General features: G+C 37.8%; 6 protein-coding genes and 2 long non-coding RNA genes across 15 annotated transcripts; 2 read left to right on the top strand and 6 right to left on the bottom strand.

Annotated features, from left to right (window-relative positions):
* Positions 1-8,464: 8,464 nt before the first annotated feature.
* Positions 8,465-12,274, bottom strand: si:ch211-193e13.5. 2 transcript variants are annotated; one of them, XR_011016981.2, is made up of 5 exons: positions 11,881-12,274; positions 11,512-11,805; positions 11,221-11,366; positions 9,553-9,653; positions 8,465-9,443 (listed from the first exon to the last, which is right to left on the bottom strand). It is a non-coding gene; the product is annotated as a si:ch211-193e13.5 (long non-coding RNA). The 2 variants fall into 2 exon arrangements; XR_012386121.1 differs by lacking the exon at positions 8,465-9,443 and having other exon boundaries at positions 9,553-10,273; positions 11,881-12,117.
* A 6,485-nt stretch (positions 12,275-18,759) lies between these two features.
* On the bottom strand, positions 18,760-30,285 carry LOC103911722 (uncharacterized). The gene is made up of 5 exons (XM_009305139.5): positions 29,702-30,285; positions 27,986-29,623; positions 26,733-26,878; positions 24,774-24,877; positions 18,760-19,565 (listed from the first exon to the last, which is right to left on the bottom strand). Exons 1-5 carry the CDS (start codon positions 29,808-29,810, stop codon positions 19,454-19,456), a joined length of 2,109 nt encoding a protein of 702 aa, XP_009303414.2. The 5' UTR covers positions 29,811-30,285; the 3' UTR covers positions 18,760-19,453.
* A 14,219-nt stretch (positions 30,286-44,504) lies between these two features.
* On the bottom strand, positions 44,505-52,462 carry LOC141376302 (uncharacterized). Of its 3 annotated transcripts, none has more exons than XR_012386123.1 (6): positions 52,034-52,462; positions 51,569-51,946; positions 49,204-49,346; positions 47,171-47,257; positions 46,945-47,068; positions 44,505-45,089 (listed from the first exon to the last, which is right to left on the bottom strand). XR_012386123.1 is itself a non-coding variant. In XM_073914451.1 (5 exons), exons 1-4 carry the CDS (start codon positions 52,146-52,148, stop codon positions 47,192-47,194), a joined length of 702 nt encoding a protein of 233 aa, XP_073770552.1. In that variant the 5' UTR covers positions 52,149-52,462; the 3' UTR covers positions 44,505-47,068; positions 47,171-47,191. The 3 variants fall into 3 exon arrangements, 1 of the variants encoding a protein (XP_073770552.1); XR_012386124.1 differs by having other exon boundaries at positions 44,505-44,928; positions 52,034-52,216; XM_073914451.1 differs by having other exon boundaries at positions 44,505-47,068.
* A 978-nt stretch (positions 52,463-53,440) lies between these two features.
* On the bottom strand, positions 53,441-57,736 carry LOC101882781 (uncharacterized). Its single transcript, XM_005155459.6, has 5 exons — positions 55,622-57,736; positions 55,172-55,543; positions 54,640-54,785; positions 54,450-54,544; positions 53,441-54,358 (listed from the first exon to the last, which is right to left on the bottom strand). The coding sequence occupies exons 1-5, from the start codon at positions 55,734-55,736 to the stop codon at positions 54,250-54,252; spliced, it is 837 nt and encodes a 278-aa protein (XP_005155516.2). The 5' UTR covers positions 55,737-57,736; the 3' UTR covers positions 53,441-54,249.
* An 8,540-nt stretch (positions 57,737-66,276) lies between these two features.
* On the bottom strand, positions 66,277-95,857 carry pptc7b (protein phosphatase targeting COQ7 b). Its single transcript, XM_009305138.5, has 6 exons — positions 95,391-95,857; positions 86,595-86,774; positions 78,761-78,959; positions 71,365-71,488; positions 69,218-69,347; positions 66,277-69,121 (listed from the first exon to the last, which is right to left on the bottom strand). The coding sequence occupies exons 1-6, from the start codon at positions 95,590-95,592 to the stop codon at positions 69,063-69,065; spliced, it is 894 nt and encodes a 297-aa protein (XP_009303413.2). The 5' UTR covers positions 95,593-95,857; the 3' UTR covers positions 66,277-69,062.
* Positions 95,858-95,920: 63 nt separating this feature from the next.
* Positions 95,921-98,283, top strand: LOC141376304 (uncharacterized). The gene is made up of 2 exons (XR_012386128.1): positions 95,921-96,166; positions 96,236-98,283. It is a non-coding gene; the product is annotated as an uncharacterized lncRNA (long non-coding RNA).
* A 500-nt stretch (positions 98,284-98,783) lies between these two features.
* tctn1 (tectonic family member 1) lies at positions 98,784-120,232 on the top strand. 2 transcript variants are annotated; one of them, XM_009305137.5, is made up of 12 exons: positions 98,784-99,145; positions 103,897-104,015; positions 107,599-107,701; positions 108,877-108,989; positions 109,110-109,130; positions 111,559-111,696; positions 111,784-111,909; positions 114,115-114,203; positions 115,600-115,737; positions 115,832-115,985; positions 116,186-116,317; positions 118,558-120,232. In XM_009305137.5, the coding sequence occupies exons 1-12, from the start codon at positions 98,815-98,817 to the stop codon at positions 118,702-118,704; spliced, it is 1,611 nt and encodes a 536-aa protein (XP_009303412.2). In that variant the 5' UTR covers positions 98,784-98,814; the 3' UTR covers positions 118,705-120,232. The 2 variants fall into 2 exon arrangements, with proteins under 2 accessions (XP_009303412.2, XP_073770519.1); XM_073914418.1 differs by having other exon boundaries at positions 109,110-109,647; positions 111,313-111,696.
* A 1,769-nt stretch (positions 120,233-122,001) lies between these two features.
* Positions 122,002-133,349, bottom strand: hvcn1 (hydrogen voltage-gated channel 1). 4 transcript variants are annotated; one of them, XM_073913751.1, is made up of 6 exons: positions 133,182-133,349; positions 126,724-126,953; positions 126,466-126,628; positions 125,809-126,135; positions 122,594-122,706; positions 122,002-122,509 (listed from the first exon to the last, which is right to left on the bottom strand). In XM_073913751.1, the coding sequence occupies exons 4-6, from the start codon at positions 126,080-126,082 to the stop codon at positions 122,453-122,455; spliced, it is 444 nt and encodes a 147-aa protein (XP_073769852.1). In that variant the 5' UTR covers positions 126,083-126,135; positions 126,466-126,628; positions 126,724-126,953; positions 133,182-133,349; the 3' UTR covers positions 122,002-122,452.
* Positions 133,350-138,272: the final 4,923 nt, after the last annotated feature.

Below are 138,272 nucleotides of genomic sequence, written 5' to 3'. Positions count from 1 at the left end.
TTGTCCCCCCACTTTTAAAATGACTACTACGCCCCTGCTCAGCTCAACATGCTAGTTAGAGGGTGTCTGTCAATCATCATGCAAATGTTTTCTGAGATCAACCAATGATGGCATAAAGCCCACCCATAGATGATTGACAGACAGCCTCTCATTAGCATGAGGTGAATTATTTGTGTAATTTATTTAATTATTTACCTGCCTGCAGTATCAATTATTTATGTGCTTATTTATACAGGACTTTGTGAATTTTTATATACATTTATTTATTTATTTGCACATTTATTTATCTATTGTTTAAATTATGCACGAATTTATACATTTATTTACTAATTTATTTAATTATTTTGCGTATTTGTTGATTTATTTATTGTTTTTTCAGGTTTTGTCCTCCATAGTAAACTGGTTTAAGCTGCTTATTTCTTGTATTTTAATCAAATTTCAGGTATTTTATTTGCTTGGATTAACTTTAATTTTTATATTTTATCATTTTAATCGTATTTATGTATTAATTATTTTGGAATTATTAGATGTGTTGATCTTTATAAAATGTGATGTACTTGTTTTACATCTTTATATGATTTTACACATAACTGCAGCAACCACAATAAACTATTGCTTTATATATATATATATATATATATATATATATATATATATATATATATATATATATATATATACACACACACACACACACACACACACACACACACTTACACATAATTATTATCATTATGGTTGTGGTTGTTACTTTTACCTTTGGATTCTATCTAGATATTCAAACCATTTTATCTTTGCTAAATATACTGTCAAAAACCAAACATCAATGGAAAGACTATTTATTCAGCTTTTAGATTATGCATAAATTGCATATTTTATTAATTATTTGAATTATTCAGAATTTTCCAGTTACTTGCCATATTTTTAAATGGTTAACTATCTCATCTATACTGACCATTGCCTTTCATCATGACAAAGCAGTGATTATACAGTGCTGTCCTCACATGCTGATCTCATGATTCTCATAAAGAACTTGAAAAAAGCCATGCTGAATGTGCTTACATACTCAGTTTACATGCATGACCACACATTCATAATTCAAATGTATCTGCAATATGTTAATATAGATATTTTTAGATTTTGTTGATGGACAACAACTAAAACATATGCACAGCATAAAAGTAAAAGTACAGTTAATATATAAACTTTAAATGAACAATTCAAATAAGTGTTTAATGAAAAGAAAAAGAGGCAAAATTAATAAAAACTATATTACTTTTTTCCCAACAAATTCAAGCCAGTCAAAAAGTTGCTTAAATCAAGTTCATGGCTGCCCTCCTGTGGATAATTTAAATATTACCACATAAAGCCATGCCCGCATAAGCTAAGGCACATAAAGCTTGTAGCGCAATCTTAAGTTTCACAAAATTTAAATCCTGTTATTATTTGAATCAATTCAAATTATACAAATCATATTATCATAGTTATGCTAAGCACTGAATATCATACAAGCGTCACCAATGTACGTTTTTAACCCTTTGGTATTTCTTGAAGCAAAAATTGCATTTCAATATGAAAAGTCTCGTCGTAGGACACAATCATTTCAATACATTTCCTCCTCATTTGCATTTTGTATCTTTTGATCAAATTTTTTCTCCCAGAATAAATTTTTTTCCCCCAGAATAAGTTACCGCAAAGTTCAAGAAGAAGAAGAAGAAATAATTAAATACAATCATCAAATGTAAGGTCATGAAATGTGGCTCGTTTCTTGCCACACAACCCTTCATCTATGCTCCTCTGTGAATGTTACTTTTTCATTTTCATCCCAGGTCTCCTTTCTTAAGATTTCTGTTCATGTGTTTGTGTGCAATAAGGAAGTATTCAATCTAAACAAATTGATGCAGCTTAAACCATAACAGGCTGGAGTAACAGGCAGGAGGTAAAGCCGGCCTCAGTCTTTACACGTGTCTGTGTGTGTGTGTGACAAGAGAAAGCAAGAGGAAGAGAGAGAGAGAGATTTCCAGTGGTTTGAAAAGAGCAGTGTTTTTTTTTGTTTTCAGTGCAATGGCTATCGCTGAATAAAAAGATCAGAGATGATTTTCTGCCAACACATAAGTTTTCCTCATAGGTGTCATTATCAAGGGATACGGCAAACATATAATTTGCGAGGCTGACTTTTTTGAATAACTAAAAAAAAAGAATCTTATCCAAATGATTTTTACTATAAAATGAGATCTGGGCCTAGGGGAGAGCAGGGACAAAAGTAACATTTTTCATAAAAATAATTGTTAAAAGATAATGTTTTAAACAGAAATATATTTTGGTGGTTCATTCCGCTGTGGCGACCACTGATTAATAAAGGGACCAAGCCGAAAAGAAAATTAATGAAATGAATGAATGAATAAATTTTTGCTCTGGTTACTAACTCACAAGAGTTTTCTATCAAAAACAGGTGTTATTTTGTATCAGTGTAGAAAAACTCCAATATAACTTAACTTAAAAAAAAAGTTGCACATTGTTACTGTTGACCCCATCAGCAGGGACGAAAGTAAAACACGGGTGGGTCAAAAGTAACACAACAATATAGATTTATTGGCTTAATCTTGCTTATTTTAAATATATCAGACTATGAATACCTTGTTTATGTTAACTGCAAACATATTTTGTCCTTTATTTTTTTCAAAAAAATATTAATTAAACCACATTTTCATTTTTAATTTTAGTTCCATCAAATGTTTTAAAAGCAATCCAACAATGCAAAATGTTACAATATTTTATAATTTTTGAATATTTTTTTATTATCGTATGCATTAATATGCATTCATCATACGAGTCAAAACACTAAAAACTCTAATGTGGAAGTGAAAAATAAGATATGGCTATTATCAGTGTGACATAAATAACAGTGTTACATTTGTCCCCACAGGAACACTTGCCATTTACACCTGATTTACTTTTAAACTGAAAAACTCAAGGATGTGTTATTGCACTAAATAACCTGTAGATTGATCATTAGTGTGACACATGAAAAGAGAAACACGACTTGTAATAGTCTACAGTAATTTGTAATGCTACAGTAATTTACTTTTTGCACTTAAAAACTGGAACTTGTTGCTAACTGCGGGACATGATCCGGAAATAACATAATATTTGGCAGCTCCATCAAGGGTTGCATGCTATATGTGCTGGTATAGCCTGGAAATCAAATGTTGTCAGGGCGTTCGCGAAAATTGCTTTGTTACTTTCGTGCCATGTTAATTTCGTTCATACTCTCCCTTACTGAAAAACACAAACGATGTAACAGAGTAGAGGAACTAGGACGTCAATTTGTATGCAAAAACCCGGAAGCGAGTTAGCATTTTCCGATTTCCTCGTCCCAAAGTCAATAGATTTTTTCAATGGGATTTCAGTAAAATTGCTAAAAGTGCACCTATGGTCAAAAATCTACTTTTCAAGCTGTTTAGACAGACATGTATATATAGTTTATAGACCATCATATTGGGGTGATATAAACACACCCAGTCCTTTTTTTTCAATTTAACAACATAAAAACGGTGGACCAATTGGAGCGGTTTTCAGACCGACCGCAACTTGACATAGGAGTGTGGTCCCCCCGCCCACCGAATTGATTGACAGCTGTGTCATTAACATGTCCCGGTAGTCACGTGTATAATCCAACCCAAGCTCATTCTGGAAATGTAGCCCGCGGACGTTTCTGGAGACCGCGATTTACGTGGCCGGAGGTACGTAAAGGCCGCGTTTAGTTTTTTTCGAGCAAACGCTGTGGCGAGATGGATGCTTTAATGTTTTTTTTTTCTCAAGTGCCACTAGGGGGCGCTGCTCCGACCGGTCCTTCCTATCGCTTCCAGACAATACTTCCGGGGGTCGGGAGGAAGCGGAAGGGCAGGTAAACAATCGGAGATTATAAAAGAGGGAGAAAAGGCCAGAGAAGGGGCTTCTTGTTGTTTTGGTGTCGGGTATTTGGTGGCAAGAATTGGAGAAGGAGGAGAAGAACGGTGTAAGGTGGAGAGCTTGTTGGTTTCAATGACTGTGTGAAGAAAAAACTGAGGGGTGGAAGCAATTTGTGGACGTGGTGACCAGGCGATCTCTCTAAGTATTGTGTGCGAGGGGTCTGAAATTCTCGATGGAAAAAGTGGACCTGTGCAGAACGGCTTCGGTGTCCCTGGGTCAGTAACTTTTGTCCATTTGCATCCATTCATACACCCACACATTCCACACACACATTACAACATTATCACATAGGCTTTCTTTACATTTTTTCCCTCTCTTGTTTCCAGTCGATCAGCCACACATTATTATTGTTTGTTTGTTTGTTTGTTTGTTTTCTTTTGGGTTATCTAAACATTATTATTGAAGTGTTTGAATTGTTTGTTTGATGTTTCCTTTTGTTACCTAAGAAGTGCTAATTTTGACTATGATCTATGACTGAACAGTGATTAAAAGTATATATTTTGATTTAGAAAACCTTTTTGTTGTACTGCTTGTTAAAAATATACCAGTTAATTTAATTTAAAGTGTGTGTTGGGTTATCTTTATTTTCTTCTCTTTGTGTGTATGGTGGTTGAGTGTTTGCCGCGGCTATCCAGGGTTTTAATTTAATTTTTGGCAAGTTAATCTTGTCTGGCGCCCAAAGATTTATTAATTCTGGTAACTATTAATTTTTTTTTTTGTTTGAGGTCCGCTGGCAGTGGGATTAAGGGACGTGTGAAAGCCAGCTAGTGCAGTACCCACGTGGACCAGCGGTTGAGCGTTCGGCTGCGGTGCAGGAGGTCCCGTGTTCGAATCCCGCGGAGTTCAGTTTTTGAGATTTGAATTATTATTTTTTTTTTCTTATTATAAACTGTATATAAGATTTATTTATTACAAACAACCACCGTCACATAAGTGCACTTATGTGACGGTGGTTGTTTGTAATAAATAAATCTTATATACAGTTTATAATAAGAAAAAAAAAAATAATAATTCAAATCTCAAAAACTGAACTCCGCGGGATTCGAACACGGGACCTCCTGCACCGCAGCCGAACGCTCAACCGCTGGTCCACGTGGGTACTGCACTAGCTGGCTTTCACACGTCCCTTAATCCCACTGCCAGCGGACCTCAAACAAAAAAAAAAATTAATAGTTACCAGAATTAATAAATCTTTGGGCGCCAGACAAGATTAACTTGCCAAAAATTAAATTAAAACCCTGGATAGCCGCGGCAAACACTCAACCACCATACACACAAAGAGAAGAAAATAAAGATAACCCAACACACACTTTAAATTAAATTAACTGGTATATTTTTAACAAGCAGTACAACAAAAAGGTTTTCTAAATCAAAATATATACTTTTAATCACTGTTCAGTCATAGATCATAGTCAAAATTAGCACTTCTTAGGTAACAAAAGGAAACATCAAACAAACAATTCAAACACTTCAATAATAATGTTTAGATAACCCAAAAGAAAACAAACAAACAAACAAACAAACAATAATAATGTGTGGCTGATCGACTGGAAACAAGAGAGGGAAAAAATGTAAAGAAAGCCTATGTGATAATGTTGTAATGTGTGTGTGGAATGTGTGGGTGTATGAATGGATGCAAATGGACAAAAGTTACTGACCCAGGGACACCGAAGCCGTTCTGCACAGGTCCACTTTTTCCATCGAGAATTTCAGACCCCTCGCACACAATACTTAGAGAGATCGCCTGGTCACCACGTCCACAAATTGCTTCCACCCCTCAGTTTTTTCTTCACACAGTCATTGAAACCAACAAGCTCTCCACCTTACACCGTTCTTCTCCTCCTTCTCCAATTCTTGCCACCAAATACCCGACACCAAAACAACAAGAAGCCCCTTCTCTGGCCTTTTCTCCCTCTTTTATAATCTCCGATTGTTTACCTGCCCTTCCGCTTCCTCCCGACCCCCGGAAGTATTGTCTGGAAGCGATAGGAAGGACCGGTCGGAGCAGCGCCCCCTAGTGGCACTTGAGAAAAAAAAAAACATTAAAGCATCCATCTCGCCACAACGCTGCGGGGCGGTGTGGCGCCGCTCCACCCCTCCTCTTCGTGCTCGCCGGCCGACGGCTCGCCTCCGAGTGGAGGGCTTTCCCGATGCAATCAGTTTGTCCGCTTAGCTCACAGCGTTGCGTCGGCGGAGCGGAGGCCCCGGAGGAGGAGGAGGAGCCGGCCGCGGTGGACGACGACCGGGATCGAGTCCGGGGAACAGCAAGTTCCGGAAATCAGGTAAGACGAAAAACGGAATCCGAAAAATAAGGGCGAAAACGCGGCGGGATCCGAAAACGTTGTCGAAATCGAAGACGAGGGCTTTTGCTTTTTTTTTTTTTTCTGGACGGCTTTTGCGAACCGTCGCTCGGGTTTAGGGAAGGAGGAGGAGGAGGAGGAGGAAGAGGAGGGCGGCCGAGTCGGCCGATCCGGCGGCTTTTCGCGCGAGAACGGCGCGGGCGCGAACGGCGCGCGCTCCCGAGAGGCGCCAGAGACGCGAAAAAGCGTGCACAGCAGTCTCTCGTGGATCCGCGAAAACAAAAAACGCTCGAATACCTACCTCCCGGGACGTAAATCGCGGTCCGCAGAAACGTCCGCAGGGCTACGTTTCCACAATGAGCCCGAGTTGGTATAATCATGTCAACAAGACAAGACGTGCACAAAGCAACCAGGAATAAAAGGTCTGTTCAGTTCGCTAGGATCATCAATCGTCATCAAATGTGATCAAGAGTGAGTTTCACATGTTTAAAATGGTTTAAAACAGTGCACGTGTGTAATGAAGTACAGCGATTTACTTCAGCTTTACATCATCAGCACAGCCGCGTGTCAAAACAAATATAAAGGAAGATGCTTCAATCCCGGTTTGTAGACGTTAAATCAGGTTTATTTTGTACATAAACATATATCCACACAGCAGTGGAGATTAAGCTGCATCCTGTCACATATGCGTGCAAAAAAAGTGGGAAGCAAAAGGTGCTCTGTCTGTCAGTGTGTGTGTGTGTGTGTGTGTGCGCGTGAACTTTGTAACGATATTGTGTGTGACTAATCAAGGCAACTGCACAACAAATATTCATTGGTATTGGTAAAGTTCTTACTGTATATTTCTCAAAAACGCTACGTGAGACCTTCTTCCTTTAAGTCTGTCTGTTGTCTGACGCAGCCAAGGGAGGAGATAAAGGCACGCAGAAAGCCACGTAGAAAAGGTAGACAGGGAGGACTCACCTTAAAGGTGACAAAACAACCCCCTGGTGGAAAGAAGTATAAAACAGGATCTAGTAAAAGGTGTAATGAAAAATCTGATGGCTGTACAAGGCTGAAACTTTACATACACACAGTCTGGAGACACAAAACACTTATATTACATCTGAAAATAGGGGTAACCTGGGTGCCCTTTAAATAAGGTTTGTGGCTGATACAAACTCAAGATACTTTCACGTTTTATATTCTACCACATTTAACATCAGTTATTACATTCTTGATTTATGTAATCGGTTATGCATCTTTTAAAAGACAATTGCCATCAAGTTGCTAAATGAGACTAGGCGGTGTCGGCAACGCAATTACACTGCAATTCGTAACTTTTTGATTTAGTGGCTAATTTGTATGAATTCGTATACAATCCAATTTGTACAATTTAGTACAATTTGCTCATCACCCAATGACGGTTGGGGTTAGGGGTGGGGTTGGGTGCCACGCCTCCTTTTTAAAACCGTACAATTTTGTACGACTGAACTCGTACAAATTAGACATTAAACTGACAAAACGTAAAATACTTACGTTTTCTCGTAGCTGGCTGTTCGGTTCACTTTCCGCTATAAACATAACATAGACGCCAGTTGGTTTACTATATAATGGAATGGAATATTGAGTTGTTGGTGGGGGTTTCTCGCTTTCTCTTTGCACCCCATTCCCTCTTTTCTGACGTTTCACCAGCCTGCTTTTTTAAACTGAAGTTGTCGTTCAAAACTATTAGTTCCTTCTAAAAAAATTTTTATAAAACTATTAAAAAACCTTCACAGAAAATGTATAACCTACAAATGTCATTAAAATCCATTTCACAATTTTTCGAAATCATTTAAACATTAAAAGGCAGTCTTATTTTATAGGTTTTTGTGTGTTCTAGGATGGAATTGATATTAACATGCCATCAAAAAAAGCAAATATTTAGAGACCAATAAGATCAATACAGTTTCCAATAAAACTAATATAATTAATTTTATAAGGATTAAACAATAAAACAACAACAAAAGCTGTATAACTTAAAAGTTTATATGGGGCTGTTTTCACCAGTCAGTGTGTGAAATGTGAAATTCAAGCTGTCAGACAGGAAGAGCTGAGAAATGCGTCTAAAATGATACACTAAAAATAAAGTGGCGTAGAGACATCCTTCTCAGAATTTGCTAGCATTTTACAAGCAGTTAAAATAAAATAGAAAGCAACACTTAATTCAATTTAAATGTAATAATCCTTGTTTTATTTGCAAATTATATTTCTTTACAGTGTCCAATAATATGTAGTCAGATTATTTGTGGTATGATGAAATGAGGTCTGGCAAAGATTTCTGTGAGTCTGTGATTTCTGCACATAAGCATCAACAGGTATTTCCTAATAATGAATCAATTCATCTTCCAAATCTTCATGTAATCCATTGGTCACATCCTCGCCATTACACTTGCAGGGCAGGGCTATTAAAAAAAGCAATGTTTTGTTCTACAATAGCTCATTTTTAATTTAAAAACGTAGTATTTCTTATTATAAAATGAATTAATAAATTATAATCTTAAATCTCAATTGAGATACTATAATAAGAGAATATTTTTTAACCCATACACACTTGAATTTTAACATGAAAATCTTGAATCTCACTAAAAAATATCTCGATTTGTGCTCAGAAGGTTCACATTTATTTATTTATTTATTCATTTATTTATTTATTTATTTATTTATTTTTGTTGTTATTATTATTTTACCAGGAATTTCTCATTGAGATATGCATCTCTTCAACCAGGGGGTCCTGGCCAAAATGGCAGCACAACAAGTTCTAGATTCAAAATTAGACACACATAAAATATTACAAAATAAAATTTACACAAAACATTCACATGATTCTTCAAGGCAAGGCTTCAAAAGATTTTCAAAAAGTTGGAATTGTTTCCTACATGATAACACTCATATTTTCATATTTAGCTGCCAGAAAGATATTACAGTCCCGAATAACTTGTTCTGTACAGTGGTGGGATTACAATTACTAAGCAACTGCCGTTTCGGGTTTACTACACTAATCTATTTCACATATATTATTTTATTTAATGAGTAATTTTTTTGACTGTTCTCTTGCAGATCCATTTGTTTAAATTTGCACATGACTCTCCTCTCCACCCTGCTGAAGTGATCATAGCACAGTAATAATAACCGTACCGATTGAAGTACCTGAAACAACAATGAAGAAACGGTTGGATTATTAGTAGACTCAGTCAATTATGAGTATGATCTGATAATGAGAGAGACAATTAGAATAAACAGATCAGTTATTTCTCACCAATCGGTCAATAAACTGCCATCGACCCAATTCCACTGTCTATGTTTCTTTGTCAGACCAATCCAATAAGAATCCGAAGCTGCGACCTTTAGTAAACACTTCTGTAAGTGAACAATTATATATTTTTAATTGGCAACTCCACTGTAAAAGAATATCTGTAAATTAATGTTTTAAGTCCATTCAGTTTTAAAACAGCTCCTATAATGGATTTTTGAAAGTGACCTTCTTTTCATGCAGTGTGTAACACAGCTCTAGGTGAATGAAAATATCCTGCAACGTTTTAATTCTAAATGTGCATCTTGTATAAAGTTAATGTCTTTTAACCTTGAAAAAGTGACTTTTATGAACACATACACATGTACACTCACCAACCATTTTATTAGGTGCACCTTAGTACCGGGTTGGACCCCTTTTGCCTTCAGAACTGCCTTAATCCTTGCTGGCAGAAATTCAGAAATATTCAGAAATATAGATTTTGGTTCATATTGTCATGATCATGCATCACGCAGTTACTGCAGATTTGTCGGCTGCACATCCATGATGCGACTCTCCTGTTCCACCACATCCCAAAGGTGCTCTATTGGATTGAGATCTGATGACTGTGGAGGCCATTTGAGTACAGTGAACTCATTGTCATGTTCAAGAAAGCAGTCTGAGATGATTCGCGCTTTATGACATGGTATGTTATCCTGCTGGAAGTAGCCATCAGAAGATGGGTACACTGTAGTCATAAAGAGATGGACATGGTCAGCAACAATACTCAGGTTGACTGTGGCAGTGACACGATGCTCAATTCGTACTAATAGGCTCAAAGTGTGTCAAGAAAATATCCCCCACACCATTACACCACCACCAACAACCTGAATCATTGATACAAGGCAGGATGGATCCATGCACTCATGTTGTCTGATCCTATCATCCAAATTGACACTCATCAGACCAGGCAACATTTTTTCAGTCTTCTATTGTCCAATTTTAGTGAGCCTGTGCAAATTGTAGCCTCAGTTTCCTGTTCTTTTCTGACAGGAATGGCACCTGGTGTGCCTGGTCTTCTACTGCTGTAGCCCATCCGCCTCAAGGTTGGACGTGTTGTGCGTTCAGAGATGCTCTTCTGCATACCTCAGTTGTAACGAATGGATATTTCAGTTACTGTTGCCTTTCTATAAGCTGGACCCAGTCTGGCCATTCTCCTTTTAACTCACCTCATCCTTAAGACCGCCTCCAAATAAGTCACTCACCTTTGCATGAACAAAAGCACCCACAACCCTCTTTACTTTGTGTGATCATAAGAATCCCTTGCGTTAACGAGCAATTGGATAGGTGTACCTAATAAAGTGGCCAATGTGTGTGTATATTATGGTACAAAAACTTTGTAATAAACTGCATATTTTGGGTTCTTTTACAGACCTACCTCTCTATATATTATTATATTATATTACTTCAAACTGCTAAACTTTCAATTAAAGTCTCTTTGTTAAACTGTAGAGTTGAAATTTCAAAATCAAAAGTTGAGAGAGCAGAGATCAAGGTCCAACCATACAATTTACTACCGTAGATAAACAGAAAACACAAAATAATAAACTGTTAATTGACAGAAATATTTTACAGTGTAAATTGTAAAAAAATAAATAAATAAAATGTGAATTTCACAGACCAACAGTGACTTACTTTTTCCTCTGGGCTCTTTATGATGGCCAGATCTGCATTTCTCTGTTGACAGTCTCGTCTGCTGTCCTCCCAGCTCTTCTTCTCAGATGAAATATAATAGAAACTGAAGTTGTAGTAAATCCACTTAAAGTTGTCAGAGAGCTGATCTGTAAACACAACCAGTTTAGAGAATGAAGTTCTTTCCATGCAAAAATGTATGCAGTATCATGATTGAATTCATTCCTCATTACCAGTTGAGCTCAAAAGTTTACATATATATATAATCAGTTAAACAGAATAAACATAGAAAACCTTGCTCATAAAAGCCAAGCTGGAGTTCATCAATCTTGTTTTTTATCTGCTGTCTTTCTTCAATGAGGTTAGTGATGTTGGTTATCATCTCCTCTCTTTCCTCATTGAGTTTAGTGATGTTGGTTAGTATCTCCTCTTGTTTTTCAATGAGTTTAGAGATGTGTGTTAGTAAGTGTTTTCTCTGAATGATGAAAAACACACAGAGCACTATAACAGCCGTCAGCAGAAGAGCACACAGCAAACACACACAAACTTCAACTGCTCTCTGCTTTCTGCTTTTCACCGAGACGCTTCCTGAGGAAGAAGAACACAAGATGTTGACTTTTTATACACTCTTATGATAGTAACAACTTAATTACACTTACGTACCTGTGATTTGAGGTGGCTGGTGTTTCTGTGCAAGTGTCTTCAGATAAAGATGTCCTTCGGTATTGAAGTTTTCATAAACAGCTTCAGGTATTGCTGAGTCTGTCATTATGATGCTGTGTTAACGGTATGTTTGTTAAAGCTGCACTGCTTTGCTCTACAGCTCTACACTTTAAATTACTAAACTTCTGAAACCAACATTTCAACACCAGCTGAAGACAAATCTTTTTTTTCGTAACCACGTTACCTAATTCTAAAAAGAAGAAGGAAGAAAAATCTCTTCTCAGCATCACTCCTCTGCTTAGTTTGTTTCCTAATCTAGCTTTCCAACAAAACATGGCATTGTATGTTGCTAATTGTTGATTCATATGTCAAATTGTTTATGCAATTGTGAGTTAAAATGTGCTTAAATGTAAACAATTTTATAATAACACAATCAACATGATCCCATGGTAAACATGTACTAGTTTCATTGTGGTCTTTGCTTCTGTTTTTTTCGGTTCGTCCTTTCTTTCTCATGTATTCTAGTTCCTTTTATTGGTTAAGCCGGAAAGTTTCAACAGGTCATTACTAAATGTATCGCATTACCTTTTTATTGTCAAAGTTATGACCAAAAATGGATATGTCTGTTTTAAGAATTTCAACTAGAATAATTAAATTATTATTATTATTATTATTATTATTATTATTACTCATATATTAATAAAATTGTTTTAATCATGTTTCAATCTCGTACAAGTTTTCTAAGTTGCAAAATGTAACTTGATTTCCTTAGTCAGTTTAATGTAAGTGAAACTTTATTTGATTCAAATTAAAAATTGAAGGCAACTATTTTTATTTTTAGTAATTGAGAAAGAGAGCTCTACATATATATTATTACAAGTAACAATTACAGTCAGAGGGCTCAGTTATTACTATAGGAATTGTCATTGTAGCGCTCACTGTTCGCCTGCACACTCTTTGATCTGTAGCGGACGTAATGAGATCTTTCCGTCGCATGAACATTTTGAAAGCTACGGGCCCAGATGGCATCCCTGGACGTGTACTTAAAGCATGCGCACACCAGCTAGCGGGAGTTTTCATAAACATCTTTAAAGGGCCATGAAACCCCCTCGTTTCAGCAGGGTGTTTTCACACCTCTACTTTGGAAAAAGTCAGAAAAGTGGGCGTGTCCAGCTCTGTTTAGGGGGGAGTGTCGGAGGAACTAAAGTGGGAGGGTGTGGGAGTGTCTATTTGGGCACGCGCGAGTTTCAGTCAAAATACACACACAGGAGAAAGAGATGGTGTTTAACCTACATGGACATCTGTAGTGGAATTATTTGCCAAATTAAATGGTGGACTTTAACTGCAGTTTGGCTCTTTCATTCAGGGAATTCATTCATGTCCCTCACGACAAACGAGATATTTGATTCGAGGATCTGCTCTAAGCGTGTATTTTTCATGCAATGTTTAATATCGCATGGCGAATGAGAGAAAAAAAAACCTCCGCATTTTCCGGAAACTTAGATGCACACGGCAGGTAGCGTCAGAAAGCCGCGTGTGTTATTCCGGTCACTAAATGCGGTTAAAAACCCTACACGAGGTTAAAGTTTGGTTGTGGTCCTAACATGTTACGGTGCAATAGTTAACTTAGTTCGATACAAACAAACTGAATAAACAAAGAGCACTGGTCGCTCACTTACCAAATCTGTAGAGACAGGACAATCACCAGCAACTAGAGCCGCGTCTTTATTAAGAGAATACTACAAGCGATTCCAGATCTCAGCGTTTGCAGATGAGAACAGCTCTCAGGTAAACAATAATCCTCCTTAGACACGTAAGTTATTGTTGTCGAGCGTCGCGTACACTGTTAATCCACACGTGAGTCTGAGCTCTCACAGAGAGAAAAAGAAAACGAAACTTAACGGCAGCAAACTATAAAAGCAACACTTCACGCTTGTTTTGCCAACACAACGTGGCGTCTATGTCGTGTAAACACAGTAATGAATATTAATGAAGTTGCACAATAGAGCGCGCTGATTGGTTTGAACCAAGCCTTACTCATGCACTAATGCAACAAACTGTAAGATGTAATAAGACTCATTCAGGCACAGACGCCCAGTCTGCAGGCTGGAATACAACGCTATTATGTCATGACCGTGACGCCGCTTCAAAAATTCGTTTCAAACAGGAAGTATGAATTTGCTTGAAATAACGCAAAAACAACCAATTTACACTTTTTAGTGAAATATAGGTGTCCTAATAGTGTTTTTAGCAGTGTGGGACACATATATGACTGTCAACAGCTCAAAAAATGTGTTTTGGTGTTTTGTGACCCTTTAACCTCTTGCTCTCTCTGTCTGTGGTTCCCACATGCTTTAAGACAGCTACTATTGTGCCAATAACAAAATCAGCTAAAACCACATGCTTGAATAACTGGTGTCCGGTTGCTCTGACACACATCTACAGCAAGTGCTTTGAGAAGCTGATTAAAAACCACATCTGCTCGGTACTGCCCGCTCACACTGACCCTCTGCAATTTGCATACAGGAATAACTGCTCCACTGACTATGCAATTGCTTTCACCGTGCACACTGCTCTGTCTCACCAAGCAAACAAAAACACATATATGAGAATGCTGTTAGTGGACTACAGCTCAGCATTTAACACCATAGTGCTTGCCAAGCTGGTGGTGAAGCTCCAGCCACTGGGTCTACACAGCTCTCTGTGCAACTGGATCCTGGACTTCCTGTCAAGCAGACGCCTGGTGGTCAGAATGAACAGCATTACCTCTTCCACACTGATCCTCAACACTGGTGCTCCACAGGGCTGTGTTCTCAGCCCACTCCTGTACTCCCTGAGGTGAGCTTCCCTCCCTCCAGGACATATGTAGCAATATGTAGCATGCATTGTACTTTAATCAATCCATACTTAAAACAATACTGCCTACAACTACTGGTGCACATATTCATTGTTCATATTGCTGTCAATTTTATATTGTCCCGTTTTTTTGTTTTTTTGTTTGTTTTGGGAGTATGCTGTTGTATTTTGCACTGTCTGTATTTTGTACTTTCTGGAGCCATCACCTAAGCTTTTTAATCATCATAGCACACATGCTGCTGATGATGTGACAACAAAAGTGATTTGATTTGATTTGATTTGATTTGATACAGATGCATCTAAAGATAGTGGAAACAGAGTGGGGGTAGCATACACAGTAATAGATTTTAGAATAAAAGTTCTTAAAAGAATCTCAGATGATGTATCAGTTTATACTGGAGAAATGGTGGCAATACTAATGGCACTTCAATGGGTTGAGGAAAACAGATCATTAGGAGCACTGGTATGTTCGGACTCAAATTCCTCACTGATGACGTTAGAGACATTCTGAAAGCAGAAAGGATATATTGATCGAAATATTGCAAACACTGCATTGCATTCGGATGATGGGATTAGAAGGTCTGTTGGGTTTTAGCTCATAGTGGAAATTAAGGGAAGAGTAGGCAGACGAGGGCGCTAAATAGGCTTCAAGAAATTCATTATAGACATGGAATTAAAATATAGTAAAAGTGAGATGAAGGTTTTAATCAAGCGACTTTTAAAAAATATTTGAAAAAAAACAATGAGAGACAGGAAAAAACGGGAGGTGGTTGTTTAATATACAAAGAAATGTGGATAAAGGAAGAATAAGTAGAAGTAGGAGGGAAGAGAATATAATTTCAAGAATTAAATTTGGACATCCAGGACTTAACAGTACATTGTACAAAATAAAACAACATCAGACTGGAAAATGTGGTTATCGTGGGCAAGAAGAAACCGTGGAGCATGTAATTATGAAATGTCCAAAGTTCAATAGGGAAAGAATTTTAATTTGTTTAAAATGCTAAAAAAAAAAAAAAAAAAAGTCAGATGAGGACTGTATAGAATTTTTAATACTTAAAAAAAAATCTAAATTAGATAAAAGAATATAGATAGAAGTGGTGTATGTGTTTTTTTTTTTTTTTTACTTTTCTAAAGATAGATTGAAAAAGTGATCATGGCCCACACTCCTAACCAACAGGTGGCGGAAATGCACCAAGAAGTTGGATGCTTACCGCCAATAAAACTCATGAGAAGAAGAAGAAGAATGTCTTGTGCCAGATTGTTGGCTGTTTCTCAATTCCAAGAATAGGAAGAACGAAGAGAACTTGTGTTATTGTGGAGACCAGTCTTGCCAGGTGTCCCAGGATGAACCAACTTTGGAGACCGCGAGGGCAGAGAATGTGTCCTTTGAGAAATGAGATGCTGCATTCTTCATGATAGTCACGTGACCTTCACGTGTTTTAAATTGTAAATTATTTAAACAGTGCAGCATTCATACAACGATTTATTGTTTTTTCCCATTTCAAAATATATACTCTGCATAAAAACATTATAAATATACATTGCACAATATAAATAAAACAGAATTTCAGCATGTTTATTAATTTATTAAAATGTTCATGGTAATGTTTACTTTCACCGTTTCATTTAGAGAAACTCCTGAAGTAAATAAGCGATCTCTTTAAACTTTAATATTAAATCTAAATAAAATGCAACGCTTCCTACCTCCAGTCGCAATGACTTCTGGGACTTCCAGAGCGAGTTCGCTGCTCGAGTCTGCATCAGTGCGTCCTCGATATCAAGAACACATCCAGGGAAGTTTCACACGTCCTCTGTTCTTGCGGTCTTAAGAATTGGAACTGAAATTTGGCAGTTGATGATAACGTTGCACGAGAACACGAGGACGCAGACAGCTGAAGAACGCATATTGAGAAACAGTCGTTGTTCCTTGATCTCGCCCATAGATATATACATTAGATGTTGCCTACGCCATTGTTGTCCATTAGAAGAAATGCGACTGTCTTGATAAGTGCGGTTGAATGACACTTATCCAGGGAGCACTGTACAAATATGGCAGCACTATTGACGCATGCTCAGGGTCCCTATGCGATATCTAGTGTATATATCTATGGATCACGCCGACCCTGCTCGTATCTTTGCCTAGTTAAGCTAGTTTACTGCTCTAGTTTATAGAGATAGTTTATATCTAGTCTTGTCTTGAGGCTCCAGTGCTGATTTGCTTTACCTCTTTTATTTTTTATTTTGGCCTTTGCCTCTCCCCTGTATGTTAGAGTTTCCTGCTATCACTACTCACAGTGATCATATCCTTGCTCGCTGTCTATGGCTCCAGCTGGTTTCGTTGTGTCATCCGATACCCGATATTATAAATAAAACTAACTGTTGCTTGCAATTGAATCCAATCTCTCTCCTGACTATTATTGACGTTCAAACGATGGATCTGCGACAGTGTTTTGGGAAACACTCGCCACTACATCAATCTTTTCCCAAATGAGGCATTGTACTATGATAGTTCAGTCGCAAGTTATGCTGTTTTTTGGGGAAACGCACCCCTGTAAAGTAACTTTTCATTTCAATAAGTGTTTTCAGTGAACTGTTATGTCACATACTTAAGATCAGCCTTCAAAATCAATGCCCTTACAGCTGCAACCCATCTCTGGGTAACATCCACACACACTTATTTACACTCATACACTACAGACAATTAAGCCTACCCAATTCACCTGTATCCCAAGTCTTTGGACTGTAGGAGAAACTGGAGCACACAAAGGAAACCCACACGAACGCAGGGAGAACATGCAAACTCCACACAGAAACGCCAACTGAACCAGCCGTGGCACCAGCGAACAAGCAACCTACTTGCTGTGAGGGGACAGCACTACCTACTGCGCCACTGCGTCGCCACATCTTTAAAATATTAACATTTATTTTACCATAGTATCTTCTATGGATGTAGCAGCACTCAGTGCTCTTATTTCGCTGCTTATAGGTTTAAATTTAAACATCTTTTAGTAACAGATTACAATGAGAATAAAATGCATTAAATAATGCCTAACCAGTGCTCAGATAATCGTGAGGTAAAGCATAACACATGTGAGCTAAACCATTTTTTTAATGATTACAGTGGTGGTCAAAAGAGCTTAATGTGCTGCAACTTAAGAGAACACATGCACATAGAAAAGTCACCAGCAAATTAAGAAACCATCTTCATCAGTTTGACAGTACACGTGACAAAGCCTCAATGCAAACTCTAATAAAAAATGCAACGCAAATCCTAGATTACCGCATGAGCAACAAATAACCATGTATATTCTGTATGATTCATACATTAAGTTATCTATAAATTGTTGCAAGTATATATATATATATATATATATATATATATATATATATATATATATATATATATATATATATATATATATATATATATATACAGTATATATATATTTATATATATTCTAAACATAATAGTTTTAATAACTCATCTCTGATAACAGATTTATTAAATCTTTGCCATGATGGCAGTAAATAATATTTGACTAGATATTTTTCAAGACACTTCTATACATCTTAAAGTGACAGTTAAAGGCTTAACTAGATAAATTAGAGTAACTAGGCAGGTTAGGGTAATTAGGCAAGGTATTGTTAAATAATTATTTGCTCTGTAGATTATCGCGAAAAAAATATATAGCTTAAACGGGCTAATGATTTTGTTCTTAATATGGTGTTACAAAATGTAAAAAAATCACTTTTATTCTAGGAGAAATAAAACAAGACTTTCTCCAGAACAAAAAATATTATCAGACATGCTATGAAAATTTCCTTTCTTTGTTAAACATCATTTAGGAAATATTTAAAAAAGAAAAAAAAATTAAATTCAAAGGGGGCTAATAATTCTGCACCATAACCCATCTATTCCAAGAAAATTCAGCAGGTTAGATCAAAAAGATTTAGATGTGAAATTTATAATATAAAGATAATTTCATTGTTTTCAATAAACTTTTAAAACGACAAGAGAAGTCTTAGTCAATAGAAGACATAATTTTATTTAACATTTATATTTGACATTTATTTTATTACAACTTCCATAATGATTGTTGCAAAGCATAATGACATGGTTTAGTGCTGTTATACAAACAGCCGCATGCAAAGAGAGAGAGAAAGAGAGAGAGTATTTTTTTTTATAAAAACAAATGTAAAGATCCAACAGGAACAACACATTCAAATTTAATGACCTGACAAAGTAAAGCCCCATTCAGATCGTACAATTTTTATTGTTTAGATAAAATCTTGACAAAATTGTCAGACTATGACATTCTGTCATTAAAAAGCTGCATAAATGACAAACGTCTTAGCAATTGTCTATATGTTTCACCACTGACAGCAGTTTTCTCCCTAAATATTTACAAAATGACCACAAAATTACCACAAAATTACCTTATTTTGAAATAAAACATAATGAGTTTGTTTATTAGGTGATTGTGCTAAAATCTGCCAAAATATTGTGTTATCTGAACAGGGCTTAAAAAAACTTTTGACATATTTTAAATGGTATTTATGAAATATATGAAACTGAATAAAGAACAATCTAGGTCAAACCAAGAATATAAAACAAACAAGATAAAAATAAGATGTCCTTGGTGCAGTGTGTGTGTGTGTGTGTGTGTGTGTGTGTGTGTGTGTGTGTGTGTGTACTTGTTACATAATGAGTAATTTAAGGGTTAATATGTGTCCTCTCACAGATCCATCCATGTAAGGTATTGCAGGCATAAGAAAAGTACTTTGTTTCGGACACTACAGCGCAGTTGATGCTGTCAGACCCAAACCTAAAACATTCAATATTTAAACATCAGAATTTGTACTTTGCACTTTGCTAGATATTATTGTCCCTATTGGGAGGGGAAATTCAATGCTATGTGGAAAACTTCCACTATGTTGATTTCGTCATAATCCAATCATCTGAAAGAGCAATAAAACGGGCCAATGTAATGCCAATGAGTTGGCAGCGTCAGCGTGCACAGCTGGCTTCAATTACAATCAATATTGTATAAAAACGCCGCTCGTGCCACGCTGAGGCATCCTTTTCATTTTAAAAGCCTTTCACAAAGCTTCTGAGAGAGTCATATGAGGGTTTCTCCGACTGTGATCAACGGAGGGAATGAGAGAAAGATAAAGCAGGCTGCTTCTCCCAGTCCAGAATGTGTGAAAAGTGGCGTCAGACGGTCAAGCTGTGTTTCTCCCTTGCCTGGTGTTCTTTGGGCCTAGTCCTCCAGAGCGGTTTGTATTGTTGCAAGTTTCATAAAAAAGCAACACGGTTGTGCAGTATGTCTTTTTTAAGAAGTCGTTCCGACCGTGAGTTTCAGGATGCAGTGGTTTCCTGTCCCTGGATGATGACAGTAGGCTCAAGCAGTTTTGGAGGGCATCTTTTTCTGCCTGATCTGTGTGTGCCTCTGCCCCCTCCACCCTTGATGACAGAGCAGCCAGGGGGAATGAGACGATCCCCCAGAGTGCCACTGAGGTCAATTTTTTGTCTGCGTGGTGCATTTTTCTGGTGGGGTCAACCTCGTCTCCCGTTCAAGGCAGTCCCGTCTCTTAGAGCCAGAGCCTACACAGCCGGGGGGCAGGCTGCTTCCACCTTCCATGCTTTGGCCACCTACCAGCACTAACAAGCGCAGGCGCTGGCCCAGCTGCACGAGGGTGGTTCTGGCGGAGGCTTGTTGCATGATATACACAATGCAACCAACTAGGCTCTGCGTACCACCAAGACGGCTGTGCGTGCCCTGGGAAGGACGATGGCCACAGTAGTGGTCCAAGAACACCACCTCTGACTAAACCTGGTGGATATGTGCAAAGTTGACAAATTTCACTTTCTTATCTCACCCACATCCCAAGCTGGCTTGTGCTCTTAGCCAGGCGGAGGTCTGGGCTCTACATCGCTCTATGACAGTAATATTTTTTAATGCCACCAAAACCTCAAAGAATGAGATGAATACTTTAGCGGTAGTTCTACCAGGAAGACTGAGGTGTCACGTCATTCATAATAATTATCTCATCAGCCTATAACAAGCAAGCAAGCAATGTATATAAGCTTATCTAAACAATCTGTTTCGCTGTATTCAGGTGACGTTGCGGAAGTTTCAGTCACGGTGCGGAAGTTGCCACTGCCAACGTTGTTTATGTCTCACAAGTTTGTTAATTTCTCTATCCGTGTTCACGTAACAGCTCAAAGTTGAAGGTTAACAGTTTCGTCAAATCACTTCAATTTCGCTATTGATTGATTTCGCCATTTCGATTTCATTACTCGCCGATCCGCCGCTCGTACTTTTAATGTCCTTGCACAAGTTAATGTTACTAGCTTTTAGCACTTCTAACGTTAGCTCCTACTCGCAAAAAATGTATTTCACGTAATTATGAATTTAATAATGCTGAAATCGTTCAGTATTCATATGCAGACTACTATGTTGCCTTTTAAACAACCTAGAGCTTAACAGATTGTCCATTTCATGAAAAAGCCCAACGGGGCTCCACCTCGCACAGCGAGCCCAAGGGGGCTCCGTCTCACACATCAAGCCCAAGGGAGCTCCGTCTCGCACAGCAAGCCCAACGGGGCTCCTTCAATCTCTTGGCCTGTCGCGGCACACGCTCGATGTCTTCGGCCCGTCGGGGCACGCTCTCAATCTTCTCTACACATCAGGGCACGCTCTCAATCTCTTCGGCTGGTCGGGGCACACTCTGAATGTCTTCGGCCCGTCGGGGCACTCTCTCTCTTCTCTGCCCGTCGGGGCACTCTCTCTCTCCACTCTGCCCATCGGGGCTCTCTCTCTCCTCTGCCCGTCGGGGCACTCTCTCTCTGTCTTCTTTGCTTGTCGGGGCACACGCTCTCTCCTCTGCTTTTCGGGGAACGCTTTCTCTTTTCCACCCATTCGGGAAATCTCTCTCTCCTCTACCCGTTATGGCATGCTCTCTCTTTTATCTTCATTGGGGCTTCTAGCAAATATTAGCCTAATTGTGTGCTTCGCTTTATCTTCATGTTGGATCTCTTATATACCTATCTGCCCATAAGGGCACTATTTAATCTCCATTTTGCATGAATATACAATGTAAGCTATCTCATCTCTAGTCATTCTGTTTTAGGATTGCTACAAAACTGAACCCTAAGTTTTGTCTTTTAGGGTTGGCTTCGCCCTGCCTTCATCTTCAGGCAGGATCTGCCAGCTCATCCAGAGTTCTGCACTATAGATGGGGCTTACGCCAAAGAACTTTATGAAAGGACCATAACAAACTCTCACTCATGGAAACAATTCACAATAAATGTTCAAACGTTTATCTGCCTCCTAAAGTCTTTCTGGTAGAAATGAAAGCTTTAGCGGTAGTTCTACCAGGAAGACTGAGGTGTCACGTCATTCTTAAAAATTATCGTGTTAGCCTATAACAACCAAGCAAGCCATGTACATAAGCTCATCTAAACAATCAGTTTAGCTGTATATAGGTGACGTTGAGGAAGTTTCCCTCCATCCACCCCATCACCACTACCACCAGGTCGGCCTCGTCTCCTCTCAGGGGGTTGGCTTCGCCCTGCCTTCATCTTCAGGCAGGATCTGCCAGCTTATCCAGAGTTCTGCACTATAGACGGGGCTTACGCCAAAGAATTTTATGAAAGGACCATAACAAACTCTCAATCATGCAAACAATTCACAATAATTGTTCAAACGTTTATCTGCCTCCTTAAGTCTTTCTGGTAGAACATTTTTTTTCATTTTCACCGGATGTGACATCCCGAACACTGCCAGTCTGGCATGCTATGTCTTCCAGCTTGCATGATCAGTGCACTTCAACTATGGTGCGCGGGGTGTGGGAGGACGGTCTCCCTTCTCTCACACTTCCAGCCCCTCCTCCAGAGCCTGGGTGTGAGGTGAGTGTTAATCTCTCGACTCCTGCTCTTTTGCGAGACCCCAGCACTCCCCGGTTGAGCCCTCCCACTCCGTGCTGCTCCACTGCTGGTACATCAGTGATCATGCCAATCGTCTGCATGATCAGACTTGACTATGCAATTCAATTCGCAAAACAGCCTTCCAAGTTCATGGGCATGTATTTCACCGGGGTCAGCCCTATGTCCGCCCTGTCTTGCCAGAGGAGATTGCTTTACTCTTGTCGAAGAATGCAATCGAGCTGGTCCCTCCAGACGAGATGGAGAGTGGGTTTTACAGCATGTACTTCATCGTACCCAAAAAGAGCGGTGGGTTACGGCCAATCCTAGATCTGCACATTTTGTACTGCTACCTTCACAGGCTGCCATTCAGAATGCTTACAAAGGAGCACATCATCTGATGCGTTCGTCCTCTGGATTGGTTTGCAGTAACAGATCTGAAGGAAGCGTACTTTCATGTCGTGCTTCCATGCCACCGTCAGTTTCTGCAGTTTGCATTCGAAGGTTGAGCCTGGCAGAACAAAGTCCTACCCTTCGGGCTCTCTCTGCCTCCACGGCTAAAATCAATGCGCGTCATTCATATTCCAGGCCAGCTAAATCATGTGGCCAATGTGCTCTCATGACAGCTTTTATTGCCAGGAGAACGGAGACTCCTCGAGTCTGTCCAGCTGATATGGGCGCGCTTTGGGAAAGCCCAGGTTGACCTGTTTGCTTTCTCTGAAATTGCACATTGCCAGTGGTTCTTTTCCCTGACCGAGGGCTCCATCGGCACGGATGCACTGGCCCACAGCTTGCCTCAGCACATGCGCAAATATGCGTTTCCCCCAGTGAGCCTGCGCACACAGCTACTGTGCTCTCTGGCCAATCCCTGGCAGATTGGTGAAGGTTCCTACCAAACCATTTAAGGACCAAGTAGTGAGCCTGCAAGAGCTGCCCACAGAGTAGGCAGACCCAGCCCTTTCATCACTGTGTCTTGTTCACGCTTTGTGAATTTATGCGGACCACACTCAGAGCTTTAGATCCTCTGAGCAGCTCTTTGTCTGTTACGGTGGTCGGCAGTAGGGAAGTGCCGTATCTAAACAAAGGGTTGGCCCACTGGATAGTGGATGCCATCTCTCTCACTTATCAGAGCCAGGGGGATCCGGGTCCCCCAGTGGCGAGAGCAAACTCCACTCGGAACGTCGCATCCTTTTGGGCATTTGCACGCGGCGTCTCTCTAATAGACATCTGTAGAGCTGCGGGCTGGGCAACACCTAGTACATTTGCAAGATTTTACAATCTGTAAGTGGAGCCTGTTTCCTCAAAGGTGCTGGGAAACCCTGGTGAATGAGAAAATTATATTGAGTGTGGTAACACACTAGCCGGATTTTTTCGGTCTAACACAGAGATACGTGCGCTCTCTCGCTTTGTCAGTTGAGTTCCCCACTTGGCGAACCCTGCAGAGTTCCTTCGAGGCCCCCAGCATCTGACTCAGTAGAGGAGTCAGATGTGTGCCTGTTACATTGTTGGCATGCCCGCTGGTCAGCCCACGTTTCGGTTATAAGTGCCTGCTATGCACAATCTCTGCTAGCGATCCCATATGCTCACTCAGCCACGATGTAGTTCCCCCCTCCTTGGGTGGGCTCTGTTTTCCCTCCTCACTAACCATCTTCTCATATGAGCACTCCCCCTTCTCAGGGCTAGTCCATATGCCTTCTTGCCACCAGGTCTTCCCATTGAGGTAGCAGGTGGCCTCCACGGTGTCCTCCCTATCGGATCTTTTCAAGCGTATTGTCATGTTTAAAATTTCTAGAACTTAACTATGTGTATTTTTACGACTCCCGAAAAATATATCTAAACAAATAAATCTTCTTAGGTAAGTAAGGTAAGTAAGGGTCAGGGGACATGTTAGAAGGCTGCACCTCTGGTGAGGCAGGTGCGGTCATGCTGGAGCTTGGCATAACATGTCACCAGAGACGTGGTAAGTTTCAATTGTTGTGTTTTTTATCATATATTTCCACATAGCATTTCCATTCCCCCCCTCGGGGAATGAGGGTTACTTTAGTAACTGTTATACTCTGTTTATCATATGATACTAACTGTATATAGTAAATTGGTGATCACTCACCCATTTGCCACTAAAGGGTCATCAATCCATATCCAATTGTCTCCATTTGTCTGTCTCCAGCCAACCCATAAATTGTTATTCTGAAGAACCTTTTGCAAAAATGTCTGTAATGATAAATTATAGGTCTATATTTTATTTCTGCATAAAACATGATTACAATTCACTTGACCACCTTTTTATGTTCAATTAAATAAAGTAAATGATTTGCATTAGGGTAGATCGGAGGTTCAAACCTCAGAAAAAATAGCAGAATGCAAGATGGTAGGATGATTAAAAGAAAATTACTAAATTACATTTTAAAATTAATAAAAAAACAAGAACAATATCAAAAATACAGAAATACACATAAAATACATTAAAAAAATGACAAGATCTCCCACCTCCTGACCCACAAGCAATCATGTACCATGACAATTGCCTAAACTGCAAAAGCTTTAGTATATAAGAAGGTAGTATTTAATTTATTTTGTGCAGAATATGAGAAGTCAAAAGTCAAAAAAAGAATCCTTTGTGAATTTTTCACAGGGAAAGAAGGCCCTAAGACTGAAACCGTTTCAAATGTAGCAGCAGAAAACACAAGCCCAACTCTGCGGCAAAGTGTGAAGATCAACAGAAAAGCAAATGAAAGTTTTTAAACCTGTAAAGTTAGAAAGTACATGCCCATTAACAAGAGGAGACTGAAGAGATTGAGTCAGCAACTCAGGTACTTAGCAAAAGCTTTACGCCCCATTCACATGAGGCTTCAGCGTCAACGCTTGACAGAGGGTGTGTCTGAGGTTGGGGCTGGCGCGATCGTCATAGCAGCGTCATCCAATGAAATTAGTGAGCAATAGACCATAGTATTAGTATAGCAATTGTATTGGCTGACGCCTCCGTCGGCGCTTGAAAAGTTGAGCAAGTCCCAACTTCTGAGGCAAGCAATGCCTTTGAAGCGGCGGCAAAGGATCCACAATGCAGTTTGGCAATGCCTGACGTCACGCATTCAAAGTGAATTGAAAGCGTTGAAGCTGACGCCCCGTGGGAATGGGGCAGACAGTCAATCAAAAGTTTAGCAAAATAACAACATACAACTAAAAAAAAAAAAAAAAAAAGATTTTGCGCGCTGAACTTCTTGATGACAAGTCATGTGGTAAATTAAAATGAATTCCTCTTATAGTGATAATACACTGTCATGCCAGATTACCACATATTTGGAAACATTTTCTTGAAAAGATCATCTGTGCTACACTGTAAAAAATGCTGGTCCACAAAATTAATTCATGCTGTCCTAACATAAACTTAGTTGTTTTTGCTGTGGATTAAACGTAAAACAATTAAGCTATCCCATTCTGCTGGTGTGTGTGAAACTGCATGAGTTTGCTGCTATTATGCTTTTTTTTTTCCTTTCATATAGCACAAATTATAGCTATTTTGTGAATGTAAAAGCTCTGCAAAGATTCAAAGATCAAAGTGCAGAATAAATGGAGCTGTTGTCTCCTAAAATAAAGACGAGAGTAGTCAGTAATTCTAGCCTTATTCTAGAATCAGACGGTGACTATGTTAGAATATTAACTATGTTCTTGCATATCATGTACAAGAAAGATTGTTTTAATTCATTTTAAATTAGTTTGAACAAGCAGCAACATTTGCAATTGATAAAAAAAAAATAGGAGTATTTAAAAGTGCCATATAGTGCATTGGTCCAATACTTTAAATAATAAAAACAAATCTACATAGTAGGCACATGGCTTAGGTAAGTAAAAAAGAATCAGAACCAATTATATATGAACCAAGAACCAATTATATATGCTAACTATTTAGAAAATATCCTTAAGAATCATAAAGTCCATATCAAGTATATTTGGAATGGTTGTGCATGTTAATGAGCTACACTCTGATACTCTGCATCTCAGTGTGAATGGCCCTACCCTAAAATCTAATAACCACTGTAGTAGATGAACAAACAACATGTTTTCTTACTTTTTCCTCTGTGCTCTTTATAATGGCCAGATCTGCTCTTCTCTGTTGACAGTCTCTTCTGCTGTCCTCCCAGCTCTTCTTCTCAAATGAAATATAATAGAAACTGGAGCTGAAGTAAATCCACTTAAAGTTGTCAGAGAGCTGATCTGTTAATAAAACCAGTTTAGGAATCAATTTAAATGAGTCAATCTCCATAGTCATGTCAGAATGAGCTGATAAAACATTAAAATAATTCACACGACTCCTATCATTTAACTTCTCATGACGTAAAAAGCTACATTTTTGTAACAAACAACTCAATTCTCCCATGGATTTTCAAAAAATACTTTCACCCTCCTAGATGCCTTGTTTTTGTCCCTTATACCTTTTCTTGTTTGTCCACATAGTTACCTGTATTCGTTGCCCTAGTTATTGTTTTTTTACCACCCCCATGGCTTTGCTACCATGGACTCAACAATCCATTTAAACTGACCATGGTGTTTCTTGAGGGACACTAAGTGGAGTTCCTAAATTATGACCTGACAAAATGTTGATCCCCCTTCAGGACACCACTTCAGTCATTTTGTTTGCAACACCAGTTATAATGTCTAGCACTCCAAAGTCTCGCACCATCATAGCTACCCCGGGTATGGTTACTACCCCAGGTTATCACCCTAGGCTGTTATCCCAGCGCCGTGCCCATTTATGCCTGCAGATTCTGAGCCTCCAACTGTCATGGTCACTGTACTATAGCTCTCTCCCATCATGGCTGCTGCTCCCGAACCGTGCCTTAGCATGGTCACAGACCCAGAGCCTTGCCCTCTTCATGGCCACCATCCCGGGTTGTCGACTAACTGCCGTTCTTGAATCTCGTCCTTTCATGGGAGCCTGCCCTGAGCATTGTCTCATTACTGCTCTCATCTGCACACCTGCTCTGCTTCGGCTTCCCTTGCCCTTGCTTTCTGCCCTGCCTCAGTGAACATCCCCAACATAGACCTGGTCTCTAACCAATTGTCTGTCTTTGTTCCACCTCTCTGCTTGACTCTTTATGTTGGAGGATCTGGAAGCTGCTACTCTCAGCGGTTCAAAGTTCCAACAATGCAAACTAGACAAAAAGCGAACTTCTAGCTATTTCTAGGAGTTTTGAAAACATTTCTCAGGAGTGAAAATGCCTTTAAATTATGGTTATGTATTAAAATGAAATGAGTTGTATAAAAAAGAAAGTAGACTGTGTTGTAGACAAAAAAAGTACAGGCAATTAAAGAGAACTTTACCCTGTTCATGAAGCCAATGACGCAGCTGGTTCTGCTCATTCCTTATCTTGTCTCTTTCTTTAGTCAGGTCATTGTTGCTTTTCAGTATCTGCTCTTTTTCTTTAGTCAGGTCATTGTTGCGTTTCAGTATCTGCTCTCTTTCTTTAGTCAGGTCATTGTTGCGTTTCAGTATCTGCTCTCTTTCTTTAGTCAGGTCATTGTTGCTTTTCAGTATCTGCTCTTTTTCTTTAGTTAAGTCATTGTTGCGTTTCAGTATCTGCTCTTTTTCTTTCGTCAGGTCATTGTTACGTTTCAGAATCTGCTCTTTTTCTTTAGTCAGGTCATTGTTGCGTTTCAGTATCTGCTCTTTTTCTTTCGTCAGGTCATTGTTACGTTTCAGAATCTGCTCTTTTTCTTTAGTCAGGTCATTGTTACGTTTCAGTATCTGCTCTTTTTCTTTAGTCAGGTCATTGTTGCGTGTCAGTATCTGCTCTTTTTCTTTAGTCAGGTCATTGTTACGTTTCAGTATCTGCTCTTTTTCTTTAGTCAGCTCATTGTTGCGTGTCAGTATCTGCTCTTTTTCTTTAGTTATGTCATTGTTGCGTTTCAGTATCTGGTCTTTTTCTGTAGTTATGTCATTGTTGCGTTTCAGTATCTGCTCTTTTTCTTTCGTCAGGTCATTGTTGCGTTTCAGTATCTGCTCTCTTTCTTTTGTCAGGTCATTGTTGCGTTTCAGTATCTGCTCTCTTTCTTTAGTCAGGTCATTGTTGTTTTTTAGTATCTGCTCTTTTTCTTTAGTCAGGTCATTGTTGCGTTTCAGTATCTGCTCTTTTTCTTTAGTTATGTCATTGTTGCGTTTCAGTATCTGCTCTTTTTCTTTCGTCAGGTCATTGTTGTGTTTCAGTATCTGCTCTTTTTCTTTCGTCAGGTCATTGTTGCGTTTCAGTATTTGCTCTTTTTCTTTCATCAGGTCATTGTTGTTTTTTAGTATCTGCTCTCTTTCTTTCGTCAGGTCATTGTTGCGTTTCAGTATCTGCTCTCTTTCTTTAGTCAGGTCATTGTTGTTTTTTAGTATCTGCTCTTTTTCTTTCGTAAGGTCATTGTTGCGTTTCAGTATCTGCTCTTTTTCTTTCGTCAGGTCATTGTTGTTTTTTAGTATCTGCTCTCTTTCTTTCGTAAGGTCATTGTTGCGTTTCAGTATCTGCTCTTTTTCTTTCGTCAGGTCATTGTTGCGTTTCAGTATCTGCTCTCTTTCTTTAGTCAGGTCATTGTTGTTTTTTAGTATCTGCTCCCTTTCTTTCGTAAGGTCATTCTTGCTTTTCAGTATCTGCTCTCTTTCTTTCGTCAGGTCATTGTTGCGATTAAGGATCTGCTCTCTATCTTTAGTCAGGTCATTGTTGTGGTTCAGTAACCGCTCTCTTTCTCCTTTGAGGTTAGTGATATTAGTAAGTAACTGCTCTCTTTCTTCAGTCAGTTCATTGCTGCGCTTTAGTATCTTTTCTCTTTCTTCATTGAGGTTAGTGATGTTTGTTGGTAAGTGTCTTCTCTCGATGGTGAAATACACACAGAGCACTATTACAGCTGTCAGCAGAAGAGCACAAAGCAAACACAAACACACTCCAATTGCTCTCTGCTTTCTGCTCTTCACTGAGATGCTTCCTGAGGATGAAGAAAACAAGCTTTTGACTTTTTCATTGTCTCTTATAACAGTATAAACCTGAATTTACACTTACATACCTGTGAGTTGAGGTGTCTGGTGTTTCTCTGTCTTCAGATCTAGACATCCTTCAGTATCTTCTGTATTTGTTTTTTGATAAAAAGCCTCGGGTATCTCTGACTTGGTCATTGTGATGCTGGGTAAATGGAAGGTGTGTTTAGGCTGCACTGCTCTTCTTTTCAGTTCATTCAAATAATGAATCTTCTAAAAAACGTTTACAGTAGCTAAACCCTTTCCGCAAGCACTTAACCACACCTCACAAGAAGAAGAAAAAAATGAATTGTCGGCATGTCTCCTTTGCTCTAGCTGGTTTCTTAATCTAGCTTTTCTAATAAACAAGGCATCCCCCACTAATGTAAGTCCCCACTAATGTAAGTCACTTTACAAAAGTTTTACATGACTAAATGTACATAACTACATTATTAACGATTTAAAGTTCATAATCACGTGACAAAAATGTATGATATGACTTTCGTTTGACGTTTTGTTCTGCTTCTTTGAGTTTGGGGTTTTTTTCTCATGTTTTCAAGTTCCTTTTATCGGTATGCCTGTAGGGTCATTGCCACCTAATGACACTTTAGGTCATCAGATTCATTGTCCTACTGTGGCAGTTATGTGCACCCTGAAACTAGACTACATTTACATTTAATCATTTAGACTAGAGGACACTTGAGTTCAAATGCAAAAGACTCTTTGTGGCATCTGAAATCTTCTAAAAATAGCGTTTTTCTCACTGTAGGTTTAGTAGATAGGTTCAGAGAACATAAAAATAGGAGGTTGAGAAAATGCTCTTCTTATAAGTAAATTGCAGACCTTTCAATTTTATCCAAAATAATTTACAAATAAGGAGAACCACGGGAGAAATTAGATCAACAAGGGAAAATATGTAAATGTACCAGCTAATCTCAAAGTTTCATTTAAAATAAAGAACAAGATAGTATAGATGTTGCTTGTATTAATTGGTCAGTTTCTGACTACTAAGATCTATGTCTGGACTGTGTTTAGGAAATAGAAATTTGAAGTCGTTTTGTGCCTTTTGGGATGTGCCGAAAAAGTGAGTTTTCTCCTTGCAGAACGACAGGTTTCTAAAAGACACAAAAGTCTGAATTAGGGATTTTTAGGTAACTGAGTGCAGAGACAGTGATCATATATGTCTAAACATAAATGCCTTGAATGTGATGCAAGCAGAAATTTAAGTCAGAGTTCATGAAAAGAGGTGAAATGTGTTTTTTCTTGGTGTGCTTTCAGGTGCAGAGGTTTGATTTACCAAGCGAGCATTGCAAAAGTCCAGCCTGGACAAACAAAAACTTAAACAAGGAGTTGTGTAGCATGCCTAAACGGTGTGGGTGTTCTATCAATGTGTTCTGTAAAAACCACAAGGTTCCTGGCTGAACTGGAAAGAGTTATTGTCGGTGCACCTAGCTTGATGGAGAAGATGTGAAGATGTATGAACTAGCCAAATACAAATGCAGTTCTACTTAGCAAGGTTACGTTGAGATTATGACTCTTCATCCAGCATTACAAATCTGTCAGACATGTTGAAATTAGGGTTGGGTACAGAAAACCGGTGCCATACCTTTGTAACCGGTATGCACTGGACCTAATCAGCATATGAATTTCGATGCCTAATTCTTGTGCCACTGGTGCTGACAAAAAACAAAAGAAAAAACAAAAGAAGCATATAAGGAATAAGGAATTATAATAAGGAAACCATCTAGTAAATGAACTGCATACGAAAAGTTATAGTTAATGGTGAGAATCCAGCAAATAGCTTCTTAAGCAGGTCAAAAATTTTTGGGCAACTTCTGCTTTCATATGTTAAAAGGACTGCAAAATAGAATTATGATCTTAAATTAATGCAGAAGAGATGCCAGAAATCGGGGTGTAATGGCATGACTTTAAAGGCGGAAGTAAAGTCAACTTTAATGAGCTAAGCACTGCGTCCGACTAGTTTAATTAAAGAGATTGCCTGGTCTATGGCGTGGTAATTTAAAGCGTCTTCATCAGGCCGAATGATACTGTTAACGCTGGAAGAGACGGAATTATGAAGTGAAGAAAGATCAATTATTAGTCGTTTTTACCAGGATGTTTTCCAATAGGCACTCCAGTAGCGCTTATGTGAATACGCTAAATGGGGGAGCAAGAAGAGACCGATCTTGAATTTATTTTCTATCTTTTTCTCAATTAAATGCTCTACGACTTCTGGTTCAGCGTTGGCAGATTAAAAGTTAGTGCAGGTAAGGTTGTAGGAAGGGAGGGTGGAGATACCGGGGTGAAATCTTTTGGACATTAGACAGACCTGAAATGAGCTCGTGCTCTCCTATGGGGGCACACACTTTTACACCTACCAGAAACTATTCTCCGCCAAATGCGCACTACGAGTAACCCAGTGGAACCAGTGTCCTTACTGGGGGGCTTTGGACACTGAGCTCCACAATCTGGTATTTTTAGGATGCCGCAATCTAAACTTCGCTGTCTGCAGCTCCAATCTGCACCCCACTACCTCCTGTCCTCTGATCACTCCCTCCTTTGATCCAGCTAAACCATCTATCAAAACCATCAGTAATGTTCCTCAACCACCTAGCCACAACATCCCTTCTCTTCTGTCTGACTCTCTCAAACCCTCCCTCCCTAATCGTGACATTTGCATGAATTTTAACATCAGCAGATGCAACAGAATGCCTTGCATATACCTACATTTGTGTAGGTATCTGCAAAAATCATCTGCCAAGTCCTCAGGGCAAACAATAAAAATTTTTTAAAATTACCTGTCGACTCCTGTGAATATTTCTAACCTTGCTCTACAACTATGTTTTCACCCTGATTTTAACTTCTCTGATTTTCTCATTTTAAGTCTAACTCACGGATTCCACCCAGGTGTCTCAACTCTCCCTTCTCACAATCTCTTTTGTCCCAATTTGCAGTCTGCTACCACTGAACCTGAATTTTTCGATTATCTTATTAAAAAAGAAATCAACAATAACTTCATGATCAGACTATTCATGGCTCCTCCATTCAATGTCTCACACATTAGCCCCATAGGAGTTGCAACTTGAACATTTTCTGACAAAAAACGCCTAATAATTGATCTTTTGGCCCCCCACAATTCTGTTTTTCCTAGCATTAAAAGCACCATCCCATTAGATGAATATTCGCTCACCTACCAAAACATAGAGTAAGCCACCGCCCTCATCAGAATAGCCAGTCACAACTCCTGGCTAGCTAAAGTGGACATTTCATCTGCCTTTAAAATCCTGCCAATCCACCCAGATTTTTGCCATCTTTTTGGCATTCATTGGCGTATACAATTCTATTTTGCAGTCTGACTAAATTTCGGATGCAAAAGTAGTCCAAAAATATTCGACATGATGTGAGAAGCCTTATGCTGGATTTTGTCTAATAATAACGAAATCTCTCACGTCATTCACCTCCTAGACGATTTTCTCATAATTTCTCCCCCTTCTTCACCCCCAGCTAAGCACCTAGCGATCACCCAATAGATTTTTGCTAATCTAGGAATTCCTCTTGCAAAGGAAAAAACCTCAGGACCCAGTACTTCAATTGAATTTTTGGGCATTAATCTAGACTTGCATACATTTCAAGCATCCCTCCCTAAAGAGAAAATTGACCCAATCATTTCCCTATCCCAGATATTCTTAGAAAAACAGACATGCACAAAACGCAAACTCCTATCTATTCTCAGACATCTCAATTTTGCAATGCACATAATTCCTCAAGGCCGCCCATTCATTACTCACCTCCTCCAACTCTCCACCACAGTCCATAGCTTAGAAGAAACAATCCTTCTCTCTATATCCAGTCGCGAATAACTAAGCTAATGGATCTCCTTCCTTAAGAAATGGAATGGCGGTTCCTTCTTCTACAGCAGCTTAGTAGCATCCCCCATAGACATTAATTTATTTACAGATGCTGCCCCATCAGTTGGATTTGGAGGCTTCTACAATGGGCACTGGTTCGTCGTCTCATGGCCAACCCAATTGACTTCTATTCCAAAAAAACAAAGCTCTTTGGCCCTTTTCGAACTCTATTCAATAGTTGCAGCAGCCATCCTGTGGGGAGATGAATGGTCCACATCAAGCATTCTCGTTCATTGTGAAAACTAAGCTACTGTACACTGCATTAATAAAGGTCGTTCTTACTCCCCTTCTATTATGACATTTCTAAGACGCCTCACCTGGATATCTGCTCAAAAACAATTTATCATGACTGCTGAACATGTACCTTGTTGCAAAAACCAAATTGCTGACTCTCATTTTTCTTTCCAGAAATTCTGGCTATTGGCCTCGGAGGTGGACCCCCACCCAACGCCTGTCCCTCCTTATTCAGAAATAATATTGCCATAAATCATCCCCTCTACAATCTCTACCAAAACTCCCTTTCTCTCATCTTACAAGCTGTAGCCCCCAGGACCCTCCATTCATACCTCACAGCATGGAACACATTCAAATATTTTCACACCCTCCATCACCTAAATTTCCCCAATTTTCCCTCCTCTCCATCACTTCCTTCATAGCACACCTGGACAGTGCAAAACACATCCAAGCAAGTTCAATCAAAAGCTATCTTAGTGGGATCAATTGTTTTCACAAACTAATTCATGGGTCCTCCTTTGATACCATCACCGATTCGCAAACCTCTCTCCTTATTAAAGGTATTCAAAAAGCCCACCCCACCACCCCCGATTCCAGACAACCCTTCACACTCAAAATCCTCTGCTCATGCATTCATAACCTACGCAAAGGTTACATTTTCCCCCACACAGCCCGCACCCTAGATGCCATGTTCACCCTAGCCTTCTTCGGCTTCCTCAGATGCTCCAATTTAACAGTTGCATCCGAATTCAACCCATCACTCCAACCCACTATTTCAGATCAAACTTTGCAAGATAAGGAAACCATTTCTTTCCTTATCAAACAAAGCAAAACAGATCAATTCCACAAAGGACACTTTATCTACATTTTCAACATACCCTCCCCCACTCACCCAATCCAAACCCTCCTAGCATTTCTAGATCAAAGGAAATCTCTAGAGGCTAACCCTCTAGCCCCACTCTTTATTGATGATGCTAACTGTCCAGTAACTCGCTTCTGGTTCCAAAAGCACCTTAAAGAAGTTCTCCGCCTCGCACGTTTTTCCCCTGAGCCATTTTCCAGTCACTAATTTAGGATTGGCGCCGCCACCACAGCAACCTTTAATGGGCTCTCCCAGCATCAGATCCAGACCCTCGGTCGCTGGTTCCTGGAAGCTTTCAAATCCTACATCCGCCTTAGTAAATACCACCTCAAGGAAGCCCAACGGGCTCTAACCAACCCCCAAGCCCCCCCCACACCCGGCTCCGACTCTCGCAGGAGTCTAACAGAGCCTCGACTCTCGCAAGAGTCATCCAAATACACCCCCCCCCCCCTCCCACACACACACTCAATCCACGTCCCTAAGCATAACTTGGCCTTGTCCTTGACCCTCCCAAGAGTCACCCCAAGTATTCCTCAACCATCCCCCCTTTCCTAGTCACTCTTCCCCGCAAGCTATCACTTCCTCTTCCTTTCCTGCTAACCATCCCCGACCCCAGAGCCCAGAGCCCTTTTGCGTGTGTTATTTATAATGTTGTACATGTTCCTTCTTCCCAGCCATTTCTAATCTCCCCTTTGTTCAGCACTGATATTTGCTCGCCTTACATTTCAACCCAGCACCCCCCATCCAAACTGTATTTCCTTTTCCGCTCACCCCCACCCCCACCCCCCAAGCCCTCTGGTTTCACTCCCCACCAAACACAGCTCAGGCTTCTCACTTAGAATACTGCTGGACGACTAACCTCTCAGCTCCTCTTTTAGCACCCAATTCTACTAAACCCGTCCTTGGCCCTCCCCGCCAAGCCTCCTGCAGGAGCCTCCCCTTTACCCATCTTGCCATATTATGTCCAGCTCCCTCATAAAACTCTGGTCTCCTTACCCTTCATAGCCCTCCCTTAGCAAAGCATTCCGCAAGAACCTCTCTTTTCTTTCCACGTTATATCGAGCAGCCGGATATGGCTCCAGGAAAATGGAAAATGTATAGCAAAATCAAAGATAAGATTTTTTTTTTCTGAATTGATGCAGAATAATCCAAACCCATACAAAGTAACAAAATAGTACTACAAGAAAACAAAGAAAAAAGTTTCAAAATGATTTACAATAAGTACAGCTGATAAAAATCCTTCATTCAGTAGGTTTACTGTAGTTTTTTATTCCAGTAATGACTGATTAGTAATGATGAGTCTTCTCACAGATCCATCCATTGTTAGAATAACAGGCTGAAGTATTATAGCCTCCTGCAGCCTTTAAATATTGAATGGATATGCATTTTATGCTCTTGCATTTTAAATATTTTTAGAAAACTTTAAAGCTAAAGATCTATTCAGTTTAGTGGTCACACCCATTAGTCAATACAGTGCCATCAAGCCATTTCCACACAACTGTCTTTGTCAGACCAATCTAAAAATTCCTGTCAACAACTTTCTGGAAAAACGTCTGTAAGAATAAAACATATAGGCCAGAGATACTTCATGTCAGTGTTTTACTAGCTAAATTGGCTACTTTCTATTATTAAACTCATATCTGCATCAGTGCCGGTGAATAAACACAAAATCATTTTATTGTAACACACTTTCTCCTCTGGGCTCTTTATGATGGCCAGATCTGCTTGTCTCTGCTGACAGTCTTGTCTGCTGTCACTCCAGCTCTTCATCTCAGATGAAATAAAGTAGAAACTGTTGATGAAGCAAATCCATCTAAACTTATCAGCAGGCAGATCTGTCAATATAAGCAATTTAGAAACAGTTATACAGTCAAGTCTGATTAAAAGTCAGTCATAGCCAGCAAGCAACTTAAAAGAAGTCTAATAGACATCCAAACTGATGTCTTGGCTTGGACAAGGCTAAATTGGGTCTGTCAGTGAAAGCTTAATAAACGTTTAACAATAGACTAGTCATAAAACCGACAGCTAATGAATGACTAAATATGTCTGTTTGTTTGTTTGTTTGTTTGTTTGTTTGTTTGTTTGTTTGTTTTATTGTATGAATTCTTCTTTTTATTGGAGGAAGCATTATTACAGACTTAATTATAGCTGTATGGTAACCGTTTAATTACTTTAAAATAAATGGAACCATTTTTAAAAAATGTACCTTGTTCATATGGCCACATTTTCCACTTGTCATTCCCTAACTGGTCTCTTTCTTCAGTCAGGTCATTGATGTGGTTCAGTAACCACTTTCTTTTTCCTTTTAGGTTAGTGATATTAGTAAATATCTGCTCTCTTTCTTCAGTCAGGACCTTATTGTGATTCAGCAACTGCACTCATTCTTCATTGAGGTTAGTAATGTGTGCTAGTAAGTGTTTTCTCTGGATGGTGAAATACAGACAGATCACCATTACAGCTGTCAGCAAAAGAGCACACAGCAAACCCAAACACACTTCCACTGCTCTCTGCTTTCTGCTCTTCACTGAGATGCTTCCTGAGGATGAAAAACATACAATGTTTGATGTAGAACCTGCTGTTCTAGCTGGTTCCTTAATCTAGCTTTTCTAATAAACATAGCACCGGTCTTTGCTAATATTGTTAATGTTTAATAATAAATTGTTTAGGCCCCCCTTATGTAAGTAACTTAAAAGTTTATGTTAATAGCTGTAACTGTAAATAACCACATTGTCAATAAGTTAAAGCGCGCATGATCATGTGACAAAAATGTGTGACTTTCGTTTGACTTTTTTTCTGGTTCTTTGAGTTTGCTATGTTTTCCTCATGTTTTGAAGTTCCTTTTATCGGTTAGCATGTAGGGTCATTGCTACTGAATGACACTTTAGATCATCAGATTCATTTTCCTACTGTGGCAGTTACAGTGGGGCAAAAAAGTATTTTGTCAGCAACCAATTGTGCAAGTCCTCCCACTTAAAATGATGAGAGGCCTGTAAATTTCATCATAGGTACACCTCAACTATGAGAGACAAAAGGAGAAAAATAAAAACAGAAAATTACATTGTAGGATTTTTATTTAGAATTATTTAGAATTTATTTGCAAAGTATGATTGGAAAATAAATATTTGGTCAATAGCAAAGCTGAAGCTGAGGTTGGAGACTAAGGAAGCTAAGGTGCTTTAGGGTTAGCTCACTTTGCGATCACAACCCAACGACTAATCTAAGTCTAATTTTGATACCGACTATGCCACCTAGGATTCAATCCCAGGAAAAATATAAAAAGGTCACACAGATTCGTCTCTTTTAACAGTTTAAGGAGCAGACAGTAGACACGAGTAAATACAAAAATAAAAAAATTCCTAATTCTTTTAAAAGGACAAACTCTAAAATAGGTCCTGATGACCCGTCAGCTCTAGAGGGCTTCCTCACGAAAAGGTGGTGAAATTCAATCCGCACATAGAAAATACTCAATATCATACACTCAAATCAATGTTCTCAAAAGGAGGCAGTAACTCACAGGACTGGGGCTACCCACAAGAGTGATCACCCGTGAAAGTTTTTCACCATACACTTTCACACCACAGCACACTCCAGTCACACATCTGATGCATCAAAAGTGTCCCACAGCACACACTGGCACAGCAGCAGCACCACCATAAAGGTTCCTTCACCCGTGGGCCCCCAGCCCCTGCAAGAAAAAGAAAGAAAATACCAAAAGCCACCAATGGGAAAGGGGCTTCACTCTCAAACAGGTTCATTTTACATGGAGCACAGATACAGAAACCAGTAATTCAGAAATCAATATACATTGATAATGACGGTCTCTTGAAATGGACTAATTATACAGTCACAGAAAAGTAACATTCACAAAATACACTTTTTGAACATGGGCACAATTTCACCACATCAATGATGGACCGCTCAAAGTTGTCAGCTCCTGGTCTGCCAACGCAACTGGACCTTCTATTCACTTTAAAATACAGTAAAAAAAGGAGTTTAGACAGAGTTCAGTCAGAACTCAGACAGTAGTATCACTCAGAAAGTAGCATTAAATGCTCCTGGATTGTAGTATGAATGTTCCTAAACAGCAGCGACAGAAATGTGGGCATGTTTATGATCCGAACGAGAAGGAGATTCCAAACATGAATGCAGGTGCTCTTATATCAAATCCGCCTATAGATATAAAGTCTCCAACCGCACTAAAACTGACAGTGGGGCAGTCAGTCATCCAATCAGTCCAAACACTAATGGAAACATTCACACATTCACCAGGCAGGCTGGAAGCCATTGACGGCACTCACACACACCCACCCAAACAGGAAATGGAATTTAGAATATGCCTAACAACAGGCTACAGCCCTCAGCACTAAATAGGGGAGTACTCTGCACTGATTGCTCATTGCAGATGTCAATCACCATCACTTACCTCATGTACCCTATCACACTTTGTTATATACTCTGCTATGACAGAGGTCAAACATTTTCTTTATGTCTTTACAAGGTTTTCACACACTGATGCTGGTATTTTGACCTATTCCTTGCTGGGCAACTCTTTCAAACCTTTTTTTTTTTATTTCAACTCCCTCCAAAGATTTTCTATGAGGTTGAGAGATCTGGAGGCTGGCTAGGCCACTCCAGGACTTGCTTCTTATGAAGCCGTTCCTTTGTTGTCCGGGTGGTGTGTTTGGGATCATTGTCATGCTGAAAGACCCAGCCACATTTCACTTTTAATGTCCTTGCTGATAGAAGGAGGTTTTCACTCAAAATCTTACGATAATGGCCCCTTTCATTCTTTCCTTTACATTGATCAGTCATCCTTGTCCCTTTGCAGAAAACAGCCCCGAAGCATGATGTTTCCACCACATGCTTCAAAGTATGGTGTTATTTGGATGCAACTCACCATTTTTCTTTTCCAAACACAAGCTGAGTTTTTACCAAAGAGCTCTATATTGGTTTCATCTAACCACATGACATTCTCCCAATCTTCTCCTGGATCATTCAAACGCTCTCTACTCTCTATCTTCTAAACTTCAGATGGGCCTGGACATTTAGGGCACACTCATATTATGTACAGTTGCCTTGAACAGGGCCAAAGCACGCTTGTGACCCCTCCCGTCTACCCCGACGGTCCGCACTCACATTACATTCGGGCCTGGGCACGCTTACGTCATCGATGATGCGCTGGTCAGAAGCGCTCTCGCTCAGCACAGTGGAGATTTCTTTAGTTATGTCATTTGTCATGCAGTGACACACAGTCAAATATTTCGCCAAACAGATCAGCCGCTTTTGACGCTCATAAACAATCATAAAGTCCTCCTGCTGCAGGAATTAGGAGGTGTTCAGAGGAGTTCAGATACAAAAGCCTCTGTAGCATCTGAAATATTCTTAAATAGTGTTTCCTCAGTGTAATCAGAATCAGAATCAGCTTTATTGCCAAGTTTGCTTCACACACACAAGGAATTAGTTTTGGCTACAGCAGCTTCCAGTGTACAAAAAGTGAAAACACAAAATAAATATGAAGAAAGATGATAAACATTAAACAAAGATGCAGTTAGTCAAAAAGCTCTGAATGTTGAGTTGTACAGTATGTACAGATTTGTTACAGGTTCTGTGTACAAATGCGTATGAAAAAGTATTGCATTGTATTTTGATAGGTGCTTAGTACAAGTGCGTATAAGAAAGTATTTCACGATTAATGCACAGTTGGGGACTATTTAACTGTTCACGAGGCAGATGGCCTGAGGAAAGAAACTTTTCCTGTGTCTGACTGTAAGTTTAGATGTTTCACTTATAGCGATGAATAATAGCGATGAACAAGTTATGTTTATTGTCTTTAAAGGGAAATAGCTGAACATAAAAATAGGAGGCTGAGAAAATGCTCTTCTTCTGAGAAAATTGCAGAGATTTCCATTTTAACCAAAATAATTTACAAATAAGGAGAACCACAGGATATATTAGATCAACAATGGATATGTAAATGTCCCAGCTAACCTCAAAGTTTCTTTTAAAATAGAGAGCAAGTATAGATGTATTAAGGGGTCAGTTGCTGACTACTAAGATCTATTTCTAGACTGTTTTTAGGAAAGAGACATTTAAAGTGATGTTGTGCCTTTTGGGATGCGCCACAAAATGAGTTTTCCTTGCAGAGCACAAGTTTCTAAAAGGCACAAAAGTCTGAATTAGTGAATTTAGGTAACTGAGTGCAGAGCCAGTGATCATATATGCCTAATCATAAATGCCTTGAATGTGATTGAATTTTAAGACCGTAGGGATGAAAATGGCCCATTAAAACATTCTGGATCAGGTGCAGAGGTTTGATTTACCAAGACAGCATTGCAATCGTCCAGTCTGGACAAACAAAAACTTGAACAAGGAGTTGTGTAGCATGCCTAAACGGGCAGGGTTTTTATCTCCCTAATGTTCTAGCAGGTGAATCAGCAAGAGTGGGTGGTTCTATCAATGTATTCTGTGTAAACCACAAGGTTCCTGGCATACTGGAAAGAGTTATTATTGGTGGATTTAGCTTTTTTATTATTATTTACAGAAAATAGGACAAATGACAGAAGAGGAAAAAATAGAAATAAAAACAAAGGACAAAGAACTAAAGTCTTAAAAGTTTTAAAATCAAGTCATTATACATTTGACATACATTATCACAAATTGTTTACAATGACATACTCAGACCATTTTGCCAGTACTTCTCTTCTGGATCTAGCTTGATGGAGAAGATGTGAAGAAGCATGGACTAGCCGAATACACATGCAGCTCTGCTTAGCAAGGTTGAGTTGAGATTATGGTTCTTCATCCAGCATATAGCTGTCAGACATGTTGAAATGTGATTAATGATCATCAGATCAGGCCAGAATAAAGGTAACGGTAGAGTTGAGTGTCATTAGCATAGTAGCAATAGGACATGCCATGAACAGCAGATTCGTGACAAAGATGGAAAAGAGAAATGGTAATGAGACCTGAGACACTCCAGTAAGTAAGATGACACAACTTTGAGACTTGACCAGTTCAAGATGTACCTAAAAGCCAGGTTGGGGATCAGCCATTGAGTTTCAGTCAGCATTATTGCAGCTAGTTGAATTGGTGTGTTCCACACGTTGTCTTTCTTCAGGTTAACGTAGGATTGAGAATGTCAATCAGTATGTAGAATCATTATCAGCAGACTACTGCCTCCTGGTGGTGCATATAGACACGTCCTTTCATATTGACACAGGGCACATGTGCTCTTTTTCAACAACTGCGGATCATTTGATGTGTTTGTGTGCAGTTTTTTGAACTAGACATGAGTCAACGCAAGCCTACAACACTTAGTTTTGGTTGATGCTAGTTTGGCGTTGAAAAACACATACAACTGGACCACAGTTAAGATAAGAGACCACAGATGAGATAAACTTTGTCATAAAGGTTAAAAGAAGAATCTTGTGGTTGAATGTGTTAAACGCAGTGGGTACAGAAAATTGAGAATTTTAAAGGCTGTTCGATTAACTCTCAGAGCTTTAACAAACTGACAATAGGGTTGAGTCAGTCAGTCTTGTGAAGCCAGACAGCTTATTGTCCAGGTTGTTCTTTGTGAGAAATATAAAATTAAATAAATGTAATATATTTAACATGTTTGTTCTCGGGCAACACCGTGGTTCAGTGGTTAGCACAATCACCTCACAGCAAAAAGGTCACTGGTTTAAATCTTGGCTGGGTCAATTGGTATTTCTGTGTGGAGTTTTCATGTTCTCCCCGTGTTGGCGTGGGTTTCCTCCGGGTGCTGGAGTTCCCCCCACAGTTCAAAGACATGCACTATAGGTGAATTGGGTTATCTAAAATGTCCGTAGTGTATGTGTGTGAATGAGAGTGCATGGGTGTTTCCCAGTGATGGCTTGCAGCTGGTAGGGCATCCGCTGCGTAAAACATATGCTGGATAAGTTGGCGATACATTCCGCTGTGGCGACCATAGATTAATAAAGGGACTAAGCCGAGAATAGAACGAATAAATCTATAAATGAATGAATTTAAAATCCTGCATTGTGCTGTTCAGTGAAACCATCTTCATATTAAAAGCTACGAAAATACTATAAAATGCTAGACTATAAGCTCCACATTATAAAAGTGTGCAAAAATGTTTTATTCATTGTCATAAGACATTCTAACATTAAACATTAATACAACAAAATAATCTAAAAAGAAATACCTATAAGAGCAGAAGTTTAGATCACCAAACTATTTTGATTACCCTATTACAGTGGTTCTCAAACGTTTTTCATCAAGTATCACCTCAGAAAAAAGTGGTCTTTTCAAGTACCACCATAATGAGCAGTTTTGAAATACAGTGGCGTATTAGGTCTAGTGAAACAGCTTAAGCTCTGTACAGTTTAAAAACGTGGCATATTAGTTCCTATTATGGAGTACATTTAAATTAAAATGTGCTTTTAAAAGTAAAAAAAGGGTAGGTTACTGTTCTTAAAAAGTAAAAAAATAATAATAATAATATAACTCCTGGTTTATTAGCACCTGGAAATGTTGCCTGGACCGCATAAATATAGGCGTAATGTCATCATATTCATATATAAATCATTTTTGATAATTTATTTAAATATATGTAGCATGTACATATTACATATTTGATTCATCCGCGTACCACTAGAAGAAAGCCTGCGTACCACTAGTGGTACACGTACCACAGTTTGAGAACCACTGCCCTATTACGTTATAAATGATACAAACTGTCAAGAAAATACAATTCTAGGTTTAAAATCCTAATTTATAAACAGAAAACATGAAATATGTTAAGAATTTTGGCTAATACCAAATAATATTCCAGATGTAAATAAAAACAGTGAGATACAATCCCCCAAGTCACATTTTAGTATAAACAGTGTAAGTGTAAACAATTACTTTCAAATTACAGAAACAAATGATGTATTACGCTTTACATTTTGAGAGAAATTTACAAATGCAACCAAAGCACAGGATAGCAATAAGTAAATGACTTTAGGTAACCGTCAATCCAAAATATTAAGCATGATCACTAGACACAACATTACTACTGTATGTTTTTTTGTAAATGTTGATCAGCAATAATGATCATGTGGAAATTACTGCTTTTTGCCTTGGCATGACTTTCTCAGTCTGCATACAATACAAAGGCAGAGGACAGTAACTTCATAATTGGGGTCAAAGGTCAGGTGTGAGCTGGAGATTTTTTTAATGCTGATAAAAGTCATTACTAAAACATTTTGTTCTAAAAAATCTTTGAAGTCACTCTAGGTCTTTTGCCTTTGTAGGGCAGTGCTGCAGAGATAATCGAGATATTGTATAACACATGTAGAGGTAAACCATTTATTAATGATAAAATAGTGGTCAAGAGAGCTTATTTCACTTCAACTTAACAAAAAATGTGCAAATAGAAAAAAAACACCAGCAAATTAAGAAAACATCTTCATCTGTTTGACAGCACATGTGTTGCAATTCCTAGATTACAGCATGAGCAACAAATTAACAATCTGTATGATTGCTACATTAAGTAATCTATATGTTAAATGAGCCGTAATCAATTAATTTCCTAATAACATATCAGTAACTAATGATCCAAATGTATATGTTAACTACCACAATAGTTAAAGTTATGTACTTAAGCTTCCTGTTGTCTATTTGCTTAAGTTTTCATTATTTTATGACTTTACATATTGAGGCACAGTATTTTAACATGAAAGAGTAATGATGCTTGATAACCAGATTGAAAATTTTATTTGAAAATTCAACAACAACATGTTAGATCAAATTTATGAAGACACTTTCATTGTTTTCAATAAACTTGTAAATAGACAAAATACATATTAGCCAATAGAAGACTTGTAAAGCATTTATTTTAATACAACTTCCATGATGACTTTTGTAAAGCATAATGACATTGTGTAGTGCTGTTATGCAAACAGCCGCATGCAGAGAGAAAGAAAGAACATATTTATTTTAATAAAAACTAATGAAAATATCCAACAGGGACAACACATACAAATTATAATGACCTGATTAAGAAGTAAAGTCCCATTTAGACAATACAAATTTTATTGTCTAGATAAATTCTTGACAAATTTGCCAGACTGTCCTGTCATTAAGAAGCTGTATGAATGACAAATATCTTACAAATTGTCTGTTTATTGTTTCTCCTTAAAAAAAACAAACAAAAAAAAACCTCTTTGGTTGTTTTTGCAGTATGCTTTGGGTCTTTCTCCATCTGCTCTGTGAAGCGTCGTCCAATGAGTTCTGAAGCTCTTGCCTAATATGAGCAGAAAATATTCTCTGAAACACGTCAGAATTCATCCTGCTGCTTTTGTCAGCAGTCACATCATCAAGCAGTCATACATGCCACCACCATGCTTCACTGCTAGGATCATGTGCAGTTCCTCTCCTTCTCCATACTCTTCTCTTCCCATCACTCTGGTTAATATATGATAAAAAATAAGCTTCTGATTTATACAACTGACAGTTGGTAAATACACTACAAAAATGATTTTCTTTCTTATAGTTTTTGTGTGATTTTTAGTCCCAATATCTTAAAATTCTTAAACCAATAAACATTTTCTTGAAAGATTTTTAGTCAAAATTATGTGAATTTTTCATTAAAAAAAGCTCAATAATCTGCCAATTAGGGTAATTGAAAAAAAGATTGTTTTAGGTTTTAAATAAGATTATTTTACTTATCTCATTGGCAGATTAATTTGTTTTACAAAAAAAATTCACTTAATTTAGAATTATTTCTGAAAATGTAAAAATTTATATGTGAGTATGTCTAGAAAATGCTTCCTGATTTACTTTGATTTTAATTTAAATAGATGTTTCAAGTTATTTGAACTACAAAATACAATATGAATTTTTTTCAGTAGTAACATTTATATCCAATTTAAAAAAAACGTATCTTTATTGTCTCTATGTTTGACTGTTGGGCAGCGTCTTGTGCCTGAATAATAATAAAAATAAGTATGTTATTGGCTACTTCCAGCTGCTTTTGTTTCTGCCAGCCCATATTAATGTTTTGTGTCTAATTATTTAGATTTGTGGCAAGTAGTCATATAAAAAGTTAGATCAATAGGAAGTTGTTTCTGCAGAATAATATTTAGAATTGTCTTAAAACATATATTTTATGATGTAAGCAACACAGCTACAGCGAATAAAATCGATAATGTGTGTTTTAAATTTATGGTGTGCGAATAATCAAGGATTGACGATAATTTGTTATATTGTTTGCACCAAAGGGGCCCCAAATAAAATCCTGTTTAGGGCCCCCTGAAGGCTTGGGCCGGCCCTGCTCTGGTACATATTGTTCTTGATCTCATCCACCCATAGGATGTTATTCCAGAATTGTGAAGGCTTTTTTTATAACTCTAATCTGGCCTTCCTGTTTTTGAGGCTCACCAATGGTTTACATCTTGTGGTGAACCCTCTTTATTCACGTAGTCTTCTCTTGATTATGAAGTGGACTCGGACACACATACACCTTTTAGAGAGTGTTCTTAATCTGTCCAACTGTTCTAAAGGGTGTTTTTTTCACGAGGGAAAGAGTTCTTTGGTTGTCCACCACTGTTGTTTCCGTGGTCTTCTTGGTCTTTTGGTGTTGCTGAGGTCATTGTTGTGTTCTTTCTTTTTAAGAATGTTCCAAACAGTTGTTCTGGCCTTATATGAGGTTTCTGCTATATCTCTGATGGGTTTGCTTTGTTTTTTCAGCCTAGTGATGGCTTGCTTGACTGATAGTGACAGCCCTTTGGATCTCATCTTGAGAGTTGACAATAACAGATTCCAAATGCAAACAGCACACTCTGGGTATTTTATCTGCTAATTGTAATAATGAGTGACAATAAGGCAATAACAGACACCCGGCCATGGAACAGCTGAGAAGCCAATTGTCCCATTACATTTGGTCCCTTAACAAGTGAGAGGCACATATGCAAACTGTTGTAATTCCTACAGCGTTCAGCTAACAGTCTTGCAGTTAAAGCACACTTAATTGTTTAATTTCAAATCCACTGTGTTGGTGTTTAGAGGCAAAACTTTGGAGGCAAAACCGTCCCGATATTTAGCTAACTGTATATATACCTGCAAGATGCATAGGTGATAAAGTCCATAATATCTGTTAAACTGAATAAAGAACAATCTGTGTCAAATCAAGATCATAAAAGACAACAAGCTACACATAAGTACAGTTTAAAATTCTTGATGCAGTGTGTGTGTGTGTGTGTGTGTGTGTGTGTGTGTGTGTGTGTGTGTGTGTGTGTGTGTGTGTGTGTGTACTTCTTACATAATGAGTAATTTAAGGGTTAATATGTGTCCTCTCACAGATCCATCCATGGGCAGTACTGCAGGCACGAGAAAAGTACTTTGTTTCAGCCACTACAGCGCAGTTGATGCTGTCAAACCCAAACCTAAAACATTCAATGTTTCAACATCAGAAATTGTACTTTGAATAATTTATGCTCAGTGTATCTATGATACTAACTGTATAAAGTAAATTAGTGATCACTCACCCATTTGCCACTGAAGGGTCGTCAATCCATTTCCAGTCTCCAACCAACCCATAAAGTGTTATTCTGGAGAAACTTTTTCAAAAAGGTCTGTAATGATAAAATATAGGCCTATGCTATTTTGTGCCTGTATAAAACATGATTACAATTTACTTGACCACCTTTTAATGTTCAATTAAAGACAAAATAAATAAAAAAAATCAGTAGCATCAGTGTAGATCAGAGGTTCAAATCTCAGGAAAAAAATGGCAGGATGCAATATCACAGGATGATTAAAAAAAATGACTAAGTTACATTTTAATAATAATAAAAAAATAACAACAACCATATCTCTTAACAGAAATACACATAAAATGCTAATGAATGACAAGATCTCCACCTCCTGACTCATGTGAAATCATGCATTTTAATATAGCACAGTACGTCATTGACACAACCACTGTGACGATTCCCTAAACTGCAAAAGCTTTAGAATATATGAAGGTAGACTTTAAATTAATTTATGCTAAATATGAGCGGCCCAAGTCATAAAAGAATATTTTGTAATTTTTTCACAAGGAAAGGATTCCCTAAGACTGAGCCCGTTTTAAATGAAGAAGCAGAAAACACAAGTCCAACTCTAAAATTAAAGCAAATTAAAGTCTTTAAACCAGTAAAGTTGCGAAGTAGCCTACATGCAGATTCACAATTCATCCACACAATTCATTTATGTTGTTTTAACACATTTCCCAGAGATGGGTTGTGGCTGGAAGGGCATCCGCTGCGTAAAAACTTGCTGGATAAGTTGGCGGTTCATTCCGCTGTGGTGACCCCTGATTAATAAAGGGACTAAGCTGACAAGAAAATGAATGAATGTTTTAACACAAATTGATTGAGTTAACTTAATAATAAGTGGATTTGAGCACAAGATATTTAAGCTGTCCCCCTCAAAAAAAATAAGAATTGTGTTGTTTCAGCTGGTTCTCTGATATCTACATATAGGCATGTGGCTTAGGTAAGTTAAAAATGCTCCAGAAACACTATTTAATGCAAACTATTTATTACTCCAGAAAATATCCCTTAAATCATAAGCTCATTATCAACTATTTTTGGAACGGAAGTGAGCTATGCTCTGACGCTCTGCAGCTCAGTGTCTGCTTTCTCATTTACAAACACAGACATAGTATACAAGGTTTACACTCCATTGTAATGTACTTTACACTGTAAAAATTGCTTGTTATTTGTCCCTACCCTACCCCACTCCACCCTAAAGCCTAAACTTAACCCTCACAGGAAGCCTGTAACAAATTTAAAATTGTATCAAAAGTCATTATATGAATCTTAAGCATTTTGATTTACAGGCACACAAAGTTAATAAAGTACAACAAATTCATACCCCTTTCATTATACAACTTTGTGTCCCTGTAAATCACAAAATCCTGTACACAAACACATACACTGCAAAAAGTGCTTTTCTTGCTTAGATTTTTTGTCTTGTTCGTAGTCTAAATATCTAAACTTTCTTATATCAAGAGAAATTTTCTAGACAAGCAAAACATATTGCTTTTATTTGAAAAATAATATGCCAATATCAAGTGAGTTTATCCTTAAAACAAGCCAAATAATCTGCCAATGGGGTAAGCAAATTAATCTTGTTTTTTCTTTTGACGTAAGATTATTTTGCTTACCCCATTGGCAGATTATCTGGCTTGTTTTATGGAAAAATTCACTTAATATTGGCATATTATTTCTTAAAACAAGACAATAGGGTTTGCTTGTCTAGAAAATTCTTCTTGATTTAGGAGTTTTTAGATATTTGGACTAGATACAAGACAAAAAATCTAAGCAAGAAAAGCATTTTTTGCAGTGTACAATGTGACTCATGTGACTTGACTGTAGTTACATTTTTCTAAAATGCAGTTCTATATATATGATCCACGTCAAGGTTTAAAAATAAAAAAGTAAAATCATTTAAAAGCTTTTATAAGATCTGAAATACTGTAGTGTTTCAATAACTGTAGTAGATGAACAAACAAAATCATTTCTTTGTTGCTTACTGTTTCCTCTGTTGTCTTTGCGATGACCAGATCTGCTTTTCTCTGTTGACAGTCTCGTCTGCTGTCCTCCCAGCTCTTCTCAGATGAAATATAATAGAAACTGGAGCTGTAGTAAATCCACTTAAAGTTGTCAGCACGCTGATCTGTTTATAACAAGAGTTTAAAAATTAATTTAAATTAGTCAATCTCCATAGTCATGTCAGGATGAGCTGATAAAACATCAAAATAGTCCACACGACTATAATCATTTAACATCTCATGATGTAAAAAGATGCATTTTTGTAATAAACAACTCAATTCTCCCATGGATTTTCAAATATTACTTTCATCCTCCCAGATGCCTTGTTTTTTATTCCTTGTTCCTTATGCCTGTGCTCTCTGCTCAGCTTGTTTGTCCACAAAGTTAGCCTCATTTGTTGCGCTAGTTATTGGTTTTTCACCACCCCCATGGCTTTTTTTACCATGGATTCAACAACCCTTTTAAACTGACCATGGTGGTTTATGAGGGACATTAAGTGAGTTCCTAAATTATGACCCGACAAAATGTTGATCCCCTTCAGGACACCACTCCATTTTGTTTGCCACACCAGTTATAAGGTCCAGCACTCCATAGTCTCGCTCCATCATAACTACCGTGGGCATGGTCACTGTCCCAGGTCATCACCCTAGGCTAATATATCAGAGACTCATAGCCTTGCCCATTCAAGGCCACAGTTCCTGAGCCTCCACCTGCCATGGTCACAGTACCATAGCACTCTCGCATCATAACTTCTGCTCATGAACCATGCCTCACCATGATCACAAACCCAAAAGCTTGCCCTGTTTGTGGCCACCATCTCAGGTTGTCGACCAACCACAACTGTTGTACTGAAATCTCATCCTTTCATGCGAGCTGTCCTGAGCTGCATCGGCTTCCCTTGCTTCTACTTTCTGCCCTGCCTCAGTGAACGTCCCCCACACAGACCTGGTCCCTAACCAATTGTTTGCCTTTGCTCTACTTCTCTTCTTGACTCTTTATATTGGAGGATCTAGACGCTACTGCTTTCTGTGGTTCAAAGTTTCATCAGTGCAGTAACTTCTAGCTATTTCTACACTGTAAAAATGTAAAAGTTGAAATTACTTTGTTTTTTGTTGGTTTGGCAAAAATCTGTACAAATGTCTGTACTACTACATTTAACACATTTACTTGATTGACCCTAATAAAAACAATTCTCTATTAAGTTAAAAAGATGAGCTTTGTTAGCAAAACTGTTCAGAAAGACTTTTAATGTGAATTTTCTTCTCACATTTACCTAGTTCACTCTACAAAAAGAAACGCTTAGCGCAGATGGACTGTTTATTTGTCTTTAAATTTAACTGGCATATACTGTATATGGAAGGTTTTTCCTACCAAAATGAAAACCCAAATGCCCAAAAAGATCAACCAAAAAAATCAAACTCTCAAAACAACTACCCAAATGATAAATCAAACAATCAAATAATGAGTCAAAATTCATTCTCAAAACGGAAATCACATGTATTTGATATTTAATTTTCATGAACGACTCTTGTAATAATTAAATGACAAATCAAATGCTCAAACTATAATTCAAAGGGAGGAACCGGTTTCTGATCTCCTGATTACACACACACAGCTGAAAGCTCATGATGGACTATATACTAGGACTATAAAGACACCTCATTCACACAGACCTCTTTTGCCGAGTCTTGTTTTACCCTGTGAAGCATTACAAAGCATTTTTCCCTGTTTGTCCTGCCATGTTTTGATACTTGTCCTTTTTACCATTATTCCTGTTGTACCTTCTGCCCTTTTTCTAATTCTGTATCTAATAAATGTTTTGTCAACATTTGTCTGTTTTTGTTGTTGTTGTTGTTCTGATACCTACAGTAGTATCAGTATTTCCAAAAGATTTATTTTGTTCCCTGTTGCTGTTATCTTCAGATATTTTTGGTCTGTGCAACTGATGTTTTCAAACATTGAGTGCACGAGAAAAAGCGAAAGGAAATAAGGATTGTGTATTTTTTGTTCACTCAACTTCAGGTATTCCAGTTCGGCAGACAAATAATGTTCAGTTGGCACAACTAAAAAAGTTTTGTTACAGAGTAGTTCACCAGAAAACGAATAATCTTATGTTAACCCAAATAAATATTTTTTTGTATTACTGACAAATAATTTTTTGATTTCAAAAGTTGAGTGTACAAGAAAAAGCATTTTTTTTTTACAGTGTAGGAACAATGAAATCATTTCTCAGGGGTGAAATGGCCTTTAAATTATGATGATGTGTGGAAATAAAAAGAGTTGTAGACTGTTGAAGACAAAGAAGTATAGTCAAGACATACTGGGGATGATTAAAGGGAACTTTACCCTGTTCATGAAGCCATTGACGTAGCTGGTTCTGCTCATTCCCTATCTTGTCTTTTTCTTTGGTCAGGTCATCGTTGAGTTTTAATATCTGCTCTTTTTTTTTGGTCAGGTCATCGTTGAGTTTTGATATCTGCTCTTTTTCTTTGGTCAGGTCTTTGTTGAGTTTTGATAACTTCTCTATTTCTTCAGTCAAGTCATTGTTGCGATTCAGTATCTCTTCTCGTTCTTCATTGAGTTCAGTGATGTGTTTTAGTAAGTGTTTTCTCTGGATGCTAAAATACACACAGAGGACTATTAAAGCAGTCAGCAGAAGAACACACAGCAAACCCAAACAGACTTCAACTGCTCTCTGCTTTCTGCTCTTCACTGAGACGCTTCCTGAGGATGAAAAACATGAGAATACATTTCAACACCTCACATTTATGATTGTTATAATTTATGATTGTTATATAATAAATAAAGTACCTGTGAGTCGAAGTGGCTGTTGATTCTCTCTACATGTCCTCAGCTCAAGACTTCCTTCATGGTCTACATTTTGATAAATAGCCTCGGGGATCTCGGAGTCGATCATTATGAACATTTTTTTTTAGTCTGCATTGGTCTTCTCTTCTCTTCTCTTCTCTTCTCTTCTCTTCAGTTCTATGTTCTTAACATACAAACTTCTGTAAAAACTTTTCACACCAGCTAACCACTTTTTACAAACACTTTACCAAGCCGCATTTAAAGAAGAAAAAATAATCTAGTCTACATTTCCCCCCTGCTTTAACTGGTTCCCTAATCGTGTTTTTCTACTAAACATGACATTGTTTATTGCTAATATTGTTAACAAATTGACAATTAGATTAAGCTCCTCTGTTGTAAGTCACTTTATAAAAGTTCTACATGACTAAATGTAAATAACTACAAATCAATTAACAAGATTTAAAGCTCACGATCACGTGACAAAGACGTGTGTGCATTTTTTGACTTTGTCTTTGAGTTTGCTGTTACTTCCTCATGTTTTCATGTTATTTGTGTTGGCGACCTTGTATGATCATTGGCTCATCAGATTCCTTGTCCTTACATTTAATTATTTATTGGACACTTGAAGAGTTCAGATGCTAAAGTGACTAATTTCAAATAAGCAGAGTCTAAACCTTTCATCTAAAATGCAATAGTATCTGGATCCAGCTTTTATGATTCAAGCTGAGATTGCATGGCTCAGAGATAGTAATGCTAGTAATGTCACTGTGAGGGGTAGGGTTAGGGGTGGGGTTAGGTGAGCACATTAACAACAAAAAGCATTGGATGCAGCTCAGATTGCATCTGCACCCAGTCTGTAGCCAGACCCATCTCCTAAAATAAGCATTTTTCTCAGTGCAGGTTCAGTAATTTCACTTTTATAGTGATTAATAGTTTTTTTTTCATTACCTTTAAAGTGTAATAACTGAACAAATAAAGGAGGCTGACAGAACAGTCAATAAGTTTATAAGAAAAATCCTGACTCTTCACTCTCATCCAAAACAGGGAATAAATGAGGCAACACAGTGGGTCAGTGGTTAGCACTGTTGTCTCACAGCAGAAAGGTTGCTAGTTTGAGTCCCAGCTGGGCCAGTTGGCATTTCTGTGTAAAGTTTGCATGTTTGCTTTTTCTCCAGGTGGTCTGGTTTCCCCTACTGCCCAAAGACATGCGGTATAGGTGTGTGTGTAGGTAGGTGTGTGTGGGGTAACATATATGTAATTGGTAATTGGCAGTTCATATGGGTAATTGGTGGCAACTTCTGATAAATCAGGGACAATCAGGCAAAGCTTTCTCAATGTTATTTGTGTCAAACAATTTTTTATTTAATTAATTAATTAATTAATTAATTAATTAATTTATTTATTTATTTATTTATTTATTTATTTATTTATTTGATGAAATGAACACTGCTCAGAACTCCCTGCGCCAATACACTGTTCCCATTGTTGTTCTGTCCCCACGGGTTCTGTCCCTACTATTTGCAGGAGTGAGATGGTGTGTGACAACAAGCAGGGGATTCATATTTGGTTTTAGACCATTGAAAAAGGGTACAATGCAAAAACAACTGATGGTATAATTTTATTAAGATTAAAAAGGTTACCAATAATGACAATCTAAAATAATATCATAATATATTTAACTCTTACAAAATTCAAGGCATGTAAACATTTTTGTTAAAATATTACAGTCACTGCAGGTGTCCTCAATGTTGCTGTTTTGATAGTAAGAACAGACATTTCAACATGGTTTGTTCTTCTGCTAAAATAATAGAATTAGATGGAAATCTGAATATCTCTGTTAATGAACCATACAGTACCATAAAAATAAAGATACCAAACGGAAAGTTTAAGAACTAAAATTTAAAAGAATTTTGAGATATATGGGATCTTGTTGAGATACAGGCATGCAAACAGGGAACACCCAACACTACATACAGCAACAGCACACAGCAAACGCAGTATACATACATTACATTTTGCACTTTAGCTTTCAGGAAAATGGAAATTGTATAGCAAAATCAATATGAGATTTTTTTACAGAATTGATGCAGAATTATCCAAAACCATACAGAGTAACAAAACATTATTACAAGAAAAGAAAAAAATAAGGTTTCAAAAAGTACAGCTGTCAAAAATCCATTCAGTAGGTTTACTGTATTTTTTATTCCAGTAATGACTGATTAATAATGATGAGTCTTCTCACAGATCCATCCATTGTTGGAATTACAAGCTGAAGTATAATAGCCTCCTGCAGCCACTACAGCACAGTTAGAGCTGTCAGTCTCGGACCTAAAACATTCAATTATATTTAGGATTTGGATTTTAAATATTTTTAGGAAACTTAAAAACTAAAGATCTATTCAGTTTAGTGGTCACTCACCCATTAGTCAATACAGTGCCATCAAGCCATTTCCACACATCTGTCTTTGTCAGACCAATCCAGAAATTCCTGTCAACAACTTTCTGGAAAAACGTCTGTAAGAATAAAACATATAGGCCAGAGATACTTCATGTCAGTGTGTTACAAGCTAAATTGATCTTAAACACAAAATCGTTTTATTGTCACACACTTTCTCCTCTGGGCTCTTTATGATGGCCAGATCTGCTCGTCTCTGCTGACAGTCTTGTCTGCTGTCACTCCAGCTCTTCATCTCAGATGAAATAAAGTAGAAACTGTTGTTGTAGCAAATCCATCTAAACTTATCAGCAGGCAGATCTGTCAATATAAGCAATTTAGAAACAGTTAAACAGTCAAGTCTGATTAAAACAGTCAGAAATAACCCACATGACTCCAGTCATAGCCAGCAAGCAACTTAAAAGAAGTCTAATAGACATTCACACAGATGTCTTGGCTAAGACAAGGCTAAATTGGGTCTGTCAGTGAAAGACGTTTAACAATAGACTAGTCATAAAACCGACAGCTAATGAATGACTAAACATGTCTGTTTGTTTGTTTGTTTGTTTGTTTGTTTGTTTGTTTGATTGATTCTTTATATGAATTCTTGATTTTTATTGGAGGAAGCATTATCACAGGCTTAATTAGCTGTATGGTAACCGTTTAATTACTTTAAAATTAAAAGCAACCATTTAAAAAACATGTACCTTGTTCATATGGCCACATTTTCCACTTGTCATTCCGTAACTGGTCTCTTTCTTTAGTCAGGTCATTGTTGTGGTTCAGTAACCGCTCTCTTTCTCCTTTGAGGTTAGTGATATTAGTAAAGATCTGCTCTCTTTCTTCAGACAGGTCATTGTTGTATTTCAGTAACTGCTCTCTTTCTTCAGTCAGAACCTTGTTGTCATTCAGCAGCTGCTCTTGTTCTTCATTAAGTTTAGTGATGTGTGTTAGTAAGTGTTTTCTCTGGATGCTAAAACACACACAGATCACTATTACAGCCGTCAGCAGAAGAGCACACAACAAACCCAAACACTCTTCCACTGCTCTCTGCTTTCTGTTCCTTCTTGAGACGCTTCCTGAGGGTGAAAAACACAAGATGTTGACTTTTTATTACCTCTTATGATAGTAGAAAAAAAAAAAAATCACGTACGTACCTGTGAGTTGAGGTGGCTGGTGTTTTTCTCTATGTGTCTTCAGATCTACACATCCTTCAGTATCTTTAGTATTAATATTTTGATAAATAGCCTCGGGTATCTCTGACTTGGTCATTGTGATGTTGAGTAAATGGTGGTTTTAGGCTGCACTGCTCTTCTTTTCAGTTCCTTCAAGCTTTCACTTCTAAAAAAACGTTCACAAACACTTTCCGCAAGCACTTAACCACTCAGAACAAGAAAAAAAAAAAGAATTGTCGGCATGTCTCCTTTGCTCTAGCTGGTTCCTTAATCTAGCTTTTCTAATAAACAAGCATTGCTTATTGCTAATATTGTTCACACTTATGAAACAGTAAATTGTTTGCGCCCCACTAATATGTCACTTTAAAAATTTCAAATGTAAATAACTACATTGTTAAAAAGTTAAAGCTTGCATGATCATATAACAAAAATGTGTGACTTTCGCTTGACTTTGGTTCTGGTACTTTGAGTTTGTTATGTCTTCCTTTTATCGGTAAGCCTGTAGGGGCATTGGCACTTAATGACACTTTAGATCATCAGATTCATTGTCCTACTGTGGCCGTTATGTGCACCCTGACACTAAACTATATTTACATTTAATCATTTAGACTCAAGGACACTTGAGTTCAAATGCAAAAGCCTCTGTGGCATCTGAAATCTTCTAAAAGCGTTTCCTCAATGTAGGTTATGTGGGTTCACATTAATAGCAATGAACAAGTTATTTTCAATGTCTTTAAAGCAAAGTAACTGAACATAAAAATAAAAGGTTGAGAAAATGCTAATCTTATAAGAAAAATGCAGACCTTTCACTTTTATACAAATTAATTTAAAAATGAGGAGAACCACAGGATCTATTAGATCAACAAGGAAGAAATACATCAATACATTTCCCAGCTAATCTCAAAGTTTCTTTTAAAAATTAAGAGTAAAATAGATGTTTCTTGCATTAATGGGTCAGCTGCTGACTAAAAAGATCTGTTAACTGTTTTTAGGAAATAGTCATTTGAAATTATTTTGTGCCTTTTTGGAATACACAACCAAGTGATCTTGACTTGCAGAACACAAGTTTCTAAAAGTCACAAAAGTCTGAAGTAGTAGATTTAGGTAACTGAATGCAGAACCAGTGATTATTTTATACATCCCTGAACATAAATGCCTTGAATGTGATGCAAGCAGCAATTTTAAAGAGCCCATATTATGGGTTTTTGAAAATTCCCCTCTATGTAGTGTGTAACACAGCGCTAAGTGAAGTGAAGTATCCAGCTAAGGCTTAAATCTGTAAGAGTACAGTGTTTAAAACGGTGGATTCATCTAAAAAAAAGAGTCGACTCATAGTGCTTCAAACGAGTCGCCTTGATACCGAGTCATTAGGTGTTTCGCCATGACGTACGAACGAAACCAAGTTATTCACGTGCACGCGCAAACCCGGGAGATTTGAAACCTGAGGCCCCGCCCTCTGACATAGAAACCCAGACACACACACCCACAAACACACACAAACATGCCGGTCGATTGAAGTCACACTGCAGATGGATATTATCGAGTCTCTACCCAAAGATGAAACCTCAGCATTATAACCAAGCAGTTGGAAACTACTGGAAACTTCTGCAAACTACATGCTACAAAGAATACTTCATCAGCGTTTGTTAAAGGAAGGATCAGTAAAGAGTAGGGTTGGGCATCTAAGCTATAATGCCGATCCGATACGCATCTCGATGCAAAAAATACGATCCGATATATTAGCGATACATTTGTGACATATTGCGATGCAACACGATACGATTCACACCCATATCACGATACGATGCGATATTTCAGCACTAACTAATTAGATCAAGTTTATGAGATGATGTGAAAGAGGATGCTGTGCCATTGAATGAGTTTGATTATTTATAAACCAAGCAAAACCAAGACTTTTTTTTACAAACTGGCTCTTCTCTCAGAGCCAGAGTGTCAGTTTACAGTAGAGGGCCATTTTAGAACATATAGCACATATTATTTAAGTATTTTCAAAATAAACAGAATGTATAAGTGCAATATATATTAAAAAATATGTATATATTTGCACTCTTTTAACATAAATAAATTTAGCATTGCACAACAAGAATTGTGATTTAACTTTTCATATATGAAAACAAGTTTTACAAAGATATATTTTGCCACTGATTATTCAAAACTTAAGGTCGTGAACTAGCAGTGTTATGCTGCTTTGAAACATCACTGTCACTGTAAACAACAGGCTAATAAAAATATAACAAACCAGCAATCTTCTTGCTGTGAGGTGGTCAAACTACCCACTGTGCCACCGTGACACCCAATTATTTTTATCATTATTATTATTAATATTATTATTATTATAATTAAATAAAAATTAACAGGAGGAGGTGTTTAAAACCTTCGTTCTCCGTGACACTAGGCTGAATATCTTTGCAGATGAACAATGCAATAGCATTCGTTATTGGCGTAGAGCGAGCAGAACTGTTACGCATGGAAAAAAAACTTGCAATGCTTTTCTCACCACTTTTGGAGCTGGTTGAAGCAGTGCGAAAGCCGGGGATGCAGAAACACTGGAAGATGCTTTCACAACAACACCGTGGCGCTGCTTCAAGTGAGATTTCAGATTAGTCATACTGCCCGCGTATTTTACAGATGCGCGGCACATTTTGCAAATTGCATCTGTCCTGTCATGTCTTCCATCCTTAAATCCATAATGTTGCTTGCCATACTTTAGATTTAAAACTCAGTGGGGAATAAAATGTTTGTTTTGCTTCTCGCGCTTTCTGAGGGCGCTCCACTAGCTTCATCCGCACACCTGATACACTGAGTTGTAGTGTGTGCACATCCGCAAATCCGTTGCTAAGGCTTACTTTATGTAGGTCGATTAAATTATGCGCCAAAAACAGGTTGACAACACTTGTTAATAAATAAAAAATACATTCTATATTAATAATATAAGCTGTATCTCGGAAAAATCGATGCATCTCGCAAAAACCGATGCATCTCGATTTGCTTCCAAAATTTCATTCATCCTCTGCTGCTCAACCGATGCACTCGCATCGTGCACGCGCATGACCGCGTATCGATACATATCGGTTAATCTTCCCATCCCTAGTAAAGAGTAACTTACTGATGGACGTCAGGATGGGTTTCTTCCTCCATTTCTCAAGTGTAAGTACGTGCGATTAAAGTTGTTGCCTCGTTGACTCTAGCTTGCAAATGTATTTAGTTGTGATTTGTTACTTGTAACCGCGTGTACTGTATCAGGTTAACTGGCTATATTCTCTTATCGCGTGCAAAGTCACGTTAAAAACGCGACGCGTGCTGTTTGTTTACGGAGCTCCGTGGACGAGGGTAGTGTGTGTGTGCGTGTGCGCACACTGTCGTCCGAAGGTATTTGTGTGTGTTTGTGTGTGTGTGCGCGCGCGTTGTCATCCGGAGTTTTGTGTGTGTTTTTGTGTGTGTGTGCGCGCGTGCGCGCGTGCAAGGACGAGGGTAATATGTGTGTTTGTGTGTGTGTGTGTGTGTCTGTGAAAAGAGCAGAGTGAGACAAGCTAGGAGATCTCCTCGACAGTTTTTGGAGTTTTTGCTCAATAAAATAGTCAGTCGTCTGTATTATCAAGTCCATCGACTGTATTTACATTGACCCACTGGCAGCTAAAATCCACGCCTACACTATCGAGCGTGTATGAACTGTGATTACTTTTATATTGCTGATTAGCTGTTGGGCATTTCACTCTCTCACTGAAGGCAGTCGACCAGTCGCAACAGACTGTCATTGGTCCAATCAGCGCAGATTAACTTCGCGCTAAGGAGGGGTTTGGGAACAAATGAATCACTGGACGATTCATACGGGAGTCGCTGGAATAATTAGGTAAAAATAAATGCAGATTATAAGACCATGAAAGTGTTTTTTGACCTTGCATGCATATTAGACTGTTGTTGGAGACCCTTACAACCAAGATATGACCCTATTTCATGTATAATATGGGCTCTTTAAGTCAGCGTTGATTAAAAAAAGATGTGTGTCTGGATGTGTGCTTTCTTTGGCTCATTAAAAACATTCTCGCTCAGGTGCAGAGGTTTGATTTACCAGGAGAGCAATAGTCCAGCCTGGACAAACAAAACTTAGTGTAACATGCCCCAATGAGAAGGGTTTTATCTCCCTAAAGTTCTATAAAGCAAATCTGCAAGAGAGGGTGGCTCTATCAATGTATTCTGTATAAACCACTTGGTTCCTGGCTCGGTTTCTGGTTCCTGGAAAGTGTTATTGTTGGTGTGCCTAGCTTGATGAAGAACTAGCTGAATACACAGTTCAGCTTAGCCAGGTTGAGTTGAGAATATGGTTGTTAATTATTACTTGTCCGTGACATGTTAAAATGTTATCAGTCACCATAAGATCACAAGGCCAGAATAACGGTAGAGTTGAGTGCTATTAGCATAGTAGCGATATGGCACACTCTGAATAGCAGGACAAGTGTCATAAAGATTGAGAAGAGAAATGAGTCTACTGAGTCCTGAGGCAGTAAGTAAGATGAGACAACTTTGAGATTTGATCTACCTAAAAGCCAGGACACCAAGTTGATGGTTGGCCATTGGGCTTTGTCAGTCAGCATCAGTCCGGCTAGTTAAATGAATGTTTCACGTGTTTCCATATTTCACTATATGACAGTGTATGCGACTACATGGAAGTATATGTGAAAAATAAAGGCCTTGATTGATTGATTCCAGCAATATTACTGACATAACTCCAAATTACTCCAAATAACTCTCTTCAGGTTAAAGTCAGATCGAGTTGGTGTATTTTGTAAGTCGCTTTTGTGTCGATTTGTGTCCTGTTTCTTATTTGTTGATTGTGTAAAAGTTTTTTTTATTTATTTATTTTTTTTTATTAATTTTTTTGGGGAGGAAGGTGTGACGACCCCTTGTGGTCGTTTGTGGCTGGGGTGTGGGTGTCGGTCTGTGCGTCTGTGTGTGTGTGTTGCAGGTCCAGCTGATTGCGCTGGGATTGAGAACACCGGTTTGTGATTGAGTTGCTCTGCTATAAATAGCGTGTTCGTTTCAGACGAGAGGGAGAGGCTGCACGTGGAATCTGGTCACTTACCTTTCGGCTGGGATCGGTTTTGGACCTGATGGGCTAGCAACATGACCTTTGATAATAGTAAATAAATATATTTTTGTACCGCAATTGTACTCGACTTCTCCTTATTTGTGGTGACCGGTTTAGGTCATAACACTTTGGATAAAAGCGTCTGCTAAATGACTAAATGTAAATGTAAAATGTGTAATTGAGTATGTAGAATCATTATCATCCGTCAATTTTGAAGGCTGTTCGATTAACTCTCAGAGCTTTAACAACTGACAAAAGAGTTGAGTCAGTTGAATCAGTGTTGTTAAGCCAGACGCTTATTGTCCAGGTTCCTCTTTGTGAGAAATATCAAATTAAATTATTGTAATATATTTAACATGTTTGTTCTCTTACTAAGGGCGGCTCAGTGGTTAGCATTGTCACCTCACAGCAAGAAGGCCTCTCAAGTCCCAGCAGGGTCAGTTGGCATTTCTGTGTGGAGTTTGTGTATTCTCAATGTGTTCGAGTGGGTTACCTCCTAGTGCTCTGGTTCCCCCACAGTCCAAAGACATGTGCTACTGGTGAATTCAATGAACCTGTCTGTAGTGTATGAGGGTGTGTGAATGTGAGAGTGCATGGGTGTTCCCCAGCACTGGGTTGCGGCTGGAAGAGCATCCGCTGCATTAAAACATATGCCGGAATAGTTGGCAGTTCATTCTACTGTGGCAACCCCTGATAAATAAGGGACTAAGCTGAAGGTTAAAAGAATGAATGAATGTTCTTTAAATATCTGATGATGATTTCTACGCCTTCGTGTGCTTTCACCCACTGGAGGGGGTAGGCGGGTCTGTGACCCGCGCTCTTTAGCTGCAGGACCAGATGGCTGCCCGCCCTCATCAGACTGTATCCACATCCCCTGTTGCTAAGTTATGTCTATGTGTTTTTGGGCTTGACTGCTGTCGCTTTTTTTTGTCCCTGACCTCACACTGCTCTGATTCAAGAGCAAAGTGAGAGTGCGTTTTTTTTTCTTCTCCCTCTCCTGAAATGTATCTTACTTCCTCTTTCTAAATGCTACCTCCTGTTGACATGTCTTCCCTGAAATGTGTTGTTTGTTTATGGTCAGGGGGTCCAATTTCACTATATGACAGTGTATGCGACTACATGGAAGTATATGTGAAAAATAAAGGCCTTTGATTGATTGATTCCAGCAATACTGACATAACTCCAAATTACTCCAAATTTAACCTCAAATGTAGAAACAAACTGAAAATAACGTTTAGATCAAGAATGAGTGGTTATTTTACAAAGAAAGTTCACTCCAAAAGTAAAAAATAAAAAATCTAATTTATTCACCATACTTGTTTCAAACCTGTAGGTGTTTCTTCTGTTGAGCACAGACGATTATGATTATTTATTTTTTTTATAAATAAATAAACATTTTAATAATTAAAACTTTTAGAGACCAGTGAACTTTTCCAGTAGCACTTATATCTGTTGTAAAGGAACATCAGTCAGCTGAACCACACTGCAATGACTTATTTTGCTACTACTTAGGTTTTCTGGTTGACACTTTCTGCCCACAAACCCAATGAGATGGTTTTACCACTGTATTTCTGTATACACATTCAAATCCTGCAGTGTGCTGTTCAATGAAACAACATTCATATTAAAAGCTATGAAAATGCAAAAAAAAAAAAAATCCAGCCAATGCAGTCATATATAAGCTACACATTATAAAAATGTCTAATATGTTTTATTAATTGTCATAAGATATTCTAACGTTAAACATTACCACACCAAAATAATCTAAAAACCAATACTTTTTAATAGTAGAAGTTTAAGTGAAGTTTAATTTTAAACTAATTTCGAGAGGAGCATGTGCTCATGATTGACCCAGCTGGTCCACATTAGCTAATTTTGATCCTCCAATCAAAGGATCCCGAATGACTATATATATATATATCCTCATTTCCTTTCTACAACTATCTTCGTCTGGAAGAAACCCTCCTCCTCCTTTATCCAGAATGGGCGGCACGGTGGCCCAGTAACTAGCACTGTTGCCTCACAGCAAGAATACCAATGGTGTTGGGTCCTCGCTGAGCCATCTGGTATTTCTGTGTGGAGTTTGCATGTTCTCCCCGTGTTCGCGTGGGTTTCCCCCGGGTTCCCCGGTTTCCTCCCACCATCCAAATGTGCTCTATATTATAGATAAAACAAGCCTAAACCTTTTTTTATAATTTCTTACTCTCAGGAAGTTCGCCTTGGCCTCAGCAGCATGGGAGTTTGAGATAGACCTGAGCTCAATCTCCACTCGCCCTGCAAAAGGGGGGGAGCCCTGGGCTCGAGGATCTCTTGAGCTCAGGGCTCTCACCCGGGACAGCATGCCAAACAAGCTATGTATAAATCATGAGCTAAGTGTGAACTGTTGAAATCACCAAACTATTTTGATTACCCTATTAAGTCAGCCAATTTACAAATTACACAAACTATCAAGTAAATACAGTCGTAGGTTTAAAATTCAGATTTATAAACAAATAATGTAAAATATGTTAAATAATTCTGGCTAATTTCAAATAATATCCATGACGCAAAAAAAAAAAAAAAAGTCAGACACAATCACCCAAGTCACATTTTAGTATAAATACTATATTTTTATTTAAATATTGTACAACTTGGAAAACATATTTACAGGTACTTTTCTTGCATTGTTACACTGTACACACACACAAAAAGTGTAGTTCTCATTCACACATTTGTCTGCTTCAGATACTGAGAGACTCATCTTGACTGCAGAAGCACCATTTAAAACGATGAAGGAAAGACAGAGTTGAGGACACGGCTTTAAGCGACACCCAGACCAAACACGCAAGCTTTGCCACACAAAGGCCTCTGGATGAGACAAAATGAGATTTTAAGGCTTATAAGGTAATGTCGATTTATAATGGAGTTTTCCCAGGTTCACTCACAGGAAAACACAAACACGCAGATCTGATTTGCATTCAGTCATCATCAGCCCGGCTCAGAGTGGCAGCCGTCCTGTGTTTTTGGAATGATGTACTATAATTCATAAAAGCACATCTGATTGTTTTGGATGGGCCAATACAAAAAAAGACTTTGGAAAATGTGTTGTGCGTGTAAAAGACAAAGTGGCAAAACTTCAGACATGAAAACAGGTTCAGTCTTAGCATGCAATGACACTCACTGAAGGCGAAATGTGCAGATAATGAACCACCAGTGACGTCAAACAGAACTGCACAAATGTTTTCCAAGCAGACACTTTGGCTTTGTTTACACTGCTTCAAACGCAAATATCTCAGACCATTTATAAACAAGTAAACCAATCTGTTTAAACAGTCAATATCTGGTGTCCCATTGGTGGCAATAGGAAAATCAGAAATCAACTTCACAATATTGCAAAATAAGTTTAATGTACTTTGTGCTGTATTAAGATGATGTGACTTAATCAGATCTGATTTCAAACCACCATAGATGTTGTTTTATTTTCTATTATTTATTTATTTATTTGGCTACAGATCTGGAAAATATCATGCAGTTTGTGTTGCTAATATACTTTCTACGTTGAACGGTACATTACTTGCATTCACACTAAGACACTATTGTTATTATGGATCCAGATAGTATGTCACAATTTATAATGTACTTTTCCTAAAAAATATTAACCAGACTGAATTACCATGGGTGTTTTTTGGTTTGTGTTGTTTGGCATTAATACATTTTTAGACACAGATTCAGACATTAGTGGCAATTTGTATGATCCTACATATGCGTCATTTATGCAAGGTTACATATATTCAGTTCACACCAAGACCCCATACAAAATATAATACAACAATAACTGTTAATTAATTTCAAACTACCGGGATGTTTCCTTTTACTTTAGATCCTGAAAAATTGCACAATTTGTATGCAGTTACACAACCGATGGAAAAAATATACACTACCTGTCAAAAGTTTTGGGTAAGTCTTTTTTTTTAAATTATTAATTTCTTATCATTAAAAATTATTTTCTATTTTATTTAATAATAAAATATTTTTTATCAAGGCTGAAATTATTAAATGTAAAAAGAAATGTTAAATTGTTGAATTATTATTAAATATTTATTTATTACTTATTGTATATAATTACATTGTAATTGTATGTAATTATTATAATTATTAATAGTCATTTCTGAAGGTTCATTCGACTCTAAAGACTAAAAAATTCATCTTTAAAATCACTGAAATAAATGATTAAATTAAATTTTAACAAACTTTGAACAGTTATTTTATAGTGCAATAACATTTCACAAGTTGTAGTGTATTTCTGATTAAATAAATGCAGTCTTGGTAAGAAAGATACGCTTATTTTAAAACATTTGAAAACCATACGGACCTCAAACTTGAATGGTAGTGAAAATATTAGTGCATTTCAATCATTCCATTTAAAAATTTGTTTAATACATTTGTGTTTGTTTCTAATTTTTACAATTTTGCATGTGTGAACAAAGCCAAACACCCATTTAAACAGACTGCAATTCTCTCTGCTGCCTCTAGAGGTGCCACAACTACACACATCATCCTTGGCTAAAATGAAAAGCTGGCTAAGACATCTTCAACCTAAATCACATCTTTTTTTAGTTGTCAAGTACACCGTTAATCTTAATAACCGTTACCTATTAGTGGTGTTTAGTTCAATTCTGTCTCATTTCTCAAGAAACAAAAGCACACATCCTTCACAACAGCGTTTAAACACATTGTACAACTCGATTGCAGTCTTTTCAGTGATGGGGTGAGAATACCTTGGTTGTATGGCTTTTCTGCTTTGGTTTTCTTAAATGGATCAAGACATTAACTTCAACAGGACCACAATCTACAAGACAGCATATATGAGACCACAGTTCAGGTCTAATTGTTTTGCAGGCACAACAAAGGCCTTAAATATAGTCCTCACTATCTGTAGGTGAAGAGTTAGAATTATTTGTAGGCGGGGGAGGGAAGGATGGCTCACAGAACATTAAAATTCAGGTTTGGTTAAGCCGCCTTTTCACTGCACATGACAAACCGGAAGTCATTCATTTGCAATGGAGAGTACTCCGGGAGCTGCGTAGAGTTATTATTATCTTTGTATGCGGAAAATTCTGATCTGATTTGAGCTGTGGATATGTTGAAATGTGAATTTCTGCAACTTGACCGTATGCGATCGGCTGACCGGATGTGATGTATTCCAGTGTTGTCCAAGCAGGTCCGTGCATTCGATATAAGAATTTTTTTTTCTGTTATTTTTGAATCGGAAAAACGTTTATACATTAAAACATTTCTATTCATAAATGAGTAATAAAAAAAAAAATATATATATATATATATATATATATATATATATATATATATATTTTTTTTTTTTTTATATATATATATATAAATATATATATTTTTATATATATATTGTTTTATTTATTTTTATTTTTTTTAAATGTCGTCTCCATATACCCTCCAAATTTTTTAGCAGTCTATGAGTTTCTATTATTCATTAAATCATTCATTCCACCATGGACAATGGACAGACAATAATGGCTCTAGCTTTTGCACTTCTTTATTTCAGACACCGTGAGAATCAGCTTTCCTCCCATGGTGCATGACAAAACAGAAAACTCTGTGCGACTGCCACAAGGGGGCATATTCTGGCAGTCATGTCCGAATGTCGTGTGCAGTAGAAAGGAGGCTTTAGACAGGTTATTGAATGGCAGCTTAAAATATCATTTATGGGACAGAAATAGGCAATTAACCAATCAAATGGATGAGTGAGGTTTGCCATCAAGGGCATGCATATATAACAAACAAACAAAAAAACAATCAAACAAATAGAGATAATTCAAATATTGCATTGCTTTTCCGTTATAAAAAAAGTTGACAAAACATTGTGTGTAATTTCTGCTTTTCATACAGGCAAATATGTCCCATTACTAACGAAAGACTGCAAGTCGATCACACTAAACGGTCTGCTTAAACTGTTGCCGTTTTGTGAAATAAAATCGCCACCAGCTCACCCATTTTTATTGTACACGTAAAAACATTCATATAAATAATGTAGTCACACATTTATAATTTACAAAATTAAAGCAGCACATGAACGTGAAAAAGTTCTCCAGAACCAATCTAGAGTGATAGAGAAAAACAAAAAAAAGATAGCCTTCAGTCAATTAAAAAAATAACCCAAGCCTTGATAGGGAGCGCAGAAGACGCCAAAAGGCCTCACTGTCGACCAACGTTTCCCATACTTCCACATTCTGGTTAATCTAACGGCAATCCAAGTAAATATATATAAAAATAAAACATTTTTTTATATACCTGACCTTTCAATTCATAAAAAGCATTGCCAGATGCTAGCCATTTGTGCGTGTCGACTTCTAAACTCAAAAGGTGAAGTCATGTAAATGTACATCCAAACACGCATTCACAGTCAACATCCACCATCCCCGTGAGTGAGCAAATCTGTGACATTCTCTGTGTGGTTTCATTTGTATCTTTCATAAACAAACACTAGCTGTGCATTATAGGCCATTCTCCTTCTCTCTGAACTTGCAATCCATTATCCGAGACCTCTCAAAGTGGCTGTATAACTCAAAGTAAATATGCTGATTGAACACAACTAGCCAGCACATCCTAAAGCACTTGCATTTCCAAACAGGTTAAAATCTCTCCAGGCCACCCCCTTTAAATCAGGGAGGCCACTGTCCTGCAGAGTTTAGCTACAACTATAGCCCTTTGCCATCAAAGCAGTTTTAAAGCTGGACCAGAAGCAGAGCCTAGGTCCAAATCGGTTACATTCGACACCCAAAAGCACCAGCTCTGAACTAGAAAAAGTTGTTGAGGAGTAGCACCAAAACATTTCTGGGTAGAAGAAAGAACTGCTCGCATTAGGCTGGAGTGTTACTGTGACCAATGAGGGTCATTTTGACTGTCACTTCTGAAATAGACGCCAAACACAATGCTAAACATGTTATTCTCACCTATAATGCGTGTCAATAAAATGATAGCGAACTCCAAAAACATGTTATTCTTGCTTGTAATCTCAGTTTATAAAAATTACAGCAAACATGATGGATTCGCTGTGTTTGGATGCCATTGTTGTTTAGCAAAGGGCATTAACATTAATAATGCAACAGCTGCCTTTGTAGATGATGTGTTTGTATTTGACGCTTCTGCATTTGCGTTGCTGGGAAAGATGAGACCTATTTATAGTCACATCAGAACTGGCTTTGTAGTGGCTCTCTAGTCTGGTAGCAGACTGGTCCTTAGAATAGCATCTCTGAACCAGAACTTGGCGCACTCTGGTAGAATAAGGGCCTTCTAGAGGTTTTCTCAGGTCCTAAGATCTGTCTCTGACCCAAATTGACTCAAATCGCTTTTTTCAAAGCCCAAAATGCAATTTTGGAAGAGACAACTCACTAACCAAGTAAACCCAATCAGAATAAACAAGACCAAAGTCCAACTGGACAGCCTTTATTTTCAAACCAAATGTTAACTCCATTGTTGTGCGCACAACCTGCAGCCGCATAGTAATTCTGGTGTCCTGATGACCGATGTGGCCACTTCATGACTTATTAATTTATATTGCTGCCTAGTACAGCTATCAATTGTGACCAGTAGGTTGGAGAATTTAATAACTTACTTGTGTCTACGATGTTTGTATTCGAGTGAACCAATGAACCCCTCTAAATACAAATCTCAACCAAACGAACCTGACATACCCAATTAAGGTCTTTAGACTCTCTAGAAACTTCTGATCAAGTGTCATAGTTGAACTCTGCAGGAGAATGACCTTCCTGGGGCAAGATTGAACAGTCCTTTTCTAAACTTTAACCTACCACTCCCTTACAGCTCAACTAGTCAACCGACAACCACACATTATACACGTACACACACCTAGAAGCACTCAGGACTTTAGAAACACTCAAATTTCTCCCTCGAAACTTAGAGAGCATTTGCATGAGCCACACAAATGAACCACAACAGCTCCTTTCACAATGAACCAAGTTTTTGTGAGTAATGCATGGCTGTCCTTGCCTTTTGGAAAACTAGATTAACAACACACATCGATGAAAGATTCCCAAAAGCTGTTTGGACACATATGAGGTCATCAATTCTGGACAATTGTAGATGACTTGATATTGCCTGCATCATCATCATCACCACCACGCAATCTAGTTCATGCCTTCCTCCTCCCTGTGTTGACTGGAGATCGACTCGAGAAATGGGAGAATGGAAAGGGGTGCTAGGAGATGTGAGATGGGGAGCAGTGCAATAGGACAGGGGTGGAAGACACGGGTGTAAGAGAGGAGCAAGCTCCACCAAGAGCGCTCAGTCTGTATATTCTGCCACAATGGACAGCAGCACTGTGATGTCATCAGGCTTTCCCCCTGAAAACAGATCAATGTAAATGTCAGTATCTAAAGATTGTGGATTTTCAGAGAGGTTTAGGGAACTCAAGAGAAACGGAAATCAAGTCGACTCACCTCTTACATTCAGCCCATTGTCACAGGCAAACTGGGCGAAAGGGGACATGTAGTTGGGGTCATAGGCCAATTCATGAGCCTGTTCAGCGATACTGCGTGCAGTCTGCTGGATACTATCATAGTTGGTGTTCTGAGGTGATACAGAAAGACAGAAGATTAGTCAAATGAAAAATGTGGAAAGCATTAGAGAACCCAAGTATAGATGTATAAAGCTAGATAATATAGTATATACCATGGGAGCCCAAACTCCTGGAGGGCCAATGTCCTGCAGAGTACAGTGTCAACTGCAATTAGATACACTTGAACCAGCTAATCAAGCTGTTTCTAGATATAGTAGAAACTCCCATGCAAGAAGTTGAAGGAAGTTGGAACTAAACTAGGCTGGACACCAGCCCTCCAGCACAGAGTATGGGCACCCCTGGTATATACCATCCAGCCCAGGGGTGTCCAAACTCGGTCCTGGAAGCCCAGTGTCCTGCATAGCTTAGCTCCAACATCCTTCAACACATCTGCCTGGAAGTTTTAGTAAACCAATAAGGAGCTTGATTAGCTGTTTCAGGTATGTCTAATTGGGGTTGGAACTAAAATAGGCAGGACACCTGCCCTCCAGGAGTTTGGGCATCCCTGTTCTAGCCACTCTGAGTTTACTATAAAACAAAAAGCAAAGTTATGTGTAAAATTAACCAAACATGGCACTAGACCAATAAATAGACCAGGCTATTCTTTTTTTCAAGATCATCCTATTTGATGGCAATCATGAACAATAGTCTGCCTGAGTTCAACTTTGTTTTTCATAGCATAACACATATATAATGTACAACAATGTTTACCATCTAGTATATTGATCTAAATTAGGCCCATGTACTCTGATTATGTTGGGTTTTGGTCAGTTGTTTCAGAAGTAGACAAAAGAGACTTTCCTATATGAAATTAGGGTGCACAATTTTCATATTAATGCAAAAGGAAATCATGAGAAAAATAATACATACAGCCTTAATACTACCAAAGTATTAATACTAACAAAGTAAACGAAAAAAATTATAATTGTTTTGTTCTACCATTGGAAGTATTTAAAAAAAAATGACAAGTTCCAAATGTTGGTCTCAGGGTGCTTTCACACCTGGGAATCGATTCGTTTGTTCTGAAACAGGGATTAAAATTATTACAATGTTGTTCTTCGTTCTTGGTGCAGTTCGCTTTCACACGGCAAAGTTTCTAAACGGACCAAAAGAGCTAAAACAAGTCACGTGCGAGTAAACTCTCCTCACATTGGTCAGAGTTTCAGGGTATATTTTGCAGAGTCTTGCTCAGCTGCCATGCGTCCTTATTTTAATTTATGATGAAGAGCAATAAAGACATCATAAGCGACAAGCTGTGCTTTCATTTTTAATGGTGACACCCACAGACATCGTCACAAAGTATAAATCAGAAGTAAGACTTTCTCTTACATAGCAGTTGGCTGATGCATTATAGGCCTTTCCATGAAACGCACATTTACCAATGGAATGACCTCCCACCCTACTCGTAACTCTCTCTTCATATAGCCGTATATATGCCTTTGACATATCCATGACAGACCGTGATATAGCCGGGCTCGGACCATATTGCTTTCTTCCGACAATCGATCTACTCTAGAGTTCATTTTAATCAAGCCGAGCCACCTCATTTAGGCGATCACGGACCGATTGATTTGGCACAGAACAGAGCACGATTACTAGATTCACAATTGCCAAACAAACCACGCTAACTGGGAAAACGAGACAGATTCCAAAACAAAAGTCTAGGTTTGAAGCACCCTCAAACTCAATTCCTGGAGGGCCGCAGCTCTGCACAATTTTGCTCCAAGCCTAATTAAACAGCTGATCAAAATAATCGAGTTTTAGACCTTGAAAACTTAGTTTCTTGAGTTTTTCAGGGTCAAACAAGAAAGCATAATGTTACTTTCATGAACTTTCAAAATATTCCTGAAGCATCAACATGATTTGTGTCAACTACTGCAACTATTAATATGGCACTTAACTGAAATCTCTATATTCTTAATACTTACATGTGCCTCATGATAAATTGATTGTTTTTTTTTTCTTATTAGTCCAATATTCAAATCAGATCAATTTCACCCAAGAATTAAAGTTAACTATTGTCTGTACCTTCAGTTTCTTGAGTTCTTGCAGGATCATGTAGTCAGGCATGTTGTCAAAGAGGCCATCAGTAGCAGTCAAAATAATGTCCCCCAATTGGACGTCAAAGGAGGAGCTATCTGCAGCCTCAGGACTGAAAAAGACAGACAGGCATAAAGTTAGACTTCTGTACAATTGAACAGAATTGAAGGCTTATATTGACTTAACCAGCCACATACCCAAGACTGACACCAAATCTTGAATATTGTAATACATGGAAAGCAACCTACTGAACTGCACTGATAAGTAACTCAAGGCACTAAAGACTTTGCCTAATGTCTATGGGCACCATACCAACCATTTTGTAGAAATGTTAATGGGAAAACAATGATCTAATCCACTAAATTAGAATGAGATACTTGATCAGGGTTGAAATTCAAGCAGTAGCGAAAGAAGGCAACAGGTCAGAGATCATTCTGACCTAAACGGTGGGGGGGGGGGGGGGGAGAAATGGACACTCTGGGGTTAGAACTCATGCAGACCCAACATGACCTCTGGACCGAATTCAAGCTGTCAGGTTGTTTTCCTGGAAACCAGACTAGCCTCTTCAAGCTCCAAATCCTTTGAGGCCGAATTTCAGTTTAATCTGTCTTAGTGCACTGGGTAAGTCTTAGAGCTCTGATTGCGGGTCAGATTTAAGGTAAAAACGAGGACACACAAAATGCTGAAACTTTGGGCAGAGAGGTCATTTCCTAAATGAACAAAGATATAGGTCAATTCTACAGATAAAAATAAAGTGTTAAATAAATACACTGTTGACAATAAATAATGGATTCGATACTCTCCGTTTAAGACACTTTGGTATGCAAGAATATTTTGAAGAAACTGTGCTTAGTTTAAAATCTGCTGTTGCTATGCAGAAAAAAATAATGAGTCTGAATGTTTAGAAATGTATCAGATTTCTTTATGTGTCAGAGTTTGAGGTATCGAAAATCCAAACACCATGAGATGACTTTCATACATCCACTTAGGAAATTGTGCAAATCCCAAAGCTGCTTTTTAATAAATGTTGTCTTCTAGAAAAGGTAACCATCTTAGATTCTCTGTACTGGAACAAGCTTCCACCTGCTCTTCTAAGAATACTGTAACCTTCAAGAAGACACCACTTCTGTTAGCTGAAACCTCTACCATAAAGACATCATGGTAACTTTGTGGTACAGTGACCCATTTTCACAGACACAGGCATTTCCACTGCAGGGTTCAGGGATGGAAAACTGGTGTAAAAACAGTTCTAAAAAAACTAGTTTTAGTCTCTAATGAAGTGGTAAATTAAACTAAATTGAATGAAAGACAACTGAACAGAAGAGAATTGAATAGAAGATAATAAAAAATAAAAGAATAGAATTGTACAGAATTTAGTGCTTCCCACACATAAACTTTACTTAGGCGGGCAGCCTAAACGTGCTGCCCAAACGACTTAATTCACGGCTGAACTAACATAGTATGATGCATCATTTGGGAAAAGAACCATGAAGTAATGAGTGTTTCCCAAAACCCGTAGTTTCTCTGTTTTGGTAAAACATTCCCTCGTTTTCCATTTTAATTGAGATATATGTAGGTAGCACATATAGGGCCTGTGTTTCCTTTACAAATATTATTGACTACATTACATATTCTATTTTAAAACATAAAATCATTTACAAAAGCTAACACATATTCTAATCTCATATATAAATCATGTAAATAAATAAATAAATGAGGCTATTTTTTTATTTGAAAAAATTATTTAATTTATTAGGAAATTTTGAAAATCCTACTTAAAATATAATATTAATAATATTAGTGATAATGATTATTATTAAGTAAGATATTGTTTATTTTATTTTTTGAAAAGTACTTTTACAATTTGAAACATGCATTTCAAATACAGTACAGATACTTAATTTAAAAACTACTATAAATTAAAACTATTAACTATGCTATACATTTTGTTTTCACAAGCTTTAAGACGTAACGTAAATTCCGCTTTTAAATAATAGATCACCTATAGCTTTCGTCATGAGCCACGGCTGTGTTCAAAATGACATCAGTGTTTTAAAGTTTGCACAGTGAAGGAAGCGCCATTGTAAACACGGAGATCCCTAAAACTAAACTGTAAAAATACTTTGAAAGCAAATTACACTTAACAGAGATGACTTTAATACCTTTTTTATCATTCCAAGTTTAAATGTTAGAATGTTCTAAATGAATAGGGCATAAGGGGTATAACTGGGAATAGAACACAGCCAGGAACTTTATTTCTAACTACAGGTCCAGAGGTGTAGTTGTAAGTGTAAAAGATTTCAATGCAGTTCGCGAATGTTTGTTAGAACGATGGCTTAGGGAAATGCCAAATCAACAAACTATGTTTGTAATGACAAAATTTGCGACATTAGTAAGCTAATGATAATTTTCGGAAATGCACCCCAGGTAATATAAATGGTATATTTGGTGACATTTTTTGTAAATAATTATCATCCTTCTACACTTTTTTTGTATCTGCCCAATAGCCAACCATCCGGGATCATGTTTCATGGTGGGACCCTACACGTTTCCCAAGATCGTTGTGTGTGCACAAGAACTGACAGTCTTACGTGCTCTGCAGAGACCCACAGAGATGCACGGTTTTGGGACTTAAAATTGCATCCGTCCAAAAGTTCAAAAAATCTTCTAAAATGTCCGGGATTCGGCTTTTGATTTCAGCCACCGTCATTTTTATTTTAAGCCTGATTTACTTTCACTTGGTTTTGTAGCGTGCACAGCTGCAAGAGCGCGAGAGAAACATGAGTTAATTATTAAATAAATTATTTTATTTTATTAATTCTCTGATCTAAATGTCTCAGAAAAACTTTTCTATTTACTCAGAGAGGACAAAATTACATCTAAACTACCTGCTAAATATATGTAGATCGTTAAAAAAGGTTATTTCACTCATTTGCCTTTTTTTCTTCTTGTAATTATTATATTTTAAAGATTTTTAATCCATAGATGTATTTATTACTTTGTCATTTATTTCTTATTTGCTGTATATATTTTTTAATTTGATGATATTTATACATTACATATTTTATACATATCTAACATGCTTTGGCAACACTGTACAAAATACCGTTATACAGTTAAATATCCGGAATAACTTCACGGGTAAATTTAAAAAAGCGCTGTTCACATTGGCAACGACGTTACAGAATCTTTCCGGAAAAGACTACTCACACATCCATTCTAAAATAGCGGTAAATTCTGACATCATTACCCAGAAATGAGCTCTAAACGGCTGCCCTTTAAATTTATAAGCATTTGACTACATTACAAACTCTGTGCATGGATTAGTATTGTGAACAACTTCGATGAAAATATAGAGGAACACATGTCTCATTGTACATGATATGAGTGTGTTCTGGCGCACACACGCAACGTGTCAAACAACTGAAAGGAAGTAGGGCTTGAAGGTAAAGAAACAATGGCTTATCCTAAGCATCTTAGCGATAATTATTTACACAGTTGGCATTAAGAAGGAACATATAATCATTATCTGACTAACATCCAGCAGCTAAATGTGACTGAAAAAAATATTCAAAAGGTTTTATTTTCATAAACCATGCAGACGTGAATGCATCTGACTGTTTTGATTGGCTAAAGCAGACGTCTCACGTCAGCATGTTCTAGACGTGCACGGCACGCGCTCTTTCTTACAATCTTCCTTCTGTATTCACACAGCGCTGCATTTTGGCAAATTACCAGTAATGTTACAAGTTACAACTTCTCTTTCCGAAAAATAGCCAGAACGAATTTACTGCCATTTTCCAAAAGGGCCTGTTCACACATACATACCTTTCCAAAAAAAATTGTTGGTAATTTTCCGGAAAAGTCTGTATGTGTGAAAGGGGCTAATGTCAGCAGCATATTTTACCTGTCAGTGGGTGCACATGGCTCGTCAATACAAAGTAAAACAAATAGTGGATTTCTTTTTTATTTTAACAGTCTTAAAACAAACTTCAACCCATTAAAAAAAGACACCGTTTAATAAATAAAAATATTGTCAATAAAAATTGGTTCAAAAAAATAATAATAAAAAAAAGAAAAAATATTTCTAGTTAACCATGTGCTGTGGGTAAAAGGTGTATTTCAATCCGGTTACCACTGCAAGTATATTTCACGCCTGTGGGAAGCACTGGAATTGAATTGAAGAGGCTTCTTTTAAAAACATGGGTTTTTTTTCTTCGTGAAACTAAATAATGTGCGTGTTATTACAAAGTAATGAGCAGCATGTTAATGGCAAATCATGATCTTTTGTAAAAGTTACTGGTTAGTCATTCTGCAATGTAAGCAACATTAACACAGCACTCAAAGCACCTGAGAGGCTGCACAGTAAATGCATATTTCATAGCGAGACGCACACTTTGAACCCAACACTCAGGTCAGATTCCCTGCCGTACACAAGAGAGTCAGATGAGTGTTTTCTGCCACAACAGGCTCTGGACCACATTAACTTTAGGTCCCGCATAAATTTAGCTGGACATGAGTGGCTTAAAATAAATCACGCTCTACTGGGACTCTGGAAAATATATAAACAAGTGTTTAGCAAACACTGATTGGCCGATGGAAAAGGTTTGCTTTGCCACCCTCTCTTTGATTGGTGGTTTTGGTATTTGTGAGTGAATGTTTGGATGTGTGCCGCTGGCAAGACTGGAGAGGCGAGCAACTACAATCACATGGCCTTGGCATTAAAGATTTGGGCCAATTCTCTCTCTCTCTCTCACGCACACATACACTTTTTCTGTTCTCACTTTTACAGGATTCAGGAAAAGCTTAGCTAATACTGCTCAATCTAATCAAGTGAAAAACTCTTAACTAAAAGTGTCCATGGCTAAATGTAAGAAAAAAAAAAAAACATTTTAAATGCGATAGCAAAGTTTGTGAAAACATTCTGAATTTCATGAAAACATTCATAAACCTTACAAAATGTACATATTTAATGACATTTTAAAATATATTTTGGAATCAGAGGAAAGAATTTAAAAATGTAAAATCGTTCATTAAATAATTTAACGAATAAAACAACCACAATGAAACCATTTGATCAACAAAGACATATATATAAATAAATATATAAATAATAAATAAATATATAAAATATATTTTAAAACGACAAGTTATACAAAAGATTAAATAAGATTCAAATAATCAAAATTTAATTAGTATAAATTATGATAATCCTCATCTCAATTCTATCCAATTTATATCGATGCCCAATTTATATTGTTGAATGTATATTATAAATGACTCTACAGTATTTGGGGGAAAAACATTTAGAATATTTTAGTTTCTATAAAGTTACATGCAAAAAATTTTAAAATGAATTCTGCTTATGGATTCATTTACTTGTTCAATTATTTAGATATTTTTATATTCGTGGGTTTTGTTTTAGCCATCTAAAAATGAAAAAAAAAAAAAATAATAATAATAATAATAAAAAATCAAGTCTAAACATTCCAGCTGCATTCTTATGCATTTTTGAATAAATGAAATGATCCAGAAAATCTTAATGTGAATTAGGCATAGGCTGGTACAAGATTCTGACGGTATAATAACATTGGATTAAAATATCACGGTATGATGGTTTTGTGATTACTGCTCTAAACTATGTTCTGTTTAAAGGTCTGGGTAAAGACAACAACGTTTTCCCCATTGCACACAAAAATATTTTGGAACAGTAAACATGTTAGGCTACATACTTAAAATAAACCATTGACTCCTGCTATCTTCATTAGTTTTAATAACACAGATTTCTTTACAACTTGAAAAGGCATCTTTGGATATCTTTCTTTTATTTGGATATACACTAAAGGCCATCTTACACTGTGTAATTTTTTATAATCCTGAACAATTTTAGCATGTCATGTTATTAATGATTCCTACTTGTGTCTTTTTCGTGATGAAGAGTAGGCTAAATCTGATTTGTAGTGAGGTAAAGAAAAATGAGTTCATCAGACGCTGAATTTAAACCGAGTTCATCATCAAACATGTCAAAACATGTTGCCATGCGCATTACGAGCTACGCCACTCATGCTGATGTTTACCGCTCTCTTTACTTATGTTGTGTCTGTCAATTAAACGGTGATGGGTGGGAATCACTCAACTAGCTCATTCCAACGAGGTGTGCTATTTGCACTTAGCCTAAATAGACACTACAAAATTGTACACCTTTACATCGGACCATTTCTTTTTTAATTCACTCACAGTGCGATGTTCAGACCCAACTGCGTCCCCTAAACTCTCCCACTCTATTTTTTTTCCGTTTGTTATTAATTCCGGAGGAGAAACTTGCAAATAACACTGTTTTTCTCCAGTCCACCTTCTAAAGGAGCACCTCTGATTCACATTCTGTTCAAAGTTTCTTCTTGCTTGCTTGCTTTTGCCATTACTTTTTTTTTTGGTTTTGCCAAAGTAGACTCATTACCATTTTATTAGGGAGTTTCACGTTAAGTCGGATGTACAAAGAGAATATGTGTGGTATTCAGCATACGCAGTGTTTCATACGTCTGAATTTTTTACTGCGTACGCACATTTACAATGTGCATATGCAACGTTTTAGTTTGAATTGAATGCAAGTCTTCGTACATGAGGCCCCAGGTCTATAGCAGGCTTGTATGTTGGTATACAAACAATTTGTTTTTCAGATGTTTGCTGAATTGTGGGCAGAAAAGTAGATTTTGAAGTGGAATGTATTTTACTGTTGGAGATACTGTTAATACCCTAAAAAACTATAAAATAGTCAAGAAAAACACATAAAAATAACAACAACAACAACAACAAAAAAGTCCACATATCGTAAAAACCTTATAATAGAAAATGTTAGCGGTTTTAAAACCTTGACTTTTCCAAACCGCGATAAACCTTGAAACTGGTTATTCTCCCATGCCTAATGTGAATCACCTCTTTAAAAATACAAAACTAAATGAATCCGGTGTATTGCCATGCACTATTAGGAACAAGTAATCTATTAACCGATAAACCGGACAGCACCATCAGCAAAAACAGTCGATTATTCACAAAAGTTTAATGTTTGTCGTGTCAAAGATCAGTCCTTTCTGCATGAGCCAAAAACCAACTCAAGCAAACCTAAAAACTTTAAACCTTAACTTTCAAATTATAAAAATCAAGTTGTAAAGCTTTGAAAAAGCATCTTCCTCCCTCAAAATCTGCAGTTTCCAGCCCTCATTTCTGAGACAATACTTCAAAACAATAAAACGGGGTGATGGAAAGAGCTTCAGTGTCAGCTCGTACACTATTAATTGCAGTAAAAGCCATTCGGGCCCACATGAGCGACACCGATCTGCAGTCAGTCAGTGTGTGTATCCCCTGTCAGAGAGTGTCTGTAACCCACCTGTCGCTCAACACGACACCCTCGGCTCCCGGCGGGGCGATGGACAGCTGGAAGGGTGTGTTGAAGTAGTGCTGCTGCTCGTCTGACCGATGAACCACTTCTCCTCCTCGAACCACCAGGAAGCCCGAGTCTCCCAGATTACAGGTGTGTATCCTGTGACTGCGACGGTCCAGAACAACAATGCAAGCTGTGCTGCTTCCTAGAGGAGAATAAAAAGCATAAACAGTCACACTTCATAATAAGGTTTCATTAGGTAATAGAGCTGTGAACCTATACTGGTCTCACGGTTCGGTTACGATTATCATGCCATCGATTCGGTTCAATTCGATATCTCGGTGCATCACGGTGCATTGACTATGCTTTCCATACACAGTTTTATATTTTCTTCACAGCAGCAGTTCTTGTATTAAAATGTATGAATATATTTATATTTATATACTATTTGGAAAACAATTTTGTCATTTAATACAAACAGTCAGATATATAAACTGTAACTTTAAACAACACGAGCATTTAGCAAATAATATAAACAAATATAAATATCCAGCTCAATTTCTGTTTCTTGTCTAGTTCTCTTACACCCCTTTGATTGGTCACACCCTCAAAAAAACGGTTGCGATTGGCTCTTGCGCGCTGTGCTCTTCACAGATGAGTGACACTGATAAGCGGCAGCGGCGATCACACAGCTGATGATTGATCGATACGGTGAAGAAAACTCTGCAGACACGCGCTCGTTTCTTTATGCAAAAGTAACGCTGTAAAACAGCCGAGAACAGAAGAAAAGCCACGGCAGCAGGTCAAATGGGCCAGTGTGTGTGTGAGAGAAAGAGAGGGAGAGACAGAGCGAGAGAGAGAGAGAGAGAGAGAGAGAGAGAAATGGAGTAGGCTACTTTCATTCTCCAGATCTCAGTGAAATAGGGGCTATTGTTGTATATGTCAGTGAAAGACTGATCCAGCAAACACACACAGTGAAATTGTGCACAGTTTATGAGTTTTAATTAGTTAAAGCGCTGTGATTACCCGCAATCGCCTCTCTCGCGACAGAGCACATATGAGGTAAATGACGTCAGTAATAACCGGTTATGATTATTACTGAACCGATACCGAATTGTCCGCGTCTGCATCGCAGTGCACCGAAAAAACGGTTAATTTTGACACCCCTATTAGGTAATATTAATGTATTTACTAACATAACTAATAATGAACAATACTTGTTAAGCATTTATTAATCGTAGTTCAACATTTACTGATGCATAAAAAAATAATAATAATAATCGTAATAATAATAGTAATCTATTCTCAAAGTTGGGTTGGGAACTGGGTCTATTGTACGCAAGCTATGATGACTTCTCCTTGATATTTTAGTGCGAATGTATACCTGGCTGAGTTGTACTGTAGGGGGCGAGAATGAGTCTTCGATCCAGTGTGCATTCCTACTGTGAAATTACCACATCAAATGTGACATGCTAACATGGATACAGTTCACTACAGTGCAGGGGCGTAGCAACCAGGGGGTCACATTCCCCTCATTTTTAGAGACAGACCATTAAGAAACCAGTGATTAATAATAAAAATGTCAGTGACACCCCTGCTAGAGTGAATGTGATCAAGGTTAGCTCCACATCTAACTATCAGGCACTTGTAGAGTTTATGCGTTCGAGACCGGTGAGCCATCTGACAAAAAGCAAGTGGTACTACTCACTGCAGAGCCACTTGGGCAGAGCTGAGCTCCAGCAAGGGGGAGCTTGAGCTCCAGCTCCTCCTTCCTTGCACTTCTTCTACAAGGGATGTCACATTAAAACAGCTTATAGGAGAAGGAGGAGGAGTTGGAGCTCAATCTCCCCCTCATTGAAGCCCAAGTGGCTCTCATTCTCATTATATTGCTGCCTTGAATGTCCTTGAATGTAAGTTATCTGCTAAAAAAAGTCTGTTATTTTATGAAAAATAAATGTATGGTTTGCATCAAACAAAAATGAAGCATTGCAGTAAGAAATATTTATGATCGTTCTCCGCCATTATCTGCGCCATTATTATTATTATAACTTTAGGCAGAATTTGCAAACTAAAAAAATTTTTGGTGCTCCTAAATATTTGAAGTTGGGAGCACTGGTGCTACCAAGTAGAATAGTTTATATCAAGCCCCGAGTGTAATTTATTATTTTTGAAGTAAAACTTATTTTTGTTATTTATATAATCGCTAGGTTTAAGTTGATTTATAAATTATCAATTTTCCATTATCAAAGTCAAGCTATACATCTTTAATTGTATTATTTTAATAAATACTAATAAATAGATTTAATCAATTAAAATATTAGAATAATCACCATCTTTTAAAATGTTTAATCAGTAAAAAAATTACATTTTAATCTTTTAAAAATACAAGTAATTGACAGAAAGTGACAGACAACTATGTTACAAAAAAGATTTAAATTTCTTTTATTTTATTAATAAATTTAATTTGCATTTTAAAAAAAATCAACATTTTATACTGATTTCTAAAGCATTTCATGGCACTGAAAGCTGAAAAAATTGAATATTCAAATATTCAGCTGACAATTTATGAAAAAAATTATCCCAAATGTCTGAACAATAGAGCATTTTATTAGTTACAAAAAATTATTTTGTAGTTATTTTTCTGGCATGTCCACTAAATAGCATTTATAGTTAAAGTCAGAATTATTAGCCCCTTTTGAGTTTGTTTTTCCCCCAAATAATTTTTAAAAGAGCAAGGACATCTTTACAGTATATCTGATAACATTTTTTTCTTCTGAAGAAAGTATACTTGTTTTATTTTTGCTAGAATAAAAGCAGTTTTTAATATTTTACAAACCATTTTAAAGTCAAAATTATTAGCCTCTTTAAGCTATATTATTTTTTGAAAGTCTACAGAACAAACCATCATAATACAATGACTTGCCTAATTACCCTAACCTGCCTAGTTCACCTAATGAACCTAGCTAAGCCTCTAAATGTCACTTTAAGCTGTATAGAAGTGTCTTGAAAAATATTTAGTAAAATATTATTTACTGTCATCATGGCAAAGATAAACTAAATCAGTTATTAGAGAGGAGATTTTAAAGCTATTATGTTAAAGCTACTATATATTATGCTATTTAAAACCATTAACAGGAGGGCTAATAATTCAGGGGGTTAAATAACTCTGACTTCAACTATAGGTTAGTTTGAAATGTATCTCCAGCTAGTCTATTTGTAATAAGCTTCTCTGTTTATCACCTAACACACTCCTTCCTTCCTTCCTTCTCTCGATGTCTAGCTAAGGCCTTGAGTCTAAGTGACCTTGTCTCAGAGCGGTCACCCACAGACCTTTAGCACTCCACATGCCTTCCCAAAATAAAAGCAGGTCACTTTGAAGAGGCAAACAACTCAGCAAGACGAAGAGCGTAGCGTGACATTTCTGACAGCACGGGACGTCTGCTTTTAGCAAAAAGACCACCACTTGCATGCGTGCCTGATCATCCAATACCTCGTTTAACAATCTAACTTAGTCCTTGGTTTAAGCATTACATCAGAAACCACATCCTTATTAACTTGAGATTGCTTTAAAGGGCACCTATGGTAAAAATCTACTTTTCAAGCTGTTTGGACAGACATGTGTGTAAGTATAGTGTATAGATCGTCATATTGGGGTGATATAAACACACATTTTTCAATTTAACAACATAAAAACGGTGGACCAATTGGAGCGGTTTTCAGAGCGACCACAACTTGACGTAGGAGTGTGTTCCCCCCAGCCCCATTGATTGACTTTACGATATCCTCAGTTTGTTGATTCACGTCCACCATTTTCAGCGAGAGTCAAAGCGATATCACTAAAGGAACATCCTTGCTCTATCTTTAGATGCCAGGGTCAATGAGCTCAACACAAGATCAACATTCACCACATGATTTCTGTATCATAATCATTGGTTGTATCTTTAGGTAGGTTTGCAAACATGTGTACTTTTCATTGCGTCTACCTTAAACTTCAGCCATTCACATTTCTCGAGGTCACAGAAGCTCCCTGTGATCTTAACTAGGTGCAGCTGGAAAAGTGCATGCGCGTCATGTGCGCGTCTCTCCATTGGAATAAAATAATAAACTTGCCTGCAGGTCGCACACCAGAAGTGCCGCTCTGCATTTTAGAATTTTTCTATTCTTGTTTACCCTGATATAAACCTACGTTTAAAATTCTAAAATGCGTGGCGTGACGATTCGGGACACTTCATGTTTCTGCCATGCCACAGAGAGTGTCTGGTGTGCCGTGTCACAGCGCATTCGGTGCCTCAGTCAAGCTAGGCACTTTAAACTAGCACACAGTTGTCTGTAAAACTATACAAAGACACAAATAAATGTGCACTCTCTGCTTGGTCTGTGCCCGAGTCGTACATGTACAGCTGAATGCTGATCCTCACTCTTGCTCCTTCTCACAGTCTGTTTAAAACACAGAGCGGGTGAGCTCTTGGCTCCGCCCCCTTGTCACGTTGGGCGGGAACCCGAAACTAATTTTCATATGAAGCAACACGCCCCTAAAACAGCAAACTGTGTAAACACCCCCAACATGACACTTTTGAACACATTATAACAAAAACATCTGAACTGTGTGTTGAACTGAACCTAAACTGGCACACTCAGATAAACCATAATACTAATATAAAAAAGGGGTAAACAATGTGCCCTTTAAACAAGGATGCACGGTGGCGCAGTGCATAGCACGATCGCCTCACAGCAAGAAGGTCGCTGGTTCGAGCCTCGGCTGGGTCATTTGGCGTTTCTGTGTGGAGTTTTTACGTTCGCCCCGTGTTGGTGTTGGTTTCTTCTGGGTGCTCCGGTTTCCCCCACAAGTCCAAAGACACGCGGTACAGGTTAATTGGTTATGCTAAATTGTCTGTACTGTATGTGTGTAAATGAGTGTCTATGGATGTTTCCCAGTGATGGGTTGCAGCTGGAAGGGCACCCACTGCGTAAAACATATGCTGGATAAGTTGGCGATTAATTCCGCTGTGGCGACCCCAGATTAAAAAAGGGACTAAGCCGAAAAATAAACTTGTATTAAAGTAAAGTTAATGTTAAATGTAAAATTTGCAGCTCTGACAGATTTAATTGACTGAAAAATGGTTGCGCGTTCAGTATATGGATCACAAGTGCCCACAACTTGCACTTTGTGATCATATCTCAGTTCTGTTCTGTTGATATGTGATCCAAATATTCGCAGCTAACAGAGGGAAAATATGACCTGTATGCTGCGTTCCTATGGAGACCCTAGAGTAGCTGCCATTACAGACCATTATTTTGTTGCCCGCCAGGTCTTTGCACAGGTCATGTGACTGAAAACTATCAATAGAGTCTCAAATGGACACGTTACAAATTCAATGCAATATTCTGCACTTCTAAAATGAAAATGCAAAACATTTAACAATTGTAGAAATCTTCTATTTCTACTTAATGTCAGCAAATTCATCACGTCTACCTCCTTTTGTAATTATACTGTAATAAAATACATTATCATAATAAGCACCCACTATTTGTTTGTTTGTTTGTTTTTAATGCAGATATTTTAATGCTATTTTCTAACTACACATCATAACAAACATACAATACAGCTAAACAAAACAAAACAATTTGACATACAAATAAATAAGCATTCAAATTGAAACCAAAATAATTTTAAAAAGATAATAAATTAGTTCTGACTAAAAGACTTAATGTTTCCCAGAGATGGGTTGCAGCTGGAAGGGCATCCGCTGCGTAAAACATGTGCTGGATAAGTTGGCAGTTCATTCCGCTGTGGCGAACCCGGATTGGTAGGAGGACAAAGCCGAAAAGAAAGTCAATGAATGAATAAAAGACTAAATCATTTAATTGGTCTAAAAGAAAAAGGGAGATTATTCTAGTCAATAGGAGCTTTGTATTGTAAAGATCTAAAGCCACTTTTTGTTGTAATGATTGGAATCAATGAATTCTGTTGTATATGTCAAAGATAATAGGAGGAGGTAAATGGAACAAAAAAACTGCTTTAAATAAAAAGGGCAACTAAAATAAACACATTTAAAAAAATACCAATGATAATGTCTACGATACTTAGCTTAAAGCAAATCAAGAGCACATCTTAAAACAAACCTACATAAAGATTTAAAGACAATGTTTAAAGGTATTAAATGAATATCAGATGTATTGTTATAAATAATAACAGAATAATTATTGAGAAATCTATTTTAATCTTTCTGAAAAGAAAAACAATTAATAAAATGATAGAGAACATAAACACAGATATGACTTTTTAACTATAAAATTAAATAAGAATTTTAAAGGATTTTTCAGTATCTAGCCAGAGACTAAGGGTGCTTTCACACCTACACTTTTGTTTCTGAACGCATCTCATTTGCCCAGTTAGCGCGGTTCGTTTGGCATATGTGAACAGGGCAATCGCACTCTGTTCCGCGCCAAAGTAATCGCTCCGAGATCGCTTGAATGAGGTAGTCTCGGCTTGATTGAAACGAACCCTGGAGCGGTTCGATTGCAGTGAGAAAGCAATCCGATCCGAGCGCGGTTATATCACAGTGTTTTATGGATATGTAATAGGCATACGGCTATATGAAGAGAGAATTATGAGTATGTCGGGAAGTTTCACGAGTCTCCGGATGCCCGCAAACGAGTGATGATCTCCCGGTAATCTTGCGTCTCCCTCCCGGTCCTCAAATAGGCTACGTTGCGCACCCTTCTCACCCCTCCCCACCGCGTCTCTCCTCAGACACGTCACTCGCGCGCACCCTGTCAATCACCACCAAACCACCATCTCTTCTGACAGCTGAGCGGGACGCTGCAAAATAAACCCTGACACTTTGACCAATGTGAGGAGAGTTTACTTGCACGTGACTTGTTTTAGCTCTTTTGGTCCGATTAGAAACTTTGCAGTGTAAAAGCGAACCACTCTAAGAGCAAAGAGCAACAATGTAACAATTGTAATCTCTGTTTCGGAACAACTGAATCGATTCACAGGTGTGAAAGCACCCTTAGATATTTAAATTAGTCAACATTAGACAACTGTGACTCATCATCATATCTAATATCTATATCTACCGAGTGTAACCGCTGAGATTTTTTTAAAGAACGCCATACTGCAAGACTTTTTTTATTAAGTACAAGTTTGTTTTTTAAACCATTCTTGAATTAAAGTAAAACCTAACTGCGAAGAAGAAATCTGACACTTATAAAGTTAACTTAAACTATTTAAAATAAATCTGTAAAGAAATAAAGCTGAAAATTGTATGTATAATTATATGATAAACTTATGAACTTAACAACTAATAAAAATTTAAAATGTTGCCTCGAAAAATAAAGATTAAGATGAAGTGCAGAAATGACGTAAAAATAAATAAGTAAAATACTACAAATTATCTATTGATACCAATTAAAATACTAAAGCCAAGTTACCAAAATAGTAAAACTAAGTCAACGATATACTAAAAATTAAATCTTTTACTGTAGCTTTTTTTAGTTGATTAAATTGTTGCGTAAATTGGAACTAAACCTAAATTAAATTACATTTAAAAAGGCATTAGAAAATATTGCTAGTCTTTAATATAAAATTACACAATACTTAACGCACAATGAGACACCCGACAGCACAATCTGCCATTTTGAAGAAAAATCCACCATTTTCTTTCCTGACATTAAACTGAAAATAGCTTGGCTAAGAATCAAATTGGTACATCACGACTCAAGAACTGTGAGTCATCCTGCAGATCCTTAACTTATTTATTCTGTAAAAGCAGCAGTGTGTGTGTGTGACTCAGCGTGTGGTTTGGCGCGTGTGTGTGTCTGGATATAATCTTACCCAGCAATGGTACTTTGTTCTGCAGGAGCTCATAGTAGCCAGAGGTCAGGATGCCCACGGGGCTGCTGGGAGTGAATCGTCCCTCCTTCACCAGCCGTTCACAAGTCTTCATCAGTGTGGCAGAGAACTGAGACGGGTCCACGCCGTAATCCCTCCAGCCCCCAACACCATCCGCAACACCTGAGACATGAAGAAAAGCAGAAAGACATCATCAAAAACAAGGCCCTGTTTCCACTTGATATTAACATTCCCTTTAATTAGAAGCAGTCGACATTACTTTATCAACCTGGAATTGATGTATTTTTTAAAAATCTCATAGACGCTTGTGTTTAGATTTCATTCGAAGGCCATTCTGTCTCATTTAATCTCACTTAACATTTAACAGCGGCGAATGTAATCCATGCATTTTCATACAAAGCAGCCAAGCATGAACACAAAGTTCTGGTGCCGTTTCTCACAAAAAGTCCCATTAAGATCAGTCAGTAGATGTTTGAGTGTTCTTTACACTATAAAAAACATGAGTCTTTTTAAATTCGTTTTACATTACCTGTGGAAATGAACAAAAAGGGTTTAAGTTCAAAATGTTTTAAAGGGCCATGAAACCCCCTCGTTTCAGCAGGGTGTTTTCAAACCTCTACTTTGGAAAAAATCAGAAAAGTGGGCGTGTCCAGCTCTGTTTAGGGGGGAGTGTCGGAGGAACTAAAGTGGGAGGGTGTGGGAGTGTCTATTTGGGCACGCGCGAGTTTCAGAGTCAAAATACACACAGGAGAAAGTGATTGTGTTTAACCTACATGGACATCTGTAGTCGAATTATTTGCCAAATTATTAAATGTTGGACTTTAACTGCAGTTTGGCTCTTTCATTCAGAGAATTCATTCATGCCCCTCGCGACAAACGAGATATTTGATTCGAGGAACTGCTCTAAGCGTGTATTTTTCATGCAATGTTTGATACCGCACGGCGAATGAGAGAAAAAAAGCCGTCCGCATTTCCCGGAAACTTAGATACACACGGCAGGTAGCGTCAGAAAGCCGCGTGTGTTATTCCGGTCACTAAATGCGGTAAAAACCTACACGAGGTTAAAGTTTGGTTGTGATGCTAACGTGTTTACACTCGGTGACTCGGTGCAATAGTTAACTTAGTTCGATACGAGCAAACTAAATAAACAAAGAGTACTGGTCGCTCACTTACCAAATCTGTAGAGACAGGACAATCACCAGCAACTAGAGCAGCGTCTTTATTAAGAGAAGACTACAAGGGAATCCAGATCTCAGCGTTTGGAGATGAGAACAGCTCTCAGGTAAACAATAAACCTCCTTAGACACGTAAGTTATTGTTGTCGAGCGTCGCGTACACTGTTAATCCACACGTGAGTCTGAGCTCTCACAGAGAGAGAAAAAGAAAACGAAACTTAACGGCAGCAAACTATCAAAGCAACACTTCACGCTTGTTTTGCCAACACAACGTGGCGTCTATGTCGTGTGAACACAGTAATGAATATTAATGAAGTTGCACAATAGAGCGCGCTGATTGGTTTGAACCAAGCCTTACTCATGCATTAATGCATCACACTGTAAGACGTAATAAGACTCACTTTGGCACAGAAGCCCAGTCTGCAGGCTGGAATACAGGCTATTATGTCATGACCGTGACGCAGCTTCAAAAATTCGTTTCAAACAGGAAGTACGAATTTGCTTGAAATAACGCAAAAACAACCAATTTACACTTTTTAGTGAAATATAGGTGTCCTAATAGTGTTTTTAGCAGTGTGGGACACATATACGACTGTCAACAGCTCAAAAAATGTGTTTTGGTTTTTCGTGACCCTTTAAGGCCGTCAAAGGGTACCTAAAAGCGAACCAAACGGTACCACTATTTGGGTATGCCTTGCAAAGGGTACCTAGCACAGCAAAAGGGTACCAAAATGGAGAGTTAGATGCGCAGCTGAACACTAATGGTTTACAGAGTCACAAGCAGGAGAATGAAACAAAGAAACCACCATTCTAAAAAACACAGCCAAGTCATATCAATTCCATCATAATCCTATATACGGTTGACCCGTGCTCAAACAAACCATGTCATTGTATTGATGAAGTCACAAAACCAAAAAAAAAAAAACTCTGCCGTGTCCTGTTTTTTTTTTTTTTTTTTAACAAGGCCGTCTAAAAGTGCGAGCAGTTTGCTCCAGCGAGCTCGCGATCGCTCATGTGTGCGTCTGTTTTTTAAATAACAAACTCGTTGATCTGATGATAAGGTGAGCATTATTATTGAAGTCTTTTTACATCTGATCCTTTCAGAAACGGACAAACATGAGAGTTAAGTGTGAAAACAACAAAGGAGAAACACGAAAAAACAAAGCCTTTTGACTATTATGAACTGAAAAGTGGAATTACTTTCTAACAAAGATTATATATGCTGGTGAAGATTAAAGATACAGATAAGAGGTTTGCACTGACTGGGCTGTTTTTGTGTTGTTTTTTAACCCAAATAAAGACTAAAAGTGTGCTGTGTGTAGTTTTTCTGGAATTGGTAACATATCGGACACTGTAAGGGTTTGTATATGTTCACATATGTCACATTTATTTATTTTATTTAAATCGCAGATGTTGCAGTAGGCTATTTCACACTATCAATGGTCTGCAGTTATAATCAAATCATGTTCATAGAAAGGTTAGTAAAGAACATGTATACTCAAGCTTTTATGTGTATAAAGAATCTGCTTTATGGGAAGTGCTTCTAATATGATATGTGAACGATCCGTACAGCTTTACTTTGAGGGTGCCCTCGGTACCCCTTAGGCAATGGAAATGCAAGGCTGATAATGGTGACCCGTACTATACTGTACTGAACCAGTCAGTGGAAGCGAGCCATTATTTATCAGACTGGTGACAATGCATTTTATTTCTAGGTGTGAACAGGACCTAATCCTAAATACCAATAGCTTTAACACCTAAATTCTACTAAAGAGAGGAAAAAGGAAAAAAAGAGATGCCAATTTTGACACCGCAGAGAAAGATGGCATCTGCCGCCAAACATAATGATGTACCGACTGACTGGTTATTGTGATGGTAATGCAACATGACCTTCTGCTACAGCAAGTCTGATGACTTCATTGAACAAAGACGAGGCAAGATGTATCATTTGTGAACCCCTTCAAATTAGCAACATGAAAAATGTACACATATTTGCTGTAAGACTTTAAAAGACATGATAAGCAACATGTAAATGTTAGTTGTGTTGGTAGAAATACAAGAAAAAAAATAGTATTTATTTGCAAAATGCAGTATTTTTTAGACAAATAAAATATTGTAGTAAAGGTTGACTTCTTTTCAAACTAATATCTTTAGGATGTCTCAAAGTCCATTAAAAGTTTAATTGCCACCAACTGTTTTAAACATTAGCTACACAGCAGGCTATAAACTAATTTAAGGATTTAAGTGGACATTCTTAAATGGTGATATATTCTAAATCAATCAAATGAAGTAACTTAAAACAAAGCCAAGATTTTAATAAATTTTATTGATGTTTTATTGGTGATAACATTTATTTTTTTTAATTAATTGCATAATTAGCAGAAAGTGATATTATACTGAATCACAACAAAGTTTACTTCTGCTATTTGATGCCACAATCAGAAAGGCTGGTGGATGAACATTGATGTCAGACTCAAACCTTTATTCCAAATGTTTGCATTTCATTTCTGAAAATGATATGACAATATTTACTACAGGTAAAAAAGGCTTAGGGGAAACAGCTCTTAGAGGCAACACCCATCTGTTTACACCAGCACCCAACTGAAAGCAGATACTCCGCCACTGTCATCTACATGCCAGCATTACTGCACGAAGGTGTGACTTTTTGTGATATGCGGATCCATACTCATTTACAAGGAGTACTCCACTTTTGAGAAAAGGCTCATTTAACAACTCCTCCTGAGTTTACCTATTTTTAATCCATTCCGCATATCTCTGGGTCTGGTTCAAGATCTTTTAGCTTAGCATAAATCATTGAATCGGATTAGACCATAAGCAACTCTTTAAAAATGACAGGAGTTTTAATAATTTTCCAATTTAAGGCTGGAGTCCTTTGTGGTTTCATTTTGTAATAAGTAGGTCCACACCGAATCTGTGCGTGCAGAAATCCACAGATTTTTAGCCCATCATTGAGCCTATTTATTTACATCTGTAAAAGTGTGTAAATGTACATTTATTCGGGTTTTTTTTTTGTGTAATTTCAGTAATATTATTGACTAATTTTGAAGTGTTCATTTGATTCATATACAATGCAGTTTGTAAAGTAATATTTTCTGTCTTTTAGTAGAGATATTATGTGAGAGTCTTGCTTTGTTTACCAAACAATTGGTTCTAAATGGATTTGAATTTTAAACATTAAAAAAAATACTATTTTTCATTTCATGTATTAAGTTTTAGTTATGATACCCAAAAATAATTCTCCATAAATCCGCAGATTTTGTTATTAAGTCTCCACAGAAATAGTAAAAAAGTCCCTATTTTAGCCTGAATTAGATTTAACTGAAAAAAAAACCATTACCTGTTAATATTAGCATGATCATTGTGTGAATAAATATATTTTTAAATGCTAATAATAAAGTATCCCTCTAAAATTTCTGCAAAATCACTAAACATTGACATTGTAAACATAAAAAAAAAAATTGACATTTTAAACACTGTTTTTATGCGTTTCTCCTTTTCGTTCTTTTGCACGTTATAACCATTTTAATTTTGTGTAATCTAGTAAACATTCCTTGTTCCATAAAATTACATCAATTGATTACATAAACATTAGCTACGTTTCCATCCACCTATTTTTATGAGCCATTTTTTATATTCGCATAAAAAAATCAGTTGATAAAAATGCCAGGACGGGCAAAAATTATGATAAATGCGCATAACTGAGTAGGATAAACTTTTTATTCGATATGAAGAGATAAACTATGATGGAAACCAATTTCAGTATACCGTTAAATAGGTCATGTGATTTTGTAATAAAGGATCATGTGATGATAAAAATGTGTCAATGGACAAACCAGCAGGCTGAGCACACTGTAAAACATCTGAAACGTTGTTTTGGTCATTCTAAAACACTTTCACCAATTTCTTGCACGTCTTTTATGCAATGTTTCAGTTTTACACATAAATTTAATTTAACTACTGATATACGAGCACAATAGAAACAAACAACTTTCTAACCAAGCACAACAAACCACAACTGCTAAATCTGAAACCTTTACACAAGCTATCTAATTAGGAACACAATTGTGGTTGGTTAACAGGAAAAAACAAACATCTGCAAAAACTATTAAAGGGCAAGATATAACTCAGATGCCAATCCTCACCATTTCTAATCATGGCTAGATAAAGAACGTTTTCTGGTTGTGACAAACACATCTCTGAGAACTCTTGGAAAAGTGTTTCAATGAGCAACTTGCATCCAACTGCTAATGTGATTTCAATGCTTCACAATCTCCTGAAAATAGACTACTGCATCAATAAGGACACCACTTGAACCTTCTAGTCGTTTCTTCCTGTTTCTTAAGACCTGCTCCTTAAACTAATTAGAGTGGATAGTGAAGATCACCTACTGACCTTTATAGTAGATCAGCACAGAAGTTCACCAGACCAATATTTCAAAAGTGTAAGTATATAAGGGAAGACAATGCAACCAGTCAGTAATTATTGCAAAATAAACAGTCATGAGTGATCTCATGATGATTATATACATTTGTGACTGGGCTAGAAAAACGTTTTTGTTTTTATTTACAACTGAAATTTTTAGAGAAATCAAACCAGCCCACTACAAGGTGAACAAAAATATTACACTTTAATTTGAAGAATAAAGTAATAGAAAAATCAGACATAAAGACAAAGTGTACTACTTGCATGCGGGAAAGAATTTCTGTCAGAGGAGGCATTGAAGTTTCAAACTGAATAAAAATGAGAACTTGATTACATCTTGTTTGTCCATCTTTGATCAGAAGAAGGTTTTCTATTAAACTGGGTTATGTAGTTTCTCACAAGAAATTATATAGTTAAAGTAAAATAGAAGGAAAAATATAAATAAGATAAAACAAAAACAAGAAAGCAGGCTGGTGGCTAAACATGCAAATACAATTACTTGGCATTAAAATTAATGGAGAACAATAGAGGGAAAATAAAGAAGATTTGCACTAGATTAGGAGTTAGTTCTGAATTAAAAAGAAACTAATCATCACTTTAGACATATATAACAGAGGAAAAACAAGGTGTTTATGATTTTTAAATATAACTCGACTACAGAATTGCCTTGATGCACTTTTTATATTTGTGAAACTAAATAGACAGTAGGCATGGACTGGAATAAGATTCTGTCTGTATGATAACCTTGGATAATATCACAGTTTCGCTGTATTGTGAATACTGCTCTGCTCTAAAATATATTCTTTTTATATATGTCTGGGTAAAAAAACAATGTTTTCCCCTTTAGAACACAAAATATTTTATTTTGAGAAATGTTTAAAATATTGTGGTGCAGTGAACATGTCAGGCTAAATAAATCGAATGAATCACTGACTTTTGCGGTCCTCGTTGGTTTCATAAACACTGATTTCTTTACAATAAAAAAAACGTAAATAAAAAAATCTTACATATACCGTAGAAACAGAATAGTAGAACATTTAGGCGGTTTTAAAACCTTGACTTTTCCAACTTGCGGTATACCTTTAACGCGGTTATCGTCCCATGCCTAATAGACAGTTACCCAAAATGTATATTCTCTCAATATTTACTCAAACTTGATGTGTTCCAAACATGAGGGGGTTTTTTATACAAAAGAACATATTTTGGTGAATGTTGGATACCTGTAACCATTGACTTATACAGTATTTTTTTTTCCATGGATGTAATTACATGTTTCCAAGAAATCTTTTGTGTTTAACAGAACAACAACAACACCAACAAAACTCAGCTTGGTTTGATACAAGTCAAAGGTTCAAAGGTGAGTAAATAGTAGCGAAATCTTTGGGTAAAATGTTTTTCGCTTTAAAGCACAATCCACGTTAGGTATTTTTTTCACTGTGTGTGAATGAAGCATAACTATAGACATGCTTATCTCTGCTTACGTCTCACAACTGTAAAAGAGTAGTTTTAAATTTCTCCATCATTTTTCAATTTAATTGTGTCATTTTTGCAGTGTTTGATTTTAGAGCATTCTCTCTTTAAAGCTATTAAGGACACAGGAAAAAAAAAAGATACAAGGCTATCTCTGATTCCATATACAGTGCTCAACATATACGAGTTCACCCCTTGCAAATTTCTCATTTTAATTATAATTCGCTTAAGGAAGCTTTACAGCATTATATTTGCTTAAAATATTGTGGAAATATTTTGCATGAATTTCAATGTATTATCTTTCTATTTCTAAAGCTTTTCTGTGACTAACATATTATTTTAATAAATATATGCATTTAATAAATATGTTGTTTAAATGCACTAAAATGCATTGCCCATATTCACTAAGAAATTAATACAAATATTCATCTTTAAAATGGGGTGTACTGATACACTGAGCACTGTAATCTAAGTTTAAAAAGTTGTGATTCATTTGTTGTTATGTTTTGTTCTTGGCTTAAAACACATTTTAAAAATCCCTATGAAAAAAATTCTACAGAGCACAAAGCCAGGCACAAATGCAAATTTCTGTCGTGGAAGAGAATCAGTAGGTTTTGCAATACCATTTTATTTAGAAGATGCAAAAGGCAAACATAAAGTGGATTAATAGTGATCAGTAACCGGTTTGGCGTTATGAGTAAATTGTAACCGGTTTTGGCGTATTTTTAATAATCATAACCATAGTGTAACTGTGGTGCTGAACAGCTGGTCTGCCGCTCACGTGCTCAGTCTGAAACAAAAGCCGGTGAAGCTTCATCGTAGCACGTGAACGAACTCATCGTTTTCTTGCATTGTGGTAATACGACAACGCTGTACAGGATCTTTCCGAGTTTTCCAAATGAAAACTATTGGATATAATTTTAGAAGTTGTACCTTGGATTATAGAAAGAGAAATGTTTCTAAGGGTCAACGTGAGGACAATGAATCCGCGCCTGTATGTGTCGCTGGAACGACAACGTGATTAAACAACATGGCCGCCTCCATGCTCAACCATTCTGACCTTTACTAACAGCTCTTACAACAGTAACAAATGAGTACTTACTACTGCAACATTATACAATATATTGTAACTATACATGTGTATGCATTTAGCAAGTGTATTTCCTTTAACAGACCGGTTTACTTAAAAAATTTAAATTGACGCGTAAATCGCGTTAAACTGCTACTAAAACGAGTAAAGTGCAACTTTTAAACAACAACACATGGCATTAACGTCATTGATATACGCGCTTTCGAGGTTTGACGTTGAAATAATTCCAGTTTCTGCCACTAATAGAACTTTGGGGTTCATCGTGGCATCTTTCTAGGTGAAAGGTCAACATGGATTACCAAAGCTCGTTTAACGTTAAATTGCCGTTTTATACACATTATACGACACACACCGAGTCGCCTAGTTACTGAGTTCAAAACCCAAGCATGTTAAATGCAGGAAAGCGATCACAATGTTCAGAAAGAGGGAGGTAATTTCAGGTGAGGGCTGGACTGAACGTCCCTCACACCCTTAACATCAACAAATGAGTGCTGACATTAACCCATGAAGGTCATTTTCATAGTTAAAAGTCCCTAAAAGAACAAAACATCCCAGAGCTTTCATTTTCGACATGAATCTCGCTGATTTCCACTCACTCACCCAAGACATCCGCGGACTTGTGTCGGGCGATGAAGCAGGCATCATCCCCGTAGCACATGCCTTTCTTCAGGATCCCCTTCCGAAAGTCCTTTCCGAAGCCGCAGCTGGCCGTGATCAGACTATAGTCTCTGCCGTCCGTTTGCGAGAGTCCGCCCAGGACAGCCCTGGCAACGATCCTGCCATAGGAAAGTACCGATAACATCCCCTCTGCCGGTGTACGGTAAGCGTGTACCTGCCGAGCCCGTCTACGATCCGCGCGAGGGTGCACAACCTGAGGCTCTTTGCACCAACATTCGCCGCAGATCAACCGCACGAGCCAAAACAAGTGATCCTAGAGTCCCTTCTAAATGGCGGACGATGGAAATATATGGCTGTTTTTTAAGTCTTGGTGGATTTCACAGACGAAGTTCCTCCAGAACACTCCATCCTATCTAACATCCTCCCGCGGACTTGCTCACATTCCCGTCGGTCACCAGCGCCTGTGTTCCGCACATACGGGCTCTGCTGAGCTCACGTGACGCGCTGATGTCAGAGCGTAGTGGAAACCTGAAGACGTAGTGGAAGAACATGTGCTGGAGCGTTTTGAACTGGACATTGATACTTTTGCGAAGGAGCATCTGATGTAGCGTTTGTTTATTTTTTCCATTGCATGCGGTATGAAGCTATTCTTGACTGAGACACTTCAGTAAGATGAAACTGAACGTTAAACTGCTTTGAAGTTGTCCTGTACAGCAACTGAACGTTTTAATTGAATAACACTTTGACGTTGTGTCTCGGTAGGGCTGTTATTCATTCATTCATTCATTCATTCATATTCCTTCGACTAAGTCCCTTTATTTCATCAGGGTCGCCACAGCGAAATGAACCTCCAACTTATCCACCATATGTTTTACGGAGCAGATGCCCTTCCGGCAGCAACTCAGTACTGGGAAACACCCACACACACTCATACACTACAGGCAATTTAGCTTATTCAATTCACCTATAGCACATGTCTTTGGACTGTGGAAGAAAAGGAAGGAAACCCTGGAGGAAAGCCACACGAACATGGGGAGAACATACAAAACTCTACACAGAAACACTATCTGACCCAGCCGGGACTCAAACAAGCAACCTTCTTGCTATGAGGCGACAGTGCTAACCACTGAGCCACTTGTTGCCCGAGGATTGTTTGTCATCGATAATTAAAATTGAGTAAAGTAAAACAAGAAACACTGAGTTAACTGAATAAACATTTTGAGAATTTGAATATGGGCTTTTAATATTTTTCTGCTTCTGGTAGTACCTAGACTAGCAAAGTCGAGTAAAGGAGGTAGAGCCTTCTCATTTATGGCTTCTAAACTTTGGAATAGCCTTCCTGATAATGTCGAAGGCTCAGACTCACTCTCGCAGTTCAAAACTAGATAAAAGACCTAGCTTTTTTTAGCAAAGCAAACACTTATCACTTAGCAGTTTGATATATGAGTGTGCTCCACACAGGGTTTTGCATCTTGTTTATATACACTATGAACAGCAGCTACGCTAGTTGATCTCTTTATTTTCTATTTCCACCTGGGGATACTCATCCCGAGGCTTCAGACTATGCAGCGCACTGATTCAATCCAAGATCAGCGATGAGATGATCCCAAGGTTCCATAATCCTGGACCAGGCCGTATCCTGAGCAGCTGCTGTGGTGGTCATGGAGGAGTGGAGAGCTTGAGATTGATTCCTGTGACGTTCCAGGGACAGATGAGTCTTCGCTGAGGTCCAGAATTCTCCAGCCTCCAGCGCCTTGACTGCAAGTCTGCACAAGAAGTTTGACCATAGAAGAAATCGTTGTGCCCAACTGAACCTGGTTTCTCTTGAATTTTTTTTAATTTCTTCACTTTCGCTAAATTTTGAATATTTTCCCCGCCGCTGTCGCCACTGACTTGAATGGTTCGGCACCTGTAGAGCTGCGCATCGATGGATTTGCTCTTCAGTGTTTGAACTCTCAGTAGTGATAATTAAACCACACTGAACTGAACTTAAACATTGAAAACTGGACTAACACTGTTTTAATTTACTATGATTTTCTATGTGAAGCTGCTTTGACACTAACTACATTGTAAAAGTGCTATAGAAATAAAGGTGAATTGAATTAATATGTAACTGGATTTAGTCCTACTAGATGCTGCCACTTTAGTGACTGAAAATGAGTTATTCTGCCTTTATATAATGGGGTATATGCAAAAGAAATATACATTTTTAGTAATCTGGGAAAAGCACATTCGATTAACTGTATGCTGTTACAAAATCGGCAAGTTTAAGTTTAAGTGATATACAATATAAAGTGGGTCTCAGAGTGTACAAGCAGCACTGCATTAAATTACATTTTCCCCGTCATGTCTTTAAAATATGGACGTTTATTTTACCCCAGTAAATTCAATGTAGTTTCTCCACTACCCTGCTGATCCTGACAGTTCATGCATATAAAAGTGCTTTTTGTCTTGTTTTACAGTTGAAAAATGAAATAAACGATGAAGTCTATTTAACTGGTTATATTTTAATTACAACATCAATGCTGTAAAAAAAAAAAAGTATAATATTGAAAAAAAAAATCACAATAACCGTTTACCAGAAGTGAATCATTATGGTAAGAAACACTAGTTCTGCATGTTTCCCATTAGCACTTCTTGTGTGTATAGCCTCTTGTTGTTGAATCACCGAACACCGCCTCAATAGTAAGTTGCTTTGATCTAGAGCATCTGTAAATGTAAATTAAATTTTTAACAAATCTTGATTTATTGACTTTTTGAACTTAAAATGTTGGTATTGTAAAGTTAGTATAAACATGTCTGAAAATAGACTTGTTCTAAATGAAAAATATTTTTTCATTATTATTATTTAAAATAAAAATGCTTTTTAGCCATTTTTTTCGTGTGTGTGTTTGTTCGTTTGTTTTATATATATAATATATTTTCTTATGTCAGCTATTCGCAAGAACATATAATTGAGTTTTGGGTAGTTTGACTCAAAAATAAAATGCTAAATAAAGTAATATTTGTTTAAAGCATAATTATAATAAAAACAACCAAAAAGCCCTGACAACATTCGCTAAATTATAATGTAAAAATAAAATATGAAAATAAATGCAAACTATTAATGAAAACCAAAATAAATCACTGATTGGAGATTTGTGCATTTATTGTTATACATATTTAATATTTTAATTATTATTTAAAAATATATTAGTAATTCATTTATGCAATTACTGGATGTTTTTTTATATAGCAGTCTTTTGTGTAGCAGTTTTATAATAATAATAATAATAATAATAATAATAATTATTATTATTATTATTATTAAAACATATTTGCCACAATAAAAATGGTTGAATGTCCTGCACCTTCCCACAATGCATTTCACTTCCTGGATACCGCTGAAAGCGCGCTGTAACCAAGCATGGCGGTGTTCTGTTATCTTGTTATTCTGATATATTTACAAACCTCGCTCTACACCGAAGACACGAACACAACACAAAATATAAATATAACACTCGAAGACTTAAACCACACGTCAAATTATCGAGATGAAATGCTTAACATCACGGAGCTGGGAGTCAGTCCTACTGCAGCAGATTTACCCGCTCCGACTGACAGGACTCCCGAATACGTGACCGGATTACCGGATCTTAACGAGTCCACGAAGAGCCCGATCCCTGATTCCCCGCGAGCCACCGCAGCGCCAGCGCCTATTCCCGTGTCCGGTGTCCCGCCGGTCACCGTCACTGAAGGTAAGAGTGCGGAAAAACTGATCCGAGTTGTCAAAACACTGAATGTCAATATCAATAGGGTAAACAACAGCATAGTAATAACATAAGAATTGCAACAATTATTTTTATTACAAGTTTAAATACGCAAATGAGGCATTAGATGTCAGCCCTGATTGATTCTGTATTCAGTCTGTTTACTGTATAGGTAGGTAGGTTACTTTATTTATACCCAAAGGTAGATTTGATTTGCAGTCAAGAGTCCTCATCTCACAGCAGTGCCACACAAAGCAACTCACACAGCAACAACAACAAATGCACATTAAAACATAAAACATAAACATAAAGAATAAATAAATAATCACTTTAAGTGCCCCCCCCCCCCCCCCTCCCCCAAGTAAATATTTAAAATGATCTAAAATATACAGGTCACTGAAACATCTCTGCTTAAGTCTTATTTAAATGTCTAATGGCTGCTGGTATGAAACTATTTTTGTAACGTTTCCTTTTACAGCTTAATACTACAAACCTACAACCGGAGGGAAGGAGCTGAAACTCTGAATGTAGGGGATGAAATAGAGGTAAAGTTGGTTTTATATTTGCACATTCGTTCATTTAAAAGTCCTTACATTGTTTACCATGTTACTTTCAATATTCGACCGGAATTAGCATGCAAGTGTGGCTTGAAAACAACATTTACACTGTTTATTTGACTGTGAACAATGTTGTACTTTGATAGTCACTGGCTGCTAATATGAGTTTGCTATTTAGAGTTTGCAAATAATAATTTTATGAAATTATATTATTAAGGGGAAAGTCTGAATGTGCGAATATAAAACCAACTTTACCTCTATGGGGATGAGCAGTGTCATTTAAAATTGAATTTGTAATTCTCTTTAGCTGCCTAGTGTACACAGCTTCTAGATTGGCTAGTGACACCCCGGTCAGCTTACTGGACCACTTAAATATCTGATTTAGTGAGTTTTTATTCTTGACAGAAAGATTCCCAAACCATGACACCAAAGCAAAGGATAAAACGGATTCAAGAAAAGCGTGATAAAATAGAGTCATCATCTGTTTATCAATATGGAAATAATTTAACTTTCTCAAGCAAAATAGTTGCTGGTGCCCCTTTTTACACACTGCTGCACAATTCTTATCAAAGGAAAGTTTAGAGTCAATAATTGTGCCAAGGTATTTATATGATTGCACACTTTCCACAGTCTGATTTTTAATGGAAGTGCTCACCTGTGAGTGAGCAGCCTTCCTAAAATTCACGATCAAATCTTTTGTCTTTAAAACATTTAACTGAAGATATGACTCCTCACACCATCTGACAAAGTCAGTGAGTACCGGACCATGACCTGTATCATCATCATGGAGTTGACTGACAATGACAGTGTCCTCTGCATACTTGACAGGGCTCAACAATAAGGACTGCCCGGTGGCCCAGGGCCAGCGTGAGAGACACTTGGGACAGTAGACAGGATCATTACTGGCCCGATTGGGACAGTGCTGCCTTGTCACTAACATTTCATTTGTCTACGACTATTTGTCAATTGCGTGCATTTAAGTTTGTGCTTTTAAGTCTTTAAACACTACCTTCTCTGTGATGTCGTAAACACCATATTGCTTTCCGGTTCCTCTTATCTGATTAGATGTTTTGAGCATGCAATTTTTTTCAATAACCAGGGGCCTCATGTACGAAGACTTGCGTGGAAATCATACTAAAACATAGCGTACGCACAAAGCTGTAAATGTGCGTACGCAGAAAAAAATTCAGGGGCCTCATGTATCAACGCTGCGTACGCACAAAAACATTGCGTACGCAAGGTTTCACGCTCAGAATCGCTCACGTTTGGATTTACTAACAATGAACTGAACGTGGGAATGTGCGCAGGTTCACGGCAGCTTTTTGGCAGGCGTACGCACATTTTTTGTGCGTGTCTGTTTTATTTCCATTGGCGACTCCTAGAGGCAGTTGTGTTAAATTCTTCTCTACAAAGTGTCTGATCCTTGCAATGGCAGCTGTATGAGACGGGTTCATCTAGTAGGTATGTAAGATTTCCATACCATACAGTTGACCAGCTAAACATTAAAGCACAATTTGCAGCAGTCGCCTGTTTTCCCAATGTAATCTGCGCGATCTACTGCACGCACATTGCTATAAAGACACTATCTGAAGATGAATTTGCAAGCGTGAATCAGAAACATTTCCATTCAATAAATGTGCAAATAAAATATGATGCACAAACTTATTAATGATTCCTACTAGTCTTTCTCGTGATAAATAGTAGGCAAAATATGATATGTAGCGGGGGGGAAAAAAGAAGATAGAGTTCATCAGACGCTGGATTCGAGCCGAGTTCATGCTCGAACGTGTCAAAACATGATCACATGCGTCTTACGAGCGCGCCACTGAGACTGTTCAGAGTGCTGCAACAGTTTACAGATATAAACCAGACTATTTTTTTTAAATGCACTCAGTGCGATGTTCAGACCTAACTGTGTCAACCGCATCAGCTAAACTCTCCCACTCTATTTTTTTTTCTTTTGTTGTTAATTCCGAAAAACAAACTTGCAAATAACACCGCTTTTCTCCGATCTACCTCCGAAAGCAGCACCTCCAATTCACATTCTGTTCAAAGTTTCTCTTTTTGCTTGCTTTTGCCATTGCTTTTTCGTTGGGTTTTGCCATTAGCATAGTCATTAGCATATTCATACGGGGGAGGAGGCAGGGAGGGGTTTTGTGCTCGTGCATGTTGCGCTCAGTTTCACGTTCATTCAGATGTACAAAAGAATATGCGTGAGATTCGGCGTACGCAGTGTTTCATACATCTGAATTTTTTTCTGCGTACGCACATTTACAGCTTTGTGCGTACGCAATGTTTTAGTAAGATTTCCACGCAAGTCTTCGTACATGAAGCCCCAGATGTATGAAACACTGCGTACGCCGAATCCCACGCATATTCTTTTGTACATCCGAATGAACGTGAAACTGAGCGCAACATGCACGAGCACAAAACCCCTCCCCGCCTCCTCCCCCGTATGAATATGCTAATGACTATGCTAATGTTAAAACCCAACGAAAAAGCAATGGCAAAAGCAAGCAAAAAGAGAAACTTGGAACAGAATGTGAAATGGAGGTGCTGCTTTCGGAGGTAGACCGGAGAAAAGCGGTCTTATTTGCAAGTTTGTTCTCCGGAATTAACAACAAAAGAAACAAATAGAGTGGGAGAGTTTAGCTGATGCGGTTAACACAGTTGGGTCTGAACATCGCACTGAGTGCATTAAAAAAAGAAATAATGTGGTTTATATCTGAAAAATGTTGCAATACCTGTAACAGTCTCAGTGGCGCAACTCATAAGACGCATGTCAACATGTTTTGACACGTTCGAGCATGAACTCAGTTCGAATCCAGCGTCTTATGAACTCTTTCTTCTTTTTCGTCCGCTACATATCAGATTTTATCACGAGAAAGACAAGTATGAATCATCAATAAGTTTGTGCATCATATTTTATTTGCACATTTATTGAATGGAAATGTTTCTGATTCACGCATGCAAATTCATCTTCAGATAGTGTCTTTATAGCAATGTGCGTGCAGTAGATTACAGAGCTCAGATTACATTGGGAAAACAGGCGACCACTGCAAATTGTGCTTTAATGTTTAGCTGGTCAACTACGTGGTATGGAAACCTTATATACCTGCTAGATGAACCCGTCTCATACAGCTGCCATTGCATGGCTCAAAGACACTTTGTAGAATGCAATTTAACACAACTGCCTCTAGGAGTCGCCAATGGAAATAAAACAGACACGCACAAAAAATGTGCGTACGCCAGCCAGAAAGCTGCCGTGAAGCTGCGCACATTCCCACGTTCAGTTCATTGTTAGTAAATCCAAACGTGAGCGGTTCTGAGCGTGAAACCTGGCGTACGCAAAGTTTTTGTGCGTACGCAGCGTTGATACATGAGGCCCCTGGTAACAACCAGTACAGAGAAGAAACAGCAACATGGCGGCAACATCAAAATATAAGGCTAAAAGAAAATGTCTGTTTCTAATGTCTTGAAGGCAGACATTTACAAGAGAACAACGCGACAAAAAAAATTAAGTGATGTTTTGCACAGTTTGCCGTCAGTTTGACAAGTCAGCCCATCTTTTGTTAAATAATTTTGAACCGCAATAAAATGCTTCCACATTTTCCATACTACTATTTTTGTTTGCATAACACTTTTATTAAATTTCTTAAGTATTAAATTCTAGATTTAGAATTTATTTTTGACACATTTTTTAAAATATGCGGCTAAAAAATAGCTATTAACTTCCTATGTTTTTTTTTTTTTTGGTGGGGCGAGTGAAAATTTTGGCAGGGCAAGTAAAAATCTGAACCACTGGCCCGATTAGACCAGTAGAAAAAATCCATAGCGTTGAACCCTGCTTGATAATCGTTCTATTTTCCCACCTGCTCTGACACATGTTTGTGTAAAGGATGTATAACAAAGGTGAAAGGACACATCCTTGTGGGGACCCGGTTGAGGAGCAAACTTTATCAGATAGACATCCATTCACTCTAACACTTTGTGTTCGATTAGTTAAAAAATGAAGGATCCAGCCCACCAAGTTATTACTGAGGTCAAACTGTTCCAGCAATCTCTTAATTAAAATGTGAGGTTGAAATGTGTTAAAAGCACAGGTTGAAATGTGTTAATGTTAACTGTGCACTTTCAAATGTTTTCAATCATTTTTCCATTTCATCCCCATCCCTTTTAAAGATGAAGAAGGCTTGTCATTTGCCACACCAGAAGTTCCCACTGACCAGAATGCTGACTCTGTCTTTGGCCGTTCAAATGTGAGCAGTGCACCTGATGTGAGAAGTTTACCAGGATACCGGGTAAAGTTTGACTATGTTTAAATAAAGATGTCATAAAATGAGAAATCAAAATTTAGTTTTTCACATATCGTCACATATCGTCATACCTAACTTAAAAATATTTAAAAAAAGGTTCTATCTGACATTTTTGTCAAAATTGAGTTATTCATATATTCTTTTTAAATGACAACTTATTTACATTATGGGGTGTTTTTTATAAGTTGTTTAAATTTTAAGACTTTTTATTTAAAAAGCAAATGTTACACACATACTGTTTGCTATGGAATGCAGAAACTTTAAAGCGTAATATCTCAAAATCATTCAGAACGCAGATAGAATCTTATAAATCCAAGGTGACGATATGACGTCATAAAAACATCCAGAAAAAACTCCAGACTTTCTTATTAGTAAGCTCACTCTGCAAGATTTTTAGCTCATTGTTGAGTCTATTTATTTACTTCTGTAAATGCGATACACAGTTGAGGTCATAATTATTAGCTCTCCTGTGATTTTTGTTTTATATTTTCCTCTATATCTTTTTAAATATTTCCCAAATGATGTTTAACAGAGTAAGGAATTTTTCACAGGATTTTTTTTTTAGTCTTATTATTTCATTTTGGCTAGAATAAAAGCAGTTTTTATTTTTTTAAAGCCATTTAAGGTCAGCATTATTAGCCCCCTGAAGCAACTTTTTTTAAAATGTCTACAGAAAAAAGTTGTTATACAAGGATTTGCCTAATTACTCTAACTTGCCTAATTAACATAATAAACCTGGTAAGCCTTTAAATTACACTTTAATCTGAATACTAGTATCTTGAAAAAATATCTAATATTATTTATTGTCTCATGGCAAAGATAAAAAGACATTAGAATATAGTTATTAAAGCTTTTATGTTTAGAATTGTGTTCTAAAAATCTCTGTTAAACAGAAATTAGGGGAAAATACTTTTATTAGGGAGGGCTAATAATTTTGACTTCAACTCTATATTTGTTAAGGTTTTATGTTAGTTTCAGTAACATTATTAAATAATATTCAAATGTTTTTACAATTATATTGAAATGCACAAAACAGTTTGTAAAGTAATATTTTGTCTTTTAGTAAACATTATATGAGAGATTTACTTTACTCACCAAACAAGTGGTTCTTATTGCATTGCAAACCTTAAATAAAAGTTTATTTAATGTGTTAAGTTTGTAGTCACTGCATTCTCAAAATCTTTCCACATAAATCCACATGTTTTTTTTTTTTTTTTTACAAAATTCTGCACAGAAATAGAAAATATGTCCACAGATTCTTTCTGGCCTTGCTTATTAGTTTAAAAACAGCTTATACTGAGTTCAATCAGCCTAAACAACAAGTTGTTGAATACACCAATTTTCCTATGTAACATTGTGGGTAAACTCAGCCTCATATGTGCAGAAGTTTACATCGGTGGGCACACAGCTGTCCTGTTGTTTTATTCTGATGCTAACACCAAGTTTCTTAAAGGAAACAACACTGAACTGTTTTTAACAGGACTACAACCAATCAATCCATGTTCTCATTTGCCACAGCCATATTACCCTACGCCCCAAGACTGGTTACTCACTGAAGCTAAGCAGGGCTGAGCCTGTTCAAAATAGGTTGCTGTTGGAAGTAGTGTTAGTGAGGCCAACAGGGGGTGCTCAACCTGCAGTCTGTGTGAACTTAAAGGGGTGGTCCACTACGATCTCATATTTTAAACTTTAGTTGATGTGTAATGTAGCTGTGTGAACATAAACAACATCTCTGAATGTAAAAAGTTCTAAATTCAATGCAAAGGGAGACCTTGGTTTTTACAGAGTTAGCTTAGCAAAGCCTACAATGAACGAATTTTGGGGACTACAAAAAAATACTTCCACCCCCTGTGACATCATAAGTTCATTTACTGCGCATCCCACACTGCGCATGCAGGTAAGGGCCGTGGCCAAAAACGCTGCTGTTTCCACAGAGCTTCATCTGTTTCTGTATTTGGGCTTCCAAAGGACACGACACAAAGACAGGAGTGCCTTCAGTTCAATATTAATTATCTTCCAGAGAATTATAAAATACTCAGCAAGCATGATTTGACAAAACAGCTCCAGAATCTCTCCCAGTTCAGTGCTGGATTCGGCTAAAATCTCCTCAAAGCAGAAGTTGTAAGCTACAAGTAAGTTTTTTTATTTGTTAAAATTGATCATGACATGTACAGTGTCTAGCGTTAACGGTATGCTGTAGCAATGATGTAAACAATGCGAAATGTTGCTTTGCGGGCAATCGATTTAGCTACAAATTCATATTTATCAGTCAAACTGCTGTACAAACACACACACACACACACACACACTCCACCAGCTCGGTCTCTTATGTGTGTGCGGACAGGACTGCACTGATTGTCTTCAGGCAGCTTTTCCATGTGTTTCACATCTCAGATAATGAAGTCGCAAAAGATCATATTACTTACACCTGCATATTCCGGATACTCGTGAAAGACGTCATAACGCATAGAGTTAAAAAAAATACAGATTAGCTTACCTGACTAGTGGTCGCAGCAGAATAATAAATCAAGGCTCAACAGGTAGCATCTCACATCTTGTGCTTTATTCTTCTGTCACGATATCTTTCAGAAAATAACTTAATCCGAGTATCAGAGAAAATGAAAGTCCCGCACACTTGCGCTTGCTAAAGAAAGTTCGAACCACACACACATAGACGCACACACAGACGCTGTTAAAGGAGCCACACCCCATTTTCACTCCTTAGTTACAGACACTTGTCAGATGTTATTTTAGAGAGCGGGCGCGAGGTTGACTGCATGTTTACACAGCAGAAAAGCGCGTGCTTTTACGGGCGTGACGTGGAGCCGATCTGCCAATAGCAGCACATTATGATGATGACCAATCAGATCACTTAAGGGCGGGCCTTTTAGAGGAACTAGGAAATATGACAGTCGTTTTCATGTTAGCTGAGTAGCTGTGTATAATCAAAGTGAGATATATGAAAAAATTACGTGATTTCCTTCAAGTGAAACATAAGCACACGTTGCTTTGCATCTTATAAACACAACCAAGCCTTAAAATTACATTCTGGACCACCCCTTTAACTTCCCAATAATGTGAAGGGGACATTATACTGTCAGTGAGTGCCATCTTTCAGATGAGATGTTAAATCAAGGTCCTTAAAAAAAATCCAATTGTAATCCTAGATTCCCTCCATCGGCCCTTACGATCATGGCCTCACAATCACTCACAATCCACCAATGTGGTGTGTAGTAAGCGCACTGGCACCATTGTCCTGTGGATGCTGCACACTGGTAGTGGTGTGGAGAGACCCCCCTCATGATTGTGAAGTGCTTTGGGTGTATGGCCACACATGATAAATGTGCTATATAAATCCACATTACTTACATACATTTAATATTTCACTCCTTCTGTCAATGTTTTGACTTTTATCAGCAACCATATTGATTAAAACAATGCCAGAAAGGGTATTCAGAGAAGGAATTTCTTTTTTAGAATCACAGTTAGTATTAATGTTATCCTGAAAATCAGTTATAGTTGATCCTCCTTTGTTAACAATGTTAAACTCTTTCTGTTCTTCCCTCAGTATGGAGACGTCATTCAGACAGTGAATAAGGAAGGGCAGCTGGAGTTTTTTACCTTTCCTGCCTCTGCAGGCACAGCTCACTGCTTAGACTCAAACCCTGCAGGTAGGACAGAACATCGATGCTTTACTGAATAAAAAGTTAAGTGGTAAATTAGGGCTGGACGATATGGCAAAAATGCAATCTCGATAATTATTTTCCATGTTGAATGATAACTATATACTGTATATATTTCGCTATAAGTTTTAAATGCTTCCAGGTTTAAAAGAGTAACCCAACAATGACTAAAGCCACAAAAATTTGAGGGTTAAATGGCATAACATATTTTTGCCCGATAATTTTTTTGGCCGAAAATTCAGTACACACTTTTAGGGTGCTTTCACACCTGTGTATCGATTCAGTTGTTCCGAAACAGAGATTACAATTGTTACATTGCTGCTCTTTGCTCTTGGAGCGGTTCGCTTTCACACTGCAAGTTTCTAATCGGACCAAAAGAGCTAAAACAAGTCACGTGCGAGTAAACTCTCCTTACATTGGTCAGAGTGTTTTGTTTATTTTGCAGCATCCCGCTAAGCTGTCAGGAGAGGTGATGGTTTGGTGGTGATTGACAGGGTGCGCGCCTGACGTGTCTGAGGAGAGACGCGGTGGGGAGGGGTGAGGTTGCGCAACGTAGCCTATTTGAGGACTGGGAGGGAGACGCAAGATTAACGGGAGATCATCACTTGTTTGCAGGCTTCCGGAGACTCGCGAAACTTCCCGCCCTACTCATAATTCTCTCTTCATATAGCCGTAAGCCTTATACATATCCATAAAACACTGTGATATAACCGCGCTCGGATCGGATCGCTTTCTCACTGCAATCGAACCGCTCCAGGGTTCGTTTCAATCGAGCCGAGACCACCTCATTCAAGCGATCTCGGAGCGATTACTTGGCGCAGAACAGAGCCCTGTTCACATATGCCAATCGAACCGCGCTAACTGGGCAAAGGAGATACGTTCTGAAACAAAAGTGTTAGCTTTTCATTGTAGCTTATCATTGTTAATGACAAATTTTTATCACGATTCGATATAATAACGTTTATTGACCAGCACTAACTGAAGGCCAAAAAGATGTTTTCAGATGCATCCAAATTAATGTCAATATATATTTTATGACAATAGCAAAATTTAGGTTAGAGGTTTGTTCTCATGTTTTTGAGACACTTTCCTTTAGAGTTGGATTCACTTGCTCCAGACTAGAACTTGTGTGTTGCTAAAAACAGTATTCTTTTAATGTACAGGTTTTCTGAAGGAGCAGACAAGCAGATGTATGAGGAGCTTTGATTTGGCACGTGATTGTACAACTCTAGGAACTCTGAGCTTGGGAAATTATCTTAATTTCAGCATTCGTTCTGTGAGTTCACATTTTCATTTTACAAACTACATTTTACAGGCTTTGCTGAACATTTGGAATCATTCTTTTTTTGTTAATTTGTTGTTTAATAATCTAAAATAATGTTGCGTTTCTCTCTAGGGAAAGAACCAGGAAGCTAAAGTAAGCCTTTTTTTGTCAATCAGTTTTTCAAAATCATCTTTTAATTTAGAATCTTCTAATTCTGACTTTAAAGAGGCGATGAATCAGTTATTTTTGAATGCTTGAACACGGTAACATGTTCATACTTATTTATTTATTTATTTTTTACATACATTATCTTTTAGTCTACACCTCTGTTTTCATTCTTCTAAAGATGGTCTGCTCTCTCAGAAAGGTATAATGATTGGTCAGCTGGCCCAGTGTGTTCAGATTCACTTATCTCCTAGTACACAGGTGTCAAACTCAGTTCCAAAAGGGCCGCAGCTCTGCACAGTTTAGTTCCAACCCTAATTAAACACACCTGATCAAACTAATTGAGTCCTTCAGGCTTGTTTGAAACCTACAGGTAATTGTGTTGGAGCAGGGTTGGAACTAAACTGTGCAGGGCCGCGGCCCTCCAGGAATTGAGTTTGACACCCCTGGCCTAGTACACTCAAAAGATTGCATCCGGAGTTGTGGGTTATGTAAATTTCAGGGAGCACCATGGGCCTGTTTCAGTAAGGAGGTTCAAACAACTCAGAGTTTAAACTTGAACTCTGAGTTGATTTACCGAGAGATTAAAAACTCTGAGTTTTCGGTTTCAGAATAGCTGATCTGAGTTGGGTCAATCAACTTTGAGTAGACCAATTCAGAGTTAAGCGCTCACCGTGACTTTAAAAAGGCATTATCAATGGAGCGCAGACATTACGAGTGACTATGGCAATATCTTATAAAAGAGATCACCATTTCTTTCTCCGGCTGAACTTGATCTGCTCATGCAAAGTTATAGCAAATATGAGCGTATATATTTGAAAAGAAGCAACCCTCAGTGAAGAAGAGACAGTTAGCGTGGGAAAACAGCTGCTCAAGTTAATGCCTAATTTCACTTTTTAAGTATTTAAATATTTAAGTATAATAAAATAAGCAATGTAATTTGTGACGTTTATATATTTTTTTCTAAACTTTTTTTATACATTTATTAGTTTTAAATGATTTAACAGTGCACTTGTGTGTCTGCCTTTTTTATTGATCAAGTGATAGAGGTTAATATAACATTTAGAAGGTAAGCAGTACTAAAAATAATTTTTAGAAAGAATAATAATCCCATTAATCTAGTTACATGCATGTCGAAGGTGAATTTAATTTAATTATTTATAAAAAAAAGGATAAGCCATTCTCGTACAGTTCTTCTGTGTGTGACTGTAATGTAGGCAATAGCTGTGTTTCCATCCAAATATATTACATAAATGTATGTGCAAAACAGGAATATTGCATAAAAGATGCGAATAAAATTCCATCCAACGAGTCAAAGAGAAAAAAATCGTCACTTCCTGATTAAACTGGCACCAAATATCAACAGTAAAAACAGCTTTTACTGTGGTAGAAGAAGCTGCGTCAATTAATTCTTTATTTAGCCTAATTAATGTACTTGCGCCTTGATGTCAGAAGACAATGCTGAAACACAATGAACACGTGGGGGTGTCTGAAGCCATGAGACGCGGAGACTCTTGACACGCACCAGACGTTCGGAGGTAATTAATAATATACACTAATACTGAAACAGTTAAGGCATTTTAGAATGACTAAGACAATATTTAAGACGTGTTACAGTATGCTCAGCCTGCTGGTTTGTTCATTCACACACATTTTCATTATCATATGATCATGATCTTTTTTAATGTACATGCTGTAATTTGTTCAGTAAAAGTGTTTCCATCGTAGTTTATGCGCACATTTTCTATCGAATAAAAGTTTATCCTACTCAGTTATGCGCATTTTTTATGCATATTTTAAAAAGTTATGTGCATCATGACGTTTCTATCAATCGTTTTTATGCACGTATCCAAAATAAGCATAAAAATAGGTGGGTGGAAACGTAAGGCTAAGGCGAGAAATACCGCTTCATCTTTAAAAAAGGGGAGGAGACCGACAGAAACTCTGAGTTTAGAGAACAAAACCTGCTTCTGACCAGGTTAGATTCACAGAGTAAGTTACCACAGTAACTGACTCTGAGTTAAAGTTACCTCTCTTTCAGAAACAGGCTTGACTTACCCTGCTTTCTCGAGTTTAACAAACCTGCCATTTTGAAACGGAAAACCCAGAGTTTCTCTCATTTCAGGGTTAAAATACTCTGAGTTTTCAGTTAACCTCCTTTCTGAAACAGGCCCCATATCACAAACTCAGGAATAACCTAGTTGTTATTTCTACAAACCAACTGACCAATCAGATCCATGCATTTCTGAGGGAGCAGATTAACTAAAATATCTGTTTGCATTGAACTTTGAGCGTTGCAAATTTGCAAATGTTGTTTATGCTCAAACAGCAACATTACACAAGAACTTAAGTTAAAAGAGTGAAATCTCAATCGACGAGTGCTTTAATTAAATCTACCTTCTGTCTATAACCTGAGGTTATTGGTGTGGAGGTAGCAGCCATTACCCTGCAGTCTTTGGAGGGAACACAGATGCCAGTGGACCCGGCTGACAGTAGCAGCTATTTCCCTATGCTCTTGCAGTCTGGTGACGTCTGCAGTAATGTTGTACAGCAGGTGTGCACATGACGCAATTCTCAGAAATATGACCTAAGAATTAGGAACAAATAGTTGTTCTATTCTAAAAACGAACTGTTTTCTCAGGTGAAATACACGTTTGTGTACAATAAAGCCGGGGAAATCCTGAATGTGATGGCAGCGTTTTTGCTGGGAGCTATTAAAAATGTCATGGTGCCCATTCAGCAAGAGTTTCAGATTATGTTTTTACAGGTATTTAATTCTACCTCAATTTTCTACATTTGTATTATTATTTGACATATTATTGCACTTAAAGAATTGTTTTTGCATATACAGTTAAAGTCAGAATTATTAGCCACCTATTCCCCCCCCCCCCCCCATTATCTGTTTAACAGAAAGAAGACTTTTTTCAGCACATTTCTAAACCTAATAGTTTTAATAACTGATTTATTTTATCTTTGCCATGATGTCAGTGCGTAATATTTTACTAGATATTTTTCAAGACACTTCTATACAGCTTAAAGTGACATTTAAAGGCTGGGCAGGTTAGGGTAATTAGGCAAGTTATTGTTTAATGATGGTTTGTTCTGTAGACTATCGAAAAAATATATAGCTTAAAGGAAGGGGCTAATAATTTTGACCTTAAAATGTTTTTTTAAAAAAATTAGAAACTGCTTTTATTCTAGCTGAAATCAAACAAATAAGACTTTCTCTAAAAGAAAAAATATTATCAGACATACTGTGAAATATATATATAATGTATATACGTATGTATATATATGAGTTATGAGTTATTGAAAAGTTAAACAGCCCCTATTATGGGTTCTTAAAAATGACCTTCCATGCAGTGTGTAACACAGCACTAAGTGAATGAAAACATCCAGCTGAGGGTTAAATCTGAAAATGCACTTGGTTTAAAAATAGTTTTTTTTAATAAAAGATTCGACTCAGAGTTTTTTAAATGATTCGTTGTTCGTCGGGATCTTTTGTTTATATCGATGTTTATACCAAATATGAACTACCGGATCCGGTAAATGTGAACGCGCCTTTCCCTTTAGACCTTAGCAGAGTTTGAGGGATCATGGGATTTATCGTGACGGGAAGATTACTATCACTTAGAAATGCCTAGACATGCAGCTCTAGGAAACCACCACACCACCACAGTATAGTCAACCTAGTGCTGTGTTTGTTCCTGTCATTTTCTGATTGATACAATAATCTACACTGCAGTGTGGGGTTTGCTGGCATTTGTTATTAAAGCAAGGATCAGCAAAGACTACTAATGTATGGGATTTTGTTAGTAACTGTTACATAGTTTATATGGACCAGTTCCTTCTTCCTACATAACATGAATTGTGATTAAAATTGTTGCCTCATTTTCTGTAGTTTGCAAAATATGTCTTTAATTGTGTGTTGTAACTTGTAATCGCTCTGCACAGCTGGTAATCACGTACTGTCATAGATCAGTTCTGGTACTGTATCTCTCAGGTTAAATCTGTATGGGGTTATTCACATATCGCGCCCAAAACCACGTTGTAAACGCAACTCATGCTTCTTTTTTTCATACTTTAAATGCATTTTTTGCTCGCAATCTCCTGCTGTTTGTGGCCATGGTCACCACCAGCTGTTCCTCACACGTGTGGAGTGGTCAATTCTTTAAAAATAGTTAAACTTTTGCCACTGTTTGGATACTGAATGTACTGAATGTGTGTCGCTGTTATTACTTAAGGTTAGGGTTAGGAGTAGACTAATATGCTGGGGTTTGGGACAAATAAATCACTGAACAAATCATATGTAAGTCGTTGGGATAATTAGGTAAAAATAAATGCATATTATAAGACAATTAAGGTGTTTTTGACCTATCAGCCTGTTGTTAAAGACCCTCCAAAACCAAAATATGACCTTTTATAATGCATAATAGGGGCTCTTTAAGATGAATAGTTTTGTGTACATTCTCTGATGTCCCCATATACACTGTTAAAAGAGATTAGTTGACTTAAAAAAAAACAAATAAACCTGTTGCCTTACAATTATTAAGTAAACCAACTATGTGCATAATTAAAAATGTTTAGTTAGGTCAATGAGTTTACTGACTTATCTAAAATCAGGTTGTTGTTTTTAAGGCAGCGTAATTAATCACTCTTTAAAGTAACTAATCGCTTTTTACAGTGTATTTGCATGAAATAATATTAATAGTTTTTTGTCTATCCTTTAATTGTACTTGTCTAAGTATTTTCCTTTGCTTTATTTTAATTGTGTATTGTTCTTTTCTTTTAGATTTGTTCCAAATATTTGTTATTTTTATAGTTTTGTGGTGCCTTCTGATTTTCTTGAAATATTTATCCAGAATGTGTTTTACAAATTTTTGTTGTTGTTGTTTTCTTGTTTTGTTTAGATTTTTATTTTAATGTAGCCTTATAAAAACAAAGTAATAATTGTATGTCCATGCTTTGACAGGAGAACTCTCAGACAACAGGGTTGAAATACAGTGGCAATCCTGGCTATGTATTGGGGCGTCCTCTAGTGGCCGGAACAAGAACGGCAAAATATCCTTTATTAGAAACTGTGGACAGATGTCTCTTTTGTAACGAAACGATTATGCCAGCCATTTGTCATCAGCACAGAATATAAGTAATTTATTTCCAAGTTTGGAAAATACCCCATATGTTGAGTATATGGCAACATGTTAATAGTTAATGTCAGTAATTCACAATATTAAAAAATGATGTCCTTCTTATACTTTATTAGATGCAGTGTTACGGATAAAAAAAAATCATTCCCTTTGATTGATCTATGAAAGAAATCAGGACACAGCAGGCCCATAGCCAGGGGTGATTCAAATGGTTTGAAAGACCCACCCCTCACTGACAAAGGTCCAGAATTTGTCCCATACATGAGCTCATTTGTCCTATTTTGACTACTGTGGTATAATAAATTAAAAAAAAAAAAAAAACCTATGAAAATAACCTATTAAATAAGGCTTTAATACCAAGTGGAATTCTGTTTTAGCTGTTGCTTCGGTTTGACTTCCCAAATTCAGCATCCCAAATGACAGTTGAATGTCCTGACCAGTTTGTTGTTTGCCTAATACATAACAGTAGGCTGCAGTTTTTGATTTAAAACACATTTAAAACTACCTATTTTTTTCGAATGATTTATAAAGTGATACATTTGTATTTATAAAATAAGTAAGCTATTGTTTTTATATTTCTTTATTCTAAATCTGGAAATATTTTGGTACATTAAAAAGTGTGGTTGTAATGACCATCTGACAGGTTTATCCAGCCAAAAAAAAAAATGCTTGAAATGTCCCTAAAATGCAGTGTTTAAACCTCATAATTAAATAAAAAATGAGGCGAATAACTGCAAAAAGGTCCACTTTTTGAGAATAAAGAACCATTCTTTTCACCAGGCTGGCTAGGGGCCTGCACAATATTAATATTAAGAAAGGTGTGCTAATGTTTTCATCATCGTAACAGTGTTTAACAAATCCATGCAAATGCTGTCATGCAGGGGGCGAAGCAGTGGCGCAGTAGGTAGTGCTGTCGCCTCACAGCAAGGAGGTTGTTGGCTCGCTGGTTCGAGCCTCTGCTCGGTTGGCGTTTCTGTGTGGAGTTTGCATGTTCTCACTGCATTCGCGTGGGATATCTCCAGGTGCTCTGGTTTCCCCCACAGTCTAAAGACATGCACATGCGGTACAGGTGAATTGGGTAGACTTAATTGTCCGTAGTGTATGAGTTTGTGTGTGTGGATGTTTCCCAGAGATGGGTTGTGGCTGGAAGGGCATCCGCTGCGTAAAAACTTGCTGGATAAGTTGGCGGTTCATTCCGCTGTGGCGACCCTGGATTAATAAAGGGACTAAGCTGACAAGAAAATAAATTAATGAATACTGTCATGCCTGCCAATCCAGCTTTGGGGCACATTCCTTGACTCTTGTTTTACTGGGATAGTTCAGTTTGCAGACCCAAAAGGATCTCTCACTACCATCCAAACATCTGTGGATCAGGATTGCTTGCGTGGCTCTTCTCGTCGCTCGCCTGTCCTATTTGGGATTAACACAATATCAGGTTGCACCTTAAAGTAAGAAGCAACTGTAATAATATTTAATGTTTTTGTAAAGTAGACAAGCTTTGTCCAACAATTTGATTTCTGTTGTTTGTCCTTACTCCTCTAGGCTTTCTGATGGAGTTAATTGTTCTCAAGTATCAGAAGTCATTTTATGGGCACTCAAAGGACAGAGTTTCCCCGATCATGTGGCTTCCTTTGGGAATTCCTTGCCTCAGAATTCTTTGGACTGGGTGCCAATCCAAAACCAAACCATATCATTGGTAAACAGCCTACTTAGTGTTATTTTAATGTGTTTAGAGGAAAACTGAAGCTGCAGTCGTGCGGTGTTTCTTGAAAGAGAAGTGTTTAAGCTAGGGGATATGTTGACATGAAACCTCAGCCGGAGGTCACTGATGATGCAATTCTGATTTGTAAACCTGTGTTTATTCTTCTTGCTTCCACATTTTTCTGGTTTACCAAGGGGGCTCAAGCTTGCAGCATACCTCTGTCTTACCATCTTGAAGTAAAATGGACCAAGTATGGAGCCCTGCTGAACCCCCAAGCTCAGATCGTGAGCATCATGGAAACAATCATTACGAACACCAGTAGTTTGGTGAGTTTAACACATTGGCACACTTTTAATGACTTTCATTCATTATATATTGTATTTAATAAACAAGTTAGTACAATTAAAATGTTTCGACAATATACAATGCATCCGGAAAGTATTCATAGCGCTTCACTTTTTCCAAATTTTTTTGTGTTACAGCCTTATTACAAAATAAATTTTATTTATTTATTTCTTCAAAAATCTACACACAATACCCCATATAGACAATGTGATTTTTGTAATTGTTGCAAAATTATTAAAAATGAAAAACCTAAAAAATCACATGTATATAAGTATTCACAGCCTCTAAATTGAGCTCAGGTACATTCTGTTTCCACTGATCATTCTTGAGATGGTTCAGCAGCTTAATTGGAGTTCACCTGTGGTAATTCAGTTGATTGGATAAGCAGGCATATACCTGTCTATATAAGGTCCCAGGGTTGACAGTGCATGTCAAAGCACAAACCAAGCATGAAGACAAAGGAATTGTCTGTAGACCTCAGAGACAGGATTTCCTCGAGGCACAAGGCTCGGGAAGGTTACAGAAAAACTTATGCTGCTCTGAAAGCTCCAATGAGCACAGTGGCCTCCATCATCCATAAGAGGAAAACGTTTGAAACCACCAGGACTCTTCCTAGAGCTGGCCGGCCATCTAAGCTGAGTGATCGGGGGAGAAGGGCCATAGTCAGGGAGGTGATCAATAACCCGATGATCACTCTGTCTGAGCTCCAGTGTTCTTCTGTGGAGAGAGGAGAACCTTACAGAAGGACAACTATTTGTACAGCAATCCACCAATCAGGCCAGTATGCTTGAGTGGCCAGACTGAAGCCACTCCCCACCTGGAATTTGCGAAAGGCATCTGAAGGGCTCTCAGACCATAAGAAACACAATTCTCTGGTCTGGTGAGACTAAAATTGAACACTTTGGAGTGAATGCCAGGCATTACATTTAGAGAAAACCAGGCACCCTCATCACCAGGCTTATACCATCCCTACTAACACCATGTGTGTGATGTTTTTCAGCAGCAGGAACTGAAAGACTAGTCAGGATAGAGGGAAAGATGAATGCAGCAATGTACAGAGACATCCTGAATGAAAACCTGCTTCAGAGTGCTCTTGACCACAGACCGGGGCAGCGGGTTATCTTCCAGCAGGACAATGACCCAAGCACACCGCCAAAATATAAATGGATTGGCTTCTTACCAACTGGGTGAATGTCCTTGAGTGGCCCAGCCAGAGCCCAGACGTAAATCCTATTGAACATCTCTGGAGAGATCTGAAATTGGCTGTACACCGTTGCTTCCTATCTGACCTGATAGAGCTTGAGAGGTACTGCAAAGAGGAATGGGCAAAAACTCCCAAAGACAGGTGTGCCAAGCTTGTGGCATCATATTCAAAAAGACTTGTGCATCAACAAAGAATTGAGCAAAGGCGGTGAATACTTATGTACATGTAATTTTTTAGATTTTTTATTTTTAATAAATTTGCAACAATTTCAAAACATCTTTTCACATTGTCATTATGGGGGATTGCAGGGCCGGAGTGGGACTCCTATTCAGCCCTGGAGTTTCAAGCCTCAGACCGGCCCACCTCAGTTCACGACTGACTATATTAAAATAAGGTCATTTCCAAATCAGTTTCTAATGACACTATCACATTTTTTTTTTTGTTGAGAAAACAGCTGCTTTAGAACTTCAAATGTTCAACAACCCTAACAGTATTATATGTCTTAACAATAAAAATGAAAACATTTAATTACTCTAACGAGGATCGAACCCGGGTCCGCGGCGTCTTAACCTAACGTGCTAACCGCTGGACCACAACAGCTGGGTACAGTAGGGAGACACATAAAAAGGCTGTGGTCAAGTAAATAAATAAATTTAAAAAGTGTGACTGCTGAGAGCAACAAATTCTGGAGCTAGGGACACCGGCCCTCACGGCCAAAAAACGGACCGGCCCACCGGGAACTCTCCCGGTCCTCCCGATTAGCCAATCCGGGCCTGGGGGATTGTGTTTAGAATTTGGAGTAAATAAATTAATTTAATCCACTTTGTAATAAGGCTGTAACAAAAAAAAATGGAAAAAGTGAAGTGCTATGAATACTTTCAGGATGCACTGTATTAGATGCCCATACAATGTTTTAACCCATGTATCTTTATTGAGGCTAATCTTTCTCTACCACAAATTCACAGCTTGATATTCTAACTTGTAGGTCTTTTATAAACAGAATTTTTCTTTGTTTAGGCCTTCATTACCAGTCCTGGTGGTCTTCTGCCTGTCACAAGCTCAGTGAGTTTTGTTGATGTGTCTGCCTCTGCAACCCCAGGATTCAAAGTTCCTCCAACAATCGATGCTAAACTACCGTTTGACTTTTTCTTTCCATTTGTATAATAGAGCTTGTCTTTTTGCAGCACTATGAATGGAGGACCACTGGTTTTGTAGCCATGTTTCTCTGTCCATCCTCAGGTCATTTTTGTGTTTAATTATGCCTAACTTGCCGGTGTATATGGTGTATATTTATTGTCTACTGTATATAATGCACTGATACACAATTTTAACTAAATAAAAAATACTTTTATATGTATATAAGTGTACCTGTGTACAATTCAATGTATCACAAATATACTGTATGCACAAATGTTGCACATTAGGTTGTGCCTGTAGTTTTAGCTGCCTTAATACTTTGTAGCATAGATTCATCAAGGTACTGGAAATATTCCTCAGAGATTTTGGTCCATATTGCCATGATAGCATCACGCAGTTGCTGCAGATTTGTCAGTTGCACATCCTTGATGCGAATCTCCCATTCCACAACATCTCAAAGGTGCTCGATTGGATTTAGATCTGGTGACTGTGGAACTCTGTTGAGTACAGTGAACTCATTGTGATGTTCAAGAAAGTAGTCTGAGATGATTCACTCTTTTTGACATGGTGTGTTACCCTGCTGGAAGTAGCCATCAGAAGATGGGTAAACTGTAGTCATAAAGGGATGGACCTGGTCAGCAACGATACTCAGACAGGCTGTGATGTTGACAAGATGCTCAATTGCTACTAATGGGCTCAAAGTGTGCCAAGAGAATATCCCTCACACCACTACATCACCACCAGCCTGAACCATTGATCTAAGGCAGGATGGAACCATGCTTTCATGTTGTCGACGTCAAATTCTGAGTCTACCATCCGAATGTCGCAGCAGAAATCAAGACTCATCAAACCAGGCAACGTTTTCCAATCTTCTATTGTCCAATTTTGGTGAGCCTGTGCGAATTGTAGCCTCAGTTTCCTGTTCTTAGCTAACAGGAGTGGCACTCGCTGTGGTCTTCTGCTGCTGTAGCGTATCCGCCTCAAGGTTCGATGTGCTGTGCGTTCAGAGATGCTCTTCTGCAGACCTCAGTTGTAACGAGTGCCCGGATAGCAAGACAAGAAGACGCTCTGAAATTCCTGCTCCCTGTCAAGGACACCTGTTGGACTCTAAAGGCTTACACACACACATACACAGCTACAGATAGACAATCACTCCCAATCCCCTCATCCAAACGCCTTTGTGTGCTTTCACCCACTGGAGCGGGTAGGGGGGTCTGCGACCAGCGCCCTATGGCTGCAGGACTAGATGGCTGCCTGGTCTCATCAGACTATATCCACACCCACTGTGGCAATGTTGTGTCTTGTCTGTGTTTTTGTGCAAGGTTACTGGGGCCTTTTTTTCTCCCTGGTCTCACATTGCTCTAATTAAAGAGCATGGTAAGGGAGTTTTTTTGCCTCCCTCTTCTGTAATGTGTCTTATTTTCTTTTTTTAATGCTTCCCTTACCTCCTGTGACCTGTCTTCCCTTGAAATTTGTGATGTTTGTGTACGGTCGGGGGGGTTCAATTTCACTATACGAAAGTTTATGCGACAAATAAAGGCCTGATTTGATTTCATTTGATTTGAGTTACCGTTGCCTTTCTATCAGCTGGAACCAGTCTGGCCATTCTCCTCTGACCTCTGGCATCAACAAGGCATTTGCACCCACAGAACTGTCGCTCACTGGATATTTTCTCTTTATCAGACCATTCTCTGTAAACCCTAGACATGATTGTAAGTGAAAATTCTCAGTAGATCGGCAGTTTCTGAAATACTCAGACCAGCCCATCTGGGACCAACAAGCACGCCATGTTGAAAGTCTCTTAAATCACCCTTCATCCCCATTCTGATGCTCGGTTTAAACTCCAGGGCCTGGTTTTTCAAAAGTAATCCACTAGGATTTTGGATAAGGGTTTGGATCCAATCTTAAAAATGGGTTTTTCAAAAGAAAAAACGGATTACATAATCGGATTAGATAACGCAATCCAATTTGGTTTTGATCCGGATCAAACCTTTAGTTTGGGTTTTTCAGACCTTTTTTGTAGGATCTGGATCACTTTGATCCAAAAAACCTGGATTAAACTGATCCCATCAGAAGGGTGGATTTAGCGTGGATTTCATGCCTAAAATGTAATGAAAACGTAAAAAATTTATTAAATAATGCTTATTTTGGATCATACAGTATCTTACGAGATATACTATTTATTCATAAGGTTTTCATTTTATTTGTTCATCTGTCAGGCTATCGTGAGTATAGGCTTTAACATATTCAGCCTTTCAGTATAGGCGTACAGCAAAGTAGAACGAGTTTGGCCTCATAAAATAATCCCCCAAACAGCTGTCAAAACTGACCAAAAACAACAAATTTTATTATGTCACTAATTGATATATATATTCATCACAATGAAAAATATTTTTCTTTTTAGAATATTTTTTAGTGATCCATGCAATGATTACAGAATAACAAAAAAAAAATGCAAAGACTGGCAATGACTGATTTTTGAAATCTCTTTCAACAATTGCAAAAAGAGACTGAAAGGGCAGAAGCACAACTTCGTCTGGCAGAGAAACAACTGAATCTAACCAAACTGCAGCAAACCAAGGCCAATGACTTGAGATCCGCCTCCTAAAGGCTACGCTCAGACAAGCTGGTCTCTCCACATAAGATGAGGAAGTCTGAAATTATTGTGGAGTTTTTGACATTAAGTCTTTTTTTTTTTTACATCTATATTTGAAACTTACTATAAATATCCTCAATGTACAGTGTTGTAGGTCTCAAATGAGCGGACTGCTTTAAAGAGGATGGGGTGTTGTTTTTCTTGTTTTTATTATTTATTATTATTATTATTATTATTTTAATAATTATTAAATTTTTTTAGTTTTCATTTCAAATAAAAATATAGATATATTGACCCCACGCTGGCTATTCTACTCTTTACATATCTATAGTTCTACATTGTGATGTCCTATCCTGTTTGAGCACTGGTTATCCAGATTTAGTGATCCTGAAAAGTTCCTATCCAGATCAGATTGATCCAATCCGATTTTGCTTTGAAAAACTGGCTCAAAAAGTAAGCTGGATTACGTGATCACGGATCGCAAAAACACGATTACTAAATCCGGATCAATTTTATTCGGATTAAACCTTTTGAAAAACCGGGCCCAGCAGATCATCTTGACCATGTCTACATGCCTTAATGATTTAAGTTGCTGCCATGTGATTGGCTGATTAGAAATTTGGGTTAACTAGCAGTTGGACAGGTGTACCTAATAAAGTGGCTGGTAAGTGTATATCTACAATTAATAAGCTAATTCATCAGTCAGGCAGATCAATCAATAGTTCATATTTCTTTTACAAAAGAGTGTTTATTGCATAGCTTTCAGTTTTTCGAATGCATATTTACATCCAGAAAGAGAAATGTTCGATTCATGGATAAAACAACAACAATGATTTTTTTCTAATAACATTAACAATTCAGAATAAAAATAAAAATCAGCTTATAATCTACTGAGGCAAGTTTATAACTCCAGTATATAGAAAAACCCAGTATCCCTTATGTGGATTACATATTTCCCTTTCTAGTGATTTGATCTACGTGAGTCACTGGCTTTAACAACCATTTGCTCTAATGCATCTAGTTAAAGATCTGCCAGGTTGCGGAGGTTGAGATTAGATTGTCTTTAAGTGATGAACTCATCACACTAAAGCAACATCTTCACATTAGACAGAATAAACATACATGATTGGTCTTAAGTTCATTCCCATGTTGTTTGTTTAATGAGTAACTCCCAGAGCTTTAAAAGTCAATGCTGTGATCTTTTAGGAGCGCACGAAGCCTGACGTTTTCTTGGTCCTGTTGAAAGATAATATTTCAATTTGTATCAATGTAATAATTATTTAAATTAATCATTACTGATACTAAATAAGGGCTACTCACCATTTTTGTGTTCTGCTCTTTAAGCTCATTGACTTGATGAACGAGGCTTTCGTTGATCTCCTTTAGTTTTTCAACTCTGTGATTGGCACGATTTTGCACAGACACCAAGATACCTATAAGAGCACAAACAAGAAAAAAACAACAGATTTATAAAATAAGCAGTAGATCTTAATATGATAATGTAGTGCAGCTGGGTTCCTAAAGTAAAACTTTGACAAATTTTCTTTCAGCTCAAAATGCCCATCAGATAAATTATTATAGCCTCCAGAATCTGCCCGTTTTGGTGCCTGAGTTCGGTGTAGCTGTTTTTGTAGCCTGTGGCTTTAAATGCAAATAAGCTACTTCTCCCAGCCCACCATTCCCACGTGTGTCTGCTATCCTGCATTACATCAGATAAACAGCTGTCAGTGATAGAGACAAGTAAGTTTATTTGATGTATTTGTGGTGGAGTCTATTCAAGCCTTTCTGAAATGATGAGTCACACACTAAGGCTGTTTGTAATAGACCCACACACATATGCACATTTACTGACACCATGTGGCCAATTTTAATTAAAACGGCTAAGAATTACAGCAATTACATTACAAGAATTACATTTTGCTGTCTTTGTTACAAACATGCTCATTTTAAAAATGTTTTAAACTTATAAAAAAATAACAGGGAGTTGGAACAGATATTTTAATCCCAGTTTCTTTGCAAAACTATGTTCTGTAGACGTGTATACATGGTATTATAGAAACATGGTGCTTGTCGATCAATTCGGTAGCCGGGGAAAACCTCCTACGCTCCTACGTCATGTTGCAGTGGGCCTTATATTCACTAGGATTTAGGTCCTATTTTAACGTCAGGAAATTTTTAAAAAGAGACTTGTTGGGTTTCTATCCTGAAAATAGTACAAAAGCACGCACATCACTTTTAACTGGGTGCTCACCCAAAACAAAAACAAAAAAGTGCGAAATATATATTTAAAAGGGCGGCAACAACAAAGCTCCAAAAATGCTAATTTATGAAATAAAAAAAAAGGCTGCAGTGGCGCAATAGGTAGTGCTGTCGCCTCACAGCAAGAAGGTCGCTGGTTCGAACCTTGGCTCAGTTGGTGTTTCTGTGTGGAGTTTGCATGTTCTCCCTGCATTCACTTGGGTTTCCTCCAGGTGCTCCGGTTTCCCCCACAGTCCAAATACATGCGGTACAGGTGAATTGGGCAGGCTAAATTGTCTGTAGTGTATGAGTGGTTGTGTGTGTGTGTGTGTGTGTGTGTGTGTGTGTGTGTGTGTGTGTGTGTGTGTGTGTGTGGATGTTTCCTAGAGATAGGTTGCAGCTGGAAGTGCATCTGCTGCGTAAAAACGTGCTGGATAAGTTGGCGGTTCATTCCGCTGTGGTGACCCCGGATTAATAAAGGGACTAAGCCAACAAGAAAATGAATGACACAAAGCATGTAACATTTCAGGGACACGGCTCTTCATCATACAGTGACTGTGTCAGCATTTTTTATTTAATAAATTTCCATTTTTTGGAGCTTTGTTGTTGCTGCTTTTTTGAAAATATATTGCCCTTTAACACCACTAAAACATTGGTTACTAAAACATATTGGTTAATTTTTATGAACAGCTATTTTCTAAAAGAATTTAGTAAACAATTGATAACAAAAGCCAGTTGTTTTATATGGACTCTTTTCACATTTCTAAGTTTCTCAGTAGTTGAGTAAACTTAGAGCGCAGTGAATGTGAGAGAACAACAAATGTTTTTTTTTTACAGTGTCATTTGTTGAAATAGTAAAGAAAGCTTTATAATGATGTTATCAACATTTTCAGAAAAAAGGGAAATATAAATAATGTGAGACCGATAACGTCAGCCAGAAGAGACTGGCCAAATTTACTGTCTTGCCCATACACACTGCATTAGAAACAGGCCCGGCCCTAACCAATTTGGCGCCCTAGGCAAGATTTCAGGTGGCGCCCCGTCACAACGCAGTAAATTCCACTGCTAGTGTAAAGTCAAAAGAAACTAAACAGCTTTTTGATCGACTACTACAAGCTGGGAAAATGTCAGATAAATATGCCAATGCAATTAACATTATTGCTGAATAGATCTAATATTTACACATTTGCTTGAGGAAGGAATGATGGGGTAGTTACATTAATATTACTATTTTCCAAAACATCTATGCCCTTCCATAACATTAGCTGACGTAAAACTAACAGATAGCACTATAGCTATTTAATGATTAGCAATGTTATGTCATGTCTATCAACTTTGTTAAAATATGGGACAACAAATAGCTTCAAATGATAGAATACATAGCAAACAATAGAAAATATTGACAATAAAATAAAAGGTTTAACCTATTAAAATCAATGGCCTATACAGAAATTAAATAAAGCTATTAAATCTATTTAACTTTTAATTGTATTTGCATATTGATTAAAGTTACTATAGTTATTTAGTGAAGAGCAGCAAATGACTCTCTCATTGTGTTTTGTTTGATTACAGAGGTGTTAATGTAAGAATGCACAGATCTATAATGAATGAATGAATGAAGCATTCGACTACTTTAGTGACTGTTGTGCTACTTTAAGAGAAAATTAGTTTGTGTTTAAAATAAAACAAGCAGGATAGAGCAAAAAAACAAAAACAAAAAAAAGAAGCACTTTTCCGACGGTCCCTTACGTAGAGCTCCACTCCCCGCGAGCTCAGCTCTCCCGGCTAAACGCATATCCCAGGCTAAACGGAGCAGTGCTCGTAATATCGAGCGAAAAAAAAGAAAAAGACAGCTGTGAAACATAACCAGCTTTGTCTTTTTGTAGGAAACAAACTTTAGATCTTTTTAGAGTTATTGCCATCGATCACTGAATGTGTGTCAGGAATATTGAAAACAAAACCAACTTAACCCCGCTCATTTCTGGCGCCCCCTGGATGTACAGTGCCCTTAGCATTTGCCTATACTGCCTATGCCACGGGCCGGCCCTGATCAGAAACACCTTGCATATGCAGTAATACGTTTCTTTGGCAATTTGTTGCAAAGATATAATGCATTCTTAAACACATTCATATTCATACTTATGTTCATACTGATGATCCTTAAAAACATCTTAATGGTCTCATGAAAAGGTTCCATTTTACCACTGCTAACTTGATTACACATTCGCAGTAATAATAGTATTAAAATGCACTCCCTTTTTAAAATAGATATATTTAAAAAAAAAACATTTCCATACCATTTATGATCCTGGCCACTCTCCAGAGCCTGAGCAAGATCAGGAGACCCATGGCATCGAACGCATCTTCCTTTGAGATGTATATAATATCCAAAATAAAGGATACGACCACCACAATCCCATCAAACACCTCAAACTTATGGTGAAGGAATTCTAGGCGATAGGCAAAGATCTTTCCAGCCAACTCTACCATGAAGAATGTGAGAAGGGCAAGGCTGAGATAGTGGAATACCTGGAAAAAACATTGGGATGGAGGACAATCACTGGCATCCATGCTGAAAAATCCAGCCTAAACCAGCCTAGGCTGGTTTTAGCTGGTCGACCAGGCTGGTTTTAGAGGGGTTTTGGCCACTTCCAGGCTGGTTTCCAGCCATTTCCAGCCTGGTCTTAGCTGGTCAGGCTGGGAGATGACCAGCTAAAACCAGCTTGACCAGCCTAGCCAAGCTGGGAGTCCAGCCAAATATCCAGCTTAAACCAGGCTGGTCAAGCTGGTTTTAGCTGGATTTGGCTGGTCATTTTCCAGCCTGACCAGCTAAAACCAGGCTGAAAATAGCTGGAAACCAGCCTGGAAATGGCCAAAACCCCTCTAAAACCAGCCTGGTCGACCAGCTAAAACCAGCCAACCAGCCTAGGCTGGTTTAAGCTGGATTTTTCAGCAGGGATACCATATTATATTCAGTCAAACTTGCTGTATGGGCATCTGAAGCGCACTCACCTGTGGGGCTATTCTGTGGTGGTCTGCTTCAATGATAGACAAGTCAATAAGCAACTCGCATAGTACGAAAATGGCATCCAAGACAACCAAGCACACAACAACAATCTAAGCAACAAAATAACAGTCGCCGGTTAATTTGCAATGATGTAAACAACATTAACATGTGTATATATACACAGGCCAATAGTGCAATTGTTTACCTGGAATCTCTCTGTACTGTACAGCTTTCGTAGGGAGTCCCTGAAGCTGAGCTGTCCCAAATGCTGTCCTGTTGAAACCTCCAGGCCATCAGGGGCATCGTGCAATGTCGTGACATGGTGGGATGTGTCTTCCTCATGCCATGTTGGGACAGCGTTTTTATTATCACCCACCGCGGTGAAATGCTTCAGATACCGGGACATTTTTGGCAGGTGGTCACATGAGTTGAAAGCTAAATAAACAAAAAAGTACCTTGCACATTAGAATGAATGATTTTTAACGTTTTACCCCTTTTTGATTCATAAATTTGAAGGTGAAACCAGGTCTATTTGTCACACTTTTGCTCAAGTGAATTGCTGCTTAAAAGGTTGATCCACTAGGATATCATATTTTAAACTTTAGTTGATATGTAATGTAGCTGTGTGAACATAAACAACATCTCTGCATGTAATACGCTCAGTGTTCAATGCAAAAGGAGTCATTCGTTTTTTTAGAATTACCTTAGCAAAGCCTACAGCAAACAAATTTTGGGGAATACAAAAAAATACATTCGGACTAGTGAGATCACAAACGCTTCAGGTTACGCGCACACATGCGCACACACACACCCTGCAGAGCGAAGGGGAATGGCCAGAGGCGCTGCAGTGTAGAGATCTGCGCGGGACTAAATTTTGAATCCTGCTCCCGCCCGCACCCGCCAGGTTTTAGCCGGAACCCGACCGCTCCCGCTTATATTAAGCACTTGATGTCCCGCTGCCCGACCCGCCCCGTTTTCTATCCGCCGCGCCCGATCCCGCTAAAGAGCAGGGGGAGAACAAAACCGAAAGATCACCCAGTTATACAGTCCAGACAGCCTATAACAAGCTGTCTGTATAAACACACACACGCACAGCACCAAGCACACACACACACACAGACAAAGCTTTCTCTCTCATTCGCGCGCGCGCGCCCTCTAACACACACTCATAAGCACCAAGCACAAACACAGGCAATGAGGCAAAGCTCTCTATCTCTCATTCGCACACGCACACACACACACACACACACACACACACACACACACACACACACACACACACACACACACACACATATCTCTCATTCGCGCGCGTGCGCATACATATAGATACACACACACACACACACACACACACACACACACACACACACACACACACACACACACACACACACACACACACACACACATACACACATACACACATACACACACACACACACACACACACACACACACACACACACACACACTGCAACAAACAACCTAAACACACCATCGCGCTATTTCATTTACACACATACATACGCGTGCTCACTCGGGAGTCGGGAGCGATATTGCTAGACAGCCTGCTCCCATCCCAAATTAAACTCCTTACCGACCGCTACCGTGATTTATTCGGAAATTTATACCCGCGCCGTAGAAATCTGGTCGGGTCCCGCGGCGCCCGCGGGACAGCCGCGGGAATGCAGACCTCTACTGCAGTGTTGTAATGTAGCACTGAAAGCTAAAATGGCATCCAAGCACTGCTATTTCCACAGAGATTGTTCTTTTTCTGTATTTGGGCTTCCAAGGGACATGACACAAAGAGAGAAGTGCTTAGAATTTAATTTTATTATGTTCCAGACAATTACAATAAATATATAGCTCCAGCATTTGACAAAGGACAGCTTCAGACTCTCTCTTAGTTCAGTGCTGGATTCGGCTAAAACTCCTCCAACCATAATAGAAGAAGCTGTGGATTGTGAGCCACAACCTGTAAGTGTTTTGATTTGCTAAAATTGATCTATTACATGCAGTTTCTAGCATTAACAGTATGTTGCAGCAAGGATGTAAACAATGGGATATGCTGTTTGGCACTGCTAACAATTTAGCTACAATTTCATATTTATCCGTCAAACTGCTGTATACACCCACCATCTTCACCAGCACTACAGTGTCTCTCTATGCGGACGCTTTCTGTGTGTTCTACATCTCGAATAACAAACTTGCAAAAGATATGGGAACCTTTCATTTTATTTCCACATGCTTATAACCCGAATATATGTGAAAGACATTTTCAGGCATGCAGGTTAAGCTGCTTTTTCTGTCATTTTCTGTCCCTTGACTATTTTGACAAATACACAATGAGGTTGATCGCTTAAGCCTGGTTTATACTTCTGCATCAAGTGATCAAGGTGACCCACAGCGCATGCAACGCGCATGGCTGTGCAATCATACTTCTGCGAGCTGTTTCTGTTGCTCTGCAATAACACTTCCGAAACGTTAGTTGCCAGTGAGGTGTTTATGTTTCTCTGTGTCGAGTTTCCTCACAGGTGTTTTGTTTTTTCTGAATGTTTCCTTAATGTACAACTGGTTCAAACTCGCTCAGTTTGAAGCAGGAACCGGCAGAAGTGCAACAACTTTATCCATGAGGTGAACACAAAACAAAACTTTCCATCCGGAGCTCCTTCATGGGACTCCACACTTGTAAACAATCGCTCCATTTGGCTCGCAGGGCTCTCGGTTCCGCCCACACCCGTCAGGGCTACCAAGCCGACCAATCACAGAGCTTGCGCTTCGCGTCATTGCGATGAGTAGTAAAATTTTTTGAGAGGTGCATGTCTGCGACGCCGACGGCCACGGCGAGGGCTATGTGTCCACGTGTAGGCCTTGCCGTAGCATATGCATGTGCTTGATGCAGAAGTATAAATCAGCCTTTACACAGAGCCCAAAATGGAAGTTTGTGATTGGGTCAGCCCAATGTCAATAAAGAAAAGAACCAATGGGCTGCAGATTATGTCACATGGCCTGTTCGAAAAAGAAACATCTTGCTTTCAGAGCGTCACAGATCACAGCATCATCAATGAATTAGGCAGAAAAACACGACAGTCTGCAAAGTGTTTTATGGATGGGCCAATTAGATCATAAGGAGATGATGAGCCCGGCCCAAAAAAAACCCAGCGGGAAACTTCCCGGTCTGCCAGATGGCCAGTCTGCCCCTGATATCACGGTTTGGAAAAGTCAAGGTTTTAAAACCACGGAAATTTTCTGTTAAACTGTACCTAAGGTTTTATTTAATTTTTTTACGTTTTTTTTTTTTTTTTTACATTTTTTATCTCAAGCAGAAACGATATCCAAAATTCACCTACTACTCAGTAGGTACTGCATTTAAATTTACTTCTCGACCAATAGAAAAGTATGTTCTATACATAATGAATGTGAGTAGAATATGATTGAAGCTCGGTCGTACTACATCCGCCGTTTTATCATGTTTACATGGTGCATCATGGGATAGCGTAGCATCCATTAGACACGCACTTCAGAATCTCGCTGGTAGTAGAAGGTCATCCGGGTACTTCTCGCATACTATTTTTCAATTTCTATAAATTCAGACATACTACTCAGCTCACATACTGATTTTAGCGTACTATTTAGTATGGAAGTATGCAATTTCTGATAACAGAACATTATGTTAGCTGACCAATCAGAGCCTCTTGAGGGCGGGCCTTTTGGAGGAACTAGGAAATATGGCAGTCGTTTTCATGTTAGCTGAGTGTAGCCGAATATAATCTAAGTAAGACATATGAACAAACAACATCATTTTCTACAACTGAAGCATTAGCACACATTGCTTTGCATCTTATAAACACAACCAAGCCTTAAAAATACACTCTGGACTAGCCCTATAAAGCATGTTATCCACTCCCTTTAACCGTGGTTTTATAATAAAAGGAGAAATCATGTTTTTAGTGTATTGATTATCAACTTAAAGACCACTACAAATACCACAGGCAAATTATGTATGGTAAAATTACCATGATTTACAACAACAAAAAAGGGTTTTTCTTGTTTTGTAGTAAAACCATGCTTAATTCTAGCACACACACACACACACACACACACACACACACACACACACACACACACACACACACACACACACACACACACACACACACACACACACACACACACACACACTATAATAGTCATCCTAGCATTAACAGAAAACCCATACAGTTCACAGACTAATAACAGGTACCCTGTTGTCACATTACAAGCTGCTGATGATTTAACTTAATTTAAAACCAGAGAGGAAATAGAGGGTTTATTAGCACCGCAACACAGCACAGTCCATGTGATTAGTTAAAATTAATGAAACTAAATGAAAGAAACAAAAATCATACATATTGTGCCTTTCAATCAGCAGTCATTTGTCAAAACCCACCTAACCAGCTTATGAAGTTCTTTTCAGTTGATCACAGGTAAATGAACAAGAAGTTCTAAAGAAAAGCGCTTTAAGGGATGGATCACCCAAAATAAATGATTCTGTCATTATGTAATCAGGTTTACTTGTTTAAAACCTTTATGAGTTTCTTTCTTCTGTTGAACACGAAGAAGATATTTTGAAAAATGCTGTAAATCTGTAACCATTGACTTCCATAGTATTAGGTTTTTTTATGGAAGTAGGGCTGCACAATTTATCGTTTCAACATTGATATCGCAAATCTGCAATGTCAAATTGGGATTATAATTAACTAGAAAGCACAGTTCATTCATTTGTTTATTTTCTTGTCGACTTAGTCTCTTTCTTAATCCGGGGTCACCACAGCGGATTAATGAACCTCCAACTTATCCAGCACATTTTTATGCAGCGGATGCCATTCCAGCCGCAACCCATCTCTGGGAAAAAACACAGTTCAGAACATGTGATTTGTGTAGTCGTTGCAACTCTAATTTAATAATATGAAAGACTTTCATTTGGATTAGTTTTTTAAGGCCTTTGACAGTAATATTTCATGAGAATTTAAACTATTTGGGCACAAAAATGTATAAAGCTTGCTGCTTTAATAAATATTAATTGTGTTTATTTAATACAATAAAATAAAGACAATTTCGTGTTATTTTACATTTGATTATTGGATTTCTATACTTCAATACAGTCCAGTTGAAAACCATAAAGAATTGTTCATTAAGAATTGATCTTTGTTATATTTTCATCTGTGCTTTAACTTTATTTTTTTGCACATTTTCATATATTTTTTTGGCAGATTTACTCAACTACAAATGATTCCAATAAATATAAAATTAGGAATCTTTTCCATAGTCATTTTTTTATTCATTTTCGTTTCAGCTTGGTCCCTTTATTAATCAGGGGTCTCCACAGCGGAATTAACCGGCAAATTGTCCAGCATATGTTTTACGCAGCAGATGCCCTTCCAGCTGCAACCCATCTCTGAGAAACATCCATACACACTCATTCACATTCATACACTAGGTACAATTTAGCCTACCCAATTCACCTGTAGCACATGTCTTTTGGACTGTGGGGGAAACCGGAGCACCCGGAAGAAATCCACACAAACGCAGGGAGAACATGCAAACTCCACACAGAAACACCAACCAGCGACCTTCTTGCTGTGAGTCGACAGCATAGTCATCTTGTAAAATTATTTTCATATCGCAATATGTATCACAGAAAAACAAAACACCGCAATGTCAATTTTTTTCAATATTATGCAGCCCTACATGAAAGTAAAGTAAATGGTTACCGTTCAAAATATATTCTTTTGTGTAGACTAAAGAAAGAAACTGAAAGGTTTAGAACCACATGAGAGAGAGTAAATAACAAGTTAAATTTAGTTTTTGGGTGAACTATCCCTTTAACCTTACTACAACTTCACAGAATGAATAGATGAATAGATATACAGCAACATAAATAGAACTACTGGCTATAACATAACCACAGGGTCAACATGTCACAACCTGAAAGACAACAATTATTATCCATAATAAGGGTTCAAAATAATTGGCGGAATTTGAAATTCTTCTTTTTATTTAACTATTTTGACGTCTGAGTGTTTATGTACACTAACTGATCTTAATATACTATGTTAATATGTTGATGTTAATATATAATGGTAACAAAATTATTATTGTACAATAGGATATACCAAAAGTAAAAGGCATAACACGACAAGAAATAAAGGCACAGCAGTCCACTGGGTAAGCGACAGGCTGGTAAATCTCCTAGAAACAAGTTAACATATTAAAAGCTCTTCAACTAATATTTATTTACATAAGACAACTAACGCAGAACTACAATCAATCATCTTAAAATATAGCAGTATATAGAGCATATAGCTACATAATAATATTTTTGTCAGAGCCGACATGCATCATAAAACACTGGCATTTCATTTCATGCGTAACTCGTGATTTCCTGCAACATTTGAACATTCAAGTCAGCGAATTTATTTAGACTTTTTATAAATGTCGACGGTTAAATCTAAGACAGGAGTTTTCTAAGAACTTCTATCTGGATAAATTATTAAGCTTTTTAATTTCACTCGAATACCACAGTGCCTCTAACATGTAGAGATTTAGACAGATTTAGACAGCCGATGCGCTCAGTTCTTAAGAAGCAAAAGCTTACAGTGTAGCAAAAGATGTTTTTACCTGTTGTGTTGCTGGGACGATGTTGCTAATGGCTAAAGCAGCATTTGTTCTCAGTTTTCGGGAACAACAATGCGAATTCTGTGAAAAACTTCGACCCTTAACTCCGCCTCTACACAGTCACGAACGTGATCCACTGCACTGGATCAGAATGCAGCCTGGAGGTGACATGGAAGTTTTTTTTCCCCCAAATGTTATAAGAATGAGCACGAGACCCAGTTATACGTCATATCTGTTTTTAATGAATAAGACAAACCTATAGCTTAAAATAACATGCTACTTCATGTTTAAGGGGTATAAATAATTTTGGGTTTGACTGACTGGTTTTTATAACTTTACCAAAACTGACTTAAACATGTTAGATTATGTTTAATGATGTCGAAAACATGGGAAATATGTAGCCTATTGTCAACTCAGATGAGAAGGGTCCTTTATTCATGAACTACTGGTCAAACAAATATGCAAACAACCATATACATTGGATTGGTTTTCATGGCCAAAATGCCAAGATAGTCAAATACATTTAGGTAGGAGAATAATGAGAGAAGTGTTATTAATTTTATTTGAGGATATATCATAAATTATGTTTTTCAAATATGTATATTCAATGTATATGATTGTTAAACCCACTGGAGGGAGGAATTGTCATTGAAAAAGTAAGGCAGAGAGTCATGATATGAACTAATTTATAATAAGGTTAAAGACTGGGGAACAGAAAATCTGAAAAAGGCTTTCCTTTCCTTTGTCACACACTGTGCAGTGACCAGGGTGTTTCTGTATTACTGTATGCAAAAAAAAAAAAAAAAAAAAAAAAAAAAAAAAATATATATATATATATATATATATATATATATATATATATATATATATATATATATATATATATATATTTTTTTTTTTTTTTTTTTTTTTTTAATTGCCACAACTATTTGGTCTCAAAAGGGGAAATCAATGGATGTGCCTTTTTGGATCCAAGGGTAGGTCACAGCGCTACCCTGTCTGAGCTGATGGACCAAGGGGCGAACAACAGGGCCCAGAACAGGACACAACTAGAATTAAGTAAACAACTCTCTGGTAAGAAACAAATCAAAACTTTCTAATGAACGTGGGTTTTAAAATCTAATCTGATTTTAAGAAAAGGGGATAAATCAAACTGGCAGGTCTGGTACAGCAGACAAGTTTGAAGGTAAATTAAGATCATGAGTGAAACATCCAGCACTGTGGTCTGCTTTTAGGAAGAAACTGAAAATCTATGGGTAAATTAAAAAAAATGTGCATGCAGAGCTTTATCTGTTGGATCTGAGGTGAAAGGTCTGAACTGGGACAGCATGGTGGCACAATGGGTAGCTCAATCGCCTCACAGCAAGAAGGTTGCTGGTTCAATTCTCAGCTGGGTCAGTTGGCATTTCTGTGTGGAGTTTGCATGTTCTTCACATGTTCGCGTGGGTTTTCTCCAGGTGCTTCAGTTTCTGCCACAAGTCCAAAAAACATGTGCTACAGGTGAATTGGGTAGGCTAAATTGTTCGTTGTGTATTTGTGTAAATGGTTGTGTATGAATGCTTACCAGTGATGGGTTGCAGCTGGAAGGGCATCCGCTGCGTAAAACATGTTGGCTGTGGCGACCCCTGATTAATAAAGTGACTAAGCCGAAAAGAAAATGAATGAATGGATGAAGGTCTGAACTGTTGGAGACATCCAATAGATTAATAGGCACAGAAACAAATTTACAGAGAAAGAAGACAACTGATATGCAGAGGAAGCTTGCCAATTATGATACACCGGTCTTTTTAATGATACAATTATATGGCCAGAAATACATGTAAGATATAGATAAGCTAATTAAGTATCATGATTTTTTCTAAGAGGGAACATTGAGTGTCCCAAAATTAAATGTAGTGAAAGAATCAGTTAAAGAGGGAAGCAGAAAGGATGTTATGTGATACATATGTGTGGAAATTGTAAGCAGACAGTGAACTGTTGGATAGATGAGACAGATAAGAGAGAAAGTACGACAATGCAAAAAGAGCTGGCATTCAGAAATGAAAAAGAAAAAAAATGAAAAAGTGACTTTGAAATTGACCTTGACTGGTTTCTACCAACAAGACCAACAGCACCATGGACAGAATCAGTGTGGAAGCAAGAAACAGAGGACGACCCTGAGGTAATTCCTGAAACCCACAATGAAGAATCTGAAAAGTTGGTCTGACTGTGAATGATTCGACAAAAGAAGAGATGACCCATTGGCCAAACCCTGATGGGGGAGGTGACAAATTTTCCACCAAACAGGTCACGTTCTGCCAACTGAGAAGAACTAAGAAGGCTGGAAACTGGAAGCCTCGAGGTGTCATAAAGTGAGAGGAAAACTGCAAAAGGAAGATAGTCAGAAAGAACACAGTAACTGGTAAAACATGGCCAATGCGGGATACCACAGAGCTGACTGAAGCTATAAAAAATAGCACTTCAAGTGTGTGTGGACAAAGAAAAGATTGCCATCTGCTGCCAGAGCAAAGAAGAGTCTGTTAAAGATTATAATAAATGACTATGAAGTTTTCAACAAGCACAGTGGCTTAAGACAGCCCGACAACAGAACAGTTCAACCTGACATCTGGGAGTGTCACCTGCGGAACTGGTTACTGGGTTTACTGAGACCAGAAATCGCTCAAGCAATGAAAACCATACAGTGAATGGAAAAATGGAAGATGTTAACACATGCCGTACACAGAAGAACAGCAAGCAGTGAATAGAGAAATAAACTAAAGCTAGTACTGACAGAACATTGCAAAGGGGCTTATTTCAAGCCTCAATGCGACATTGTGGGTCTTCAGTTACCTCAGCAGACAAGAAGGGGAAGAGGAAAAGGAAGCGCTGATGGGAACTCTCTGGGAAACTCTCTATAAAACAGAGCGGGGCTGTTTTATCTGTGGAACTGATGATCATGCGACCAGGAAAGGCACCAAATGCAGACTGTGTAAGAATGAAGGTTACTAAGGCAATGAATGTCTGGAAAACCTGAAAAATCAAGAAGTAGACTGAAGCAAGGAAGACGTAGAGAAGAGAAGAGGGTCCTGTGTAGGTGTAACGGAGGCCAGCTAGTAGGTGCTGTGCATGTAAACCTCACTCCTCTGACCTCTGTGGAGCGCTAGTGACAAAAGAGAGGCTATGGTCTTTGGCCTCCTTGATTGAGCAACCGACTCTCATGTGTAAGGCCGCCGGTTCGATACCAGCTCGGAGCGGGTTGGGTGGCGTAGAATCAGCGAGGTTACATAGGCATGGGACGATAACCTTTTTCAAGGTATACCGCGGTTTGAAAAAGTTTTAAAACTGTTTTAAAACCGCCAAATTTTTCTGTAATACTGTTCCTAAGGTATGTGTAATTTTTTTATTTACATTTCTTTTCGTTTTTTAGGACAACAGTATCTCCAGCAGGAAAAATATATATTAAAAGATGCCGTTTTAAATTGTACATAAACCTGTGTTTTTGAAGCTATTGAAGACAGCAAAAGTCAATGATTGATTTAAATTATTTAGCCTGACATGTTTACTGTAACAAAATACTATCAATTCTTAAATATATATATATAATGCTTTCAAAGGGGACAAAAGTTTTTATTTTTTATCCACACATTTAAAAAGAATATTTCTTAGAGCAGTGATCACTATACCGTGATACCGCGAACCCGTGCTATTTTTATCTAAGGTTATCCTACTGTCAGAATCTTATACCGGCCCATGCCAAGTCCTGTATGAGTAGCCAACAGCGAAAGCTCATAGAAGACAACATTTATGAACTGCACACATACACCGATTTATACACGGCTCTCTGCAAAAAAAAAAAAAAAAAAGCTTACTTCTTTGTATGTTTCTGATTTGAATAATGATGAGATTTCTGATAAATGTTTAATGATGTAGGAAAGTGGAGGATTTTTAAACACACCTTGTGGAAGGACTAATAAATAATTGTTGAAAATACGTGATTTTCAGCCGACATTTTTGGATATATTTTAAGATATATGCATGTGCTTCTTTTACATGTTCACAAGATGAAAAGGCTTGTTGTACAGATCATGTGGGGAACCTATGACCTAATCCCTTATCTAAACCCAGAGGTGGTCTTAACCAATAAGCGAGGTGAGCAGCCACTTAGGGTCCCAGGGAATTAGGGGGCCTGACCAATATTAAGCCTATATTAATCAAATAACTCATTTATAATTTTTCCATCCTATGTTGTAAAATTTCTTCATAATCATTAAGATTTTAATGTTATAACTTATTTTTAACCTTCTCTTTCAAACAGCCGTCAGATGATGAGCACTGTGAGTTTGGTAAGAGATGGCCTGCTCAAATAAAAGATAATTCCCAGTGAACAGTAACAGCCGACGATTCACAAAAAGTAATTATTCAGTTCATATGAAATATGGTGAAAAAGTTAGTTTGATTGATTGGGAATTAAATTTGATTAAGTTTTACATTAAGATAATACAGGAGCTTCAAGTCATTGAAATTGAATACATTGATACACAAATATCTCAAATATGGCTAATTGACTGTATAGTTAATTTGTGAACTTGTTTTTTATTTGTGAATTGAATGTATTTAATTTTTCATTAAGAAGATAAAGATTCCACTTCAAATATATTTTAAACATGCTATTTTTTTAACCAAAATAATAATAAAAATAATCTAAAGAGAAAGAGGGTGATGAGTTTCAGTGCTAGAGCTCTGGAATTGCTTAGGGCCCCCAAATCATTAAGTTTGCCAACGCCTAAACCAACCAATAATGTTTTCAAATTAAACATACAGTTAAAAAAAGTCAATCAGTTCAAGTCTTCACCAGACTTGGAATGGGTGAGTTACTGAGCAAACTGACCACACTGGAAAAGTTGTCCATATAGAGATAGGATAGGAAAGATATGAAACCCATTTGATTACAAATCATAGACACTTTTAAGTTGTTTTGTGGTATTTATTTAGTATTGTGCAAAAACAATACTAAAAACAACTTCATTCATTGACAATATTTCATTAGTATGAAAAGGAACAAAAGTTGTTGGCGTCAACTTGTTCAAAAGTATTTATTTTACCTCGAAACTGAAA

The sequence above is a fragment of the Danio rerio genome, chromosome 10 (genome assembly GCF_049306965.1).
Source record: "Danio rerio strain Tuebingen ecotype United States chromosome 10, GRCz12tu, whole genome shotgun sequence".
In the NCBI taxonomy this organism is placed as follows: Eukaryota; Metazoa; Chordata; class Actinopteri; order Cypriniformes; family Danionidae; genus Danio; species Danio rerio.
The sequence above is the reverse complement of the archived record's forward strand: the minus strand, read 5'-3'. Positions and strand labels throughout refer to the sequence as shown.

Bases quoted from the DNA above. Each gene is read 5' to 3' on its own strand.
- LOC103911722 (XM_009305139.5), bottom strand. From the start codon at position 29,810: ATGACCAAGTCAGAGATACCCGAGGCTTTTTATCAAAAAACAAATACA. The intron at 24,878-26,732 runs GTAAGAAAACAT...TTATCATTACAG, and splicing joins TAAAGAGCACAGAGGAAAAA to ACATTTTTGCAAAAGGTTCT. The intron at 19,566-24,773 runs GTGAGTGATCAC...TGAATGTTTTAG, and splicing joins GACCCTTTAGTGGCAAATGG to GTTTGGGTCTGACAGCATCA.
- tctn1 (XM_009305137.5), top strand. From the start codon at position 98,815: ATGGCGGTGTTCTGTTATCTTGTTATTCTGATATATTTACAAACCTCG. The intron at 99,146-103,896 runs GTAAGAGTGCGG...TCCCTTTTAAAG, and splicing joins GCCGGTCACCGTCACTGAAG to ATGAAGAAGGCTTGTCATTT. The intron at 114,204-115,599 runs ATATCCTTTATT...CTCTTGTTTTAC, and splicing joins GCCGGAACAAGAACGGCAAA to TGGGATAGTTCAGTTTGCAG.
- pptc7b (XM_009305138.5), bottom strand. From the start codon at position 95,592: ATGTTATCGGTACTTTCCTATGGCAGGATCGTTGCCAGGGCTGTCCTG. The intron at 86,775-95,390 runs GTGAGTGAGTGG...TTCATGTCTCAG, and splicing joins CAAGTCCGCGGATGTCTTGG to GTGTTGCGGATGGTGTTGGG. The intron at 69,348-71,364 runs GTACAGACAATA...GTATCACCTCAG, and splicing joins AAGAACTCAAGAAACTGAAG to AACACCAACTATGATAGTAT.
- hvcn1 (XM_073913751.1), bottom strand. From the start codon at position 126,082: ATGGATGCCAGTGATTGTCCTCCATCCCAATGTTTTTTCCAGGTATTC. The intron at 122,707-125,808 runs GTATGGAAATGT...GTGCTCTTATAG, and splicing joins AGTGGCCAGGATCATAAATG to GTATCTTGGTGTCTGTGCAA. The intron at 122,510-122,593 runs GTGAGTAGCCCT...ATCTTTCAACAG, and splicing joins AAGAGCAGAACACAAAAATG to GACCAAGAAAACGTCAGGCT.
- LOC101882781 (XM_005155459.6), bottom strand. From the start codon at position 55,736: ATGACCAAGTCAGAGATACCCGAGGCTATTTATCAAAATATTAATACT. The intron at 55,544-55,621 runs GTACGTACGTGA...TTTCACCCTCAG, and splicing joins CCAGCCACCTCAACTCACAG to GAAGCGTCTCAAGAAGGAAC. The intron at 54,786-55,171 runs GTACATGTTTTT...TTATATTGACAG, and splicing joins AATGTGGCCATATGAACAAG to ATCTGCCTGCTGATAAGTTT.
- LOC141376302 (XM_073914451.1), bottom strand. From the start codon at position 52,148: ATGTTCATAATGATCGACTCCGAGATCCCCGAGGCTATTTATCAAAAT. The intron at 51,947-52,033 runs GTACTTTATTTA...TTTCATCCTCAG, and splicing joins ACAGCCACTTCGACTCACAG to GAAGCGTCTCAGTGAAGAGC. The intron at 47,258-49,203 runs GTAAGCAACAAA...TTATCATTACAG, and splicing joins CAAAGACAACAGAGGAAACA to ACCTTTTTGAAAAAGTTTCT.